The sequence below is a fragment of the Physella acuta genome, unplaced genomic scaffold (assembly GCF_028476545.2).
Source record: "Physella acuta isolate Inbredline_101_S28 unplaced genomic scaffold, ASM2847654v3 ptg001095l, whole genome shotgun sequence".
In the NCBI taxonomy this organism is placed as follows: domain Eukaryota; kingdom Metazoa; phylum Mollusca; class Gastropoda; family Physidae; genus Physella; species Physella acuta.
In genome coordinates, this window is record NW_026732612.1 from 215105 (window position 1) to 359283 (window position 144179).

The window sequence follows — 144179 nt, forward strand, 5'->3', positions numbered from 1 at the left end:
TCGAAGGAATGAAACAACAATATTTATATTGTGAATGAAATGGACACTGATCTCCACATTTGCGAGCTCACTACTCATTTTTTTAGACATATCTATTAGGGCAAGAGTCTAGACAGGGTTTGATCCTGAATGCTGAAGTCTTGAAGGATCTATGTTCCCTGAGTCCATGCCATAAGTGCAAGTTTCGCTTAGACCCACATGAGTACCGTTACAGCTAGGTTGATGAAATTTCAAATATAAGTATTATATCAAAATCGTAGATCCGAATCAACTTTTGAGCGATTTCCGATAACCGGAAGTGGAACTTTTTCTACTTTGAATTTTTCAAAAGCCTATAACTTGAGTACTGTTTCAGATATATAAATAAAATTTCATATATAAGTAAAAGATCTAATTCTATGCCTTCTATGAATTTTTTAGTAATTTCTGTTGACCAGAAGTAATAATTTTTGCTATTTCCGATTTCTCAAAAAAAAAAAAACGCATGTGAATTTATAAAGTCCTAATAATATTCCGCACTATTATGCACATATTATTTGGCGTTCACTTGGTGTGCAATTTTTTTTTCTATTTTCTATTATATTCAATTTTTAAAAGTTTAAGTATTTAAAATGGATCAAAAATCATGTCTATATCCCGAGTTGCCATCCCCATGTTGTTTCATATAAAAATATTCGAGAAAGTTTAGGGGAGATCACTCCCGGTTTATTTTAGATGTAAGCAATAAAGTTGTTGCAGATAGAATATAGTTTAATAAAAAAACTTCAAACACCACGCAGCTTAGCCACCACCCTCATCCACACCTGTCTGGTGAGCTGTGGTTCACCCCGAATGTTTACAATCGTAGAGCTGGGTTAGTGACGGCTATTAGTGGCAGATAATTTAGTTTAAACGAAAGGGAGGTAACAATTTCTGATTGATCTTTTCTTTGTCTGTAAACGGCTGCTTTCACTGGGCGGGAGGAGAGGGCGGGAGGGGGTGAGTGTTGAATTCACAAAATTATGAATTGCTGATAAGCAGAAAATAAAACAACTAGATGGCGGTGTATACAACGTCGCGGGTCAGCGCGTAGTAATTATTTGTCCCTTAGGGTTTAGTTTTTTTTTTTTTTTTTGTGGTAAACAATTATTTGATTTATTTAACTACTTACAACATGTAATACAATTAATTGTACAATTTTTGAAAGAATTAGATCAGTTTTACGCAAGGAATAGACTCAATGTTTGAGCTTATTGTGGTCATCAATTTTTGGGAGGTGACGCAAAAGTTTTGAGACTCCAGGCAGTCCATGCAGTAGCAACCAGTACAAGGGCTGCAGCAGTAAAATATAAGGGCTTGTCGACTGGCAGTTTTTGCCACACAAGTTTACCATCGCTGATTAAAAACTTTGTCTGCCTTTCCATAAACGTCTTGTAATTTTTCGTACTGGGAACTGGGTATTCTCCAGGTCTAAGGTTTGACACAGATGACTGGGCTCTCGTTGGTTGTAAATCTGTCTTGAAGTCATAAAAAACCTTGGACAACTGTGTTGGAGCCTGTTTTTCAGAAAAAAACTGGGGTGTGATCGGTTGTCCTGTTGAGACATCCTGGGAAGCAGCGTTTAAATTTTGCGATATGCTATTAAACTTGTAGAAAATAGTCATTGTTGGAAAGTCTAATGATAGTCACTAACAATTTTAAAAGTAATTAAATCTATGTATGGCATAATCGTATCTTTAAGAACAATGCTTTAATGAAAGTTAAAGTTTTTCTATATAATTTATGTGCTATTTTAAAAATGTTTAAACTGTTCAGAAAATTTTAAACCATGATTTCGGTAAAATTTATTATTTTTATAAACTAAAGTCAGTATTTGATAAGTTATAGATATAATTAAATGTTTTAATTAATGTAAGTATTCTTTTATTCCGCATTTCGACTTTAATAGAAGTTGTCTCTCTTAGATGTTAATGTTTATATGCAAATGTCTTCTTGCTTTAGGTTTTTCTATAAGAATGTGTTTCTATATTGACAGTATAAGTTGCATCCATATAATTTAAAAGATCGTGTAATGGAAAATGAATTTTTCTTCCTGAAGTAATCTACATGAATTTCAGTTACTTAAACTTATGCCCATTTTTATTGCTATCGCTATTCCTATCAATTATAATTTATTAAACAGTTTTCTGAAACGTGAAATAACGGTTAAAATTAGGTTTCTAACATTACTTTTTTTTTATAATGCAGAAGTGTGACGTCACACCACCTAACCGCCACTTCCCCCTCATCATACACCGTTACAAAATTACTGAACCCCCTCTCCACCTAAGAGTGTTAGGTCATTTATGGACGACCCCTAAACCCTCCCCCATATTACAGCTCGCGGCTAGATTTACTAATCCGAAGATTAAAAAGTTTAACATGAAAGTGATACAAGGGGTTAGCTCCACATCAAGAAGTTTCCAGAAATCTCCCGCAAACGGTTGAGAAGAAACCAGGCCATGTTCCAGGTTCGGGTACCGCTGATGCCAGGGTGCCGATGGGCGTTACATAGCAAGCGACAAAGATGGGGGCGTGACCAGACAATGATGGGCGGGTCTAGCTATATCTATTAAGGGCATGGGCGTGTCTAGCTGTATGTATTAAGTCTGTTACATCTAAAAATTCAACAAAATTATGAATTTTTAAAAATATAACTAGGCCTACTCCATTCTTACATTACATATTCTTTCCAGTTTTACAATCATCAAAAAAACACATCAATAACATTTTATATAATAGATGTCAGAAGCGTTTTATTTTCAAATCGCTGGTCTGTGTTACTTCGTTAACTGTGATTTTCAATAACACATACACATCATTTAATATTGATTCTAAGCCTACATCCAAACAAGCATAAGTCTTAAACGAAGTAGTTCTTTTAGCCTAAAACAAAACAACATTTAATCTAGATCAAAACCTAAGTCATATGCTAAATATCTTGGTAATTTTTAGTCTACTTCAGAGTATAAATATTAACTGAAACTGAAATTTTTACACGAATAAAACTACAATAAAACGATTCGTACATTAGTTATAGTTAAACCTAAGACATCATTAAATAAACCGGGAGTGATCTCCCCTAAACTTTCTCGAAAATTCTTATATAACTCGGAACATAGACATGATTTTTAATTACTTAAACTTTTTAAAATAGAATAGAATCTCGTAGAAAAAAGAATTGCGCACCAAGTTAACAACAAAACAAAATGTGCACAATAGTGCGGAATATTATTAGTACTTTATAAATTTACATGCTTTTTTTTTAGAAATCGGATATGGCGTAAATTACCACTTCTGGTCAACGGAAATTACTCAAAATTTTAAAAAGGTAAAGAATTAGATATTTTACTTACATGTGAAATTTCATTCATCTATCTGAAATAATACTCAAGTTATAGGCTTTTGAAAAATTCCAAGTCGAAAAAATACCACTTCCGGTTTTCGGAAATCGCTCAAAAGTTGATACGGATCTACGATTTTGATAAAATACTTATATATGAAATTTCATCAACCTAGCTGTAACGGTACTCAAGTAATCGTGTTTACACACACACACACACACACACAGACACACAGACACACAGTCATACGGACAAGATTGCAAAATTACGTTTTTCCGTATCAGTGAGGTGTAAAACGTCGAGATTTTTAAAAATCTCGATTTTTTTTTGCACGATTACAAGACTTTCTCTATACTTCGTATATAAGAAAAAGTAAGGAATGTGATTTAAGTCAAAAACTTAAAATTACTCCAATCAATTAAATATTTTCTTGAGAAGATTGATATATATATATATATATATATATATATATGTATATATATATATATATATATATATATATATATATTGAAGTCGATTAAATCTCAAATGCCCTGTACATCTCTAGGCCAGTATCACTCATCTTGCTGTAATCAAGAAACTCAAGTACACAAATTCAAACACACAAAATTGATTTAAATTTTTTATTAGTATGCAGTGCTGGTAAAAGCATCATCACTGTATCTGTATAAACTGTTATTGATCTATACGTTCAAAATCAAAGCACTATGTTTATCAAAACCTTTACTTATCTAAAACAGGTAACGAGAATCGATTAAAAAATGTAAAATATTCAGTAAAAAAAATTAGAATCTGGAGCGCAAACAACGCTAACGCTAACCTAAATCCTAAAACTTAAACAAACAACAACCCATAAACTATAAATCCTAAACTCAAAACATTAGCTCTAAATCTAACCCTAATCCGAAACCAACCAAAACTCTAACCCTCGCATATTTGTAATCGACAAGGAGTAATTGATTGGGGTGGGGGTAGTCGGGGGATAATCGTCCTGATCTAATATTTTCTTAGCTATAAAACGTCTTTTCGTGTACGGAACAAATCTAATTATTTGTGCCCAGGATCAATACAATGTCGCTGTTGGCCTTCACCTTGATTGGTTGATCGACATCTGTTTGTGTTTTGTGGGTGGATATCAGTCTGTTGATGAAAACATCTCAAATTATTGAGGAGAACAGAAATAAGAAACAATCAATTCGGAAAAAAACATAACAGCCCAATAGTATACAAAATACAATACAGAACAATTAAGAAATTAAAAAAATTATACAAAACAAAAAAAAAATATATATGAAAATAACAGACAAGTACAAAATATAAATATTATAGTAGTCCATATTAAAACTGATTAATTATATAAGAGTATTAAGAAATTTTATTATGTATATAGCTAGTGTTCTATAAAAATATAATTTCCTTATCAGCATTTGCATCTTGAACGTCACAACATTTATACTTCTGTAACAAAATCTAATTTATTTAATCGTTTTTAAAAGTATATGCTTAATTAATAACTTATTAATTTTTATGTTCTTGTACATCTTTGCTAAAGGGCTTTTCTCAACATTTTTAAGGCTTTTCAAATAACAATTAAACATAACGGATTCCTGACGCATATTGACAAACCATGCTCACAAATTACTAGATATTTTCTCACCAAGCTTTACCAAAAGAAAAAGAAAACTCAAGTGTCAAAACATATGTTAAAGGTAAGCCTTACTTTTGTTTCATTTCGTCAAGAATATCACTGTCTTGGTTGTCCAAGATATACATATTGACGCAGTGGAAACTGGAAACATAACCCATAAACTCGTCAACCGTCATCTCTTTTGTGTACTTGATACCCTCGTATCTGATATATATATATATATATATATATATATATATATATATATATATATATATATATATATATAAGAGATACTTTTAAAGATTCTAAGATTTAAAAACAATAATTATCTAGGTATTTCTTGGTATATAATTAATATAAAATTAACCATTCGCTGCACAGGTTAACATTCATGGACGTTTAAACCCGTAGTTATTATTCATATACCAAATTATGCTAGATACTCGTTAGAGCTGAGTTGATAAATTTAAGAATTGCTCATTGATTGTGTTTAAGCACTATGCCCAGCTGCCTGTGTTTCCCTACCTTGAGTCAGGTACCCATTAGAGCTGGGTGGACTCAGGGAAGTCCTATAACCTCGAGCCTGTTACTATATAGGCTGTGTATATAAAGGGCTCATTGGAACAAATACTTAAGTGTAATTTTATAGATAAGTATTTTTTCCACTGAGCTAATAAGTGTAATTTTATAGATTAGAGAAAAACGACCTCAAAGCTTTTAAAATGGGGTTGAAATATCAATTTAAAAAAAAAAAAAAAAAAAAAAATTTATTAAATGAAACCAATCGGGTACTTTTACCATGTCCCAAGTTTAAAGGGTTGATTCAGGGGATATAATCAAAGTTATGCAGGTCTCAACAAAATATAATTGTACCTTTTTATTTGTTGAAAAGGGAAGTCCATGGATTCATATTTGTCGAACGCCTCGCATATTTTTGAGGTGACGTAGTTTATAAACTTCGTCTTCATGAGCTGTATATTGATTTGGGAAACGTTTAATTAGCGGCAATTTATGGCATATATCATTATGTTTCATGTTATATTTTGAGTTTTGGTCGCTTTTTTTGTGTTATTTTTGTAAACGTGGTCAGCGTGGTTGAATGGTAGAGCGTTTGGCTTCTAGTCCGAAGGTCTCGAGTTCTGATAGATTGGCGAAAGTAAATTCTGAACATTATTTATAGCTATATTTATTCTATATTTTTAAAATAATTTTTTAAAAATTGTTTTAAATTAAGATATGAACCCGCAATAATGTGTTTGATTGTTCAATTTCTATCGTTGAAGCAATACATCTATGTTGAATAAACATCTTCGTTAGACCCAGCTATCCATTTGGCAGATAAAGTAGAGTTAATATGTTTCTTTACCTCGGCATATGAAGGGAAGGTGTGGTCAGCACTATCCCCATCCGCTTTTACGTTCCCCAACATAAGTCAGGTACCCATCATGGCACACGCTTTCCCCATTGTGACGAATGTGTTCTCTGTTCTAGCACAAACTGAAGGCGTGTGTTATTTCTCTTGTGTTGGACACAGCTACACAGGTCAAAACTTTTGAACACACTTCTACAGCTATGCTTGAAATAGCTCGGTTTATAACTTTATCAATCTTATATTAATCCTATATTACCCTTTCGATAAATCGAATATGATATGATTTTTATATTGCTTGATTAATCACATACTGAATGTTAGAAAGGAAAATAAGAAGGAATCACCTCAAAGAAATACGCCTTCCATTCCACGTTGTCAATTATATCACCACTAAACGTGTACGTGGCAAAAGTCCCTCCTGGCTTTAACACACGTCGTACCTCCTTGAAAAATCTGGTCAAATAATATTTCAACATAATTAATTATCTTCACAATAATTGTGTAGATATATTCCATTGTGGTTTAATATTTTAAGTTAATTTTAGCCCGCTGGGGGAAGACTTAGGTGAGGGAGGTGGGAGGGGGTGGGAGTCTCTGTAATTATCCGTCTTCACCTAATTTTTGCATTTACGTCGCGTTTTTAAAAGACTGTTTTAACAAAGTGTAAAAGACTATTGTTAATGTTGGTTAAACTAAGTGAATAGATTGAAAAGAAGACACTAAAATACTAAAACTGCAATTTTGAAGAGAGGGGGTGGGGGAAGGGGGGTGTGGGAGGGTGGTTGTAGGCTGCGTTGTGACGTCATTTTTTGGGATTTGAATTTTTGTGACCGTTGTTGAAGACAGGGGGACGTGAATCGTCGAAAAAAAGCGTGACGTTGTTTATTTAAAGTATTTTAAGAGGCCGAATATGTCATGATAGTGGACATACTTGGGTTGGTCGACCCAGTGTAGGGCTGATGCTATAGTCACGAGGTCCACCGACCCATCTTTCAGAAATTTGAGATCCTCTGCAAACGACACGTGAGACTCCAGGTTTGGAACATTTTTCGGCATGTTGTTGATTTGGTCTTCACTCACGTCCATCCCTATCACCTGGAATAGAAACGGTTCACACAATTCGGAAATATTATAAATTTATATAAAAAAATTCTTTTAAAAAATAGCAGTCTAGAAAAAAATTTAACATACATTTTGTCCATTTATTCTAACGTTTGAAAGCTTTATATAACAACATGCATATAAGTCATAGAGTAGATGAGGTAATATAGCTTCATAGACTAATAGACCATTGGGTGATTGCACATTGGAAATCCAAGCCCAAAGCATATTGAAATTATCTGTATTTGTTTAAATCAGATAGGTAAATAAGCTTTTATTTCACGCAGCTAAAAATAGTTTTTTTTTACTTTACTATAAATTATATTTTCCTGTTGATGCTCAGATGAAGTAGAGTTTTAAAGACGTCGGCAAATGGGGGGACAGTGAGTTCAGCGGATGGATCCAAGGGACAGGGCTTGCCTGTACAGCTTGAAATCAGCAGTGTCGCAGGAACTGCCGAAAGGAAACCAGAGTTGGTAATTGTAAGGGGCGCCACTCCAGTTTGTGTTCGTTTTCTCACCTAGATGGATTGCTGTCCCTAGCTGACAAGCTGCCGAGTTTGAGTTTACTGTTCATCAGACGTTAATTAGCGTTTTACTGCCCAGCTACACAACAAAACTTTGTTGTCAAGATTACAAATTTTTTTTTATAAAAATTAATTTAACAAACCCCCACCAACAAAGAAACATGAACTAAATAAAATCCCTTAATTATTAATTGTAATTTTGATATAATAATAACTGAAGTTTAAATACCTTTTTGAAGTATTTCGTCAAGGGCAGAGTACCTTGTCCAGTCCCACAAGCAACATCAACAGCGAGTTGTCTCTCGTTGTTCGGGTTTTCCGAGTGGTAGGCCATGATCTTGTCGTATATCTCTTGTGGGTATTGGGGCCTGTAGGCCGCGTACATCTTAGAGAAGTGCTCTCCCTTGTGGAGTTCATGAATCAGATTATCATACTTGGTCGGCGTGTTCTATACAATACAAACAAAACCACTCATTTATTTATTAAAATAAATTATTTTTACTTCACTTATTAGGCGTGTGTATTTTATTTTAACTAGAAACAACGTTTTAATACATTGGTGCTTTAAATACAGAAAAAAAGGATTGCTGATACGCTTTCTGTGAAGCATACTCTTATTTTGAAAAAAATATTTTACAATTTTTAATGTAAAAATAATTTAAAAATAATGGTATATCTAGTTTTTATTCACTTATACCACGCTCATTTGATATTTTCATTATTGGAAGACGGGCTTCAAGATTTGCAGTGCTTTTGTAAATTGATATGTGTAATTTTAAAAATTCCGCTTTTTGTTAATATAGTTATACTTTGATTTACTATGCACATTCGTCTCTAAAAATATAGATTTAGACATACATATGCTCCTTATAGATGGGGATATTAGATAGTTAATGTTTCCTTCTTCAATAAAACAACGATATCTTATAGTCTAGAGTACTATACTTATGTAGCAGCCTTGTTCTAATGAGATCAAATTAGCAAACTGTGTACATAAAGACTTAAATGTAAGGTAGACTTATCAAGCCAGGATAATATAAACAAAACAATTATAAAAAAAATAATTACTAAACAGTACATTATACATTTTCAATAGAGCTCATCTTTAAAAATAATATGAATTGGGATTCTTTTTAATTTTTTAACGTCATATGTTTTTGTTCAGACATTTTTTTCCTAAGATTATTTATTTGCCTCACTCCAGATGAATTTAGTACAAAATTAGGCCTGGAATTAGTTTGTATTAACTATTGATAAAGTACTTAATTAAAATGCTATTACGTCTAATTATCGTAACCTTAATAACTTGTAAAAACTCTTCCATTTGCGACATTTTTGAAAGTCAATTTTTCCTTTATTTCTACTGTTTCCGGGTGAACTATCTAATTCAAAATACTTTTTACTTTTTTAAAAAAAATTGACGCCATACACACCAAGGTGTCACGTAGATTAAGAGCGAGCTTTTTATTTGCCACTCATCACATGTGACGTGTAAATTAATATCCTCCTTAATATCACGTGACATTTTAAATTTCTAATATAGTGTTGAATTGCGTTCATTCGAGTGATCTTATATATGTTGTTGTACTGCGTTAGATTGGTAGTGGTGGCACAGCTTAGGTCGAGGGGAATGAGATACCTCCAACAAACTCTGACTGAAATTAACGTCACAAAACAGTTTAAAAGCAGCAACATAATGACGTAAACAGGATTTTGTCGTGGACGGTGTATTAAGAAAATTGTCAATGTACAATACACACAAACAGACATATACGCAAACATATACACGCACATCCTCCCACATACACACATACATACAGAAAACTAACTAGGTGCGCCACTCGGAAACAGTACATTACCCCCCTCTCCCCCGATTACTCACATGTCACCCACCACCAACCCGGGATATTAAAAAAAAAGGATATAACTAATTTGACTTAGCAATTTTTTTTAATTAAAGAAAACAAATTAGTTTTTATTTTATTTTTTTTCCAGCGCATTTAAAAGCTTATTTCTATAACGGTTTTATATATTTGTCTTATTACAAGTTTAATTACTATAATTAAAACCACCGACAAAGTAGTTTTTGGCGATACTTTCTGTAATTCTACCTGGTCTAATTAAAGGTCGAAAACCTAATTTTTTTTATTAGTGCTTACACACAAAGGTAATTCAATACTAAAAACTGAAACAGTAGGCCACTATATTTATTTTTAAACTCACCTGATTCGGTTGAGTGCACGCCAGTTAGGTTAAAAAAGCTACCGTTCCATAAATTATGGGCGTCATCTCTACCTATGTGATTCTATCCGTGCCCATTTAACTGATCTTCAAATAACCATTAGGCAACATCTGTTGTCACGGAGTACTTGTAAAACAAGAATATACTCAACGTTTCCCGGTTCATTTTTTTCATTTTGATAAAAAAATTTCAATTTTTTTTTTTTAAATTGATTTTTGTGAACAAAATGAAAAATTAATAATCGTGAATAATTCAGTGAGTTTTACTTTTTTTTAGTGTTGTCGGTAAAAAGAATTTCTTCCCCACAGTTTTTGAAGCGATAAAGATGGGAATTTTCTTTCCTGATGCACGTACAAAGGGCGGCTACTTCTATTTTACCCAAAGCCTAGTACAAAAGATGCATAAGGCTGGACTGAAAGTGGGATAGGATTTTGAAACTACGCGTGATGGGCGAGTATTCGATGTTGTGCTGCGCTATCTCACGCACCAATCCAAGATGTAAGTTCGAACTTTTATCAGACTTTATGTAAGCAGTGACAAACTCGAAGAGATGGGGGACATACTTCGAACAGTCCAGAGGGCAAGTAAACTAGAGCGCCTGTTGTTTCTGCGAGATATATATATATATATATATATATATATATATATATATATATATATATATATATATATATATATATATATATATATATATATATATATATATATATATATGTCACCACTATGCCCGGCCGCATTTACTTTCCCTAACGTGACTCAGGTACCCATCATAGCTGGGTGGACTCATTACCGTTCTGCGGACTTGAACTCGTATACGAACAGAGACTTTCGGGTTAGAAGTCGTATGTTTTGCTACTCGACCACGCTTAAGTCTCTCCTACTACAATGTCACACAACAACGTGGCGTTTCCTTGATCACAGCTTTCTAACAGCATCTGCAGGTTCAAGACCTCGAGCTAAAAACTGATTCAATATCCTGGACATGCTGACCAGGTGGAACAGGTGTACTGACATTTGCATGCAATTTTATGTCATTTAGTTCACTTGATTGATATATTGACTATTTCCTGACATATCCACAACGCTGTACTGTTGCATCAGTGTTAGACTGGAAGTAAGCCTGTGAACATCGACAGAAAACTAGAGAAAAATGCAATGCTCAGAGTTTGATAAGATAATTTAATAAAAAACTACAGCCAAAAATAGAAAAAATCTGTATCTTACAGTTGTAAAATGTCTAACCTGTCTTCTACCTCTTTAGTTTTTTAATTCAATATTGCAATATTTTGAAGTGGATTTATTAGCTTTAAACATTCAAGTGCTATGTTTATTACATTATCGCAATTTTAATGATACGAAATTAAATGATTATTACGATTTTTTATTTAAATTAAATCTTTTGACAAAGAGAGGTAAACCTAGAATTAATTTAACTTTTTAGTCAAGCCTTAGTTACCTCGCTTAAATATATTTTTCTACTGATATTAAAGTATTAACAATGCATCCATACTTTTAAAATTCGGATTAAATATCACTTATTTCAAATCTATTACCATTAAAAAAATTATTCCTATCACCAATTTTAATCATAACTGCTGCTGCAAAGCGAAGAATTTTACTTTTTGATCGTCATGGAAACAAAACGTCAAATTATTTCTTATATACTTTTCTCCTTTTCTCTTGGTATTTTGTTAAGTCGAGAAAAAAGAGATTATAAACATTTTATTATGTGATATTAATAAATTAAAGTCTGTATTTAATTTCTCAAATAAAACAGATTTTTCCCAATTAGAAAAAATTAAGCCAGGTAACTAAAAAGTGAAAACTATTTCATGTTTATAGCCCTTTAACCATATAATTTTTTATCTAATGTTAGTGTTACTTTTAAAAATTCAAAATGGAATAACCATTAGTTAGAAATTGAAAAGTAAATTCTTGATTAATTAATTTAAAAAAAAAAAAACTTGAAATTTTAATTTTTTTTAAAATGTAAAATAATAAATAAAAAAAATTCGGGTAAATAAAAACGGGAAGTAGCTTCAGCATAACTAAAAAGTGTAAAATATTAAATGTTTATGTTCCTTGACCATCAAATTATTGTAATATTTGTTAGTGTTACCTTTAAAATTTAAAAATGGAATAGCCATTTGTTAGAAATTGAAAAGTAACTTCTTCATTAACTCTCTTCGATTGCTGATTTTCTAAAAAAAGGCGAAATTTTGATTTTGTTTTTTCAATTAAAAAAAACAACAAAACATTTCATGTAATTAAAAACGCGAGATAACTTCTGCATAACTACAAAGTGAAAAATATTTCATGTTTATTCCCCTTTGACCATAAAATTATTATTATCTAATGTTAGTGTTACTTTTTAAAAATCGAAATGGAATAGCCATTATTTAGCAATTGAAAAGTAAACTCTCCGTTAATTCTCTTTGATTGCTGATTTTGTCAATTAAAAAAATAAAAAAACGTGAAAATTTGATTTATTTTTTATTAAAAAAAAAGAAAAAAATAATTAAATACACATAAATAAAAACGCGAGATAACATCTGCATTGCTAAAGAGTGAAAAATATTTCATGTTTATTTCCCTTTGACCATAAAATTTATTGTCTATTCTAATGTAAGTTTTACTTTTAGAGATTCTAAATGGAGTAGCCATTAGTTAGAAATTTAAAAGTAAATTCCTCATTATTCTCTTTGATAAAAAAAAAGGAACGCGAAATTTTTATTTTTAAAAATTTTCAATAAAAAAATAAAAGAAAAAATAATTCACGTAAATAAAAACGCGAGATAACTTCTGCATAGCTAAATAGTGAAAAATATTTCATGTTTATTCCCCTTCGACCATATAATTATTATCTTATGTTAGTGTTACCTTAGAAATTCGAAGTTAGAAATTAAAAAGTAAATTCTTCATTAATTATCTTTGCTGATTATTTTCAATAAAAAAAGAAAATTTGATTTTTACTTTCTCGTATATACGAAGTATAGAGAAAGTCTTGTAATCGTTTTACACCTCACTGATACGGAAAAACATAATTTTGCAATCTTGTCCGTATGGCTGTGTGTGTGTGTGTGTGTGTCTGTCTGTCTGTGTGTGTGTAAACACGGTAAGTTGAGTACCGTTACAGCTAGGTTGATGACATTTCATATATAAGTATTTTATCGAAATCGTAGATCCGTATCAATTTTTGAGCGATTTCCAATAACCGGAAGTGGTACTTTTTCTACTTTGAATTTTTCAAAAGCCTATAACTTGAGTACTATTTCAGATAGATAAATGAAATTTCGCATGTAAGTAAAAGATCTAATTATTTACCTTCTGTCAAATTTTTAATAATTTCCGTTGACCGGAAGTACTAATTTACGCTATTTCCGATTTCTCAAAAAACGCATGAAAATTTATAGAGTACTAATAATATTGCGCACTATTATGCACATTTTGTTTTGGCGTTTGCTTAGTGCGCAATTCTTTTTTATACGAGATTCTATTCTATTTTTAAAAGTTTAAGTAATTAAAAATTATGTCTATATTCCGAGTTATATAAGAATATTCGAGAAAGCTTAGGAGAGATCACTCCCGGTTTATTTTGTCAATGCAAAAAAAAAAAAAAAAATTCAGATACATTTTAGTAAAAAAAAAAATTGCGAGATAACTTTTGCATACCTAAGATTGAAAAATATTTCATGTTTATTTACCTTTGACTATAAAATTATTGTTAATTCTGTTGCCTTAAACCACAACATAACGTCTCGGTCTACATCATCAAATAAAAAAATAAAAAGTAATCAGTTATAAAGTCCAACAGATTCCCGTATTTGATAGCTCTACACTACCCTCTACTTGTGTCAGCTTGACCCAGTGAATTGAGCCCAACCCCTATAATTATATATCGATACGAGTGAACGCTCGTATTTTAAAAGGGGTTTATTTTAAAAAAAAATGTTTTACACACGGCAACAATCTTTGTTTGAACCGCAAAAGACAAGCGTTTTATGTATAATAGCCTTCAACGATCGTTGATATTTTTAATAAGAGGAAACACTGTTGAAGTATACATTTTTATACCTTAACATTGTTCCCTCTAATATTTAAAATGCGATTGTTTTAAAGCGGATGTCCATTGGTAAGTTTAAAAAACAAAAAAAACATCATAATTGTGTTGACGGACTTGTGTGTAGAATCACAGACGCTCACAATGCGCGCACAACCTGTGGTCACAATTATTGCATTTCACTAGGTCTTTGTTTTTCCCATCGCCATCACCATCACCATCACCATCACCATCACCATCACCATCAACATCAACATCAACATCAACATCATCATCACCCAGAGCCGTAGCGACCCTTCCCGGCGCCCGGGGACAAACTTTCGATTTGCACCCCCCCTCGAACTTTTCATTTGCACCCCCCATCAAACTTTTGATTTCCACCCCCTAGAACTTTTCATTTGCACCCCCCCCTCAAACTTTCGATTTGCCCCCCCTCCAACTTTTCATTTGCACCCCCCTCAAACTTTCAATTTGGCGCCCCCCCCTAAGGTCGGCGCCCGGGGACATATGTCCCCCCGCCCCCTCGCTACGCCTCTGCCATCACCATCACCATCACCATCACCATCACCATCGGCATCACCATCACTATCACCATCACCATCACCAACACCACCACCAACACCATCACCACCACAATTATTTTCTTGAGAACCTTCATAGATATATTGTTATGGTAATGGTTTTACACTCAGACATCAACTTTTCAGCATCATTTATATTTTCAATTAACAATTTCTTATTCAAGTTATTTTTTCTAGATGTTTATTTATTACCATTCAACGTAATTTGAAAAAAAAAAAATAAATAAAAAAATAAAAAAAAAATTCTTTGCGAAGAATAGGTGAGCTCAGTGGCGTCGCTAGGTCGGGTGTCACGCGGTGCGACACCACTGCACCACATAGTGACACCCCAATCAAAGGAAATGATGTAGGCTATATATATATATATATATATATATATATATATATATATATATATATATATATATATATATATATAGTTGTTGTTGGTGTCACTCCCCCTCCAATTTTTCACACACATTATTTTAACCCATCTATTAATTCAAGTGGAAAAACACCCTTTATATAGTAAATTATTATATATAAATTTACCCCACAGCGGTCATCGATTGAAAATACTGTAATTAATTTAACAAAAAGCACACTTCGTCTATATATTTTGCAATTTTTCTTGGTGTCACCCCCTAAATGGTGTCACCCTGTGCAGTCCGCATTCCCCGCCCCCGCCTCGCGACGCCTCTGGGTGAGCTGATAAAGTGAAAAGTAGATGAGCTTTAAAATAGTATGTCCTGCTTTTCTAAGCAATAAACGTTTGTCTCTCGTGTGTGGAACACATCTAGTTCCTGCCGAGGATGAGAAAAATCTCGCTGTTGACCTTCACCTTGATTGGTTCATCGACAGCTGATTGTTTTTTGTAGGTGGATATCAGTCTGTTGGATGAATGAGAATTTCTATGATAAATTATATACATTAGATTTTTTAAAATATTGATTAGAACAGAAATAAAAGTGATAAAAATTCAGAAAAGAAAAAAAAATTGAATTTTTCAATTAATACAAAACAGAAAAAAATCCATAAATTTAAAAATAAATTAATTAAAAAAATAGATGCGTAGTTTAATTTAATTCATTGCTTAATTTTAAGATAATATACTAAAATATAATTTTCTTTTTCTACAAGGATCAGCTTTTAATTTAAACATCAGAATTATTGAAAATGTAATAAATTTCACTGGCTTTTAAAAAACAAAAATCCTTGCATATTCTTGATATTATCACATCGATTATGTTTTGTACATCTTTATTGAAGAGCTTTTTCTCTCCTTTATTACGACACACCAAATTGCAACCAAACCAAAATAGTAACCACAACGTAACATATTCCAGATAGGCTACACGTTAAGTAATGTCTTTTTAGGGACTACCATCATTACAATTGCTAGAACTTTTGGTACTAAGCTTTACCCAGAAGCGAACAATATTCAATTATTAACACATGTTTAAAAAGTGAGTCTTACTTTTGTTTCATTTCGTCAAGAATATCGCTGTCAGGATTGTCCAGGATATACATATTAACGCAGTGGAAACTGGAGATATATCCAATATACTCATCAACCGTCATCTCTTTTGTAAACTTGATTCCCTCGTATCTGTGGATTGTTAGATAAGATATAGTTAAAGTGCTATGATTTAAAGACATTATGGTAGATACTTCGTAGTAATTGAATTAACACTAAGATTTAAAAATTCAATGCATAATCCAGCATTGATTGGCATTTGTTTCCGTAATTATGATTCACTATACCAAATAAATCTAAGTAACCTTTTAAGCTGAGTTGGTTTTATAAATACTTAAAGCCATATTTAATAAAACGAAGCATAGATATGTAATGAATTATAAATCAAACAGATTTAAAAAAAAACAAAGCAATTTAAATTATCGGTAGTTGTTAAAAATCTAATCCGTTATTTGTTATTTGTAATTTAGACAAAATATTTTAAGTATATTCACGTAATACCTTTTCATTTCTTTAAAAGGGAAGTCCAGTGATTTATATTTGTCGTAAACGACACAAACTTTTGATGTGACGTAGTTTATAAACAGCGTCTTCGTCAGCTATAGTTTGAGAAAAGTTTTATTTGTATCAATATGTGGCATACATTCGAATGTTTGTATGTTATTACGTAATATGTCGTGTTGTTATTTTGTGTCATTTCCCTAAATGTATTAATTTATTCCTAGGGATCTTAATAAAAGAAACTTATCTCCAGATATGAAAAAAAACAACGCTGAATAAACATATTGAAAATTAATATAGGCGTGATGCCCTGCTAATAATATGAGAAATCAAAATTAGAAGTTACATTATTTATTGCTTTTTTCGTATCTAGCAAATATCGATCCCGTGTTTCTTTTTAAAAATTTAACATGTTCTGTACTCAATATGAGAATACCTTTATGCTGAATTAATGACAAAACTAAATGTTAAAAAGCAAATAAAATTAATTACCTCATAAAAGTATGTCTGCCACTCAACATTGTCAATAATGTCACCATTAAAAGTGTACGTGGCAAAAGTCCCACCTGGCTTTAACACACGGGTTACTTCCTTAAGAAATCTGGCCAATAATAGTTTAGCATTGTAATAGAAATACACTAATACACAATAGTGATATACAATAGATATGTATATTTTTACTTTCTCGTGCATACGAAGTATAGAGAAAGTCTTGTAATCGTGCAAAAAAGAAATCGAGATTTTTACAAATCTCGACGTTTTACATCTCACTGATACGGAAAAACATAATTTTGCAATCTTGTCCGTATGTCTGTGTGTGTGTGTGTGTGTCTGTCTGTCTGTGTGTAAACACGATGACTTGAGTACCGTTACAGCTAGGTTGATGAAATTTCATATATAATTATTTTATCAAAATCGTAGATCCGTATCAACTTTTGAGCGATTTCCGAAAAACGGAAGTGGTATTTTTTCTACTTTGAATTTTTCAAAAGCCTATAACTTGAGTATTATTTCAGATAGATAAATGAAATTTCGCAAGTAAGTAAAAGATCTACTTTTCTACCTTCTGTAAAATTTTGAGTTATTTCCGTTGACCGGAATTGCTAATTTACGCTATTTCCGATATCTAAAAAAAAACGCTTGTAAATTTATAAAGTACTAATAATATTGCACACTATTATGCACATTTTGTTTTGGCGTTCGCTTGGTGCGCAATTCTTTTTTATGAGATTCTATTCTATTTTTAAAAGTTTAAGTAATTAAAAATCATGTCTATATTCCAAATTATGTAAGAATATTCGAGAAAGTTTAGGGGAGATCACTCTCGGTTTATTTTAAACATAAATTATTTTAAAAATAAATTTAAATATTTGCACAGCTGTATGCATTTGTGGTCAAATATTATAGGATAATTTAAAGTCATTTTAAAAGAAACAGTTTCTTGCAACCCCAGAATTAACACTGATAGCGAATAAAATTACAAACATATGTAAGCATAACTTATTAAAAAATTACCAATATTTCACAGTTGTTGCAGGTAAAAACGTGGTTAACGTGATATTTAAATAAAAAATGTCAAGTTTTTTTATAAAGCCAATATGTAATGAAAGTAGAGTTTGGACATACTTGGGTTGATCGACCCAGTCTAGAGCGGATGCTATGGTTAAGAGGTCCACCGATCCGTCTTTCAGAAATTTGAGATCCTCTGCAAACGACACGTGAGACTCCAGGTTTGGAACATTTTTCGGCATGTTGTTGATTTGGTCTTCACTCACGTCCGTCCCTATCACCTGAAATAAAAACAGTGGAAACAATGTTAAAATATTCTATTTTGGAAGCATATTAAATATTGGAAAAATTAAAATTAACTATGAGACATTATATAAGTAGCAATAAATCAGTTAAAATAAACAAGTAGAGCAAGTAAAAGATTTCACATATTTAGAAAGAATCGTCAATTATGAAAGTGACTGCACCACTGAAACTAAATCACTGAAGCCAAGCTAGCATTTGCCACAATACAAAAAACATGCGATCGAAAAGAATCTCATGCAAGACCAAATTCAGACTTTAAAAAAATAAAGTTTTAACTTCGTTCTGTTCGTTAGTGAAGCTGGAAAGCAAAAATTGCTAGCATATTGTCACTGGACTATCTCCCAAGTGCCTGCGAAAAATACAATGCATCTTTGGGCACAACGCCATCTCGAATGATAAAAATTGAAATGTAAATCGATTCAGAAGTAATTAGGAAAAGATAACGCTGAATGTTTGGTCTATCAAACATAAGAGCGGATGAGTGGTCTATCAAATATTAGATCGGATGAAAGTGACACAGCAAGAAGAATAAAGACAGGAAAATCTTCAGAAGATGCATAACAGAAAAACTACTGACAAATGCTCAATAGTCTTGGGGTTTGAAAAGAATGGGAGCCGGACGTTTTCTTGTAAGACACTTGCCTGAATGCCGTTTGCCCGAAGACCGATTTCCCAAATGGACACTTGCCCGAATGCGACAAATGCCCGAATGATGAATATATTCTGCATGTCTATAACTAAGCGCAATGAAAAATATCAGCCTCAATAAAAAAAAGTATGTGCAAGTTATAAAATACAAGTATAAAGGTAATAATTATTCGTTACAGTCCATGATTGTTCATAGAAAGTTTTTTATTTGACCCCAGCAAATGAAAGTAATATGTGGTAAGCACTACAATTTAGTCAAATGCTTCCCACAGACTCGAGAGAAGACCTCGTAAGTGAGTAGTCCACTACACATTTACATGCCAGCGCCGGTCTACAAGAACATACAAAACATAATTGAATAACAATAATTATCATTAAAATTAAAAAAAAAACCCACGTTTTCTGATTGAACTAAAAAGTAGAAAATAAATGCTATACATCACAATAATGCAAGCGATCACTCTACTATAAGCGATCGCAAACTGCGTGCGCATTATGACAAAAAATGAAAAACGTGGGGCGCCGAAGTAAATTTTTTTTATCGGTCATTGTTAATATCAGATGTAAAAGTTATATTACTATTGATTAGATAATACTATTGAGTTTTATTAGGGAGCTTGTATAGAGTCAACAGTATTAGAAACTGTAAGAGAACCACGGCGCCCCACGTTTTCATTTTTTGTCATAATGCGCACGCAGTTTACGATCGCTTATAGTAGAGTGATCGCGTGCATTATTGTGATGTATAGCATTTATTTTCTACTTTTTAGTTCAATCAGAAAACGTGGTTTTTTTTTTAATTTTTAATGATAATTATTTTCTACTTTTTAGTCTTTGTCTGTTTGTTTGCATTCAAATCTTGCTATCGATTTTATCTTCTCGCATTCACTTTTTTTTTAATAAACGAAGACAACTTGTAAAAAACACGTGCCTTTTCCAATCGAAGTTTCTTCTGTGTTGCCGTCGCTTTCACCATTTTGCCCTCGCGTGCAAACCATTCGACCATCAACATTCTACTTCCTGATCAGTCAGATTTGCAAAGGTTTGTACACAAACACCGCGTGACCACTACTCAGCCAATCGCGTGCTTGCTCCTTCAGTAAGCCAGAAGAGGGAAAGTACCGAACCTTGTTTTATCAAATTACAATTACTAGGTTATCTCCTTTTTTTTGTACAAATCGATAGGGGTCTAAAATGATCAATATAATATTTCCATGGATCAATTTAGTAAAATTAATAATTGAATATTATATTGTCATCGGAAACTAAGCTTCCCTGAAAATTTCAGCGCGCTAGCTAACTGGGAAGTGCCCGAAATTTCGATCGCAAGATTTGATTGGAAAAACAAACAAACAAAGAGACGCGAAAGCAAGTTAAAGAAAACGTGGGAAAATAACTGAAGTTTAGGAACCTTTTTGAAGTATTTCGTCAAGGGCAGAGTACCCTGTCCAGTCCCACAACCAACATCAACAGCGAGTTGTCTCTCATTCTTCGGGTTCTCCGAGTGGTAGGCCATGATCTTGTCGTAGATCTCTTGTGGATATTGGGGCCTGTAGGCCGCGTACATCTTAGAGAAGTGCTCTCCCTTGTGGAGTTCATGGATCAGATTATCGTACTTGGTCGGCGTGTTCTGTACAATACAGAAAAAAATTATTTTAAACAAGTGTTTTGCTGTTTACTACCTATAATTTTTTTTACATCATAGTCAGTAGAAGAATCATGTTTTGGACTGCTTAGCGTTATTTATTATATAGTCTATAACCTAAGTAGGTAGGCGAAAATAATTTAAACATACTATTTCATCTACTAATCCTTACCTTAACAGCTTTTAAAAACTCTTCAATTTGTGGCATTTTATCCATTTTGTTGTTTATACGTTTTCCGTATGATCAGCTAAATTCAAGTTTTCTTTTGAAATTGACGCTAACCCAACAGCGACGAGTCCCACAAAACCAACAACACAACTCCCAAAAACCCAAACACAACACAACCGTGTGTCACGTGGATTTATATCGAACTTTTTATTGGCCCCTTCATCACATGGCACGTGTAATTTAATAACCTCCAAACGACATGTGACATATTAAATTTACATAAATACTATTAAGTTGTATCTATTTAATAAGCTGTAGAAGTGCATTAGATTGCATTAGATGCCGCAATGTATATCGAGGGGAATAGGGTACCTTTACCCATTTACGTGGAGAATTACCAATATTTAAAACAGGTTACAGCAACTTAATAGGTTGTGGCGTAAGGTGAGAGGGCCTGCAGCCACTCAATATGGTAGTATGTGACCACTGAATGAATTAAATACAGTTTACAAGCTTTACAAAAGTAGTGCGCTACTACATAATTTTATATTCGCCCCTTTAAAAACTTCCCATAGTTATGAGTTCCAAATAAGGAAAAATATTTTTCTGCATAAGAGAAAACGTTAGAAAGAAAAATGTTAGAGAGAAGGAGAAAAAGAGACAGGAAGGACATAGAGAAAGAACGAGTGAGAAAAAATGTGATAGCAACATAAAGAGGTTGTCATGGTGTATGCGATTATTGTTGCTGTGATCACTTAGTCGTAAGCGGTCTTTGGTGTTATAGTCAATTTTATTGTGTGTGCTTTGTTGATGTGGTCACTTTGTTGTGTGCGGTCTTTGTTGGTGTGGACACTTTGTTGTGTGCGGTCTTTGTTGGCGTGGTCACTTTGTTGTGAGTTGTCTGTGTTGGTGTGGTCACTTTGTTGTGAGTTTTCTTTGTTGGTGTGGTCACTTTGTTGTGAGTTTTCTTTGTTGATGTAGTCACTTTATTGTAAGTGATCTTTGATTTTGTCGTCAATTTTGTTGTATGCGCTCATGTTGTCACAACAACATGGTCTTCACGGTAAGTTTGTTGTAGCCAGTCTTTGTTGATGTGGCTTTTTTTTTTGTTATATACGGTGTTTCTTGGATTGTCAAATCTGTTGTATGTGACAAAATCCTTTGTTGTATACAAACTTTTTGTTCTATTTTTATTGTCGTGGTTATTTTGTTGTATTAGAAATTCTAAAGCACCCTTTTATAATGTTTCGAATATTTACTTTGAAATGCAATAGTTTAATCCACACACAATAAATGACATGTATTTATGTCATTTTTTAAATTTCTTGAAAGGTGACGGGGACATGTTCGGATTTTAATTTAGATTATTATTATTGGCATTTTGGAACCCTCTTAGATGCATTACGAAGCAAAAAGTATTTTATGCCACTGTGTAAAATACAGTTAACGGTACGTCTTCAACATCGTCTAGTAATGGGTTTATTCTATAGTTTTATCACTAATGCGAAGGCAAGATCAAGACTACATTTTGATGTAGTTTTCGGTGATGGAATCGATAACGATAATTAAGCCTGGTAAATTGATGTTAGTCCTAATATTTAATTACACTCAACAGCAGCTAACGTATTTTCAAATTATTCGGTTTAGGCTGATTACACGTCAGCCCGATTAAAGTAAGTGCCCCATATCAATCAATTAATGCCATAACTTCTAGTTTTGTAATTTTATCCGCGGCGTGTGAATTGATCTTCAAACAACCATTAGCCAGCATATGTTGTCATGGAGTATTTTAAGAACAGGAGTACAGTCAACATTTTAGGGATCTTTTTCATTTTCATATCAGGCGGCGTGGTTGGATAGTAAACTGCTAACCCGCAAGTCTCGAGTTCCCAGGCCCGAGTCAGTAGGGCGTTTCTGAGCCCCACAGTGCTGACCACACTATAACTTTATATGCCAATGTCATAGACAAAGGGGAAATCTATTTCTTCTGCCCCATCAGCGAATATGTAACTTTAATTTTTATTTTGATAAATGTTTAGAATCTATCATTTATAAAAACCAGCAGCTAAACAACATAACAACAACAATTATTGTATTTACACATCACTTTTAGACATCAGACTGAAAGATGACACGTTTATAATATTTTCATATCTAGGAAGATGTTGACAGAATTAATAATTATTTTCACAGACATTGAAATGGCAGCTATGGGAGAATTTCTAAAACAATTTCCTGAAGTTTGAACTGCATTCAACTACTTCCATCTCGCCATAAACCTCCATTCAAAAGATAAAGAACGATATATTTGTCGCTACTCTATCCAGGCCAAATTGTTACAGAAGTGTTCCAACAATTAACTTTCAAATTCAGATTTTATTCCAACAGTGAACAACATCAGCACGGTACTGACATACTTGGAGCACAATAACACCGTGATCGTTACAACCGTGATCTTGTAGACAAATACAGGCCTACTTTATTTCTAATTAGAATCAAATTCGGACTTTAGTGATTATGTAGCATCACTGTTTACGTTCTCCCCTACAAAGTAGTCACACAACAATGTGACATTTTCTTGACGGTCTGTAGTTGGGCTACACAAGTGGAAGACAAACTTTCAATCATTATATGGCAGAGTCGTCAAACAATAAAACTAAAAATGAAGAATTGATTTTCAAAATGCAATATATCCAAAATTTGGGTTTTGAGAAAATCGCACATTTCTCCTACACAAAGCCATTGTACATTATGCTAAAACTGTTTATCAATTTAGGTACATAACCCTCATATAAATAGGACTAGAATAGGTTTTGAAATGGATCTGTATAAAAAGATGCTTATTTTTGGTCCAAAATTTGCGTGTCGTTGCAAAATGATGTATATCCAGCTTTGCTAAGCTACAAAACGCTGTAGGGCTATATCCATTTTGTTTCTGATAACACATCTGACGTCCAATATTTGAGTTTTATTTATTATTATTTTTATTAAGACCCACTTATATTCCCAGTGTTACCATCTTACTACAATTGTACCATGTTTTTCTGTTACTTTAAAGTGTTTTAGTAAGTAATTTCAGTTATTTGAAACATTTTCAAAATGATGCAAGTTTTAACGAGAGACTTTAATTTGAAGAGTACAGCTTGTATTTTCTACTATTGAACTGTGTTAACAAAGTCTAAAGAAATAAAAAAAAGTCAACATAAAATTGTTTAAATAGAAGAAAAAAAGTTTATTAGTTTATACAACAATTATAAAATGTAAAAGAAAAAGTATGAAATGAAAAAAAAAAGTTTGAAAACAAAAATGAGTGTAAAATAAAATGAGTGATGCAAGAAAAAAAAAATAATTCAGACAAACTATGCACTATCTACATCAGAAACTTTCATATTTGAAGCATGTAATTAAGTCTAAGGTATTAAAAAAAGATGAAATACATTACTTTTAAAATGAAAAAAACATCGTAATGGTGGCGTGAAAAGTAGTTTTCAACTTTGAAATTGACAATAAAATTAAAAAATAGGTCCAAATATTCTAAAACAGTTTGTTTATTGAATAACAGTCTAATTCCTCCCGAGGATTAGGATGATCTCACTGTTGCTCTTCACCTTTATTGGTCCATTGACAGCTGATTGTGTTTCATAAGTCAATATTAGTCTGTGAGGAGTAATCAAAACAACAAAATATTACACACAATTAAAACAAAAAAAAAAGAATAAAGATAAAATTAAAAAAAAAAAGAAATAAAAAAACAACAACAACCAAACAAAAAAAAAAACAATAAAACAACACAAATTACAAATACAACATTGCAGAAACTGTTAACAAGTAGAACATGACATAGATTTAAAAAATATAAAAACATACTGAAATAAATAAAATATCGAAATAGAGATATGCAAAAAAATATATGCAAAAATAGAACTTTAGTCTTTTGGATAGTACAATTATGAGAAACTAAAACCTTATTATAACTATAGATTATACTGCTTAATTATACAGCTAGCGGTGGTGTTAGGAATTATAGTTTCGTATCCAACTGTACTAAAAATATTTTACAGTTTATAACAATGCATGAATGGACTGAACACACGATTAGAAAAGACACTGTCGATATAGACAAAGGCCTTGGAATTGAACTCCTAATACAAACGACGCAGATGCCGACTCAGGAAGACATGGCGGCGTATCGTGCTGGAAGAAACTGTACGGATAAGAAGGAATTGGAAACAGCTGAAAAGAGTGTTAGGACACCGTGGGCAGGGAAAAAAATGACAGAAACTCTAAGCTCCACAAGGAAAGAAAAAAAAGAAAAATGACTATAATGAACAATGCATACAATACCTAGATATTTTTTTTTATAGCTTTTTGAGTTATATAAATTTACTGTATTCCATAGCTTAACTTTTTTAACGACACGAGAATTATCAATTCGACATAGACGTTTTAACAGAGGCAGGTCATGGCACCATTATTGTTATAATTATTAAAACATTTGGTTCCACCATAAATAGCGAAAAGCTTATTCGTATTTAACCCAAATTTAAGAGTTCTTACTTTTGTTTCATTTCATTGAGAATGTCCGTATCCGGGTTGTCCATGATGTACATGTTGACGTAGTGGATGCTGGTCAGAAATCCCATATATTCGTCAACTGTCATCTCTCTTGTGTCCTTGATACCTTCGCATCTGATTGTTAAATGAAAGAATTAAAAAAAAAGTTGTAAAAAAATTTCCCAATATTTAAAAACATTTTTTAAATCGAACTGTTTTATGGTTTTGGGTTACAACTGAAGATTTAACCATTCATTATGCAGGTTACAACTGATTTCTACTAGTTATTATTAGAGTGCGAGGCAAGTTCATTAATGTAAACATGCTCATTGATAGAAAAGCAGAAATGAGGAAAGTAGTTTTGATTTCTTGCTATTTGAAGCAAATTTTGGTCGAAGAACAATGAGCTAAATTGTAGAACATAAATTATCTTTTTGTATTCAATATATATATATGCGATCTTTAGTAGAGGCTAATTAAAATCACTGATTTTATTTCTAAATCAGAAGTTCTAATTATTTTTTTTTTAATAATCTGAAAGACATAAGGCTTTCATCCTATATTCACGTGAATTAAAATACAATCAAACTATAAGCTTTGTTGTTAATTTAATTTAAATAAAGTGATAACTGTATATTACCTTTTCAAGTGCTTAAAAGGGAATTCCAGGGATTCATATTTGTCGAAAATGTGATGAACCTTTGATGTGACGTAGTTTACAAACAATGTCTTCGTCAGCTGTTAATTCATTTAAACAATATTTAATTAGTGATGCTTCGCATTAAGTAGGAAACACTTTGAAAATAAAATAAATAAAGCAGACTATTTATTCATGACTAACATGTTTACTATTAGTGAAAGTACTGATCCTTCTTTTTGTTAAATTTTGTGAAACATTAAGCCTAAATTTTGTTTCGGACCAGTTGTAATTAACTTGTATATAGTATAAATAAAAACGTGAGGGAGGTAATTCGATTGCACTAATGGTGTTACGGTCAACTTTCAATTTAATGTTGGAACCAAGTATAACACAAATGAAAACAGTTCAAATGTAATAGTAAAATATAATTTCCAACTTCTACAGAGGAACACAGGTAACATTCAAACCAAAAACACTCCTACTTGCTATGCTCGGGTTACACTCTACACACACCGCTTACACACTACCGTTCACACACTTCTAAGGGGAGGCCGCTCTCACACCGAATCTCTCCGTGCCTACACTCTTTCGTTATGAACATCTCGGCCACGTTACAGATGGTAATTTGTCTTTTTTTTTAAATTAGAGAAAATAACATAAATCAGCTTAAAGTATGTGTTTACTGAACATAATACACTAATGAGGCTTGTTATCAAGTTTCCTGAAATAAGTTTACACAATGAGTCTTGATGTTCACTTTGGCAGAGTTGGTATTTAAGTCCCTATTTTGGAACTAATACTAGACTCATTAAAAAAAATTCTTTCCATTACCTATTAGATTCTGTGTAATTCTTTTCTAATAAGGTTGATACCAGATTCATCTATCTAGTTCTTAAAATTAAATCTTTGATTTACTTTACCCTTTCTTTCAATATTATAGGGTTCCTATATTTTTTCATACTTGTCCGATAAAAGCTAACCAGAAAGTTCGAATCCGGGTTCAGGTAAGTAAAACGTCACTCAGTCCACCGTTCTCTAATAGGTAACTAACTCACGTTAGGCAAAAAGTAAATTCTTCTTGGCATATTATTGACCACAATTTCCCTTCATATGCTGAAGTCACAGACACAGGTAAACTCTATTTCACTTATCCCACAGACCGTCAGGTTCAAAAGGGGAGATTTTTTTCTGAATCTAATGAAAGTAAATATTATCAATCTGAAGCATATCATGTTAAATAAAAAGAACAGAGGTAAAACGGATCACCTCTAAGAAGTGCGCTTGCCACTCAGTGTTGTCTATAGCATCACTGCAGAAGGTGTAGGCGGCAAAAGTCCCACCTGGCTTTAACACTCGTGCTACTTCCTTAAAAAACCTGCCAAAATATTTTTTTAGTATTCAATCATGGATAGGATTACATACATAAACGAATGTAAAATATTGGATAAATTTTTTTTTAAAATAATTAAATAAAATAATTTTACAAAAAAAAAAAAGCCAGCCAGCAAACAAAACAACAATAGCAACAAAAGAAAAACAAAACAACAACGCTTGGTCTAGTGGTCGAGTTCGAATCCGGTTTCAAATCAGTACAACGTTACTGAGTCCCCCCTCCCCTTCGCTCTGATGGGGAAGTAAAGACATAGCGCGGACAACATTATCCCTTCATATGCCGATGTCATAGAAACAGATGAACTGTACTTCACTTGGCCGACCGCCCGACGGACTTTTACAAAAAAAAAAAATATTTAAAAAAATTAAGAAAATAAGACTGACATTATATATAGTAGTCTAAACATTTTAGTAGTCTAAACAGATGTTGATGGTTTTCGTACTGTGCCATTTTAAATGTTCATTTCAAAGCGCTGCTTGGTGGTCGTAATAAAAAAAATGTTTTGGGTTTTTGGGTTTGTAACCGATTGTAACTATGTTTTATATTTTGTTTACTGTACCAATGACATTAATAGTATGAAGTTTTATCGCATTAAATTTTAATTAGGATGACCGTTTTTATAATGTAGGTTACAGTTATTCAAGCTATTTAATACGCAGCTTGTGATGCTAGTGGCGTTCGATCGTACTTGGGATGATCCACCCAGTGGAGAGCTGTTGCTATGGTTACTAGGTCCACAGTTCCGTCTTTCAGAAATTTGAGATCCTCTGCAAACGACACGTGAGACTCCAGGTTTGGAACATTTTTCGGCATGTTGTTGATTTGGTCTTCACTCACGTCCGTCCCTATCACCTGGAATAAAAACAGTGAAAACAATGTTAAAATATTCCATTGCTAAATGGAATGGAAGCATTTTAAATATTAAGAAAATTAAAACTAACTATGAAACATTATATAATTAGCAATTAGTTAATTGAAATAAACAAACAATTAGAGGAGGTTAAAGATTTCACATATAGAGACAGAATCGTCAATTTTAAATGTGACTGCACATGAGTATCTCATGTCAGACAAAATTCAGCAACAATCGCTAGCATATTGTCACTGGACTATCTCTCAAGTGCCTGCGAAAGATACAAGAATCTTTAGGCCGAACACCATCTCCAATGATAAAAATGTACTTAAAGACGTTGATTAGCAATTTACTGCCTAGCTACAAAGCAAAACAAAGCTTCCCCGACAAAAACAAAAAAATGAATAAAACATTACAATAGTCTGGGAACCTTTTTGAAGTATTTAGTCAAGGGCAGAGTACCCTGTCCAGTCCCACAACCAACATCAACAGCGAGTTGTCTCTCGTTGTTCGGGTTCTCCGAGTGGTATGCCATGATCTTGTCGTAGATCTCTTGTGGGTATTGGGGCCTGTAGGCCGCGTACATCTTAGAGAAGTGCTCTCCCTTGTGGAGTTCATGGATCCGATTATCGTACTTGGTCGGCGTATTCTATACAACACAAAGAAACATATTTTTAAACAGTAATTTTGCTGTTTACTACTAATAATGTTTTGAACACCTTAGTTAGTAGTAGAACATTGGTTTTGAGCTTCTGAGTGTTATTTAATTATATAGTCTATAACCTAAGTAGGTAGGCTATTTCATCTACTAATCCTTACCTTAACAACTTTTAAAACATCTTCTATTTGTGGGATTTTATCCATTTTTTCGTTACAGTTTCCGTATGATCAGCTTACTTCAACCGTTTTTTTTAAATTGACTCTAAACCAACAATTACTAGAGTCCCACAAAACCAACCACAAAATTCCCAACATCCAAACACAACATAACCGTGGGCCATGTGGATTTATATCGAGCTTTTTATTGGCCCCTTCATCACAAGGCTCGTGTAATTTAATAACCTCCAAATGGCATGTGACAAATTTAATTTACATAAATACTATTAAGTTATATCTATTTAATACGCTGTTGAAGTGCATTAGATTGCATGAGATACCGCAATGTATATCGAGGGGAATAAGGTACGTATTCCTATTTGCGTGGAGATTAACCAATATTTAAAACAGGTTACAGCAACTTAATAAGCTGTAGCGTAATGTGAGAGGGCCAGCAGCCACTCAACATGGTAGTATGTGACCATAGAATTTATTAAATACAGTATATAAACTTTACAAAAGTAGTACGCTACTATACAATGTTATACAGTAGTGTAGCGAGGGGGGGGGGGGGGGGGCGGGGGTGCGGACTGCACCGGTGACACCATTTAGGGGGGTGACACCAAGGCGAAAAATAGTTAAAAAAATGATAATTCCTCTTAATTAAGTGATTAATTCGAGTGATTAATTCGAGTGTGGGGGGGGGGGGGTGCAAATCGAAAACTGAAAGTTTGACACCCGACCTCGCTACGCCACTGATGTTATATTCGCCGCTTTGTTATGAGTTCCAATAAAGTAATTATTTATCTAAGGGACATTACTGTGCAAGTTTTCTGTATAAGAAAAAATGAGAAAATTAGAGAGAAGGAGAAAGAGAGGCACAAATGACAGAGAGAGAGAGAGAGAGAGAGAGAGAGAGAGAGAGAGAGAGAGAGAGAGAGAGAGAGGTAGAGAGGGAGAGAGAGAGAACGAATGAGAAAAAATGAGATAGTAACATAAACAGGTTGATATGGTGCTGAATGCGGTTGTTGTTGGTATAGTCACTTTGTTGTAAGCGGTCTTCGGTGTTGTCAATTTTGTTGTATGCGCTCATGTTGTCACGGCAAATTGGTCGTCACGGTAAGTTTGTTGTAGCCAGTCTTTGTTGGTGTGGCTTTTTTGTTATATACGGTGTTTCTTGGATTGTCAAATTTGGTGTCTGTGACGTGATCCTATGATGTATACAAACTTTGTTACTGTGACAATTATGGCGTGTATTGTTTTTATTTTCGTGGTTACTTTGGTGTATACTGTATACGTAATTCTGTGCACCCCTTAATAATGTTTCGAATATTTATTTTGAAATTCAATAGTTTAATCCACACTCGAGGGCATACAAACGTATTAAGATAACAATCAATAACATGCAGTTATGTCATTTTGTTATTTCTTGAAAGGGGAGGGGGGGGGCGTGTTCGAAGTGTTATTTAGGTTATTATTGCCATTTTGAAACCCATCCAGATGTTTTACGAGGTAAAATTCGAAGTAAAATACCTGTTAACGGTACGTCTTCGTCATAGTCTAGTAATTAGTTTATTCTATAGTTTTATCACTATCGCGAAGGTAAGATCAAGACTAATTTTAATGTAGTTTACGGTGATGGAATCGATACGAATAATTAGGTCTATTTAATTGATGTTAGTCCTATTATTTAATTACACGCAACCGCAGTTAACTTATTTTCTAACTTTTCGGTTTAGTTCGATTGCACGTCAGCCGGATTAAAACTGGTGCCCCATATCAATCGATTAATGTCATAACCTCTAGTTTTGTAATTTTATCCGCGGCGTTTGAATTGATCTTCAAACAACCATTAGCCAGCATCTGTCGTCATAGAGTATTAAATTAAGAACGGACGTACAGTCAACATTTTAGGGCTCTTATATCATTTTGGTATGGGACGGCGTGGTCGGATAGTAAACTGCTAACCCGCAAGTCTCGGATCCCAGTCACGAAGAACTCCTCTAATTCCACCCAATGTTGATCACACTATTTCTTCATATGCCCCATCAGCTTTAGGTTCGAAAGTATAACTTAATTTTCATTTTGCTAAATATTAAGAATCCATATTTTATTAAAAAAGCAAAAAAAAAAAAAAAAAAAAAAAAAAAAAAAAAAAAAAAAAAAAAAAAAAAACAAAAATAAAAAAAAACAAAAATAAAAACAACAACAAAAAAAAAACAACTAAAAAAAACAAATCAACAAATAAACGACAACCAAAAACACAAACCAACAAACAATTATTGTATTTACAGTTCACATTTTCAATATCAGAATGAATGATGACACGTTTATCATCTTTTCATTTCTAGGATATTATACATTTAATTTTGTTGGCAGAATTAATAAGTCTTCGCATCGATATGGAAAACATCGTAATGTTAGTACTGCATGCTTTTACTGACATCTCACTAAATTGACCAAAAGCGTCATTCATAAGGTAGGCGATTTTCCACTGTAAGGAGAATATAAAACCAGTTACGAGATACTTATAGAGTTTTGCTTTCTTGCTACTCTATCCAGACCAAGTTGTTACAGGAGTGTTCAAACAAATAACTTTCAAATTCAGATTTTATTCCAACAGTGAACATCAGCACGGTGCTGACATACTTGGAGCACAATAACACCGTGATCGTTACAACCGTGATTGTGTACACAAATAAAGGTCTGCTTTATTTCTAATTAGAATTTGGAATCAAACACATAATGTGTGGATTATGTAGCATCACTGTTTACGTTCTCCCCTACAAAGTAGTCACTCAAGAATGCCCCCCACGATCAAGCTGGGTACCAGGCGGTAGGACGACTTCCCGCGTCTGGTGGGTGGGGAAGGAAAGCCCGGCGAGAGCCGACGGAAAAGCGACCGAGGTGTGGAAAACTCTCTCGGGGTTTGCCACACTAAGGCCTGCCTGGCTAATGGAAGTGAACCTTCTGAGCCGGTTTCCGTATAAGGAAGGAAGGAAGTAGTCACTCAACAATGTGGCTTTTTCTTAACGGTCTGTATTTGGGCTACACAAGGAGAACACAAGCGACAACTTTCCATTAAGGTGTGGCAGGATCAAACCATTAAACTAAAAATACCGTTTGTTATTTGGACATCCTTTCTCCCTTTATTTAAGTTAATGCGTTAGAATTTTATGGTTTTCTTTGTTTCGAAGTTTATTTATTTTATATTTAAATTAAACTGAAATCCAGGTTTACACACAAGATATTAATTTTAGATAAACCACTAAAGAGGGCGTTCAGTTAGAATATCAAACAATACAGTTGTTTTAAAGTACAGGTACTGACCAACTCATTCAATTCAAAATGCAACAAAAATAGACGTACAATAATTAAAATCAGTGTGGAACTCACCAGCAGAAGTGGACAAAGAAAATGCATAGAAAAGATGTAAAATAATTTTTTCAAATACGCCTCAGAATCATGGAAAGGAAGCAATTCGTCTACATAAAAGATAGAGATTTTAATAAGCAAAAATGTAAAGCGCCATTTGAAAAATACTCTGGCTTAGTACTTGCACTCGCCTGTGTATACAAACACTAGCTATTAAGGTACGTTTTTTATTCACAAATTTATTACATGCATTAGTAAACAGCCAAACCAAGACTAACACAAATACAGGTACAGCTTTTCTTGGCAATAACAAATGATGTTAAGTTTCCTAAAATAATATTAACATTTTCCCTAATAAAATAAATAAATCATTTCCAATTAACAACTGTACTATTGCCTATAATAGAAACATCCTCTCAATAGCTGGGGTGTCTCCTCTTAAGCCACAAATTTTAAAGAATTTTTTAAAAATGTTAAATGAATGCTGAAAGCTGAAGATACATTAATATATAAATATAGAATCCGCATAGGTTTCAATCATTCATTAAATGTGTATTTAATATTAATTAGCTTTTAGTAAAATAGAAAAACATTGTTTCGAAAATATATATTCACCAACATTTCGCTTTGTTTCTTTTTCGCTTTGTGTGTATACAGACATTTAAAAAAAAAATTCAATGAGCACTTCTCAACGAGACGAATGCTTACGAAAAATATAATTAAAACTATCCTATTTGAAGCATGTAATTAAAACCAAATTCTAAAAACAAGTTAGAATGCATTGTTTTTAAAATAAAAATAAACGTAATGCTGGCATAAAAGCGGGTTTCAACTTTTATATAAAGAATATACTTTAAAAATATGTCCAAATATGCTAGAAAACTTGTTTATTGAATAACAGTCTAATTTCTGCCGAGGATTAGGATTATCTCACTGTTGCTCTTCACCTTGATTGGTCCATTGACAGCTGATTGTTTTTCGTAAGTCGATATTAGTCTGTGAGGAGTTATCAAAACAACAAAATATTACACACTTTTAAAACAAAAAATGATTAAAATATAAAATTAATAAACAACAATAAAAAAAATACAAATACATCATTACAGAAATTCAATAAAAATAGGAAAACCAGAATTAAATAAAATAGCATCTCAATTGAGATAGGCAAAAGAAATGCAAAAATAGAACGTTAGTCTCTTTAGTAGTGCAATTATGAGAAACTAAAACCTTATTTTAACTATAGATTATAATGCTGAATTAAATAGCGAGCAGTGTTTTAATGAATTATGATTTCGTCTCCTAATGTACTGAAACAATTATTTTACATTTTATAACAATGCATGAATGGATTGAACACATGATTAGAAAAGACACGGACTATAGAGACAAAGGTCTTGGAATTGAAATCCCAATACAAACGCCGCAGATGCCGACTCAGGAAGACATGACACAAGGTAGTATGCTGGAAGAAATTGTACAGATGAGAAGGAATTGGAAACAGCTGAAAAGAGTGTTAGGACACCGTGGACAGGGAAAATATTTGACAGAAGCTCTAATCTCCACAAGGAATGAAAAAAAAAAGAAAAATGACAAAGATAATGAACAATGCATGCAATACCTAGATATTTTAAAACCCTTTTGAGTTATATAAATTAACCGAATTCCATATCTTAGCTTTTTTAACGACGCGAGAATTATCAATTGGACATAAACGTTTTTACAGAGGCCGTTCATGGCTCCATTATTGTTATAATCAAGGGCGTAGCGAGGGGGGCAGGGGGTGCGGACTGCACCGGGTGACACCATTTAGGGGGGTGACACCAAGGAAAAAAATAGCAAAATATAGAGAGAAAAACTTGAGGGGGGGGGTGCAAATCGAAAGTTTGAGGGGGGGGGGTGCAAATCGAAAACTTGAAAGTTTGTCCCCGGGAAGGGTCGCGACGCCTCTGTGGGGGGGGGGGGGGGGGGGTGACACCATTAAGTGCCGCACCGGGTGACACCCGACCTCGCTACGCCACTGGTTATAATTATTCCACCATAAATAGCAACGAAGCTTATTCGTATTGAACCCAACGTTAAGAGGACTTACTTTTGTTTCATTTCATTGAGAATGTCCGTGTCAGGGTTGTCCATGAGATACATGTTGACGTAGTGGATGCTGGTTAGAAATCCCATATATTCGTCAACTGTCATCTCTCTTGTGTCCTTGATACCCTCGTATCTGATTGTTAAGTGTAAGAATTTAAAAAAAAATGAAAGAAAATTCACAGTATTTAAAACATTTTTAAAAATCAAACTGTGATATGGTTTTGGATTTCCAATGAAGATTTAACAATTTATTATGCAGGTTACAACTGATTTCTACTAGGTATTATTACATATATTATTCCAAAGTTTATTAATGTAAAAAAAATCTCATTGATTAAAAACTTGAAATGCGGAAAATAGTTTACTTTTTTCTTTTTATTTGAAGGAAATTTGTGTTTAAGAACACTGAGTTATATTATAGAACAAAGTTGTTTTTTAAATTCAAAACATAGCTTCCCATCTTTAGTAATTAGAATAACTGATTTTATTTCTAAAAAAGATTTTTTAATTACTTTTTTTTAATTTGATAGACGTGAGCTTATCATTCTATATTCACGTGAATTAAAATACACTGAGCTATATTGTAGAACAAAAATTATCTTTTAAAAAATTCAAAACAAAGCATGCGATCCTTAAAAACAAATCATATATTCTAATTATTGTTTTTTTTTAAATTTGTTAGACATAAGGCTGCTTTCATTCTATATTCACGTTAATTAAAATACAATTAAACTATAAGCTCTGTTGTTAATTTACTTTAAATAAAGTGATAACTGTATATTACCTTTTCAAGTTCTTAAAAGGGAAATCCAGGGATTCATATTTGTCGAAAACGTGACGAACCTTCGATGTGACGTAGTTTATAAACAATGTCTTCGTCAGCTGTTAATTCATTTAAACAATATTTAATTAGTGATGCTTCGTATTATGTAGGAAACACTTTGAAAATAAGATACATTAAGCTGACTATTTTTTTCATGATTTACATGTTTACTATAAATGAAAGTACTGATCTGTACTCCTAATTAATTATTTAAACATTTAGCCTAAATTTGGCTGCAGACTAGTTGTAATTAAGTTTATATTGTATAAATAGATACGTAAGGGAGGCAATTCGATTGCATTGATGGTAATTGGTATTTTTTTTTTAAAGAGAGTGCAGAAATAAGATTCAACTATTTGTTTACTGTACATAGTTCATCTATTAATCGTACTATCAGGCTAGTTATACATTTCTGGAAATAAGATTACGCCGTCAGCCTTGATGTTCAATCTAGCAGAGTTGGTATTTTAGACATCGGCATACAAAGTGTTAATTTGGTCAGTTCCTTGCCCGGGGTTCAAACTCGACTCCGTTATTGAACTAATACTGGACTCAGTTGAAAAAAAAAATCTTTTAAGTATTAGATTCCGTGTAATTTTTTCTAATTAAATTTGATATAACATCCATCTTTCTACTTCTTCAAACTGAATCTTCGATTTATTTTACACTTCCCTTCAATCTTATAATGGTACTGTTTTTTTCTTTAATACTTGTCTGATAAATGCTAACCCGAAAGTTTGAATCCGGGTTCAGATCAGTAGAACGTCCCTGAGTCCACCCAGCTCTAATGGGTACCTAACTCACGTTAGGAAAAGTAAATTGATCTTGGTATGCTGTTGACCACAATTTCCCTTCATATGCTGAGGTCACAGAAACAGGTGAACTTATTTCACTTATCCCACAGACCGTTAGGTTCGAAGAGGGAACTTTAATTTTACTGAATCTAATATAAGTAAATATAATCATATAAAATAGAACAGAGTTAAAACGGATCACCTCAAGGAGGTGCGCTTGCCACTCAGTGCTGTCTATAGCATAACTGCAGAAGGTGTAGGCGGCAAAAGTCCCACCTGGCTTTAACACTCTTGCTACTTCCTTAAAATACCTGGCGGAATATTTTTTAGTAATCATTCATGGATAGGATTACATACTTAAACGAATGTAAAATATTGGATGAAAAATTTTAAAACATATTTAAATAAAATAATTTTACAAAAAAAAAAGCCAAAAGCCATCCAGCTAACAAAACAACAATAGCAACAAAACTTGGTCTAGCGGTCGAGTTCGAATCCGGTTTCAAATCAGTACAATGCTAATGAGTCCACCCAGTGCTAATGGGAAAGTAAAGGCATAGCGCCGACAACACTATCCCTTCATATAGGCCTACCGATATCATAGAAACAGATGAACTCTACTTCACTTGCCCCAGGGACTTTTACAAAAAAGACTTAGAAAATCACTCAGACACTATAAATATTAGTCTAAACATTTTTGGGCACGTTTTTTTACCATCTCACAAGAGAAAATAAAAATCATTTGTATTTCATCTCAACAGTTATAGTTTCTATTTATACGCAACCTTATTTATAGAATTTACGAACAGATGTCGATTGTATTTCGTATTGTGATATTTTTTTTAATTAAGGTTAGTTTCAAAGCGCTGCTAAGGGGCGAGTATCAAGAATGTTTTGGCTTAGTAACCGATTGGAACTATGTTTTTTGCTGGCGTTTATGGTGTCAATGACATTAATAGTGCGGTGATTCAAAACATTAAATATTAGCCAGGATAAGCGATTAGAGTTAATTGTTATTTTCAATATAATCGGCAACAATATACGCTACCATTCTTCGCTAGAATAATTTTTCTCTTTTACAATTAAAGCTAAGAAAAATATTAAATATTTTTGAGTTTTATTAAATCTTAAGGACTATTTAAAAACGTTATTTATAATTGCATTTTTAAAAATTATGGTAAAGTTATTAAAGCTGTTTAATCCGAAGCTTATGATGCTAGTGGCTTTGAATCGTACTTGGGATGATCGACCCAGTGTAGGGCTGTTGCTATGGTCACGAGGTCCACCGACCCGTCTTTCAGAAATTTGAGATCCTCTGCAAACGACACGTGAGACTCCAGGTTTGGAACATTTTTCGGCATGTTGTTGATTTGGTCTTCACTCACGTCTGTCCCTATCACCTAAAAAACGTTTTACAAAATGGTAAAATATATATCAGCTCTACATGGCTATCATTAAATACAATGAAGAAAACAAGTTTATTTTTTTTTAATTTTTCATGTATTCGTAGAATGCAAAAACTTATCCTTTTTTTTAAAATAAAGGTTTTTATACTTGTTTTTTTAAATCACTGAATTTGGTAATCTTTTGATAAAATTTTATTTACTAATCTAAAGTTTATTTAGATTAAAAATCTAGATATTCTTGCGTTGAGATCGTAAAAAAGAAACGTATAAGGAGAGCGAACACAATTACTGAATTACAAGTGGGTCGAAATTGAGTTACAAGATGTATCACAAACAAACCAACCAACAAAGAAATATTATGAACTAAATAAAATCTCATAATTATTAATTGAAGATTGTAATACGAAAATAATGGGATTCTAGAAACCTTTTTGAAATATTTAGTCAGGGGCAGAGTACCCTGTCCAGTCCCACAACCAACATCAACAGCGAGTTGTCTCTCGTTGTTCGGGTTCTCCGAGTGGTAGGCCATGATCTTGTCGTAGATTTCTTGTGGGTATTGGGGCCTGTAGGCCGCGTACATCTTAGAGAAGTGTTCTCCCTTGTGGAATTCATGAGACACATTTTCGTACTCGGTCGACGCTTTCTGGTCAAAACAATACAATAAATGGGTAAAGAATGTTTGATGCAACTAAAGCATTTGTTTTTATTTTACAATCAGAGTATTCGAGCCATGGAGAGGCGTGTGTTCCGCCATGTGATACCTAGCCTTTGACACACCACACTTTGGTGTCTACAAAGACCCAATAAAGGTGAAGGGATTAGTCGTTATTATTCTGTCCCAAAATCCACTGATGTGCGCAATAAAATATCCTAATATATAAAAGACCATTTGCGCACTTCTCTCTCATACTGTCTCTCTCTCTCTCTCTGTCTGCAATATGTTTTAGTAACGTCATCAGTATGTTCAGCTATATACGGATGTCTTAAAGATACGGACTTCTGTTGAAAATAATATGGTGGACGTTATAAATGTATAAACTAAATTTTCTCTAAAGAAGGAAAATAAAAATAAAGGCATATTCGAATGTTGAAACACATTTCTAACTTAAATGTTTATTGTCGTGACATGAACGTAAAAAATGAAGACGTCACATTTCACAAGGTTAAACTGCGGAAAGAACACAAAACTGATGGCGTCATCTTCCAATTTTAGAATATAAAGAAATAAACTATTTCATACACATTTGATTTAGATCTACATATCAAGACGTACGCTATGAAATGTATACAATTTTCTCTGCCTAAACTTATAACATTTACTTTATCTATTTAGATACTTGATCTAGATCAAGAACTACGGAAAAACTAGACTTAACGTAGACTCTATCTCTATCTAGATCTAGATTCTATGCCAATATTCAGTTTCTGTACTAAATTATTTCAGGCATTAATTGTTTTATACAGAAATCTAAATCTTTTTTTGTTAATCTATGGAATTGGCTAATTTGGGATAAAATTTATTTGAAATAATAGGGCTTATTCACGTAAAGTTTCTTACACTGACTCACTCTAAATCGAGATTTACGTAACGCACACTATTTATTCCGCTTCTACCCTAAAGTGTCTTAATAGCTGAGATGATAGATGACAGTTACCATGCAGGTGGTACGGGTTCGAGACAATTTTTTTTTATGTGAATGATAAAGTTGCCTATCGGGACTGGGCGGCACACGGACACATGTTTCTGTCTTTTCAGCGTATGAAGGGATAGTGTGGTCAGACCCATGCTCTGCCGAAATAGGTGTTTTTAAAAGACATAAACAACATAACTGCCATTAAACAGCCGGGTTTTTAACAAAATATTTTAAGTCTCTTAATTTTAAGTCTCTTAATCAGGATGTGCATTTAATATGGTGTTGTGTTGACTAATAATGTATATAATTTGGATTTCATTTTTCTAATAGGTATTGGTAGTCTATGTTGTTCTAAATGAATCGGATTTTTTAAAGCTATTTAGTTATTTCTTTGCTAATATCGTTCAACGTGTAGTAGAGCACATAGCGTTTTGACTAATAACTTTTTTATAAAATATTTTTCTCAAACAAGTATAACATTAAAATATATAGGTATGCCTATATTTATTTCACGTGTAACAGTTACCGACGACAAATAGGATTATAATAGAAGAACAATATCAAGTGAACAGTGTATAAGTTCATTAAGTAGCCTACTTTAATTTAAACCTTCAGCTGCTAATAATTACCTTGACAGCTTTTGAGAAGTCCTCAATTTGATGAATGCTAACCATTTTAGTTTTTTTAGTTAGATATTTAAAAGTGATAAAACGAAATGTATCGTAAACACAATAATACCTATCACAACACAATCTAGACACACCACAGTGTCAACTGTAGTGGAAGCTGACTTTATATCAGCCCCTTTATCCCATGGTAAGTGTAATTTAATAGCTATTTAATGGCATTTAACATATTACCTTTTGAAATACTCATACGTTGTAATAATTGAAGTGATGCAATATGCTGTAGAACTGTTAGATGGTTAGTAATTACGCAGTATTGATAATTGACCATATAAATATATAAATATGTGGAAAATTACTAGTACTGACAAACTAGGTGGGGTTGGAAAATAATTCAGGCGTGACAAGACCTCATTAGTCCACTCATGGAGTTAAAGGTATACGGTTATTAGAAGATTCTACTTCAATGACAAGTGACAGAACTCGGTGAAGCTATTAAGTAAAACATGTTACACTGATATGTAATCGTAAAAAAAGTTCCATATGAAACCTGACCGTCTATTGGCCAAGTGAAATAGGGTTCACCTGTTTCTGTGGCCTGGGAGTATGAAGGGATAGTTTGGTAGCACTGTGTCCAGCCGCCTTTACTTACCCAACAAGAATTAGGTACCCATCAGAGCTGGGTGGACTGGAGAGCTAAGGGGAGGGGCAGGGTTCTTCCAAGCATCTCTCCGGAGATGTCACCCCCCCCCCTCGACAAACGTCTACAGCTACCCCGACCCCGAATTAAACAGAATTTACATATAAAATATCTGCTTTTGCCAGTGTCCGCCCTCCAACTTCCCTAGAAAATTTAGTGCTCCCCCGCCCAAAAAATTTCAAGCCCCCCCCCCACCCATCCCATGGAGAAAAAATTCTGGAAGAAACACCAGAAGTGTGATACGGCTTTGTTGGGATCATAAAACTTTCGTTAACTTAAAACTTGAGAATAGATCGTATGTTAAACCTCTTTAAGTATAATTATTCGCGTCTTTAAAGATTAATTTAAACAAAGAGAGTGACACAATAGTGTTACAAATTCAACTCAACAACACATAACCTTTTTCTGCTTTAGATATATTTTAAAACAAGCTTTTTAACCATACTCAATTTACTCTTCAAAGATAATTAACTATAAAATTACTAATTAGATTCGTAAAAAAAAAAATGCTAAGCTGATGTACAAAACAACCTACAGTAATAAAACAATATGAAAAGGTCTAACCCAGGGGTCGGCAACCTGCGGCTCTTTTGATGTCAAGACGCGGCTCCCAGCTCCTTGCACAAATAGTAATAGTTATATTCTTTTATTTTCAAAACTCATAACAAAATTATACTGTAAAGAAACACAAGTTTTATCAGACGAAAAATATCATCAGAGATCAGTGTGAATATGTGCACTAGAAAGTTTACAGACAGCTGACAGCAGCTCGGGCACCAGACCCAGCCCCACAGCCGTGCTCTAGCCATCCCCGTGGCGACTATTCCATGCTTGCCACTGCCCAAGTGCCGACTTTTTCGAATGTCGTTAAACGGGCAGTGGCGTAGCGAGGTCGGGTGTCACCCGGTGCGGCACTTAATGGTGTCACCCCCCCAGAGGCATAGAGACCCTTCCCACGGACAAACTTTCAAATTTTCGATTTGCACCCCCCCCCCCTCAAACTTTCGATTTGCACCCCCCTCGAGTTTTCGATTTGCACCCCCCCCTCAAACTTTCGATTTGCACCCCCCCCCTCGAGTTTTTTTCTATATATTTTTCTATTTTTTGCCTTGGTGTCACCCCCCTAATTGGTGTCACCCGGTGCGGTCCGCACCCCCCGCCCCCCCCCCCCCCTCGCTACGCCCCTGTAAACGGGGAATGCTATTTCCTACGGTTAAGCCGGGTATTGGACGGTGGGGTACGAGTTTACCCTGCGTTCAGTGGGGTGGAAGATAAGCCTGACGAGAACCAAAGAACAGAAGTGACCGCTACACGGTAATCAAACCGATATATAAGCCAGTTGGTCGGAGTTTGCCGTGTTGAGGCCTGCCTGGCTAAGGGAGACACCTCCTGAGCCGATGATACCCGTGAACAAAGAAAATAAAAAGTTAACTGCTTCTAAAGTGGATTGGGATAGTCCTATATTTTTATTTTTTGATTACTAATTTCATTATTCTGGCGAAACAAGTGTATGATTTTAAATGAATAAATATTATTTGTTATTTAAAGCTATGTTTTACAAATAACAAATCAAATGTATTAACATAATTTTAATTAAATAATAAAATATTGAAATTAAATTTTTTTAGTGGCTCTTTAAAAACTGGAATATTTAATAAAATTTTAACTTTTGGCTCTTCCGTCTCAAAAGGTTGCCGACCCCTGGTCTAACCTATTTTTTCAAGGTAGATTGACTCCATTAATTGGACGTCGACCAGGTCAAGTGTAAAACAATGCGACCCATATATGGGTAAAGCTCACCATTTTGTAGTTCTATCTGTTCCCGTGAAATTGATCCTTAAATAACCATTAGACAACAGCTGATCACGGAGTAAAGTCAACATTTTCGTTTTGGTTTTCATTTAATAAATATTTATATATAATTCATATACAAATAAAAATAATATAAAAAAAACCTTCATAGAAACAAGCTTTAAAATGCACTAAAATGAATTACCTTACGCTCATGAGATCTTTTACATATTGAGCTTGTTGCGAGTATTTTACATGAGATGTACATGATTTTTATCTGACGTTTACCACGTGATTGCAAACTAATGCCGTCTTGTTACGTGATCGGTTTCAGATAGTGTTTTAAATTTGTAATCGGTGAGAAACAAACCTGATAGGCATGAGAACATTCCCCTCACTGCTTGAGACCAATTCGCTCACCGTGTAAGACCATTCCCCTCTCAGGGTGAGACCATTCCACTAACAGTATGAGACAATTTCCCTCACAGTATGAGACCATTCCCCTCACAGTATGAGACCATTCCCCTCACAGTATGAGACCATTCCCCTCACAGTATGAGACCATTCCCCTCATCGTGTGAGACCATTCCCCTCTCAATGTGAGACCTTTCCCCAAATAGTGTGAGACCGTTCCCCTCACATTATGACACCATTCCCCTCACACTGTGAGACCAATCCCCTCTCAATGTGAGACAAACCCCTAATAATGTGAGACTATTCCCCTCTCTATGTGAGACCATTCCGCTAATAATGTGAGACCATTCCCCTAATAATGTGAGACCATTCCCCTAACATTATGAGACAATTCCCCTAACATTACGAGACACTTCCCCTCACACAATGATACAGTTCCCCTCTCAATGTGAGACCATTCCCCTCACATTATGAAACCATTCCCCTCTCAGTGTGAGACCATTCCTCTCTCAGTGTGAGACCACCCCCTCTCAATATGAGGCCATTCCCCTCTCAATGTGAGACCATTCCCCTAATAGTGTGAGACCATTCCCCTAATAGTGTGAGACCATTCCCGTAATAGTGTGAGACCATTCCCCTAATAGTGTGAGACCATTCCCCTCACATTATGAGACCATTCCCCTCACATTATGAGACCATTCCCCTCTCAATGTGAGACCATTCCCGTAATAGTGTGAGACCATTCCCCTAATAGTGTGAGACCATTCCCCTCACATTATGAGACCATTCCCCTCACACTGAGACCATTCCCCTCACACCGTTAGACCATTCCCCTCTCAGTTAACACGGGCTTGGGACCGTCACAAAGCTTCCACTCTGTGGCCTGATTAAAATGGTTTGTCGCCGCGACATTTAACCAGAGGGTTAGGGTTAGTGTGTTAGTCGGTTATTGATTTGATTAGTGCGTTGATTAGTTAGATTAGTTTAGCAAGTTGGTTAATCATATAGTATTAGTATTAAACAGTTGATTAATATAGCTGTTTGATAAACCAATTTTTTCTTAATTAATTAAATGCTTGATTAACACTAGTAAAAAGGTACAGATTAAGATCTAGTAATTATGTTAACATTAAGCCAAAATGTTTCTAGATATTAAATGCTATTAAATATAAAATGAAATGTAATTTGAAAAGTGGAATTAACGTTACAGCTTTATAACTAAACTATAATTCGCCTGTAGAACGATGTGTATTTCTATTCTTTCTAAACCGTATTATTCTAGTCAAGTTAGGTTATAGAATAAAAATCATTTTTCTTTAACCCAAACTGTATTTTACTCATAAAATTAATTTTCATGCAAAGGTATTTTATTGTTTTGGTTGATATTTTAAAAAATGCAAAAAATATTAATTATAACTCTTAAATTGTTAGCAATACCAAAATAGAACACCAATTAGATTATGTAATATGAACAAACAAGAGATTAATTTGTTAAATGAATAAAAAGTTACAATATGCATCATGTTGATTAAGGAAATAAGCAGAATAAAAATCAAATACCGTCCCTTGTGAAACGTGTTATGCATTTGTTATTATATGAACAAAACGGTTAGAACATGCAGTGTTATTAAGATAAAAAAATACCGTCCTTTGGTTTACAAGGCCTTAGCTCTATCCTCCAGCCATGAACGACAAAGACCTTGAATCAGTTGACTGATGTCCCATCGTAGTTCTGGGTCAGGGTGAAGGACGTTCTCCAAGATCCACTTGTAGAAGATGCACGGGTACCGCCCAGTGTATGACCTAGCTATACCCAGGTAGTCCTCAATGTCCTGGCTGTCTTTTTCAAACAATATGCACCACAGGGCCACGCCCAGAGCATAAATATCAAGCTGTGGAACAAAACAATACAGACTTTATTATGTAATAAAAGTAAAGCAACACTTGTACAACATAAGATGTATGACCTTTAAGAATATAGATAGTATATACTAAAATAAAGCTTAATAAAACTGAAATAAAAATGAAGTTCTAGTGAACTAAATGATATTATTTCTAATAATTGTGTACTTATAGACATAGATGATCTAGTAACTAGAAATAATAACATTTTAAAAGAAAATCTCCTTACCTTAAACCCATTGTAGGATCCTTCAGGCTCTGCCAGCATCTCCGGCGCCATGTACTGCAGGGTCCCCATCTGTAGGTGGACGGTGGGGCAGCCTGGCTTGACCCTACACGCCATTTCAAAGTCCGTCAGGTGGAGCTGGTGCTGGGCGTCCAGCAGGAAGTTGTCCAGCTTGATGTCCCTGTGGACGATGTTCAGGCCGTGGAGGTACTTGATGGCGCCACACATCTGCAGGAAATACCTGTCTGTCTCACGCTGGCTGATCCGGCCTACCCTCTTGTAAAGGCCTCCCCTCTCACAGTATGGCATGACTAGGATGTTGTATTTAGGCATCGCTACAGCCCTGTCGTACATCATGATGTTGGGGTGCTTCAGCTTTTTCACCATCTCGATCTCATTGATGAAACTGTTGAAAGAACTTTCCGTGTTCCTGAAGACTTTGACAACTTTTTTCTTGTGCGGCTTTTCTCTTTCTATCGCCAGGTAGACTATAGACCGGGTGTCAGACAAAAGCTGAACCTTAGCAAGGTCAAGGCACTTGAAAACATGATCATCGTTAAACACCTCAATATGCAGCATGTTTGTAAGATTTTAATTCTCTCCGACTGTAGCAGAAAAGAAATGAACTGGGTGTAAAATAAGTGAGTTTATATAAGCCTGTAAAAACTCTCATCTGTAGGTTTTAGTCTCCCAAGCATGCGATGTGATTGGTTGTTTGGATAACAAAACAAGTCACGCAGAAGAGCAACCATTTAACGTGTCATCATTAAAGACGTATTGTCTTGTAAATATGTTTGCTTAGTGTCAGGTGAAGCCCACCTGTGTTCATTCAACTTACGCCACCTGGCACGCGGAAGACGCGTGGCCTCAGGTGTAGCGTAACGTAAACATGGATACGCCTGAGTGAACACAGGTGGTGGAGGAATGTGATGTAACCACTATGCCGTGTCAGACAAGCACATTGGTAGCTTACCACTGGTGCATGACGTCACGGGTCCGACGACCAACGTTTTTCTTAAGTATACTGATTTTAAAATAAGGATGTAACAATTGCTATTTTACAATCATGCCATCAAAACTATCAAAAAACACAAAAAATTCTTTATTGGCTTTTGACACTTCTCTAACCTAAACACGGACACGCTTGAGAGAACACAGCGGGAGGGGACAACTTGCATGGTGGTAAAGAGATAATAAAACATTAATCTCAAGTGGCATAACCACACTGCTCCGCTGCTCCAGAACAGTGGGACTAAACTACTGGTTCATAAAATTGGCCATACAGGTCTGTGTCCTTTAGGAGTGAACATGGAAAAATCTTAAAAATACTCCAAAAGCTTTATTTTTTTATATTTATGGTTATCATAGTAGAAATTCGATTTATGGTGAAGTCTACCTTGATAATCAATCATTTCTTAGTACTGGGCCACGAGTTTTATAAAATTGAAATGGTCTATAAATTTACTTAATTTAAGCTTAAATACATATTCTTTCAATTTGAAATTTATCGAAGGATATCCTGTAAAAAACATAGCCAAGGAATTATTAAAAACATTGTTATTTTATATAAAAAGCTTTCAAATATTATCATAAATTATGAACAAAGCAAAATGTGTTAAACCAAGAATATAAATGATGAAAGCTTTATTTAATTAGTTTAAAATGAATTTGTTGGCCTTATCTCATTAAAGCCGAAAATAGCTAAGATCTAGAAATAAAATGCTCAAATCCTTAAAACAGATGTAAAATATGATTATCTGTCTCCGAATAGCCTTTACCAGATCGTAAACAATCTCGCAAATCACAGCTCACCCGACTGTTAGTGTGATCGCGTCCAACTAGTCATCTCCCCTTAAGTTATTGAATGTAGTAATCTTTCGAGTAAATTAATTTTGTAAATTTCCCCTTAGTTTCGAACCGTTTAATTAATCTTTATGACTAATTAAACATTTGCTTAAATTTAAAAAAACAGACTTAGCAACGGGTCAAAATTGAGTTTCAAGATTTAACCACCATTTAAGCAGTAACCTTGAGGGTGCCTAAAAATCGGGAGCACCTGGTAAATGCCTTGTCAGCTCCCCCCCCCTTAACACGCTACTGGTGGAGGCCTCACACGGTCTTTGAACACAACTTGTAAAACTCTTGTAAATAAAGCCTCGTCATAAAGCCTCGTCATAAAGCCTCGTCATAAGTTCTAAATTGCATAGTTGAAAGAGATTTACTCCAACACAATTACGTATAACGTGTCAAAATGTTAAACGCCATATGGGTCATTTTCTCCGATTTTAGCCTGCTTATTTTGGCTTTGCTACATGGCAGCAGTTTTTGTTGGGTTACTGACAAGGCTATCGTGCCTCATCGCTCCGAGAGTTCATACTCAGAACTTTTTAGTTTAGCAACTATAAGATTTACAGACCAGACTACGCCGACCCCCATCCCTAAGGCATTATTGTGTGCAACTACACCACTATTTCAACATTAATAAAAACCTAACCCTAACCTCATTCTTGTCAAGCTCGACGTTTCCCTTTACTATAACCAAAACATAACACGCCCTATACTCATCCCAGTAATTTTATTGATCAATTAAAGTACAACTACCCTTCAGACTCTAAACATTAGTTTATTGTGTTAGCGCGCAGCTGTTGGTGTCATTGCTTTTATCCCGTCGACCCTTGGTACGGCGTGTACTAATTTTACCTTGACAGAATACTAATCCAGATAATCTCAGATAACGGGTCAGCATCACTATATAGACTGATTTCATTGATTCCTTTTAATTTAAGTGTAGTTTGTCCCGAAAATACTAAAGGCTAGGGAAGGGAAGAGAGTAGAGATCGGTGAATGTATGGGTCACTTGTGTGTTGGAATTGTTCTCAATATAATGGAAAAAGTTCAACCTTTTATACATGATTATCGATTAATTTTCCCTTCCGGACCATATGGACACATATGTCTCATGCTGTATCTTAATAAGTTAAATAACTGTGAAAGGTTTCGACACAACTTTAACAGTTTTCAGTCTCACGTGTCATTTTACTACTAAATGTATGCTGATATATTCAAAATTATGCGTGCAATCCTTACAGTCCTAAATGGGTTAAGCAGAATGACAAAATGCTTCCTACTTCATTAAATTGTTGAATAGCGTTTTTTAATACTAGTTACTCTCGAAATCGTTTGTAGTACCTATTTTCCTCACAATTGTACTGCGCTTTCACATGCAAATATATACAAATCCACACCATAGAGTCCTCTAATTAAAGCATCGTATAGTAATTGATATAAAGCTAAAATGTCACATGTCATTAGAAAGTTATTAATTTCAAGAGCCAGATGACTAGTAGCCGATATAAAGTAAGCTTCTTTCAATTTTTCGGGATTCGTTTTTATGATTTTTTTTTGTTTAATCCTATTCGAGTCGATAACATTTTAGCGATTGTTTTTTGAAAACCCTTTTGAATCAGGCTGCCAAACTGAAATGGATACTATGCACCAATTAGAAAAGTTTTTTGAGAGTGTTAAGGTAAATATAGTAGATATATGTTATAATAATTGTACCGACTAAAATTATAAGCTAAATCATCATTATCATCTTTTCCTATCGGTGCCCAAGACGTATGAGGCAGTTGTAGTAGAGTTTTTCTGTTTCAGAAGTCCTCGGCATATGAATGGATAGCGTGGTCAGCACTATGCCCAGCCGCCTTTATTTCCCCTAACGTGAGTTAGATACCATCAGAGTTGCATACACTCAGGGGCGTTCCACTGACTTAAAATTCGGATACAAACTTGAGACTTTCGGGTTAGCAGTCTAGTGCTTGCCCGCTAGGCCACGCCGTCCCATATATAAGCTTTACAACTATCAGGAACTGGCAAGATATAATGGTAGAATACAGCGAAATGTTTGGTACTAAAATGTTACCAACAAAATCTCTGAAAAACATATTCAAAAAGCCTCTTGATTCCTTTCGGATGCATTTTTGTAATTACTTTAAATATGTTTTAAATTGTAACAAAGCTAGTTAATAAGCAGCGGATATATTATGCATGCATCATACAAACACTGGTGTTAAAAAACTGGTCAGTCTTGCACCTCTAATAATATTTTTTTTTGCATGTCGACATTTCACTATCTACCAGATCAGTCATTATTTCTGTTTCTGCCTTACACAACTGTACCTTATGATATTTTGCGTAATAAAGCGTAAGTTAAGCTAACGTCCATTCGATGAAATGTATTTCGGATAAAAGCCGTTTATGCATTTGTCTTTCTTGCATTATCATAGATTCATTAACAACAGAATTCTAATAGGAAACATCAATTCAAATAGCTGTAAGAAAATATCAGAAAAATTACGATTATATCTTTATATTATTTAAATTCAATAATTTAATGAAAAAATTACTGTAATTTGGATTTTAACTCAAATAAATCGACATAACTTGCTTGATATCTTAAATATTGTTTTTTTTAACAAACGTCATGAAAGAGATATAATTTCTCCAAATCTTTGCTACGTAAATACTCAAATGTTTTCATTTGTAATGTACAGAACACGCCGACCAAGTACGATAATCGGATCCATGAACTCCACAAGGGAGAGCACTTCTCTAAGATGTACGCGGCCTACAGGCCCCAATACCCACAAGAGATCTACGACAAGATCATGGCCTACCACTCGGAGAACCCGAACAACGAGAGACAACTCGCTGTTGATGTTGGTTGTGGGACAGGACAGGGTACTCTGCCCTTGACTAAATATTTTAAAAAGGTGTCTAACTTTTATTAATTTCACAATGTCTATCTGATTATATCTCATTATATATTACAAATTCTACAACTAATTTTTGATTCACTCTCCGATACATTAGTTTCAAAGAGCATATAAATTTAAACTGAATTAGATATAATGCATTCATTTAAACTAAATTTTAAAATTACAACAAACTTTTGTTAACTGCTTACACGGTAGTAACCGATCATGGAGATTAAGAAAATAACTGCAGATAATTGTAGTTTAGAGTTGTAATCGCCACAATCCTCCAATATATTTAGTCCAAAAGTACCAAATGTTGTTTTTTACACATAGATTACGACTTTATCGCATGACTAAATGATAGCCATGTGTTATATTTTATTATTGTTTTCACTGTTTCTATTCCAGGTGATAGGGACGGACGTGAGTGAAGACCAAATCAACAACATGCCGAAAAATGTTCCAAACCTGGAGTCTCACGTGTCGTTTGCAGAGGATCTCAAATTTCTGAAAGATGGGTCGGTGGACCTCTTAACCATAGCATCCGCTCTAGACTGGGTCGATCACCCCAGGTAGGTCAAAACATTATTTTAGTTCAAAAATGGAAAGACATGCCTGTAAGAAATATTTTTTAATAGCAACGTCTGTGCGTTTATCTGCCTTTTAAAATTAATCTTTACATTTGTATTTGCGTATTATTGTATTATGTTTAAATGTTGTTTGGCCAGATTTTTTAAAGAAGTAAAACGTGTGTTAAAGCCAGGTGGGACATTCGCAGCGTACACGTTCAATGTGGATACGATTGACAACGTTGAGTGGATGGCGTATTTTGTTGATGTGAGGATTTTTGTATTTTAGTTTTTAAAAAAAAACGATTAATAATTTAATATGTTGTCTCGATTTTGATTAATTCATACGATTTTCAAAAAAATTAGGAGCCTGAGATTTTGTGTCGCGATAGACCGTTTAACACATTTGTGTCATCTGCTAGTAATCTCTCATTCAAATACACGGCGACCATAGTTAGCGGGATTAGTTGGCTGTTGTCTAGATCAAATTATTATTTTCAGGAGAATTTCTTAATAATTTATTACGGCAAAGTATATAATTTTCCATCAATTACCCTAGTCCTGAGTTTTTAGCAACAAAAAGAAATTACGTCTATTCAACAAGACGTCATTTCTTACATTATATTCTTCTTCATTGTACTTGCTGTATTGAACGAATATAGCCCAGAAGGCAAGTACATTGTAAACATAAAAGACTCATTATAACCTAATTAGTTTAGAATTAGCTTGATACAACTAGTTTCAATATATAATTTTGAAAAGACCTCTCATCTTAGTGAAACGCGAAAAGATTGGTCTTTTACAGCAGCCCTCATTATCTAGGAAACATCTTTATAAAGTAGGTTAAGCGACAATATAAAGTACCATACTTTCCCTTTATCTGCCGAAGTCAAAGAAAGAGCTAAAATCTAGTTTATCTGCTCAATCAACCGCTAGGTCCAAATTGGTAACTTCATCAAATTTAAAAACAAGCTTTAATAGTAAAATATATTCTCACGTTACGGTAAAGAATTATTATTTTTAATGGAAAAGAAAAATTAACTTTATAAACCCAGTAACAACAACTCGGCAAAACATTCACGCAAACTGCGCATGAAATTTATAACTAAAAAAAATTCATAAAAAACGTTTTAATAACAAGATTTTATGTAATAATGCACTAAAAAGTAGAAAATAAATTATAGACTAATATTTAAATAACTATAAAGAAAAGCGTGGGTCACTTTAGTATCTATTGGATACCTTTACTAATGTTAAGGGAGACACACACGCTTTTCTTTATAGTTATTTAAATAGTAGTCTATAATTTATTTTCTACTTTTTAGTGCATTATTACATATAAGCTTGTTATTAAAACGTTTTTTATGAATTTTTTTTCAGTACTTTACATGTTTTATTTACAATAGAGTTACATGACTAAAAACCATTGCGCGCCTACTGAACGTGATGGCACAGCTATTGAACGTACCGTGATGGCGCAGCTATTGAACGTGATGACGCGTGTGGTGTGGTTGGCTAGACATTCCTACTAATTCGGTCCAAATTTTAATTAATTCATAAAAAAATAATTAGGCATCCAATTAAGTCAAATTTAATTTCAGATTGCATTGTCTTCATGTCTTGACCCACATGCCAACTGTGAATCGTATCGGTCAAATAGAAGTTTCCGAATTTTCACTCCGGCGTTTCGGTCTAGACAGACTGACGACAGACAGAGGAAGTGCGTTAAATAAAAGCTTGTAAAAATACGAAATGCGATCTGTACAATCATTCATGACAATTGTCTAGTCAGGGGAGACAAAGAGTATAGTTTTTTATGTACATAATTTAAAAGATGTGTCCCGTGTTCTGCAAAATTTAACTCGTTAATAATGGTGTTACTTTAATCAAATAATAGCTTTTGAAGACTCAATTTTTAAACTACGTCACATCAAGAGTTTTTCATACGGTTGTCAAATATGAATCCCTGGACTTCCCATTTCAACACTTGCAAAGGTAAAGTTACGTGATTTTTAAAGTTAAAATAATATTTGTTTTTAATTCATGTTAATATAAATGTAAACTTTCTTTTCATCACACTTTGATATCGCTCCTTGGAAACTCTGACTTTTATTTATTTTCTTTACGACTAGTGCTTTTATAATATGGCTACATTTAAAGTTTTTACTTTCTCGTATACGCGAAAAACTTTGTTTTGCAATTTTGTCCTTATGTGAATATGTGTGTGTGTCCGTATATGAACACGATAACTTGAGTATGCTACCATTACAGCTAGGTTGACAAAATTTCATACATAAGCATTACAACAAATTAGTAGCTGTTTTAAACTTTTCAGCGATTTCCGGTAAACAGAAGTGGATTTAATATACGTAAAAGATCTTATTCTGTCCAGCTTTGCGTAATTTCCGTTGACCGGAAGTAGTAGTGTTATAACTATTATACACACATTGTTGGCTGTTTAATTGCTGAGCAATTCTTTTTTTCCATGAGATTCTATTCTATTTTTAAAAGTTTAAGTATTTAAAAGTTGATTAAAATCATGTTGCCATACCCATAGTGTTATATAAGAATATTCGAGGAATATTAGGGGAGATTACTCCCGCTTTATTTAAATAGCCAAGACTTCACTATCAAATGCGATCAAGACTTTGCAGTCTTTTTACGTATTTATCAACTTAGTCCATTTTGTAACCGATCTATAATAATAATAATTACAAGTATTACTTGCTTAACATTAAGTTTTTAAAAGTTCGATTACAAAATTAGTTTTTAATGAATGGAAAATTCTTTTATTTTTATTTATCGACCAGATACGAGGGTGTGAAGTACACAAAAGAGCTGACGGTTGATGAGTACATGGGGTATCTCTCCAGTGTTCACTTCATGAACATGTACACCTTGGACAACCCTGACAGTAACATTATTGATGTAATGAAAGAAAAGTAAGACATTTTTAACTTGCTTCCCTTTAGTGAACGACTTTAATGCGCTATCATGTCCATAGTCTATCGTGCTGTTTAAAACTGACGTGTGCGCCATAGTGCTAAATGGAAAGCACGTGGCGCCAAATGCATGCTGCTGGGGCATCGCCTCTGCAAAAGTACGTTTTTTTTCGAAGATAGCTCCCTTGTAGTATTCGACCAACTCCCTAAAGTGTCGTACCGATCGGATGAAAGGTGTAGAAATGCACAAAGGATAAATAAATATACAAACAAACAAACAAAACAAAAATTTCGGGCACGGGTTTGCCCTCACTACCGGCGAGCACACTCCAGGGCGTATTATCATCAACTCCCCAAAGTTTCATAGTATTCGGATAAATGGTGTCAAACCGCATCCGCTTTTTCATTTTTTGTGAAGCGTATATAGAGAATATTTGAACCATTCCGGGGCGCAGCCATTGTGAAAATAAGCACATTTTCCCAGAAACCTCCCCAAAACTTCCAACAATTTTATGGTGAACGGATCAAAGGTGTAGTAATATATATATATAGTATTCTATTTTTCAATTTAGAATCGATATTATTATTTTCATTTCTTTTTCTATCTTTGTTTTATTTTTATTTATGTATAACTTTATTGGTGTCATTCCGCCCAACAGACTGATATCTGTTCACAAGACAAAAGCAGCAAGCGATGAAGAAATCAAAGTGAAATTCAACAGCGATGTATTCCTGATCCTCGGCAGAAACTAGATTTTTTGCTCGATACACATTTTGTAGCACACAAATCATACTTTGTAATTCTATTATTGTTTTAAAAACGCAAACCTAACCTTAATGTCAACGTTATTTCATTTATTTCATTTTCAAAAGTTGAATGTTGAAATAAACATTATATAATCATTATATTACATTATGAAAGTCGTGTCCAAAAGCAGGCTTAATTTAATTTCTAATATCTTTTATCTGTGTAGATACCTTCTGATTTATTTTAAAACATATTTTGGAGCTATTGTTTTTATTTTAATCATTGCTTGCTGTTATAAGAAAAAACCAACAGATGATGTACTGCATTCTTACATGATAACTTTGTAAAAATCGTTAAAAAAATGATAATTTATATTTTAAACTATGTGTGAAGTAGAGATCAGACATGTTTAGGTTTTTGAGAGCCTTTTTAAAATTTTGGCACTAATTACGTGAGACTATAAGATTACAAAATGAAATCAGAATATCTTTTAAGTTAACTTAGATTATAAGATTGCAACTGAAATCACAATATCTTTTTAGATTACTATGATTATAAGGTTACATCAGAAAGCAGAATATTCTTTAATTTACTAAGATCATAAATTTACAACAGATATCACAGTATTTTTTTGTTTTCTATAATTTTGAGATTGAAAAATTGGGGGTGACACACGAGGTTGCAGGTAAACGTCAGAAAAGATCACCCTGAAGTAAGAAACTAAAACAAGAACAAAGAAGAGTGGAAGTTGAGAACAAAGCAATATTGCTTGATGAGCCACACACAAAAAACCAACGAAAAAAGCAATATTTACAGAAACAGGGCAGAATAGCCCATGTCATTGTAGAACGTAAAAACAGAAGTAGACTTGAATTTCTACGTGGCATAGCATACAATTTATCATACTCGGACCTATTTTTTCTATGTAATACTATAACTTTCATTATGTAACTGGTTTTTAATAAATATCAAAACAAGTTTGCAATTGTAGTTTATTGTTTTTTGCCCGGATCCCCTTACAAGCAGCTTGTTCCTCTACAGAACCTTAAACAAAATCAACAATAATTTTAACATGATGATTTAAATATGTCATTGTGTGAAAAACTCTTTCAAAATGCAATAGCATTATGTGGTGTTATTGGCCAATACAAGTATAATATTAATAATATTAATAGTAGTAGTAAAAAAAAACACAACATCAACTGAGTAAAACCAAAATTAAACATGCCAATCAACTAATTTGGCAAATGAGTTATCTTTATCACATCATTTTATTACTCAGTTTCAAATATATTTATCTCATAAATTTAAAAAAATAGTTCAAATAACTTTAGAGTTTAATTAAATGAATACGGTAAACACAAATAGCGAATTACTTAATACAAAATAAAACTAGTTCATACAGGAAATAAAAAGGTACATTTGCTCTTTTTCTAACTAAATAATAATAATAATAATGAAACACAGATATATAAAAAATAGCAGAGACAGATACGCACCTCAGCCACTCACAATAATTAAATTTTATAATATAACTCTCCCTCTCTCTCAGAGGCGTAGCGATGGGGGGGCACATATGTCCCAGGGCGCCGACCTTAGGGGGCGCCAAAATGGGTTGTAAAAACAAATAAATAATGTAATTTTAGCTGCAATTTTGCATTATAAATAGTTTGAAGTTGGAGGGGGGGGGGGGGTTGCAAATCAAAAGTTTGAGAAGGGGGGGTGCAAATTCAAAATTTTCAAATTTTCTCCAGAGGGGAGGGGGGGGGGGGGGCAAAATTGAAAGTTTGTCACCGGGCGCCGGGAAGGGTCGCTACGCCTCTACTCTCTCTTTCTCTCTGTTTTTGCCTTTAGTTCCAATTTCCTATCCTCAATAGGCCTACCAGCCAGAAGTTGTTTGTGTATCTCTAAATGTCTTGCTGCAAAGATTTTTCTATCTAGTGGTTTTATTCCGCACTTTTTACAAAAAAAATGACAATTTTTAACTGCACAAAACTGAAAAACAAGTGCTATTATAAAGTGTTACTTATTAAAAACCTGGTGCTTTTGTGTGATTCTTCACAGTTCAAATTGCTGAGCCTTCTTTAAAGCATTTGAAACTATGGAGAGGTAGTAAGATTTAGAACTATCCTTTACTACAGGGGTCTCCAAACTTTTCAGTCCGAGGGCCGCATTAACTAACAAATTTCGTTCGGGGGCCAGTTTCTTCCAGGCATGTCTTTGATTTTTTCTGGACAAAGCTCATCAGCCAGCACCAACAAACGTTTTTTCCGTGGATAAAAAGATCTCCGCGGGCCGGATGAGAGGACCTCGCGGGCCGCATGCGGCCCGCGGGCCGTAGTTTGGAGACCCCTGCTTTACTATATAAGTTTATTGATGTCTGTAAAATGTGGTCACAGACAATGGCATTCACGGGACAGATGATTGTCTTTCAGCTTTATAAGCAAATTTTTTAAGGCGTGTCGACCTTATCAATTAGGACTCACTAACAAGTATAAAATAAAAGCTTTATAGCAACAAGCTAAAATATGTAAAAAATCTCATTAACGACCAAAGCTTATATGAAAGTATATTATTATAAATTTTTTTTTTATATTTGTATTATTAGTATATTAATTCTAAATGATATTTAAATGAAAACCAACACGAAAATGTTAAGTGTATTCAGCTACCAGATGTTGCCTAATGGATCAATTTATCAATAATAAAGGAACAAATAGATTTTTAAATTGTGAGCTTTGCCCATATATGGGTGGAATACTATTACACTTGACCTGGTTGACGTGCAATTAATGGAGTCAATCTAACTTGAAAAAAATTGGTAAAACGTTTGTTTTATTTTGTTTTTAATTACTGGAGATAGTTTTGTTCATCAGTTTAGCATTTTTTCTGTGCCTAATTAATATTTTTATCGTTCCCATTGTGAGACCATTCCCCTCTCAGCGTGAGACTATTCCCCTCTCAGTTGACTTGGGGAGGTGGCTACAACCCTCTGAACGTGTCATCATTAAAGACGTATTGTCTCGTAAATATGTTAGTTTAGTGTCAGGTGACGATGGCTGCAATACTAACCTCACCTCCCTAGCTGAGATGGCTGCAATACTAACCTCACCTCCCTAGCTGAGGTGGCTGCATTACTAACCTAGTCTCCATAGCTGAGGTGGCTGCAATACTAACCTCACCTCCATAGCTGAGGTGGCTGCAATATTAACCTCCCCTCCCTAGCTGAGATGGCTGCAATACTAACCAAACCTCCATAGCTGAGGTGGCTGCATTACCAACCTAACCTCCATAGCTGAGGTGGCTACAATACTAACCTCCCCTTCCCGAGGTGGCTACAATATTTACCTCCCCTCCCTAGCTGGACTGACTACCAGACTAAGGTTGTGCCATTAACCTCTAAATTTTAAAACAATCTTTTTTTAGTGCCAAGCTAGGGTTAAAGCTCAAGCAACAGTATTTAAGTTATAATAATATTAATCCAAAATATTTGCAAGATTTTAGATTAACTCCATTGGTCAACAACACCATACGCATACAAGTAAAGAAAAAAAACGTATAACTAGATCTGTGTATAATGCGATTTGATGGCAAATGCAAAACAGTTAACTAAAATGAAACTAAAAAGATTTTCTGATTTTATTTGTAATCTTATAACCTTATTGAGCCAAAATGTTATTGTCTGATTTATGTTGTAATCTTATAATCTTGTTTAACTAAAAATATATTTAGGTTTCTGTTGTAATATTTTATTCTTCGAGCCTTACTACATGTGATTAGTGCGTCTAAGTTGAAAGACTAACCTAACAAATGTCACATATTTGTAATTTAAAACAAAAAAATGTTATTTTTAATCTAATTTTAGAAAATTACCATCGCAAGACTACATTAACCATTTTCCCTTCTTTGATTTATCACCCGTTAGAAACGATTGGGGGAAAAATAGCTCCAAAAGTCATCTAAAAATAAATCAGTAGGTAAGCTTATTTGATTAAATGAAAGGTTTAAAAAATGCTTTTGAGCCCGACTTTCTTACTGGAATATAAAGAGATAATGTGATTATTTCTATATTTAACTCTCTAAAATGACATGAACATACAGTTGACATTAAGGTAAGGTTTGGGTTCATAAATCAACAATACAATTTCAAAATATGACGTGTATGCTATAAATCTAATTTCTGCCGAGTACTAGAATGATGTCACTGCTGGCCTTCACTTTGATTTCTTCATCGCTGGATGTTTTGGCCTTGTATATGGATATCAGTCTGTTGGACGTAATGATAACAACAAAAATATACAGGAACATAATGAAACAAAGATATAAATAGAAATGAAAATATATCGATTTTAAGTGAACAATAGAACACTCCAAAAATTAAAAATAGAAAAAAAATAAATAGGGAAATTTAAAAATTAAGAAAATCTAACACTTAAGATATTAGCCTCATCAGGAGCATAAATATGAAATTAAAAAATCGAAACGTTTTGTTTTCCAACTTTAACCACAGAAGTTAATTACATAATTAGCAGTGCTGTAATTAATTATATATTCGTCCTTTACAGCACATGGATCGCAAGTAAAAAAAAATGTCTCACTTTTCTTTCATTACATCAAGAATGTTACTGTCAGGATTGTCCAAGTTGTACATGTTGATGCAGTGAATACTAGAAAGATACCCCATGTACTCATCAACCGTCAGCTCTTTTGTGTACTTGATACCCTCGTATCTGATTGTTAAATAAAGAGAAAAAAAAGAAAATTATCATTCATTAAAAACTAATGTTGTGATCAAGCTTTTAAAAACTTTTTGGATTAAAACAAGGAATGCTTTTAGCTTTTATTAGAGAAGGGCTACATAATGAGCTAAGTTAATTACTAAGTAAAAAGCTAAACAGTATAGATTTTACTTGATGCTGAAGCGAGAGCTATAGTGAACAAATTAAAGGTAGCCATATTGTACTTAAAACAAATCATGAGCTATTTAGAAAATAAATTGTTATAATTCATTTACTAGGTCAGAGTTTCAGATTAGAGATATCATTTTAAAATGTGTTTTTAAACTAATTATTTTATACGAAAATGTGCATTTTAAAAAACAATGCATCTTGTCTTCACTTAATATAACACGTCCCTGTACCTTTGCAAGTGTTGAAATGGAAATTCCAGGGTTTCATATTTGTCAACAACATGAATCATCCTTGATGTGACATAATTTAAAAACAGTGTCCTCGCCAGCTATTGTTTGATTTAGGTAAAAAGATGTCATGAGTTACATTTCGTAAAACACGGGACACAACTTAAAATAATGTGTACTTCAAAAATTAGACTATTTGTCTCCCTTGGCTAGAAGTTTACCATGAATGATGGTACAGATCCCTATAGACTTGCTAACACGTGCCCGAAATCAAGTGATACGGATAAGCGCCGCCATGTTGTCAAATAAGTCTAGCGCCGGTCTTCGTTGTGTGCTCTAAGTGCTAGAGAAAATTAATTTATTTTTAAAATCTACCACAGCAGAACAGCAACGATATTTGAGAAAATTCGTATTACTCAGGGGCCTTATTTTATTTTTGGTGACTAGCCCATAGACGATACGAATACTAATACCTTTTCCTTTAAATTTCTGGCGCGTTTCGCGTACGATTTTCCCGACTTCCTCTCATAAAGTTTACATTCTCGAATAGAAAAATAAAGTAATGTATCAATTTGACGATTAATGATAGTTATTAAAGTTCATTGTTATCCTTCAGGTCAAGTGGATGAAGAAGAAGATGAAGTCGAGTTCAGTTCATGCTCTGACCTCAACATATGAAAGATGAGTATGGCTGTTAATAAAGTTGGTCGCATGACCTACTTTTTAAAGCTGTTGCCTAGGTAATGATGGCCGCTGTAAAAGCCCAATCTACCTTTTCGTGTTTCAATAAGTTGAGCGGTCATTTCAAAAATATAAATTGTAATTATTTTAATCAATATTAATAATCAATACTGATTAAATAGTAAAAATAAGTCTTTTGCGTCTACAGCGTACTTTCCATTTGCAGTCTATTCGTTCAACTATGCATGCTGCCTAGCTTCGCTTAGGCTTTCAAAACCATTGAAAATTTGAATGTTTAATTAATTAGTGATTGGCTTTTATGTGTAGTGCTTAAACAGCAACGCTAATTTTAGTGAAATTGTTTTTGCTTTTTGTTGATTATAGCCCGTTTTAGTAGAGTGATTGATGTGATGTTTGCAATATGTGGCTCAAAAGGTAATAAGAGCTACAGAGGTTCCGTGAAAAGTGTAACTCGTAACTGATATTACATTGGAATTTAAAAATAATTTCTTCAATAAATTAGAATACAATTCTTAATTTACTATTTCATTTTTTACTAAAATGAGTGCTAGACTTCGTCATTTTCTGTTTATGTTTAAAATAGTATAAAACTGTTTGAAAATAATTATTTTAAAACATTATCTCCCTTGTAAATTGAACGAATGACGTAGTCTTTGTTTGCTTTTTTTTTCACAGATAGTTGCTCTGCTTATATAAGAAAATTCGGATTTTGGACAATTTTAACGACCATATTGGTTTTTTCCGACGAGAAATAAGTTTTTCCGTTACCCGCCAGGATCGGTCTACGACCTCACAGAGTTTCTTCCAGGCATCCCAAACGAGATGGAATTTATATAGTAAACATACACTTTTACTTTTCTATATTAGAATACTACGAGTACACCGTAGCGGAAGATAATGTAAGAATTAACGTCTCGTTGCATACAAAACTTTTTTTTTTAAATACTCAAAACTTTGGTAATTGATGAATAACTAAACTTCCTACTGTAATAAAACAAATTTTTATTGTAATGAAATTCTGAACCCTAAAGGAATTTTCCTGAAAATTATAATTTGAATGGGAAGAACTCTCGAAGACGACTTATTTGTGCTGAAAAGTCTGTCGCGTCACAAGAACGCTATTTCTTAAAAACTCGGGCTCCCCTTTTTTTAATCGTCTCAATTAATCTAAAATTAAACAATTTAAAAAAAAAATATCAATCAAATTTTTATAACTTTAAACCAAGATCAAATTTACTCACACCAAAATAGTACGTCTGCCACTCAGTGTCGTCAGTATTATCCCCATTGAAAGTGTACGCGGCAAAAGTCCCACCAGGCTTTAACACACGCTTTGCTTCCTTAAGAAACCTGGCCAAAAAACATTGCAACATTACTGAACTAAACGCATATTCCGTAAAAAGTAATTTTAAAATTTTATTAAGACTGACAGACGGACAGATACACTGACAGTAGATCGACATTACTATTGTAAAGTAAAGCTTTCAGGAGTCGCTCCCCATTTCTAATCTATCCCGTACGAAATTAAAAAAAAACCGAGAGTTATCTCCCCTAAACTTTCTCGAATATTCTTATATAAAACAATAGGGGATGAGAACTCCATTTTAAATACTTAATGTTTTTAAAATAGAATAAAATCTCGTTGAAAAAAGATTTGCACACCAAGTGAACGCCAAATGAAATGTGCATAATGGTGCGCAATATTATTAGTACTTTATAAATTTACATGCGTTTTTTTTTGAGTAATCGGAAATAGCGTAAATTTGTACTTCCGGTCAACAGAAATTACTAAAAATTTGACAGAAGGTAGAGAAGTAGATCTTTTACTTACATGTGAAATTTTATTTATCTATCTGAAATAGTACTCAAGTAATAGGCTTTTGAAAACTTCAAAGTAGAAAAAGTACCACTTCCGGTTATCGGAAATCGCTCAAAAGTTGACACGGATCTACGATTTCGATAAAATACTTAGATATGAAATTTCATTAACCTAGCTGTAATGGTACTCAAGTTATCGTATTTACACAAAGACACACACAGACATACGGACAAGATTGCAAAATTATGTTTTTCCGTATCAGTGAGCTGTAAAACGTTGAGATTTGTAAAAATCTCGATTTTTTGCACGATTACAATACTTTCTCTATACTTCGTATATACGAGAAAATAAAAAACTACAAACAATCTTACGTCTTGCTGATAATTTGCCACTTCTTGCCCCTTGCGGGGATTTAAACCCCTCCCCACCTGGAGCAAAATGTCTGAAAGAAACCATGCTATTGTAGCTTAGGGTGGTGTGTAAGCCTATGTTTGGTATGTGATGTTTGGTGCCTCATAACCGATTGTAACTTTAACCACTTTTAATATTCACTTTTAATGCTACGTTACAATTGATTAGTTTAGAACAACGGTAGTGATACAAATAGTGTTGAATCGTACTTGGGTTGATCCACCCAGTGTAGGGCTGTTGCTATGGTTACGAGGTCCACCGATCCGTCTTTCAGAAATTTGAGATCCTCTGCAAACGACACGTGAGACTCCAGGTTTGGAACATTTTTCGGCATGTTGTTGATTTGGTCTTCACTCACGTCCGTCCCTATCACCTGGAATAGAAACAGTTGACACAATGTTAAAATATAATACATGACTATCATTGAGTCAAACAAAGAAATCGTTATCTATGTTTAAAAAAAACAATGGCTTTTTATGACTAAAAATATTTGCAGAGGGTGGCGAGTTTAACTCTAAACGATAGTTATCTGCCCCTTGTTAATCTCCATTATCGGTTCAGAGTGCGTAAACAGTTCACATTAGTTTGCCGTTGTGCCAACTTAATCCAGTTATCTCCCTGTAGGTTGCTGACTTTGGTAATTTTAAAATTTAGTTATAATGAATGTCGGGAACGCTCTAGAGAAAGTGGTCTGAATGAAGAGTTTCTTTCAGGCCTCCCTTTCAGTAGGTATGTAGAGCTTACCGCCCCCCCCCCCCCGGCCTGAATAACGTCTCCTCCCCCCTACCCCCGAACAAAATCCAATTTATAAAGAAAATATATACTTATTACTATATAACGAAAGTTACTTGCCCCTTCTTAATCTTCATGGTCGGTTCCTAAGCTTGTAAACAGTTGACAACGGTTTTAATTGAAATTCTAATGAATAATTTAAAATCTAATTAAATTTTACGCTATATTTTCTAAAATGTGTCTTCGAGGCAAATGTATTTAAGAGTTTGAATAAAATTGTTACATTAAAAGTGGCTCAAAATTGAGTTATAAGATTTGCAGTAAGAGAAGGACAGATATAATGAGATAGACATTATGAATGTCATAAAAGCTGATTGTAAACAAGTTTAGAAACCTTTTTGAAATATTTAGTCAAGGGCAGAGTACCCTGCCCGGTCCCACAACCAACATCAACAGCGAGTTCTCTCTCGTTGTTCGGGTTCTCCGAGTGGTAGGCCATGATCTTGTCGTAGATCTCTTGTGGGTATTGGGGCCTGTAGGCAGCGTACATCTTGGAGAAGTGCTCTCCCGTGTGGAGTTCATGGATCACATTATCATATTTGGTCGGCGTGTTCTAAACAAAATTAGAAAAAAAAAACAATTTTTAGACATATATATTTCTGAAAGAATGTTTGTAAAAATATTTTTTTTACTAAGTTGATTGATAGAAGTTGAAAACCAATCAGGAATTATTCACAATCTGTGCTTTTTAAAATAAATATCAACTTTTTACCGCAGTTATGAAATGCTGACTTTTATTTTGTTACTTAACTTTTTTGTATTAAATATATTTATTTATTATTGTGGGAATTCAATTCCAAATCAATTTAAAGTATAATTGTAGTTCTAGCGTTTTTCTTCACAACAAAATAAATTGATATTTAAAATTTTGACTTTGATGTTAATGGGTTTGTGACAAGAGTGAGAAAGATCTCTGTAATGTAAACTTTATTATTGGTGTACATACGTTTTATGTATGGCATGAAGAGGTAAAGAGATAATGGCTATATAAAGACATGCGTATATCCTATCATGGTGGGAAATAAATCAGCAATACCTTCCAGAACAGCAACAATAATGCCCTTTGTCCTTAATAAGAATCCGAGATGTAATGATATAAGAACTAATTGCTGTATAAGATACTGAAGTAAGGGCACACAATGATACAGAAGTTATACATAATAATGATTCGTCATGCGAAATATTTTATAATAAGAGATGGAACGGTTCTTTTTTTTTTCAACATTATCAGTGTTTGTGAAATACATTGTTTAAATATTTGCTGTACAAAAAAAAATATTTAAACATTCATTACAACACTTTTGTCAGTACAATTAGTGTAACAAATCTGCTAGTATTTACCTTAACAGTCTCGAAAAACTCTTGTAATTCAGGCCATTTTTCCATGTCAGTTGCGAGTTGAGCAGCTTGATTCAAATCAGTTCTTTTAAAAAAATAACAGGAGCTAAAATAAAATTTAGTTACATTGCAATAGACTATCAAAAATAATTTCCAATTCCAACAAAAACCACTTCTACCACAATTCAAAGAAAATACAATTTTGTATAACTTAGGACAGAAGCTGACTTTATATTAGCCACTAACCATCTGGCTCGTGAAATTTAATAACTTCCTAATGGTATGTGACATTTCAAGTTTAAAAAAAAAACTCTACACCAAATTATTTCATTGCTCTTTATGCCATAAACTATAGATCTGCTTTGGATTGCATGTGACAGCACAGTAAGGGTGTGGGGAAATTAGGTGCTCCAAACAAATTGACAGTCACCAATATTGAAACAATTTTTACTGCAACATGGTTGACGTAGGAAGAATTTTACTGTGGTTACTGATAAAAAAATATGTCCAAATATTATATATTGTTTCACTAATTTTTAACAATATTTATAGCAGTAAGTATACTAAAGTATATAATTCTTATAACCAAGACTTAATTTTTAAAATATTTCATCTTATGGTATAAAAAGTTACACTTTAGTTAAGAGAAATAACAACACATATTTGACAAAGATGTACTCTAAAGGAATCCAAAAGAATTACAGATAAGAATGCTAATTGGAAAGTATGAATTAGATGTTCTAAATTGTTTTTAAATATCAAATACCTAAAAAGCAATTGTAATAAACTTTAAGAGTTAAAGAGTAATCAAAGTGAATATTTAAACTTATTTATTAGCACTTTTATCACAAATTTAACACAGAGAAAACACTTGTTCCGATACCAACTTTGAATTTTCCCGAAAAATTTAGTTTGACGTATTTTACTAGTGGCACTATATAGCTAGCTTCACCGAACGTTTCAGTTACCGAACAATATAATTAATCCACTTACTGATATGTGAAACACGGTACAATCTTACCACCGTTCTGCTGACGACGGCTAGATTCAAGTGATTTGTATGACTTTTATCTCCCCCACCCCCTCCTCACGAAACCAAATAAACTACACATCAACTTCTTCGTCCGGCACTCGTTAACACGTAGGTGTACTGACCCGTATCTCTTTAACAATCGTTACAGTGTTTCTGTCAGGCTTCTCTACGAGGGGGTGAGGCAATACCCACCCCTCCACGCCCCCATACTACCGCTCCCCCCAACCACGAACCATATAAAATAAATACATCATTTATTTGTAAAATGTATCCAATGCACCCACACCGTGGAAAAGTAATCATCCCCTACCCCAAAGTTTCAGGTACCCCCCCCCCCCCACCCGCAGACAAAAAGAGTCTGAAAAAAAACCACTGATTGGTTGTGAATGCCTTAAATTTCAACATAGTACATTTCGACATTGGCTACTCCATAAATGGCCATGTCTAATTTTATGATGTAAATGAGAACTGGGTAAACAACGTGATTGATAAAATTAAGCGATCGAAATTATGGTGTAACTACTTTGGCAGTAATATCGTAAAAAAAGTAGAAGTAAGCCTAGCAATCCGTCGGGTAGATAAAGTAGAGTCCATCTATTTCTGTGAACTAGGCATATAAAGGGATAATGTGGCCAGGACTATGTCAGCCGCCTTTACTTTCTGTCACGCCATCCCACAGTCCTACGGTAGTTGATTTATTTTATTTTCGTCCCAGCGTTTTGTATATTATAGAACAGCTATTTGGTAGACTGTATGTGTTAAATATATCATTTTTGTTTGTCGACTTGTCACTATTGGACTACTGGTCTAATTTTTCTAATCTTTCATTAGGTCTAACGTGTAGATATGGGTGTTGGTGGGGGTTTTATGGGCTATCCTGAAGCGTTGGATTAATGGGGAGGGATGGTATCCATCAGGCTTGAGACAGTAGGTGTAAACCTGATGGTGCCGTGCACTAGGGGAGGAAACCCAACCAGTCTAGTGGGTGTAGCACGGGGCAGAGGAATAATCAATTTTTTAAAAACTGTTTCGATTTGCTTGGCTAATGTGAGCTGGTAATGGCCGTGTACAAAGGAGGGAGAGGAAGAGGGATAGAGAGATAGATCGAGATCGATAGAGATAGCTAGAACAAGATATACAGAGAGGTAGATATAGATAGAAAGAGAAAGTTATAGAACAGATGTAGATATATAGATATAGATAGAGAAGGAGGCATATACATATAGATATAGAAGGAGGCATATACATATGTAAATGTACATAGGCATAGACAGACATAGTACGTCAAAAAAGGTAAATAATAATGTGTTTTACATTAGATATTTTAAAAATTTAAATATCGACAATTTATGCAAAGTTGGGAATGATATATCGTCTAGTTATTAATAATATCTATACGCATATGTAATTAACGGTAATTCCTGGACTCGGTTCAATGTTCTTCAACCAGGTAAATTAGCTACTGTACCTTATCACTAATTATGTGCATCGTTCACAATTTTGTAATTCTATCTGTTTGCATTAAGCTTTAGATAGTCCTTAGGAAACATCTGTTTCAGTATTTTCAAAATGTTAAAATGCTCCACATTTTCTGTGATACTAAATATTTAGTATCGATTAAAAAACCAATCCATTACTGTATTTCTATATATAATTTATAATGGCAATATAGACATTAGTTATGATTAAAATGCCAAATGTAGACACAGGTACAAAGTTTAGTCATAGTCAGACAGGATTCAAACCCACTACTTTATTCAGCACCCATTAGCCTCACCTGTAGTGCTTCAGGTAAGAGGCTTAGCTCTACTAAAGCTGTGTAATGGTGGGTTTATAATCATGAAAAATAAACTCCTATAAACTAATGTGTATTGACATAGCATTACACGATACACACAACATTGACAGAGATGTAGCAAAAGGAGAGTGGATGGGTGACTTTTGAAATATTTTTTACATTAAATAAATTGCAAACTAACTGTTAAAAGGCTCAGACCCATTCCAAATCAAGATTTAGGGGGTCAGATTTTCAACAACAGGAATATCAATAACTAAATGGGATGGGGGGGGGGCGCAAAAATCAATACTTCGCCCCAAGCGCAGAAATGGATCGCTACGCCTCTGGTCATTGATAGAATACAGGCCAAGAGTATAAAAAAGTGACGTGTACTACAGGAACCTGACCTGCCGTATTTGAGATTCCCATCAATAAGAGACAACTCACTGTTGATATTGGTTGTGGGACTGAACATAGTACTATGCCCTTAACGATGTACTTCATAGATGTTTTGAATGTGTTTTCTCATGCGCATTGATATACTTAGTACACCTATGTACTTTGATGTATTCAGTATACAAATGTAAAATGATGTGTTATTAGGTGATTGAGTAAAACAGGTTTGAATAACAGTAGACAACTTGGTATTCAGGGAACGGTTTATTCAGTTATCGAGCCCCGATTACATAAACATGACTAAAACATAAGGTTGACCATGATAATCACGTAATGTATATGATCTGAACTTACTACATATGATTAGGCCATTAGCTGCATAGATTAATTGTACAGTGTTTTTAAGAGATTAAAACTCCTTCGTGTCAAATTACTTCTAAAATTCTTACACGTTGTTCTTAGCCTTAAAGTAAAGACTAAATATAAACAAACACGTAATTGATTGTTTCCAATTTATATCCATTCAGCCAAAGCAGATGCGCTGATTATATACATTAATAACGATCGTATTTTATACATCTTTATCCAATTTAAATAGCTAAAATAAATAATTTACACATTTTAATGTGTTGTTGATTGTATTATTAATTAATAGACTGCAAAACCAAATAAAAAACACTTTAATTAAATTTATTAACTACACATCATGGCTGACCCATTGATAACTCAAGGGACGCATCTTTAATAATCATAACAAAGGGACATAACAATTACTAACAAGACAAAACCTAACATTTGCTTAGACATGCTTGTATGTGGAGACACAAACTAGTTCTAGAAGAAGTAGATGATTGAAATAATTTCTCCAGAAGGAGAAAACAAAAGAATTTGACCTGAATATATTTAAAAATGGACATGCGTATAGCAGATACCGGTAGTTTCGTATAAAACATCCAAATAATTATTATACGAAGCAATAAACAGACGATGACCGCTCGAGGCTTGACAGCGCAGAGGAAATCTACTTTATCCTTTACTTTATGTCTGTTTGATACTAGAGCTAGAATTCTAGATCAAGATAGACTAGATCTAGATCTATTACTAATTACTGAATCTAGATTTCTAGATCTAGATTCTATATTTATCTACTCTAGATTCTAGAATCAGTAGAATTACTTTATGACTTTAGTAAACTTTAGACTTTTCCTTTAGTTCTTTTGTATTAATAAAATTTAATAGTTAATTAATAATAGTATATATGGTAATCTATCATTTTAGGTACGCAAAATCACCCGCGACTAGTAATGTGAAAACCAGGTGACTCCTTAAATTTTAATAATTATTTCACATTTTGAGGAGGTTTTATGTTTTGAAAAATACAAAACTGTTTCCTTGTTTCATTTTTGTATCTGTTTTTAAACAATTGAATTAAAAATTTTCAGTAATAAATGAAGACTAGCCATGTTTCCAACAGATGTAACCATGCTCATTTACTATAGCAGTTTTATTGTAAACTTATAGCGCAAGATTCAGGGGAAGCCACTTTAACTTTAATATAGCAAATCCTGCTCGCAAACACTGCTGTTTAAAGTTAACTTCTTGCCTATATAATATATTGATATATTTATTATTTAGCCATTGATTTAGATTTGTATAGGCTTTTTGATGAGAATTACAGAATGATTTTTTAAATTAAAAATGTATCAATAATAGCTTGCACACTAGTAAACTAAGCCAATTTAGCATATTTTAATTTTCTGTGCAAAGTCATTATTACTGAAAAAAATTCCAAAGTCAGGTCAGCCTGTGGCACACTCCGCTGAACTTGACAGAAGGAAAAAAAAAACTTGACCCGTGACCTTTATTAAAACAGAATTTTCTTTTGTTTTTTATTTTTATTTTTTATTTTTAGTAAACATGTGCTTAATCTTACCCAATAAGTGATAAAAATTTGAAAATTAATTTTAATTACTGTTGTAAAATGAGATAAACAGCTTAATAAACATGCGTTTTCTTGAGGGGGTGTGACCCGGGTGTGGCACATCCTGACATCACATTGTAACTTTATATTTCTGTGTTTTATGACTATATTTGTTCACAATCAGCATGCTATGCTTTTAATTTTGATAAAGGGTAAGTATACCAAGTTACAAAACCTGAAATCTAACTAATAATTCATACTTTCAGTTTAAAAAATAATGAAAACGATCATCAATGAAGAAAGCGTAAACATTCTATTTTTAGGTGTGACATAAAAGACAGTCATAAATCTAGCCAAATGATTGGATTCTTGCGCGTCACACATTTTCCCGCGCTTCTTGTTCACCAAAAACTATTATAATAAAATGGCATATTTATTCTTACAGAGCTTATCTCATGCCTACAATAAATTATTACCAGTTTATTGTTATGTGTGTAAAATTAATGCTTTCAAGTGAAAAATAGCAATAGTCTAGTTAAAAATAGCAGCAGTATTTTATAGTTATTTGATTCGAAAGATAAAAATTATATAGAGCTACTTCCACTAAGGCGCCGCTTGCGAGACAAACCAAGAAATTAGGCCAAAAGTAGATCCGACAATTCTTAAATAACAGACATAAATAGAAACGGATAGTTCCGATTTCTTAAATTAACGATGGCTTCGTAATCATTAGTTTTATCCCTCTACCCATTAGTGAAAGCGAAATTGGTCGCCATTTTTGATAAGCGCATGAGCCGTGAGATGGCTTCAAAACAACAAACCCGGAAGCTGTGAATCAAACGGCCTAGATTTTAGGTTTATCATTCATTTAACTATAATATTTGACACAAATATATCACAAAATACTTCTATTAAAGCCTTGACAATGAGATAACTTGTTCGTACATTACTAGCCGCGGGCGATTTTACATGCCTAAAAGCCTAAAACGATAGTATATACTAGTATATACTATATAGGTATAGTCATATAGCGGTATAGGCCCTAGATTAGAATATAGATCTAATTCCTAGATTATTCTAGGATTTCTAGGGCCTAGATCTTGATCTAGGTGTGTAGATCTAACTTATTATGAGTGTAGTAATGTAATTTATTGTAATAAAATGAACTTTCCATCGGCTTAGTAATTACTAATTAGTTGTAACATTCATGATACAAATTATTAGATTATTCTATAAGGCAAACATATTTTAGAAATAATACACTGAAACGTACATAAAAAAGTAGATCTAGTCTACTTACCAGTAGAAAATGTTAGTTTTGTTTTAAAATAACGAAGTCGACAAGAAAGAGAAGTTGTTTATTCTGGAAACTGAGTGACGGAACTAAAACTTCGTAGACGGAAGAGATTCAACTAGTCGCTCTTCAGCCTCAAAGTCAACTTTTTTAAAAACACTTTAACAAGAGTGGACGTGACATAAAAAAGGACTTTTGTCTAACCGCCGTTCGGTTGTGCCACAATTTAAAAAAAAACACCTAAACACTGAAACGCGACTAATAGAATCTACTTAAATTTGGCTCATGGGCACCCGATGGCTTGAATGAACAGGTATCTTTCACCTCCAGTGGCGGAACTAGAAAAAAATTTCTGAGCCCCCATCATATATATATATATATATATATATATATATATATATATATATATATATATATATATATATATATATATATATAAAGCAATGTATGTTTGTGTGTCTGTCTGTCCTTTATGCATTACTACACCTCTCATCACATCGCCGTGAAACTTTGGGAAGTTGTTGAGAATATTCCTCGGGAGGTTTCTGCGAAAAAAAAAAAATTCAAATTCGCAGGGGTGGCGCCCCGACAGGGTGCGTTTTTTTTTCTATATACAGTATATAAAAACAAAAGTAGATTTTGGTTTGGCATCGTTCATCCGATAGCCATGTGACTTTGGGGAGTTCATTATACCACTCTAGGGAAGGGTTCTGTAAAAAATCATTTTTAATTTCGCAAGGGCGGCGCCACGGGAGGGTCCGATTTTGCTCTATATACTGTATATAAAAATAATAAAAGTGAATTGCAGTGACACCGTTCATCCGATAGGCATGAAACGTTGCGGAGTTCATTATAAAACTCTAGGGAAGGGTTCTGTAAAAAATCATTTTTGATTTCGCAAGGGTGGCGCCACGGGAGGGTGTGATTTTTCTCTATATACGGTATATAAAAATAAAAGTCGATTTTGGTGTGACACCGTTATCCGATAGCCATGAGACTTTGGGGGAGTTGATTAGAACAATTCAGGGAAGGGTTCTGTAAAAAATACTTTTTTTAATTTCGCAAGGGCGGCGCCACGGGAGGCTGTGATTTTTCTCTATATACGGTTTATAAAATTTCGGTTTCACACCGTTCATCCGTGTGCCATGAAACTTTGGGGAGATGATTAGATCACTCAATGGTAGGGCTCTGCAAAAAAAATATTGTTTAATATTACAAGGGCGGCGCCCCCGGAGGGGAGGGGGCGATTTTTTTCTCTATACACGGTATATAAATAATAAAACTCGGATGCAGTTCATCCGAGTGCCATGAAACTTAAGGGAGTAGATGAGAATACTCCCGAGAATATTTCTGCGAAAAAGAAAACTAAAGTTTCTTATGGGCGGCGCCATATAGGGTACAACTTTCGTCAATACATGGTTTGGCGCCCAGAGTTTTAGAGCGACTATGTTGGCACTTGGCATCCGTTAATCGAGCGTCATGTAAAGCGAGTAAGGGGTACTACTATATTCAGCAGGAAAACTACAACAGGCTTCTAAAAATAACTTTGTAACGCGAGGAAATCCTTCTGTACAGTTTCGTCACCTTGCGAAAGATGAAAAAAAAAACTTTTTGAATATGAGGAGCCTACTGTAGAGTTTCGTCACTTTGCGAATGACGCAATACGCATCTATTATTAGACAATCCAGTCAGAAATTGAGATAGAGCATCTAATAATAGACCATTAGTTACGCTAGCATATTGCATCAGTCACACTGATATTTAAAACACGTCAAATAATTTTTTTACGTGTTAAAGAAAAAAATCCTGTTCATTTGTGTCGCTTTAGCGAATGACGAAATCTGCATCATTATTAACAGGTTGCTATTTGGCACGATGGCGCCTGTTAGTTTTAAGGAGCCAGGAGTTGTACGCCGCGCCTATGCGGTAGTGTAATCGGGGGGTGGGGGTCCTGTGAGCGCCCCTCTACGTCTCTGACACAGGGGCGGTCACCGAAGTGTGTTCTACCATATTATTTCGGTGAGTAATTAATTCACACTCAAAGTTTTTATGCGGTAGTGTAGGTAAACCCGTGTCCTGATATTTATGATCCAAGCGTAGGCATTGTTTACATTTAAATAACTCATTTTTAGAAAAGAAGGTCACGCGTATAAGAACATATAATTGATAACGCGTTGGTGAAATCCTTCTAATATATTTCGTCAAACTTTTTCCTATCCCCGCGGCAACGCGCGGGGGTCGGGTACGCTAGTATATATATATATATATATATATATATATATATATATATATATATATATATATATATATATATATATATATATATATATATCAATATATATATATATATATATATATATATATATATATATATATATATATATATATATATATAAACATTGGATACTCATTTCTGGCCTGATCGTTTTTTTTGAAAAAAAAAAGTTGGCGACAGTCAATGGGACAGTGAAGCATTTTCTATGTAGAGAGATAAATTAAGTTGGCTAGTGAAAAGAGTTTTTATTTATATACTTGTCGCGTTGAGTTTTTAAAAGGTTGCTGTGTGAAAGAGGAGGGGAAAGAAACAAGATTTAGAACTTTAAATAAGTAAATGAATAGACATTCGAAATTGATGTTGGGGTGGGTGGTGGGGTCGTTGGAACAGTTAAAGGGGATGTGGGGTTACTATTTATAGTATGTATGTGTGTGTGTGTGGGTGGGTGGGTGGGTGGGGGCGAGGGTTTGACGAACATATTGCTGTGTGAGCGATTTACCCGGAGGGTGAAAGTTTGGTATGTTCAAGTCGGTGTTTATGTTTATTTGGATGTTTAGTACCGACAGGTTAGGGATGGGTAGGCGTGTAGCTATCACGGGGTGTGGGGATACAGTGGAGTTTTAAAGGTAAAAAAGGGGTTAACATTGTTCTCATAAAAGAGTTCAAATAAGTCCGTACATGTTATTAAAGTTAACAAAATAAATGTAAGTATTAGTTTAGGGATAATAAAATGAATACAAAAGGAGGAGGGGTCATTGGGGTCATTTTGTATGTTGTGGACCAAAGTACCGTATATATATATATGATAATAGTAAAAAAGTGTCAAATAAAGACTTTACAATGTTTGTTTGTAAGCTGTGTAAATAAAACAATACACAAACAAGCAACAATAGGAATCTGAATGACAAATGATAAATGCTGCGAAATAAGGTGGGGACATTGGGGTTGTGGGTGTGGGAGTCAAATTAATGATGTTAGAAATGTATTTGGATAATACATCTTCAGTATTTAACGTAGTATTTCAACACAGGGGTGGGGTCGTGGGGACGAAGGGGATGCAGTTATGGGGGCAAAATGATATTGGGATCATGAGGTTTAGGGACGGGGGAGGGGGGGGGCAGGGAGGATGCGATGAAAGAGGATGTGTCGGTTAGGATTAGGTGGACCAGGTGGTCGCTGCAGTGTAATATGTTCTTTACGTTGTGGTGCTGCTAATTATGGCATATGTGTTTGAGTGCTGTCATTGTCGAGTCGGCTACGATAAATCAAGTCTAGTACGTGTCCCGTGAACCGTACCTTGTCGTGTTTTGCTTTTATTCTACTGTTCCAAATAGTCTGTCTGGTCTATAGATAGCTACCCTCCTTGCTTTTTGCTCTAGGCCCAGCCTGTCTCTTTGTTTAGGGATTTTGTTCAGGGTTATAACTACATCGATGTTGAAGGTCTCGTTTTTTTGTTATTTTGACTTCTAGCGTCTTTTTCATATTTTGTATGGTGGGGTATTCAAAATAGATGTTTTTTTCGGTTTCTGGTGTGTTTTGTCTGCATAGTGGGCAGTAGGGTTTCTGTTGTTTTGCTAGGAGTGTTGAATTGTAAATGAGTCTGTATGTTATTTCCCTGGCTTTGGGTGTGATGGTTTTGAGGTGAAGGTTCCTGAAGGTGTCTGTTGTATATGTTAGAGCGTATTTCCTACACCATTGAATTCTGTTGTATATTGGGGTTGAGAGTTTTTTCACTAACTTTTTACTTTCTCGTATATACGATGTATAGAGAAAGTCTTGTAATCGTGCAAAAAAAAAAATCGAGATTTTTACAAATCTCGACGTTTTACATCTCACTGATACGGAAAAACATAATTTTGCAATCTTGTCCGTATGTCTGTGTGTCTGTGTGTGTGTGTGTGTGTGTGTGTGTCCGTGTGTAAACACGATAACTTGAGTACCGTTACAGCTAGGTTGATGAAATTTCATATATAAGTATTTTATCAAAATCGTAGATCCGTATCAACTTTTGAGCGATTTCCGATAACCGGAATCGGTACTTTTTCTACTTTGAATTTTTCAAAAGCCTATAACTTGAGTACTATTTCAGATAGATAAATGAAATTTACTTGTGAGTAAAAGATCTAACTCTCTACCTTTCATCAAATTTTGAGTAATTTCCGTTTACCGGAAGTACTAATTTACGCTATTACCGATTTCTCAAAAAAACGCATGTAAATGTATAAAGAACTAATAATATTGCACACTATTATTCACATTTTGTTTTGGCGTTCGCTTGGTGCGCAATTCTTTTTTCTATGAGATTATATTCTATTTTTCAAAGTTTAATTAAGTAATTAAAAATCATGTCTATATTCCAAGTTATATAAGAATATTCGAGAAAGTTTAGGGGAGATCACTCCCGGTTTATTAGTATGTATTTAAAAAATTAATAATAAGCAAGAGAAGTAATTGCCTTTTAATTTGTTTAGTACACATATATTAAAAGGAGCTTATGAGGACCCTTATTTAACTATTTAAAAAAGGAAAGGGAAATAAGTCATGGGAGTGTTTTGAACGTTTGCCTATCTTTCACACTACAGCTCAGGCATATATTTTATTTTATTCAACAAGATGTGTTAGCTACTTTATAACATCAGTACTGTAGTAAATATGTTTGTTATTCGTAAAAGCTTTTACCGTGAAGGGGTCATCCATAAATGACGTCACACTCGTAGGGGGGAGGGGGGGTCCGTAATTTTGTGACGATGTGTGATGAGGGGGAGGGGGGGGGATCAGATGTTGCGACGTCACATTTTTGCATTATAATAAAGCAATGTCAGAAAACGAATTTTAGACGTTATTTCGCGGTTTAGATAACTGTTTTAATAAATTGTAATAGTTTAGACAAGATTTTGGAAAAATATCGATGTTTAAAAAAAATTCAAAAGCAATTTTGAGGGGGGTTGTAGGTTGAGGTGTGACGTGATTTTAGGGGGGGGGGTCTGGCTTTTTGTGACGACGTGTGACGGAGGGGAGGGGGGGAGGTAAAAATCGTCAAAAAAGCGTGACGTCATTTATGGATGACCCCGAAGTCAAAAATGCAAGTAGAAAAATATTTTTTAACTATAAAAAATTTATTATGGTTGGCTATGGGCCCATAAATGGCGTGCCCCCCCCCCCCCCCACCGCATTGCGGGGTCTGGCGGCACTATAGTTCCGCCCCTGGTTTCAGGTTTTATTTCGTTACCGGTTAAAAATGTCAGTTTCTGGATAAATGTACGTTTCCGTTTTTACTTTCTCGTATATACGAAGTATAGAGAAAGTATTGTAATCGTGCAAAAAAAAAATCGAGATTTTTACAAATCTCGACGTTTTACATCTCACTGATACGGAAAAACATAATTTTGCAATCTTGTCCGTATGTCTGTGTGTCTGTCTGTCTGTGTGTGTGTGTAAACACGATAACTTGAGTACCGTTACAGCTAGGTTGATGAAATTTCATATATAGGTATTTTATCAAAATCGTAGATCCGTATCAACTTTTGACCGATTTCCGATAACCGGAAGTGGTACTTTTCCTACTTAGAAATTTTCAAAAGCCTATAACTTGAGTACTATTTCAGATAGATAAACGAAATTTCACATGTACGTTAAAGATCTAATTCTCTACCTTCTGTTAAATTTTGAGTCATTTCCGTTGAACGGAAGTAGTAATTTACGCTACTTCACGATTTCTCAAAAAACTAATGTAAATTTTTAAAGTACTAATAATATTGCGCACTATTATGCACATCTTTATTAAGCGTTCACCTGGTGTGCATTTCTTTTTTCTTCGTGATTATATTCTATTTTAAGAAGTTTGAGTATTTAAAATGGATTAAAAATAATGTCTAGAAGTCTATATCCCGAGTTGCCATCCCCCGTAGTGTTATATTAGAATATTTGAGAAAGTTTAGGGGAGATCACTCCCGCTTATTTAAATTTCGTTTCAGGATACTTATCGTTTTTAACACGTTTTTCTTAACTCAGCTTCGCGTTTGTTTGTTTGTTGTTAAAATTGACATCGAAAATTAGCCCACTTCTGATTGCTCTAGAGACCTGAAATTTGGCATGCATGCTACTTTCGCCTAACAATTTCAGATGCAATCATAAAAACTAGCAATTAGTGACCGTAATTAGCTTAATTTAATTACACCCCAAGGACCATAAAATTGAGGACATGATTTCTAAAGATACCGACAAGACTTGAGGCCTATTGACACAGTTACTTCGGCCCCAATCGATGTGAGCGCGCTGGCCGTGATCGTATAGTGGTTAGTACTTCGCGTTGTGGCCGCGACAACCCAGGTTCGAATCCTGGTCGCTCAAGATTTTTAGTCCGTGTATTTATAAACACTTTTTTAAAAACCACGTTTTTCATGTGTAGCAACGGACTAAAAAGGAGAAAATAAAATACTTAAAAAAAACTTTTTAAAAAACCACGTTTTTTATGTGTAGCAACGGACTAAAAAGGAGAACGGACACGGTAACACATTGTTAACGGTGACACGGTTGGTACGCTGGGCATGCTAAAATACACATAAACACGTTTTTCCTTAACTCAGCTTCGCGTTTATTTGTTTGTTTATGGGAGATTTGATCACGTGATTCGTGAGTAGATCTCCACGCCAGCAACGTAAATTACACCCTTTCTCTGTTTAAAGCGTATCGGTCGCTCAAGATTTTTTTAGTCCGTGTATTTAAAAACACTTAGTCAAGTCATACTTAATCAAGTGATTAGATAAAGTAGAAAATAAACTATATAAAAAACTTTTTTAAAAACCACGTTTTTCATGTGTAGCAACGGACTAAAAAGGAGAAAATAAAATACTTAAAAAAAACTTTAAAAAAAAACCACGTTTTTCTTGTGGACTAAAAAGTAGAAAATAACTATTTACATACATTTGATGACAAAAAACGTGGGTCGGGCAGATGGGTCGGGAAATTTGATGGTGAACGTACCCACGTTTTTTGTCATCAAATGTATGTAAATAGTTATTTTCTACTTTTTAGTCCACAAGAAAAACGTGGTTTTTTTAAAAGTTTTTTTAAGTATTTTATTCCAGCTGCATTTGTATGTCCGGTTAAATTTTCTGATTAAGTAAAATGCCGGTTTTCAATAAAGTTACGTTTCGGTTATTTTTCGTGCATTTTAAAGTCCTAAATTTCCGTATCCGACAAAATTTACGGATTCGGTAAAAGTGCCTGTTCCGGATAATATTACGATTCCAATGAAATTTCGTATACTGTAAAATTATAATATCTGCCTGAATCTCCGTATCCGTCAGATAATATTTCCTGATCTGGTTCAAATGTGCAGTTAAGCTTTACGTATCCGGCTAAATTTCCGGATCCTGTTAAACTGCCAGTTCTGGATAAATATCTATTTTCTAAGACATTTTTAGTTGCCGGTTAAAATTAAGGTTGAGGTGGGGATTTTGGTTTTGGTTTCCGTCAACCGAGCTCCGGGTGTATTTCTCACTCAACGGGTTATGTATAGAGTTTTAGACAAAACAAACATTTATTTTAATCTTTCTAGTGCTTGATGAAAAGCAGCTTTTTTTTAAAAAAAAATTCACACCACACATCTTAATGCACAGGATTGCACCATGCAATAGATTATAGAAGGAAGTAATTTTATAAAAGTTCATCATATCAAAAATAACATAAGCCACATTGTTTGAAAACTGCCCCGACCGCCTTTTTTTCTGTAAATTTACTTTAACTTTGATTAAAAAATGAACAGGATTAAAAAGACTACTATAGCGAGCACAGCCCTTTTGGCATTGGATCAAACCAAAGAGAAGTATGACTTAATTTTAAACAAACCATCAAATGTGCCTTATCTGGCGAGCCTGTTTCCTCAAGAAATCCTTATTAAAATCTTTAGCTATTTTGACCTTAAGGACTTGGTAAAACTAGCAGGTGTGTGTAAGTCTTGGCACGACTTAATCCACGGCACACCGCAATTTTGGTGGAACGCCCACCTAAAACTATCATGCAAAAAACAGTCCAAGCTAAGACAAAACTCTTACTTGTTCGCCAAACTTTACGGAAGCCGGTGCCGGAATTTGGTGATCAATTGTGAGCACCGGTCCTTCTACTATCTCGCCTGCTGTAAGAATATGACCGTCTATTTACGGAAACTATTGCTACTTTTAAAGCCAACAAAGCTGACGTCATTTAAAATATCTGACGCGCGTATGGGTTGCGAAAGAGAGTCCGTTAGGTCAAGCATCCTTCAAATTCTGACACGAATGCTGTCCAGATTTGACTGTCTGCAATGTTTTGCAATGCCTTATGCAAAATGGCGACTCCTCGAAGGCATCAAAGTCCTTGACGCAGTAATATCAGCGTCCAAAGAAACTATTCAGTCTCTAATGATTGACGGCTTTTTCCAGTTATTTATAGTGTTATTTCCCGAGGAACCTGTAAATTTTGATAACGTGACCAACAACATACTTTCTTTAAAAAAATTGAAAAAACTGGGGATCGACTACTTTGTTCTGACCGATGATTTTGTTAATGCGCTGTCTACTTCCTGTGCACAGTTAGAAACATTGAGAATATGTGCGCCTTATGTTTGCGTTGCTACAAAAACAATCACTCAAAGCTGTTGGGTTAAATTGGTAAGTAAATCATGTTATTTTCATTAAAGTATTTAAAGATAGATTGTAACAACTAAGAAGCGTGTAATGGAGGACATTGCTTTTGTTTATGATCAAGATATAAACTCAGAACCCTAACCCTCCCCCCCACGTCCACACACATCTGGTGTCGTCTATCTAGACCCCTACTATAAAATTACTTCCTGTCCATCTGGTCATTAATGCTAGATTAATTACCACCTTGTCAACTACCCACATCATGTTTCCTCATCGTTATGATAACCCCCAACACACAATCCCTATATATACATGTTCCCAACAAAATAAGAAGTGAACGATCCCATAGAACATTAAAAAACAAAACAAATGTTCTACTTTGCTCAAATTGTCTATAGTCAAGCAAATGAACAGGGAGTGATTAGGATAAGCTTACTCAAAACAGAATATGTTTTAAACCTATCCCATAACCTAACCGCAATGTTTATGAACTCATCAGTTAACAGTTCTGTTAATTTTTCTAGATACAGCAAATTTTAAATATCAGATACATCCATTAACATTTGCTTCTTCATGAAAGTGAAAAAATCAGTTTGTTTCAAATCAGAAATATTTTTTTTTAAATTAGTCGAAAAAATTGTACTTTACAAGTTGTGGTATGTACAAACAAATTTATCGCCCTCTCTCATTTATTTTTCTGTGGATATTACCTCTGTATTTTTAGTATTTTAAGGTGTTTCCTAAATCATGTCTTGTGATTTCATGACAAATCGATGTGTGACACAAATGTTTTTATGATAGCGACTGACAGTGTTTCTTCCAGACTTTTTTCTCCGGGAGGGCACTTAAAATTTTCGGGGGGGGGGGGGGGGGGGGCGGACACTGTTAAAAGTATATATTTTCTATATAGATTATCTAAATTTCATTTCGTTCGGGGGGGGGGGGGGGGGGGAGGGGGGATCTAAGCCCCCCCCCCCCGAAGAAATGCCTGGAAGAAACTCTGGCGACTGACTTATATACAGACTGTGTGTCTTTCAATTTAAATTACAAGTCTCAGGTTCGAGTAACCTATTCTACTCTAAAAGTGACTGGGAGAAAGTGAATTGAACCTGAAATTAGTACGTTTCTATAGTAACCTAAAATCACACAAAGTCGACGAAAGGTTAAGAGGATACATGTTTGACATATTTAATTGCATTTAAGTAAAAATTGTTATTTCTTCTCTTGACATCAACAGATAAAAGTTTTTCCAACGAAGAAAGTTGAGTTTTCTGTTAATAGCCTTACTGAAGACGCTTCTGTGTCCGTCCCGGCCGTATTGGATCCAGTGTTACCCATCACCAAGATCCGGTTGAACATTCTTTGTTTCAACACCAATGCTATACCGAATACTGGGGCTGTGCTGCAACATATTTCGTCCCATTTCAGGTTGGTGAATCTTTAGTGGTGTGTGATTCTTCTGTGTGATAAAGAGATAAAGACACAATAACACATTCACGGGAATCAGTGGGCAATACAAATAACGTTCACTGAAAACGTTTTTAAAAAAATCAAATAGATAAAGACATTAACAAGAATTCGCACGAATTACTAATCAAACCGTGTTGTCTACAGTCGTAGTCTGGTTAAATTCGAGATGAACATTGACAATCTCGACGGCCCTATTGACGGCGCCTTAGAGATATTTGTCAGGAATTGTCCACGTCTACTACATCTAAAGGTAAGGTGCCTGTAACATTTGAAACTGTGTATCACAAGTTTAAAACCACACAGAAAGTTTTCATCAGATAAGCGCCACTCTACAATACTAAGACCAAAAGTAAGAAAAACAACAACCAAAATCAATTTTTTACTTTATTATTTAAAATGTACTTGCAAGTTTAATACTTCACTGCATGTTTATATGTTAAATACACCTGCATAAATTAAAACCAAATTTTGTTAGTATTTGTTAGGTTATGAATGAAATTTTTCATTTTTCTTTAGTTTTGTGCGTTTTCTCAAAACGTTAAAATTAACTCTTCAAATCCTTATTCCTCTGTTAGTTCTGAAACTTAGCCTGATTATTCGTCTAACATATATAAACAACTTCTATAAAGCATTTTTTAAAGATTTTTCTTACTTTAGATTTTATGGACTGAAATATGTTGAATTTGAGCAAATTTCAGCTTTTTTAACAGTCTAGGATTTAAAAATTAAAAAGAATTTTATTAAACCCTTTTCTTGAAAAGTACTCTATAGAAAGTTTTAGGCTAACACCACTCTACAAAATGCTTGCTTTTCTGTGTGTTTACCTCCAGTGATTGCTGAGCCTTAGCATTTTGAAAATGATAAACAAAAATCCAATATGGCGGACGTAACCATGGCAACCAAAAATATTTTTCTTTTTGGAAACCATTTTCAAAAATCCCATTGAGCATACATTATATGGGGGAAGTTTCAGTGGATTTGCTTGAATAATAACAAAAAAGTGTTTGTCCTGTAGCTCCTAGCCTAAATACAAAGATTTAAAATAGATGTAAGCGACAAAAACATAGACAATAACCTAAAAATAGATTAAAACACAAAAGTTACCACCATAAATTATAGTGACCCCCTAAATTGATAAATCGATAGAACCATCCATAAAGACAACGACCACAACAAAATTGGGTCTAAATATGTATATATATATATATATATATATATATATATATATATATATATATATATATATATATATATATGCATGTATGTATATATATATATATATATATATATATATATATATATATGGTGACATGACAAATGATCTCAGGTGAAATATTCCAGACAAAATAACACACGGACAAATGTTCCCAGGACAAATGATCTCAGGACACATGATCTCAAAGACAAAATGATCTTAAGGACAAAATATATCAAGACTGAATATATCAGGACAAAATATGTCACAGTAAAATAGTTATAGTATTTAGGATTATTTTCGTCAATTTTAAACATTTTTAAATTAAATGTCATATTATGGATTTTTTTTTTACTTTCTCGTATATACGTAGTATAGAGAAAGTATTGTAATCGTGCAAAAAAAAAATCGAGATTTTTACAAATCTCGACGTTTTACACCTCACTGATACGGAAAAACATAATTTTGCAATCTTGTCCGTATGTCTGTGTGTGTGTGTGTGTGTGTGTCTGTGTGTCTGTGTGTCCGTGTGTAAACACGATAACTTGAGTACCGTTACAGCTAGGTTGATGAAATTTCATATATAAGTATTATATCAAAATCGTAGATCCGTATCAATTTTTGAGCGATTTCCGACAACCGGAAGTGGTACTTTTTCTACTTTGAATTTTTCAAAAGCCTATAACTTGAGTACTATTTCAGATAGATAAATGAAATTTCACATGTAAGTAAAAGATCTAATTCTCTACCTTCTGTTAAATTTTGAGTAATTTCTGTTGACTGGAAGTAGTAATTTACGCTACTTACGATTTCTCAAAAAACTAATGTAAATTTTAAAAGTACTAATAATATTGCGCACTATTATGCGCTTTTTTATTTCGCGTTCACTTGGTGTGCAATTAATTTGTCTACGAGATTTTATTCTATTTTTAAAACTTTAAGTATTTAAAATGGATTAAAAATCATGTCTATAGCCCGAGTTCCCATCCCCTGTTATTTTATATAAGAATATTCGAGAAAGTTTAGGGGAGATCACTCCCGGTTTATTACTTTTTTTGATTATTGTGAGATATATTATTTGAAAGACTTAAACTTAATAAACGGTCAAAAGACAGAGTAAACTTAGTTTTTTGAAAAAGAATTAGAAATAGTACTTAAGTTATAGGCTTTTGAAAAACTAAAAGTAGAATACGTTCCATTTCCGGTTATCGGAAATCGCTGAAAAGTTAATACAGAACTACAAATTTGATAAAATACTTATATATGAAATTTTATCAACCTAGCTGTAACGGTACTCACACACACACAAACACACATATACACACATACACAGACAGACATACGAACACAATTTCAAAACTATAATTATCCTACTGCGGGAGGTGTAAAACGTCGAGATTTGTAAAAATCTCGAAAGTTCTCGATTTCGATTTTTTTTGCACGATTACAATACGTCCTATATACTTCGTATACGAGAAAAAAAGAATGTATTAAAACGAGTTGCCACCCCCCCCCCCAAGTGATCAATAATAATAGTTTCGCTGTTTGTGTATCTATCTGTCTGTTTATCTAACTATGTATCTGACAAGAACGTTATAAAGAAAATACAAGCAAAATAAAAACTTTCATAGTAAAACGAAAACGAAACATGACGTCACTTTGAGCATATAGTAGGAAATAATCAAAAGCCGGGAGGGTGCACACAATAATATATAAGACCGACACCCGCGTAAGAACGTCTAAGCCGCCCCCCCATCCAAACTCAAAAGAAATGACGTCATCGATACACTATAATAAAAACACTGACATTACGGCCTGATTGAGTGGTCTAATCCTAAAAGTGTTTTGCGTGAAAAGAGTCGCTTACATGCATCTCTTCGGGTAGGGGCGAAGCCCCCCCCCCGCCGGTCGAACGTCTAAGCCCCCCCCCCCCCACCCCCTCAAAAAATGAAGTCATCGATACTTCATAATAAAAATACTGACATTAAGGCCTAAATTATTTGTCTAATGTTATAAGTGAATTGCGTGAAGAGTTTCTTTCATGCATCTCTTCGGGTAGGGGCTTAGCCCCTTCCCCCCCCCCCCAAAAAAAAAATAATATAATTTATATAGAAAATATATACTTTTACCAGTGTCGCAACTGCGAACATTCAAGTGCACCACCCCCCGATAAAAAAACCTAGCGCCTGTTGTATCTCTCACTCAACGGGTTATTTTTCTAGTATATAAGAATAGTCGAGATATTTTGTCTGAGATCAATTGTCCACGATATCATTTGTCCTAATATATTTTGTCCTGAGATCTGTTGTCCGTGAGATCCTTTATCCTTAAGATTATTTGCCTTGAGATCATTTGTGCATGAGATATTTTGTCTGGGACATTTTGTCTGAGATATTTTGTCATGAGATCATATATATATATATATATATATATATATATATATATATATATATATATATATATATATATATATATATATATATATATATATATATATACTAGCTGCATCCCGTGCTCCGCCACGGTAAATCTTTTTTAAACGTACCAACTTGGGAACAGAACAAAACTAAACACAACACAAACGAACGCAAAAAAACACAAACGAAAAAACAAACACAACACTCATACCAACATAAACACATCTTGAATGCAATCATAAAGGCATATTGCTCACAGTCTAGCCCGTAGCGCCAAATCACGCCCTTTCCGAGCGCCGGCGGACGCGTCTGACACAGTGAATGACTACAAAACAGAGGCGTTGCGACCATTTCCGGCGCCCGGGGACAAACTTTCGATTTGACCCTCCCTCAAACTTACGATTTGCACCCCCTCCCCTCAAAATTTCAATTTCCACCCATCCCCTTAAACTTTTGATTTGCATTCCCCTCAGACTTTCGATTTGCACCACTTTTGATTTGAAATTCCCGCCGCTCAAACTTTTGATTTGCACACCCCCTCAAACTTTCGATTTGCACCCTACCCCCCTCCCCCTCCCTAAAACTTTCGATTTCCAACCCCCCCCCCCCCCCCCCCCACCTAGCTACGCCTCTTTTATAAAACCCCAGCTTGTCCGCAAACCGAAAGATAGAATAATAATAAATAATATACAATAAAAAATAGGCAATATTTAAAATATCCGTGTTTACCTACCATATATCACTTTATCAATTCACGCATTTTTTTCCTAGTATTTTAATTTAAAAAAAATTACAATTGAGTTTCATAACTAAAACCATTGCGCACCCAATGTCTATAATGATGCGGAATAGTTGATTAAAAATTATAATTAGTAAACAGTACATTCAGTGAATAAAATAAATAAAAGATAGCCTTAAAATGCTAATAATAATATTCCAACAATAGTGTACTATTACACGTCAGCATAATTTGCATTCACATTTTGCTAATTATATTATTCCAACAATTATTCCGTGTTGCAGATTTTGTATTCACATTTTTAGCGTGTGTTCAATTTATCTTTGAATTACCTGCATTGGCAAAATTACTAAGCAGTTTAATTAGATTTTTCTACCCTACTGTTATTATGTTATTAAAATGTAATTACTTTTTCTGGGAATATTAACGAAAACAATATTTGACATTGATCCTTTTAATATGTTTTAGCAGTGTGCGTGTATTTAATATTTTCTTTACGTTATGCAAAATTGTACAAACAGTGGAAATTATAAAATAGCTCTATGCCACTATATAAACAAACCCTACTCTAGTACTTATAATAAGACACTGCGGTGCACTGAAAAGCACAGCATGGTGCGTAGTTTACTTTTATAGTCCCAAAATCTATAGCGATGACGGACTGACACACTACCTAGCCGCTTATATTATATATATATATATATATATATATATATATATATATATATATATATATATATATATATATATATATATATATATATATATATATATATATATATATATATATATATATATATATATATAACAACGTAAGGCAATCAAAAATATTGAGTCTGCCACGTAAAAGCTAGTTAACCAGGTTCGAGTACCGCCACTACAGAGAGTTAGGAACCTAAGTGCGAGATAAAATAATTTTTACCACAAACTATAAAACCCGCCATAAAATATAAGGATCACCATAAAACAAAGAGACAACAAATAACATAACGCCACTCGATATATTTCAGGTCTCGGCTCACTTTGCTAGTCCACATACACAACAGCGAGTTCTGGACCTGATACAAGCCAGAAGGCAAAGGCTCATAGAATGTAAACATCTAGAGATTTCTAACAAGCGACGGAAACTAAACCCGCCCGACGGCCCAGGTTCGACTACCGCCAATACAGAGAGTTAGGGATCTAAGTGCGAGATAAGGTCATAGTGAGCTAACACTGTCCATGGGTCAGTCTAGCTCCACGGAAACAATGCCATCTATTATAGGAAGCTTTTGTAATGTTCACCATCTGTAATCAGCTACCATCATGAAATATTTAATTGAGATCATTATTTCCATCTATTTAAATGGTTGAATAAAAAGATCAATAGTTTAGTTAAGGCGATTAACATAAAAAGTATGAAAACAAATAAAAATTACTAATTGCAAAAAATGATTTGTTTGTGGAAATTACTTCTTCTCAAACCTTATTGATAATTTTTTAATTGTGAAATGGAAGACAGAAAACGAGACTAATTATTTTTATTTTATACGAATGGGATGGAATCAGAGGCGTAGCGACCCTTTCCGGCGTCCGGGGACAACTTTGCGTTTTGCACCCCCCTCAAGATTTCGATTTGCCACCCCCCACCTCAAACGTTTGATTTGCACCCTCCTCAAGCTTTCATTTTTATTTTTCCAACCATTTTGGCGCCCCTAAGGTGGCGCCCGGGGACATATGTCCCCCCCCGCCCCCCCCCCCTCGCTACGCTATTGCTATTTTCATGCTTTGAGCGACTTTTGAAAACCGTGTATAATGTATTTGACTTATGGAATTATACTCAAACAGTACAACTAATACATGTTTCTTTTCTGTGTTGCAGTTCTTTAAAAATACAACTGAAAGAGAATAAATGAAACATTTTAAAAATAATTTAATTACGTTTAATTTGCCTCAACTACTATCCTGCCGTATAACAATGTAGGTAAAATTGAACAATATTTTTAAGCTATAGTTTTACGCAGTGACGAACTAGAAAAAAAGGACTGCCTCGCAAAAAATATTTTGCCCCCCCCCCCCCCCCCCCGTCATATGTATAAATATATAAATAAAAAATAAACCGGGAGTGATCTCCCCTAAACTTTCTCGAATATTCTTATATAAAATAACAGGGGATGGGAACTCGGGCTATAGACATGATTTTTAATCCATTTTAAATACTTAAAGTTTTAAAAATAGAATAAAATCTCGTAGACAAATTAATTGCACACCAAGTGAACGCGAAATAAAAAAGCGCATAATAGTGCGCAATATTATTAGTACTTTTAAAATTTACATTAGTTTTTTGAGAAATCGGAAGTAGCGTAAATTACTACTTCCGGTCAACGGAAATTACTCAAAATTTAACAGAAGGTAGAGAATTAGATCTTTTACTTACATGTGAAATTTCATTTATCTATCTGAAATAGTACACAAGTTATAGGCTTTTGAAAAATTCAAAGTAGAAAAAGTACCACTTCCGGTTATCGGAAATCGCTCAAAAGTTGATACGGATCTACGATTTTGATAAAATACTTATATATGACATTTCATCAACCTAGCAGTAACGGTACTCAAGTTATCGTGTTTACACACGGACAGACAGACACACAGACACACACACACACAGACATACGGACAAGATTGCAAAATTATGTTTTTCCGTATCAGTGAGGTGTAAAACGTCGAGATCTGTAAAAATCTCGATTTTTTTTTTTGCACGATTACAATACTTTCTCTATACTTCGTATATACGAGAAAGTAAAAATATGAACATAGGATACTCATTTCTGGCCTGATCAGGTTTTGAAAAAAAAACATTGTTTGTTTTTATGTCAATTAAAACAAATTATAACAGCATCTCATACGTGTGAGTGCATTTGTTTTGTTTTATAGTTTTTTTTAAATACTTTTATTTGTAATTAAAACAAGTGCATCATCATCAAATTCTTTACATAATTTCGAACATCAAATGAAAGCGAAAGGTTTTGCAAATGTACATAATAAATATTTACATGTCATGTATGTAATTATAAATAATTTTCATTAAAAAAGTTTAAAAAAACCCCACGTTTTCTGATTGAACTAAAAAGTAGAAAATAAATGGTATACATCACAATAATGCAAGCGATCACTCTACTATAAGCGATAAAAAACGTGGGGCGCCGAAGTAAAAGTTTTTTATCGGTCATTGTTAATATAAGATGTAAAAGTTATATTACTATTGATTAGATAATACTATTGAGTTTTATTAGGGAGCTTGTAGAGAGTCAACAGTATTAGAAACTGTAAGAAAATCACGGTGCCCCACGTTCTTCATCGCTTATAGTAGAGTGATCGCTTGCATTATTGTGATGTATAGCATTTATTTTCTACTTTTTAGTTCAATCAGAAAACGTGGGTTTTTACAAGCTTTTATTTAACTCGCTTCCTCTGTCGACAGTCTGTCTGTCTAGATAGAAACGTAGGAGTGAAAATTCGGAAACTTCTACTTGACCGATACGATTCACAGTTGGCACGTGGGTCAAGACATGAAGACAATGCAATCTGAAACTAAATTTGACTTAATTGGATGCCTAATTAATTTTTTATGAATTAATAAAAATTTGGACCGAATTAGTAGGCATGTCTAGCCAACCACACCACACGCGTCATCACCTTCAATAGGTGCGCCATCACGTAATGGCTGCGTTCAAAAACCATTGCGCGCCTACTGAACGTGATGTTCAGTAGGCGCGCAAATAACTATAAAGAAAAGCGTGGGTGTCTTCCTTAACATTAGTAAAGGTATCCAATAGATACTAAAGTGACCCACGCTTTACTTTATAGTTATTTAAATAGTAGTCTATAATTTATTTTCTACTTTTTAGTGCATCATTACATAAAAGCTTGTTATTAAAACGTTTTTTATGAATTTTTTTTAAAAACTTTTTAAATGATAATTATTTTTTACTTTTTAGTCTTTGTCTGTTTGTTTGCATTCGAATCTTGCTATCGATTTTATCTTTTCGCATTCACTTTTTTTTGGGTAAACGAAGACAACTCGTAAAAAATACGTGCCTTTTCCAATCGACGTTTCTTCTGTGTTGCCGTTTCTTTCACCATTTTGCCCTCGCGTGCAAACCATTTGACCATCAACATTCTAATTCCTGATCAGTCAGATTTGCATAGGTTTGTACACAAACACTGCGTGACCACTACTCAGTAAGCCAAAAGAGAGAGAGTACCGAACCTTGTTTTCATCAAATTACAATTACTAGGTTATGTCCCGTTTTTGTACTAATATATAGGGGTCTAAAATGATCAATAAAAATTTTCCATGGATCAATTTTAGTATAAATAACAATTGAATATTGTATTGTCATCGGAAACAAAGCTTCCCTGAAAATTTCAGTGCGCTAGCTAACTGGGAAGTGCCCGAAATTTTGATCGCAAGATTTGCTTGGAAAAACAGACGCGAAAGCAAGTTAAGGAAAACGTGGGAAAATTGAATGGGATAACAGTAAAAGGAGCAAAGGTCAAATGAAAATGTCAAGACTCCGGATGGGGAGTGGAAAGGAAATTGTTCAAAGAGAAGGGGGGGTTTTCAAAAGCCTATAACTTGAGTACTATTTCAGATAGATAAACGAAATTTCACTTGTGAGTAAAAGATCTAATTCTCTACCTTCTGTTAAATTTTGAGTAATTTCCGTTTACCGGAAGTACTAATTTGCTATTTCCGATTTCTCAAAAAAACGCATGTAAATGTATAAAGAACTAATAATATTGCGTACTATTACGCACATTTTGTTTTGGCGTTCGCTTGGTGCGCAATTCTTTTTTCTACTAGATTTTATTCTATTTTTACAAGCTTTTATTTAACTAACTTCCTCGTCAGTCTGTCGTCAGTCTAGACCGAAACGCCGGAGTGAAAATTCGGAAACTTCTACTTGACCGATACGATTCACAGTTGACACGTGGGTCAAGACATGAAGACAATGCAATCTGAAATTAAATTTGGACTTAATTGGATGCCTAATTAATTTTTTATGATATAATTAAAATTTGGACCGAATTAGTAGGCATGTCTGTCCAACCACACCACACGCTTCATCACGTTCAATAGCTGCGCAATCACGGTTCGTTCAATAGCTGCTCCATCACGTTCAGTAGGCGCGCAATGATTTTTAGTCATGTAACTCTATTGTAAATAAAACATGTAATGTACTGAAAAAAAAATCATAAAAAAAACGTTTTAATAACAAGCTTTTATGTAATAATGCACTAAAAAGTAGAAAATAAATTATACACTACTATTTAAATAACTAGAAAGAAAAGCGTCAGTGTCTTCCTAAACATTAGTAAAGGTATCCAGTAAATACTAAAGTGACCCACGCTTTTCTTTCTAGTTATTTAAATAGTAGTGTATAATTTATTTTCTACTTTTTAGTGCATTATTACATAAAAGCTTGTTATTAAAACGGTTTTTTTTATGCTTTTTTTATTACAAGCTTTTATTTAACTCACTTCCTCTGTCGTCAGTCTGTCGTCAGTCTAGATCGAAATGCAGGAGTGAAAATTCGGACAGTTCTACTAGACTGATACTATTCACATTTGACACGTGGGTCAAGACATGAAGACAATGCAATCTGAAATTAAATTTGACTTAATTGGATGCCTAATTAATTTTTTATGAATTAATTAAAATTTGAACCGAATTAGTAGGCATGTCTCTCCAACCACACCACACGCGTCGTCACTTTCAATAGCTGCGCCATTACGTTTAGTAGGCGCGCCATTGCGCTCAGTAGACGCGCAATGTTTTTTAGTCGTGTAACTCTATTGTAAATAAAACACGAAAGTACTGAAAAATAAACCGGGAGTGATCTCCCCTAAACTTTCTCGAATATTCTTATATAAAATAACAGGGGATGGGAACTCGGGCTATAGACATGATTTTTAATCCATTTTAAATACTTAAAGTTTTAAAAATAGAATAAAATCTCGTAGACAAATTAATTGCACACCAATTGAACGCGAAATAAAAAAGCGCATAATAGTGCGCAATATTATTATTACTTTTAAAATTTACATTAGTTTTTTGAGAAATCGGAAGTAGCGTAAAGTACTACTTCCAGTCAACGGAAATGACTCAAAATTTAATAGAAGGTAGAGAATTAGATCTTTTACTTACGTATGAAATTTCATTTATCTATCTGAAATAGTACTCAAGTTATAGGCTTTTGAAAAATTCAAAGTAGGAAAAGTACCACTTCCGGTTATCGGAAATCGCTCAAAAGTTGATACGGATCTACGATTTTGATAAAATACTTATATATGAAATTTCATCAACCTAGCTGTAACGGTACTCAAGTTATCGTGTTTACACACGGACACACACACACACAGACACACACACAGACACACAGACATACGGACAAGATTGCAAAATTATGTTTTTCCGTATCAGTGAGATGCAAAACGTCGAGATTTGCAAAAATCTCGATTTTTTTTTTTTGCACGATTACAAGACTTTCTCTATACTTCGTATATACGAGAAAGTAAAAATCATTCAAAAAACAAAACGTTTTAATAATAAGCTTTTATGTACTAACGCACTAAAAAGTAGAAAATAAATTATAGACTACTATTTACATAACTATAAAGAAAAGTGTGGGTCTCTTCCTAAACATTAGTGAAGGTATCCAATAGATACTAAAATGACCCACGCTTTTCTTTATAGTTATTTAAATAGTAGTCTATAATTTATTTTCTACTTTTTAGTGCATTAGTACATAAAAGCTTATTAAAACGTTTTTTATGAATTTTTTTTTTTAAACTTTAAGTATTTAAAATGGATTAAAAATCATGTCTATAGCCCGAGTTCCCATCCCCTGTTAATTTATATAAGAATATTCGAGAAAGTTTAGGGGAGATCGCTCCCGGTTTATTATTATTTGTTTTAAATATATTTCCTTTTTACTTTCTCGTATATACGAAGTATAGAGAAAGTCTTGTAATCGTGCAAAAAAAAAAAAAAATCGAGATTTTTACAAATCTCGACGTTTTACACCTCACTGATACGACAAAACATATTTTCCAATCTTGTCCGTATGTCTGTGTGTCTGTCTGTCTGTGTGTGTGTTTCCGTGTGTAAACACGATTTCTTGAGTGCCGTTACAGCTAAGTTGATGAAATTTCATATATAAGTATTTTATCAAAATCGTAGATCCTTATCAACTTTAGCGATTTCCGATAACCGGAAGTGGTACTTTTCCTACTTTGAATTTTTCAAAAAACCTATAACTAAGTACTATTTCAGATAGATAAATGAAATTTCACATGTGAGTAAACGATCTAATTCTCTACCTTCTGTTAAATTTTGAGTAATTTCCGTTGACCGGATGTAGTAATTTACGCTACTTCCGATTTCTCAAAAAGCAAATTTAAATTTTTAAAGTACTAATAATATTGCGCACTATTATGCACTTTTTTATTTGGCGGTCACTTGGTGTGAAATTAATTTGTCTACGAGATTTTATTCTATTTTTAAAACTTTAAGTATTTAAAATGGATTAAAAATCATGTCTATAGCCCGAGTTCCCATCCCCTGTTATTTTATATAAGAATATTCTAGAAAGTTTAGGGCAGATCACTCCCGGTTTATTATGCTCTGTCATTGTTACTTTCTCGTATTTACGAAGTATAGAGAAAGTCTTGTAATCGTGCAAAAAAAAAAAAATCGAGATTTTTACAAATCTCGACATTTTGCACCTCACTGATACGGAAAAAGCATAATTCTGCAATCTTGTCCGTATGTCTGTGTGTCTGTTTGAGCAATTTTCGTTGACCGAAAGTACTAATTTATGCTTTTTCCGATTACTCAAAAAACGCAAGAAAATTTATAAAGTACTAATAATATTGCGCACTATTATGCATATTTGGTTTTGGCGTTTGCTTGGTGCGCAATTCTTTTTTCTATGAGATTCTATTCTATTTTTCAAAGTTTAATTAAGTAATTAAAAATCATGTCTATATTCCAAGTTATATAAGAATGTTCGAGAAAGTTTAGGGGAGATCACTCCCGGTTTATTAGTATGTATTTTTAAAAAAATAATAAGCAAGAGAAGTAATTGCCTTTTAATTTGTTTAGTACACATATATTAAAAGGAGCTTATGAGCACCCTTATTTAACTATTTGAAAAAGGAAAGGAAAATAAGTCATGGAAGTGTTTTGAACGTTTGCCTATCTTTCACACTACAGCTCAGGCATATATTTTATTTTACTCAACAAGATGTGTTAGCTACTTTATAACATCAGTACGGTAGTAAATATGTTTGTTATTCATAAAAGCTTTTACCGTGAAGTCAAAAATGCAAGTAGAAAAATATTTTTAACTATAAAAAAATTATTATGGTTGGCTATGGGCCCATAAATGGCGTGCCCCCCCCCCCCCACCGCATTGCGGGGTCTGGCGGCACTATAGTTTCGCCCCTGGTTTCAGGTTTTATTTCGCTACCGGTTAAAAATGTCAGTTTCTGGATAAATTTACGTTTCCGTTTTTTTAATTTCGTTTCAGGATACATATCGTTTTTCCAGCTGCATTTGTATGTCCGGTTAAATTTTCTGATTAAGTAAAATACCGGTTTTCAATAAAGTTACGTTTCGGTTAAATTTCGTGCATTTTTAAGTCCTAAATTTCCGTATCCGACAAAATTTAAGGATTCGGTAAAATTGCCTGTTCCGGATAATACTACGTTTCAAATGAAATTTCGTATACTGTAAAATTTTAATATCTGCCTGAATCTCCGTATCCGCCAGGTAATATTTCCTGATCTGGTTCAAATGCGCAGTTAAGCTTTACGTATCCGGCTTAATTTTCGGAGCCTGTTAAACTGCCAATTCTGGATAAATATCCATTTTCAAAGACATTTTTCGTTGCCGGTTAAATTTCAGGTTGAGATGGGGATTTTGGTTTTGGTTTCCGTCAACCGAGCTCCGGGTGTATTTCTCACTTAACGGGTTATTTATAGCGTTTTAGAAAAAACAAACATTTATTTTAATCTTTCTAGTGCTTGATGAAAAGCAGCTTTTAAAAAAAAAAAAATTCACACCACACATCTTAATGCACAGAATTGCACCATGCAATAGATTATAGAAGGAAGTAATTTTATAAAAGTTCATCACATAAAAAATAACATAAGCCACATTGTTTGAAAACTGCCCCGACCGCCTTTTTTTCTGTGAATTTACTTTAACTTTGATTAAAAAATGAACAGGATTAAAAAGACTACTATAGCGAGCACATCCCTTTTGGCATTGGATCAGACCAAAGAGAAGTATGACTTTATTTTAAACAAACCATCAAATGTTCCTTATCTGGCGAGCCTTTTTCCTCAAGAAATCCTTATTAAAATCTTTAGCTATTTTGACCTTAAGGACTTGGTAAAACTAGCAGGTGTGTGTAAGTCTTGGCACGACTTAATCCACGGCACACCGCAATTTTGGTGGAACGCCCACCTCAAACTATCATGCAAAAAACAATCCAAGCTAAGACAAAACTCTTACTTGTTCGCCAAACTTTACGGAAGCCGGTGCCGGAATTTGGTGATCAATTGTGAGCACCGGTTCTACTATCTCGCCTGCTGTAAGAATATGACCGTCTATTTACGGAAACTATTGCTACTTTTAAAGCCAACAAAGCTGACGTCATTTAAAATATCTGACGCGCGTATGGGTTGCGAAAGAGAGTCCGTTAGGTCAAGCATCCTTCAAATTCTGACACGAATGCTGTCCAGATTTGACCGTCTGCAATGTTTCGCGATGCCGTTTGCGAAATGGCGACTCATCGATGGCATCAAAGTCCTTGACGCAGTAATATCAGCGTCCAAAGAAACTATTCAGTCTCTAATGATTGACGGCTTTTTCCATACATTTATAGTGTTATTTCCCCAGGAACCTGTAAATTTTGATAACGTGACCAACAACATACTTTCTTTAAAAAAATTGAAAAAACTGGGGATCGACTACTTTGTTCTTACCGATGATTTTGTTAATGCGCTGTCTACTTCCTGTGCACAGTTAGAAACATTGAGAATATGTGCGCCTTATGTTTGCGTTGCTACAAAAACAATCACTCAAAGCTGTTGGGTTAAATTGGTAAGTAAATCATGTTATTTTCATTAAAGTATTTAAAGATAGATTGTAACAACTAAGAAGCGTGTAATGGAGGACATTGCTTTTGTTTATGATCAAGATATAAACTCAGAACCCTAACCCTCCCCCCCCCCCCACGTCCACACACATCTAGTGTCGTCTATCTAGACCCCTACTATAAAATTACTTCCTGTCCATCTGGTCATTACTGCTAGATTAATTACCACCTTGTCAACTACCCACATCATGTTTCCTCATCGTTATGATAACCCCCAACACACAATCCCCATATATACATGGTCCCAACAAAATAAGAAGTGAACGATCCCATAGAACATTAAAAAACAAAACAAATGTTCTACTTTGCTCAAATTGTCTATAGTCAAGCAAATGAACAGGGAGTGATTAGGATAAGCTTACTCAAAACAGAATATGTTTTAAACCTATCCCATAACCTAACCGCAATGTTTATGAACTCATCAGTTAACAGTTCTGTTAATTTTTCTAGATAAAGCAAATTTTAAATATCAGATATATCCATTAACATTTGCTTCTTCATGAAAGTGAAAAAATATGTTTCAAATCAGAAAATGTTTTTTAAAATTAGTCGAAAAAATTGTACTTTACAAGTTGACAAGTTGTCGTATGTACAAACGAATTTATCCCCCTCTCTCATTTTTTTTTCTGTGGATATTACCTCTGTATTTTCAGTAGTTTAAGGTGTTTCCTAAATCATGTGATTTAATGACAAATCGATGTGTGACACAAGTGTTTTCATGATGGCGACTGACAGTGTTTCTTCCAGACTTTTTTCTCCGGGGGGGGGGGAGCACTTGAAATTTTCGGGGGGGGGGGGGGGGGGGGGGGCAGTAGACTTTCTTCGGGGGGGGGGGGGGCGGACACAGTTAAAAGTATATATTTTCTATATAAATTATATAAATTTCATTTCGTTCGGGGGGGGGGGGGGGCGCTACATATTTTTCGGGAGATGCCTGGAAGAAACTCTGGCGACTGAGTTATATAAAGACTGCGTGCCTTTCAATTCAAATTACAAGTCTCAGGTTCGAGTAACCTATTCTACTTTAATAGTTACTGGAAGAAAGTAAATTGAACCTGAAATTAGTACGTTTCTATGGTAACCTAAAATCACACAAAGTCTACGAAAGGTTAAGAGGATACATTTTTGAAATACTTTATTGCATTTAAGTAAAACTTGTTATTTCTTCTCTTGACATCAACAGATGCGAGTTTTTCCAACGAAGAAAGTTGAGTTTTCTTCTATTAATAGCCTTACTGAAGACGCTTCTGTGTCCGTCCCGGCCGTATTGGATCCAGTGTTACCCATCAACAAGATCCGGCTGAACATTCTTTGTTTAGACACCAATGCTATACCGAATACTGGGGCTGTGCTGCAACATATTTCTACACATTTCAGGTTGGTGAATCTTTAGTGGTGTGTGATTCTTCTGTGTGGTGAAGAGATAAAGTCACAATAACACATTCACAGGAATCTGTGGGCAATACAAATAACGTTCACTGAAAACGTTTTTTAAAAAATCAAATAGATAAAGACATTAAAAAGAATTCGCACGAATTACTAATCAAACCGTGTTGTCTACAGTCGTAGTCTGGTTAAATTCGAGATGAACATTGACAATCTCGACGGCCCAATTGACGGCGCGTTAGAGATATTTGTCAGGAATTGTCCACGTCTACTACATCTAAAGGTAAGGTGCCTGTAACATTTGAAACTGTGTATCAGAAGTTTAAACCACACAGAAAGTTTTCATCAGATAAGCGCCACTCTACAATACTAAAACCAAAAGTAAGAAAAACAACAACCAAAATCAATTTAATACAAAGATTTAAAATAGATGTAAGCCACAAAAACTGACAATAACCTAAAGATAAATTAAAACAAAAAAGTTACCACCATAAAGACAACGACCACAACAAAATTGGGTCTAACCCAATATATATATATATATATATATATATATATATATATATATATATATATATATATATATATATAAATATATATATATATATATATATATATATATATATATATATATATATATATGGTGACAGGACAACTGACCTCAGGTAAAATATTCCAGACAAAATAAATCACGGACAAATGTTCCCAGGACAAATTATCTCAGGACACATGATCTCAAAGACAAAATGATCTCAAGGTCAAAAGATATCAAGACAAAATATACCAGGACAAAATATCTCACAGTAAAATAATTATAGTATTTAGGATTATTTTCGTCAATTTTAAACATTTTTAAATTATTAATGTCATATTATGGATTTTGTTTACTTTTTTTTCACACATAATTATTGTGAGATATATTATTTGAAAGATTTAAACTTAATAAACGGTCAAAAGACAGAGTAAACTTAGTTTTTTGAAAAAGAATTAGAAATAGTACTCAAGTTATAGGCTTTTGAAAAACTAAAAGTAGAATACGTTCCATTTCCGGTTATCGGAAATCGCTGAAAAGTTAATACAGAACTACAAATTTGATAAAATACTTATATATGAAATGTTATTAACCTAGCTGTAACGGTACTCACACACACACAAACACACATATACACACATACACAGACAAACATACGAACAAAATTTCAAAACTATGATTATCCGACTGCGGGAGGTGTAAAACGTCGAGATTTGTCAAAATCGCGAAAGTCTCGATTTCGATTTTTTTGCACGATTACAATACGTCCTATATACTTCGTATACGAGAAAAAAAGAATGTATTAAAACGAGTTGCCATACTCCCCCCCCCCCAAGTGATCAATAATAATAGTTTCGCTGTTTGTGTATCTATCTGTCTATTTATCTAACTATGTATCTGACAAGAACGTTATAGAAAAAACACAAGCAAAATAAAAACGTTCATAGTAAAACGAAAACAAAATGATCTCAAGGTCAAAAGATATATGACGTCACATTGAGCATATAGTAGGAAATAGTCGAAAGCCGGGAGGGTGCACAAAATAATATAAAAGCCCCACACCCGCGTAAGAACGTCTAAGCCGCCCCTCCCCCCATCCCAACTCAAAAGAAATGACGTCATCGATACTCTACAATAAAAACACTGACATTACAGCCTGAGTGAGTTGTCTAATCCTAAAAGTGTTTTGTGTGAAAAGAGTCGCTTACATGCATCTCTTCGGGTAGGGGCGAAGCTCCACCCCCAGGTAGAACGTCTAAGTCCCCCCCCCCACCCCCTAAAAAAATAAAGTCATCGATACTCCATAATAAAAATACTGACATTAAGGCCTAAATTATTTGTCTAATGTTATAAGTGAATTGGGTGAAGAGTTTCTTTCATGCATCTCTTCGGGTAGGGGCTTAGCCCCTTCCCCCCCAGGTAGAACTTCTAATCCCCCTTTCCCCCCCCCCCCCCCAAAAAAAAAAAGTAAAATAATTTATATAGAAAGTATATACTTTTACCAGTGTCGCCCCTGCGAAAATTCAAGTGCCCCACCCCCGGAAAATAAGCCTGTCTGCGTGAGTAAAATTTATCAATCGAAAGTAGGTAACACGTCTAAAATTTTTTAGCGCAATTTCCATTCTAGAGAATTGCGTTTATTAACCCGTCATTTCTGGATGGATGTATGTATGTGTGTCCGCAGCTTTAAGTCGTATCTCCTCCTCAACGAAGCAATATCGAGGACTAGTTCCAAAAGCAATTATGTTAAGCAAGTTACGAGGATGAACATAGGCCATAAAAATTCCGGGTTTCTTTCATGGATTTCCCGGAAAAGCCAAAAAAACCTCGAAAAAAATGCAGTTTTTGACCCATATCTCGGCAACCAGACCACTTAGCGACTTGAAACATTTACCAATCGATTCCTTCTATAATTTAGAACAATATTGCCAAAGAAAGTTTTCAAAAATATCCTTTCGTTTGGGCACAACATTTTTTTTTGAATTAATTAAAATTTGGACCGAATTAGTAGGCATGTTTATCCAACCACACCACACGCGTCAACACGTTCAATAGCTGCGCCATCACGTTCAGTAGCTAGGCGCGCAATGGTTTTTAGTCATGTAACTCTATTGTAAATAAAACATAAGGAAATTGCGCTTAAATGTCACTAGACTTTTTAATTAACTTGTTTGAAAGGGGGCGGACACTGGTGAAAATATGTTTTCTATTAAAGATTATATTTCGTTGAATGGGACTTTAGACATGCTTTAGAGTGTGTGTGTGTTAAGGGGGTGGGGCGGGGTGATCGACGAGGAAATTTATTCACCCTTGCAAAAATTCAAGTGCCCCCCCCCCCCGGAAAGAGCAGCCTGAAAAATACACTGTCTTCATGAGTAAAATTTATCGGTCGAAAGTAGGAAACAGGTCAATATTATAGAAGTAGGCTCTACCTTTTGTTTGTGTCAGCTAAAATGCGACCATGTGTTTCTGTCAGAGTTATTCCTCCACAGAGGGGGGGGGGGGGGGTTCTTAAAATTTTCGGGGATGGGGGGACTAAATTTTTTAGAAGGGAGCGGACACAGGTAAAAATATGTTTTCTATAAAAGTATGAGTGGTGGGGGGGGGGGGAGGGGGTGCGCGGGGCGGAGCCCCCCCCCATAAATGCGACTTATGTCGTGTTTGAGATTAGGTGCAAAGATAAGGGGTATGACTTCGACTATGTTTAGTATCAATATGAAGTAACTACGCCTAGATCAAGCTTAATTCCCGTAAAAAACGCAAATTTTGGTCGAAATCCGTTTTCAATAAAAAAAATTTCCGATTAAATATGAAGTTGAGATGGTGATTTTGTTTTTGGTTTCGAGTTGGAGAAAAAGACAACACTATCAACCTAGCGCCCGTTGTATCGCTCACTCAACGGGTTATTTTTCTAGTATATAAGAATAGTCGAGATATTTTGTCTGAGATCAGTAGTCCATGATATCATTTGTCCTAATATATTTTGTCCTGAGATCTGTTGTCCGTGAGCTCCTTTATCCTTAAGATTATTTGCCTTGAGATCATTTGTGCATGAGATATTTTGTCTGGGACATTTTGTCTGAGATAATTTGTCCTGAGATCATATATATATATATATATATATATATATATATATATATATATATATATATATATATATATATATATATATATATATATATATATATATATATATATATAACAACGTAAAGCAGTCAAAAATAAAAAATATTGAGTCTGCCACGTAAAAGCTAGTTAACCAGGTTCGAGTACCGCCACTACAGAGAGTTAGGAACCTAAGTGCGAGATAAAATAATTCTTACCACAAACTATAAAACCCACCATAAAATATAAGGATCACCATAAAACAAAGAGACAACAAATAACATAACGCCAATCAATATATTTCAGGTCTCGGCTCACTTTGCTAGTCCACATACACAACAGCGAGTTCTGGACCTGATACAAGCCAGAAGGCAAAGGCTCATAGAATGTAAACATCTAGAGATTTCTAACAAGCGACGGAAACTAAACCCGCCCGACGGCCCAGGTTCGATTACCGCTAATACAGAGAGTTAGGGATCTAAGTGCGAGATAATGTCATAGTGAGCTAACACTGTCCATGGGTCAGTCTAGCTCCACGGAAACAATGCCATCTATTATAGGGAGCTTTTGTAATGTTCACCATCTGTAATCAGCTACCATCATGAAATATTTAATTGAGATCATTATTTCCATCTAGTTAAATGGTTGAATAAAAGATCAACAGTTTAGTGAAGTCGATAAACATAAAAAGTATGAAAACAAATAAAAATTACTAATTGCAAAAAAGCATTTGTTTGTGGAAATTACTTCTCAAACCTTATTGATAATTTTTAAATTGTGAAATGGAAGACAGAAAACGAAACTAATTATTCATATTTTATACGAATGGGATGGAATCAGAGGCGTAGCAAACCTTCCCGGCGCCCGGGGACAAACTTTTCGTTTTGCACCCCCCTCAAGATTTCGATTTGCCACCCCCCACCTCAAACTTTTGATTTTCACCCCCCTCAAGCTTTCATTTATATTTTTCCAACCCATTTTTTTCGCCCCCTAAGGTGGCGCCCGGGGACATATGTCCCCCCCCCCCCCCCCCTCGCTACTGCTATTTTCATCCTCTGAGCGACTTTTCAAAAACGTGTATAATGTATTTGACTTATGGAATTATACTCACACATTACAACTAATACGTGTTTCTTTTCTGTGCTGCAGTTCTTTAAAAATACAACTGAAAGAGAATAAATGAAACATTTTAAAAACAATTTAATTAAGTTTAATTTGCTTCAACTACTATACTGCCGTATAACAATGTAGGTATAATTGAACAATATTTTTAAGCTATAGTTTTACGCAGTGACGGAACTAGAAAAAAAGGGCCGCCTCGCAAAAAATATTTTGCCCCCCCCCCCCATATGTATATATATATATATATATATATATATATATATATATATATATATATATATATATATATATATATATATATAAATAAAAAATAATTATCAATAAAAAAGTTTTAAAAAACCCACGTTTTCTGATTGAACTAAAAAGTAGAAAATAAATGCTAAACGTCACAATAATGCAAGCGATCACTCTACTAAAAGCGATCGCAAACTGCGTGCGCATTATGACAAAAAAAGGAAAAACGTTTTTCATTTTTTGTCATAATGTGCCAACCATCCGCGCGGGGCCTTATATTTTTCCATTGGTGTCTAAAAAATGAACATTGAGGCGTTTTATTTTGTTCTTCTCATTGCGAATTAATATTTATAACGATATATAGGGTATTTTTAAGCTGCTCATCAATGTCGTATATTAGTTTAAACATAAAGACACTGATTAAAAAATAATTTGTTTATTTAGAAGTTCTTTTGAAACGTTGTTTGTTTCTGTTAAAGCTTTTTGTTTGAAAAATAAAAAAATAAAACAGATATAAGTTCGAGACACGCATTAAAGAGACGTTTTTACAAATCTCGACGTTTTACATCTCACTGATACGGAAAAACATAATTTTGCAATCTTGTCCGTATGTCTGTGTGTCTGTCTGTCTGTCTGTCTGTCTCTCTGTCTGTCTGTCCGTGTGTAAACACGATAACTTGAGTACCGTTACAGCTAGGTTGATGAAATTTCATATATAAGTATTTTATCAAAATCGTAGATCCGTATCAACTTTTGAGCGATTTCCGGAAACCGGAAGTGGTACTTTTCCTACTTTGAAATTTTCAAAAGCCTATAACTTGAGTACTATTTCAGATAGATAAATGAAATTTCACATGTAAGTAAAAGATCTAATTCTCTACCATCTGTTAAATTTTGAGTAATTTCAGTTGAGCGGAAGTAGTAATTTACGCTACTTCCGATTTCTCAAAAAACAAATGTAAATTTTTAAAGTACTAATAATATTTCGCACTATTATGCACTTTTTTTTATTTAACGTTCACTTGGTGTGCAATTAATTTGTCTACGAGATTTTATTCTATTTTTAAAACTTTAAGTATTTAAAATGGATTAAAATCATGTCTATAGCCCGAGTTCCCATCCCCTGTTATTTTATATAAGAATATTCGAGAAAGTTTATGGGAGATTACTCCCGGTTTATTTATTTGGCGTTCACTTGGTGTGCAATTCTTTTGTCTACGAGATTTTATTCTATTTTTTAAACTTTAAATATTTAAATTGGTTTAAAAATCATGTCTATAGCCCGAGTTCCCATCCCCTGTTATTTTATATAAAAATATTGGAGAAAGTTTAGGGGAGATCACTCCCGGTTTATTTACATTAATGTTTAATTATGAAAATCTTACCAGTGCGTTCACAAACGAAGAACTACTTTTTTTGCCTTTGGTGAGAAAAAATCTTTGATTATATCATCATAGTCCAAATTGGAGACAATGTCTTTTCCATTGACAGAATCGACAGGCCGCAGAGCCTGTCTTGGGACATCGTTGATACATGTTCCCAATTTTCCGGATCGTATAAATCTTTTACGATAATTGGGAATGAATTATTTTCGTCAGAATAATTTTCAGAATGGCCGCTTTATTTGTCCCTATTGTCGAAGTTTGTGGGGTTAGCAGCTGATAATTAATGACTCGAGGATTCATTGTTACCTTCATCACAACAAATGGTAGTACTCTCATAGTAGTCCTTTTTGTTACGTTCTACATTTGCGACATTGGAATCCTCAACCAATTCAAAAAGTTTTTGTTGTTTAACGACTTTCTTTGGATAGTGTATGTACTTGTCCAACGCGGCTGCTTGTGTTTTATCAAATTCTTCTCTTAAATTGCGTTTCCTCGCTTTTGATGCACCTGATTCATACTTGCGAAATCTATCTCTGTCTCTTGTAGCCATGGTGTTGAAGAAAAAGTGGCGAAATCACGTTGAAGCAACGTTAAATCCGTCCACAGTGGAGGGTGATAGTATCGATATTTTCTCAATTTATCGAGTGTTAACAGTGGCATTCAAAGTGTGTGGATGCCGGTGAAAATAGCAAAACATTGATAGATTTCGGAATAAGCTTTTAAAACCTTTCTGGATATAAGCAAGTAATGCTTAGCCTATAGCTATTATTAGAGAAGGAATACATAATGAGCTAAGTTGATTACTAAGTAAAAAGGCTGAACAATCTTGATTTTATTTGATTACTAGACTACCCGGTCATCCCTTGGATAACTGTGGGTTTCGGGGGCCATCCATAAATGACATCACGTCTGTCACTTATCATCACAAAATAACCAGACCCCCACATTAAAAAAAATGTTTTTTATCTTTTAAAAATACAGATTTCGGCTGAGCATAGGTCTGACCACACTATCCCTTTATATATGACGTCACAGGTGACCTACTCAACTCCACTTCACTGCCCAGTGTCCCGCCAAGTCTCAGACAACATGTTTTTATCGTTTAAAAAAACGATTCCGGCCGAGCAATTTCTCTGACCACACTATCCCTGCATATGCTTAGGACAAAGAACTCTACTTCATCTGCTCTGTATCCCGCCAAGTTCAGATAGTGAAATTTATCATTCACATCTAAAAAAAATTGAATGTTTTTTTTAACATTGACGTGTTATGTCTAGAACCCGTGCCACCCGCATGAAAGCCTATTACACTAACAACTTAGCTGTCTAGACTCATGATATCACTGGTGTTTTTTGTGCTATAACTCAATACTATAAGTCTCCTTGTGCAACTTGATTTACGCGCATAGGCCCTATCTAGACCTAGATCTAAGTCTAGTAACTTTCAAATTAAATTTTATCTTAAATTAGCCAATTGCATAGCTAAACAAAGATTTATATAAAATAGTTAAGGTCTGAAATAGATTCTAGATTTAGAATTTACATTAAGTCTAGATCTGACCTAGAACTAGATTCATAACTTTTTCTTCCTTCGACAGCTGATCTGTAGATCTAGAGAAATTTATTGTAAAACTAAATGAAAAAAGACAGTTGAAAATTGATACAAGTGTTGGAACGTAATAAACACAGCAAACGGACGTATTGTTAAAATTATAGCCGACAGAAAATTAGCTTTAGAACGCGTTTATCATTAGAAGGGGAACAAAATCTTCTTCGATAGAAGCCGCCATTTTATTGTACTAAAAAGTAAACAAATCATGTGACATCACTATTCAGTCAAAATAAGGCCATTGTTTGAAAATTTTAAAATTAATGTGGTTAATCTACCAATGAATAAATCAATTAATTAATTAATGTCTTTAAATAAATTTTTAATTACAGTCTGTCTGAAAACAAACATTGTTCTCTACCTACATACTATTTTACAGCTCCACACATATTGTAGATTCTCTCCAGTAGCAAATCAGACAAACAAATAAATATGCATACATGTAAACAAACTTGAGTTTTAGTAGTATTTAGATAAAACGAAAGATATATCAAACAACTTTAAAAGGAGACATATTGTCCTTTAAACAAATCATGAGCCATTTACAACACAAATTGACATACAATTGTTTTAATTAAGTCAGTGCTGCTAATTAGCAATATCATTTAAAAGTTGGATGACCAAGAATGTTTACAGTTGATATCCACGTGAATTTAAACAAAATACGTCTTATTTTAATTAAGTAATACTTTACTGTCCTTTTGCAAGTGCTGAAATGAAAATCACAGAGATTCGTATTTGTTAACCACATGGATCATCCTTGATGTGTTGTAGTTTATAAACAATGTTTTCGTCAGCTATTATTTGATATCAGTCACATAGTTTTAATCACTTACAAAACACGGGACACAACTTTAAAAATTATGTACATTAAAATTATACTATTTGTCTCCCCTGACAAGAGGTTTATCTCATTCTTGGTAATGTTTGTTTGAAGTTTCTGCCGCATCTTGCGTGAAACGTTTTGCCGCCAGCTTGACATAAATTTTATTTTAAAATTTGACTATTGAGGCTAGTTATTAAATGTTATAAAGCTCCCGCTTCAGACCAGGTGGTCGATATAGATGTTGAAGTACAGTTCACCTCTTCCTGTGACCTGGGCAGATGAAGGGAAAGTATGATACTTTATATACCTAGTCGCCTTTAATTTCTCCAACGCTAGCCAGGTACCCATCAGAGCTGGGTAGACTCAGTGAGTCAGGTACCCATCAGAGCTGGGTAGACTCAGGAACGCACCACAGACTCGAGCCCGGATCCGAGTTCGAGACATACATCTGTCTGGCGCTCTTCCGTTCGACCATAACATTCACACACGTTACATGTTATTTTACATGTATTAGCTACACGTGTTATCGTTACATGTCATTTTACATGTGCTAGCTGCAACTGTAATAGATAAATGTTATTTTGTATGCATAACTTGCAAGAGTCGCCAGTATACCTGTTTCAATGAAAATGTTACATTTTTCCCAACGACTTCGTCGCCTGTGTTGGTGTTTAAGTTTCTGTGTGAACTGTGACAGTCACCTCCAACACACCTGGTGCTGTTATACTTGGCTCAGTGTATCAGTACTAGTTTACCTGTACCAGTTTACCTGTACCAGTTTAGCTGTACCAGTTTACCCGTACCAGTTTACCCGTACCAGTTTAGCTGTACCAGTTTACCCGTACCAGTTTACCCGTACCAGTTTAGCTGTACCAGTTTACCCGTACCAGTTTACCCGTACCAGTTTACCCGTACCAGGCTACCTGCACCAGTTTACCTGTACCAGTTTACCCGTACCAGTTTACCCGTACCAGTTTACCCGTACCAATTTACCGGTACCAGTTTACCCGTACCAGTTTACCCGTACCAGTTTACCCGTACCAGTTTACCCGTACCAGTTTACCCGTACCAGTTTACCCGTACCAGTTTACCCGTACCAATTTACCGGTACCAGTTTACCTGAACCAGCCGTTGCGTTTAATGTCACCGTTCAACTGTCATTGTGCCTTTACCACATTAATCCTGCCCCTCCTATAGATTATTGGTTTTACACCCAACAGCTTGATAATCTCACTGCTCTAAAGTTAGCTTTATGTCATCCATTAGTGTTCTTATATGTTACATGCATGTTGGCTGTATTGTGGTTTTATAATAAAAAATAATAACCATAAAGTATGTTTTTATTGCTTTATAATTAAACACTAGACTACCCGTTATCTAGTTAGATAACTGTGGGTTTCGGGGGGTCATCCATAAATGACGTCACGTCTGCCAGCACATTTCATCCCAAAATAACCAGACCCCTCATTCAAAAAGACGATTTTATATTTTAAAAACTCTACTAAACTCTACTTCACCTGCCCAGTGCACCTCCAAGTCTCAGACGTGTTTGTATTTAAAAAAAAAAAAACTATTCCGGCCGAGCATGGCTCTTACCACACTATCCCTTCATATTAACTCTACTTCACCTGCCATGTGCCCCGCGAGGTCCTGATAGTCAACCTTATCATTCACATATAGGCCTTAGGAAAAAATAATTGAAAACGTTGTTGTAAAAATAAATTAAATCTATTAACTTTTACTAAAGTCATTGTTCTAAGCTTTTATAATAAATGTGGTTATCTACCAATGAATATATCAAATGTTAATTAACAGCTTTAAATTAGTTTGTAATTAACAGTGTGTTTAAGAAAGAACAATATTTACCACCCAAAATCCTATTTTACAGCTCTACACATAATGCTGAGTCTCCCCAATAACAAATATTAAAAAAAAACAAAAAAACAAAACAAAAATGAGTTATCAAACTTCTAAAACTTTAAAATTAATGTGGTTAATCTACCTACGAATAAATCAATAAATTAATTAACGTCTTTAAATAAATGTGTGATTAACAGTCTGTCTGAAAACAAAACTTTTTCTCAACTTCATACTATTTACAGCTCTCCACCTAGCGCCGATTTTCTCCAGTATTCAATCGGACAAAAAAAAAACAAACAAATAAATATGAAAAAATATAAACAAACTTGAGTTTTAGTAGTATATAGATAGATTGTATTTACACACTGGTGGATCCTGCTATTGAGTCAAAACCTTATAATACAATAAGTCGTTGCAGTGGCAATCACAGTAAGAAACAAAACATCAGCATCGTCATAATATCCCTTACTCCCTTTCGATATATTGAACACGTGAGCAATAACCAGAGACGGTGTGGTCGGATGTTAGAGTCTTACACTTCTAACATGAAAATCCGGTATTCGAATCCCGGGTCAGAGTCTACACCTACACGATGTAAGTCTACCTGAACACTTTGTAAGAATTTCGTAGTACATTGGGGGTCGGCGTGGTCGAGTCGGTAAAGCCCATGGTTGCTAAACCGAAAAGTCTCGAGTTCGAACCCTCGGGCAGATGAGGCTCGTTAGCTGGGGACAGCCACTCTTCTAGGAGAGACAACTCCAAAAATAAACAACTGCTGCCTTGTAGTTTGTTCTTGGTTGGACAAAGGCTATGGAAGCAAATCCAAAAAGAAAAGCAGGCTGAAATCGGAGTCAATGGCCTCAATGGCGCATAACCAGTTGACACGTAACGCTTAATTGTGTTGGAGGCGTGGTCGAGACATGGTTGATAAATTCGAACAAAGTCTCGAGTTCAAACCAACTGGCAGATAAATCTCGATCCCTTTCAACACTAATAATTAAGAACGAAGAAGAAGAAGTAGTACATTGACACAAAGGCGTTTTAATCTCTTAAAACATTGTACAAAATTAATAAATCTATTTGGAACTCTTGCCCTAATCACATGTAGTAAGTTCAGGTCATATACATTATGTGATTATCATGACAAACCTCATGTTTTAGTCAAATTAAAATAATCGTCGCTCGATATTTTAATATTTTAATACTACTGCTGGTATTCAAAAACTCGATCACGTAACAACACATCATAGTACATTGTATACTGAATACGTCAAAGTACATCGGAGTACTGAATATATCAGTGCACAGGAGAAAACGTCTATTTAGTACCTCGCCAAGGGCAGAGTATGCTGTTCGGGCCCACAAACGATATCAACTGCGAGTTGTCTCTCATTGCTGGGATGTCAAATACGTTAGGTGAGGTTTCTGTTGTAGACCACACATGGACTGTATTATGTCAATGTCCAGAGGCGTAGCTACCAATTTCTGCTCTTGAAGTGAATTATCAATTTTGCACCCTCCCCCCAATTTAGTTTTTGACATTCCTGTTGTTGAAAAAGTGCTTCTGTCAATGTTGTGTCTATCGTGTAATTAATGCTTTGCTACGTCAATACATATTATTTTATAGGAATTTATTTTTCATTATTATAAACTTAATTAAACATGACAAATAAAAAGGGGTTGGAGTCAGGCATCTATATATATAATTCTCTTCTGGGAGCCGTTAGAAAACAAGCTGTAAGCGCCTCCTTGCAGCCCCCTCTCTTTCTCTCTATCACTATCACTACCAACCCCACCCCACCCCCACATTGTCTGGTGAGCTGTGGTCACGCTAAATGTTTATAAAGCTAAATGTTTACAAATCGTAGAGCCGTAGAGCCGGGTTTCTATTAGGGGCAGACAATTTAGTTCGATTTTAAACTTACAGGAGGTAACTAAGAAATAACTAAGAGAAGGCTGCTTTCACGGGGGGGGGGGGGGGGGGAGGGGTAGTGTTTTAAAGCAAATATTTTCAGTGGCAGCATTGGTACTGTCGAATTCACAAATTATGAATTACTGAAAAGTAGAAAATAAAACAACTAAATAGCGGCGTATGATACGCTGCGGGTCGGCTCGTTGTTAATAAAATAGCTTTAAAGACAAGTTATTATTACTATACCAAATGTAGACACATGTACAAAATATAATCCTAGACGGGATCCGAACCCACCATTACACAGTTTTAGTAGAGCTATGCTTCTGACCTGAAGCACTACAGGCGAAGCAAACCGGTGCTGTATAAAGTAGTGGGTTCGAATCCCGTTTTTCTAGGTATAAATGTTGTACCTGTGTCTATATTTTTGCTGCAATTATAATTAATGTCTATATTGCTTTTATAATGAATATATGTGAATACAGTAATGGATTGTTTTTTATTGGATACTAAATATTTATCAAAATAAAACAAGCACCGAAATTGTTGAGTTTATTAGCGTTTTAAATATAATAAAACAGATGTTGCTTAATGATTATCTGAAACTCAATACACATAGACAGATACAATAACAAAATTAAGAGCTGTGCCCATAATTAGATAAGGTATCAGTAGCTAATTTACTTGGTTCAAGAGCATTGAACCGAGTCTAACTTGATAAAAATTAGCTTAAAGTTTCAGTTTTGTATCCGGTAATTACCGTCCGCGTCCGTGTCCGTGTCCGTGTCTGTGTCTATGTCTCTGTCTCTCTTCTCTATTCATATATATATATATATATATATATATATATATATATATATATATATATATACATCTGTTCTATAACTATCTATCTATATCTACCTCATTTCTTTCTCTATCTCTATCTATCTCTACCTCTCTCTATCTATCTTCATCTCAATCCCTCTTCCTCTCCCTCTTATGTAGAAGGCCATTACCAGCTCACAGTGTCACTCATTAGCGAAGCCAACCGAAACAGTGTTAAAAGATCGATGATTCTCTTCCCCCTTGTTACACCCACTAGACGGGTTGGGTTTCCTCCCCTAATGCTAGGCACTACCAGGTTCAAACTTACTGTCTCAACCTCATGGCTACTATACCTCCCCATAAATCCAACGCTTCAGCCTAGAAGACCCCCGCCACCACCCATATCTACACATGTTAGACCTTTTAAAAGAGAATCCCATCTCAAAGAGATTCTCATTTCAATGTAGGTCTGTGCACTCAACGGTGAATGGCATATCCGTGACAGAGATGATCGCTAAACCCTGACGTATTTTACTTGAGTTAGAAGTAGAACTTGTATAGAGTGACTTATCAGATGTTTAGTGTATAGTCCTGTGGACAACATGTTCAGACTTCGTGAAAAGGCTGAACAAGATATAATGTGGCTTGGTGCACCAGAAGGTTAAAGTGGTCTTCGAATGAATTGGTTAAGAGGTAAACTTGACCTGTAGTCCAATAGTGGCCAGTTGTCAAATAAAAAATCATTTATATTTAACACAAGCAGTCTACCAAATAGCTATTCTATTATGTACAAAACGCTGGGGTGAAAATAAAATATATCAACTACCATAGGACTGTGGGATGGCATGACCGAAAGTAAAGGCGGCTAACACAGTCCTGACCACATTATCCCTTTATATGCCAAGGTCACAGAAATAGATGGACTCTACTTCATCTACTTAACGGATTGCTAGGTTTACTTCTACTTATTTTACGATATTACTGCCAAAGTAGTTAACTCAATCAATCACGTTGTTTACTCAATCTCATTTACATCATAAGAATAGACATGGCCATCTATTGTGCAGCAAAAGTAAATGTGTGCTGTGTTGCATTCACAACCGATCACTGTTTTTTTTGTTCAGACTCCTTTTGTCTGCGGGTGGGTGGAGGGGGGTACCTGAATCTGTGTGGTAAGGGGGGTCTGAAGAGGTCTGAACGATATATATATATATATATATATATATATATATATATATATATATATATATATATATATAAATGATTCAAGAGAAACGGGTCACTACACCTACGTGTTAACGAATGCCTCGTGAGGAGCGGGTGGGGTGGGGGAGATAAAAGTCATACAAATCACTTGAATCTAGCCGACGTCAGCAGAAAGGGGGGGGGGATTGTACCGTATTTCACATCACAGTAAGTGGATTAATTATATCGTTCGGTATGTGAAACGCTCGGCGGAGCTACCTAAACAGTGCCGCTAGTGAAATACGTCACACTACATTTTTCGGGAAATTACAAAATTGGTATCGGAACAAGTGTTTCCTCTGTGTTGAATTATTTATGATGAACGTGTTGATCAAAAAGTTTAAATATTAACTTTAATTGCTCTTCAAATCTTACTGTTTATTACAATTGCTTTTTGGGTGTTTGATATTTCAAAACAATTGAGAACGTCATATATTTCATACTATCCAATTTGCATTCTTATTTGGTTTTCTTTTCGATTCTTATAGTGTACATCTTCATTAATTCTGTATTGTTATATCTATTTTCGAAAGTATAATGCTTTATAACATAAAAAAACAACTTAAGTCTTGGTTAGAAGTATTATATCCTTATTAAACTTATTGCAACATGTTTTGTGAAAAATAAGTGAAACAAAATATAATATTCGGACAGATTTTTTAACGGTAACCATAACAAAATCCTTCTTACCTCAACCAAGTTGCAGGACAACATGTTTTAAAATTGGTAACTGTCGATTCAGTTTGGAGCAGCTAATAATTTTTCCCCACACCCCTACTACCCTGTCACATAGACTATAGCATAGAGAGCACTCACGTAAACGTGGCGTATCGTTATTTTTAAAGTTACAATGTCACATACCATTAGCAAGATATTAAATTTCACGAGCCAGGTGGTTAGTGGCTAATATAAAGTCAGTTTCTACCCCCAAGTGATACAAAATTGTGTAGTGTTTGGATTGTGCTGGAATTGGGTTTTTGTTTGAATTGGAAATTTTTTGTTGTTGGTCTATTGCAATTAAAGTAAATTTCATTTTTAACGTTTGTTTGTTTCAAAACACTCTTTCAAATCAAGCTGCTCAACTTGCAACAGACATGGATAAATGGCCACAATTAGAAGAATTTTTTCAGACCATTAAGGTAAATACTAGCAGATATATTATACTAATTGTGCCAACCAAAGTTTTGTAATTAATTTTCTTTATCTTCTGCTGTAAAGTAAACATTTATATGTATAACTATGTATAACTAGGTATAACTATGTATATGTTATGCAATGTATTTAAAAAACACTGAGGATGATAAAACAAAAGAACAGTTGCAGCTCTAATTATAAAATATTTCGCATGACGAATATTTATTAGAGATTACTTCTGTATCATTGTGTGCCCTTTCTTCAGTATGTTATGCAGCAATTAGTTCATGTATCATATCATCTCGGATTCTTTAGGTCAAATGGCATAATTGTTCCTGTTCTGGAAGGTATAGCTGATATATTTCCGCATTGATAGGAAATATGGCCATTATTTCTCTACCTCTTCATGCAATACATAAAATTTATTCAATAATAAATAAATAAATTAGGGCAAAGGGAATTCGAGCAGAGATTATTTTGATTCTTGTCATAAAAACAATAATATCAAAGTCAAAATTTTAAATATCAATTTATTTTGATGTGAATAAAAACGCTAGAACTACAATTATGCTTTAAATTGATTTTGAATTGAATTCACGCCATCATAATTAAACATATTTAATAAAAGCAAGTTAAGTTATACAAAAAAGTCAGCATTTCAAAACTGCGGAAAAAAAATTAATTTGTATTTGTTTTGATAGGGCACCGACTGTGAATCATTCCTGATTGGATTTCAATTTCTATAAATAAACTAAGTAAAAAAAAAAACATTTTAACAAACATTCTTTCTGAAATATATGTTTCTAAAAATTGTTTTTTTTTATAATTTTGTTTAGAACACGCCGACCAAGTATGATAATGTGGTACATGAACTCCACAAGGGAGAGCACTTCTCTAAGATGTACGCGGCCTACAGGCCCCAATACCCACAAGAGATCTACGACAAGATCATGGCCTACCACTCGGAGAACCCAAGCAACGAGAGACAACTCGCTGTTGATGTTGCTTGTGGGACTGGACAGGGTACTCTGCCCTTGACTAAATATTTCAAAAAGGTTTCTTAACTTGTTTACAATCAACTTTTATTACATTCATACTGTCTCATTATATCTGTCCTTCTCTTTATGGCAAATCTTATAACTGAATTTCGAGCCACAACAACAATTTCATTCAAACTCTCATATACATTAAGCTCAAAGATACATTCGAGAAAATCTAACTTTAAATTGAATTAGATTTTAAAATATTTATTAGAATTTCAATTAAAAATTACTAAATTCAACAACTTAAGCGGAGATTAAGTAGGATTAGGTAGGATTAAGTAGGATTAAGTAGGCCCAATGACGAACTGCCGTCAGCTTTTTAAACGATTAGGAACCGAACATTAATATTAATAAGGGACCAATAACTTTCGTTTAGAGTTGTAATCGCCAACATCTGCAAATATTTTTACTCATGAAGCACCAATTGTTTTTTTAAAAACATAGATTATGCCGTTTTCGTTTGACTGAATGGTAACCATGTATCATATTTTAACATTGTGTCAACCGTTTCTATTCCAGGTGATAGGGACGGACGTGAGTGAAGACCAAATCAACAACATGCCGAAAAATGTTCCAAACCTGGAGTCTCACGTGTCGTTTGCAGAAGATCTCAAATTTCTGACAGACGGGTCGGTGGACCTCGTAACCATAGCAACAGCCCTACACTGGGTGGATCAGCCCGAGTATGATTCAACACTAATTTCATCAATACCGTGATTCTTAACTAAACAAATACATCGTAGCATTAAACGTGAACATTAAAAGTGAACATTAAAATTTGTTAAAGTAACAACTGTTTTCGAGGCACCAAACATCACAAGCCAAACATAAGCTTACACAACATAAGCTACAATAGCATGGTTTCTTTCAGACATTTTACTCCGGGTGGGGTGGGGGGGGGGTGGGGGTTGAAATTGCTGTTAAGGGCGAGAGCTGGTAAATTATCATCCACGATTTACGTTTTTTTTCAATTTAATATTATTTTTTTCTCTACCGTAGATTAGATCTTGGGAGAGAATCTTGAAAGAAATACTTTACAATAGTAATGTCGATCTACTGTCTGTGTGTCTGTCCGTCTGCACGTCTGTTTTTTCTGTCAGTTTTAAATACAATTTTAAAATTACTCTTTACGTGTGTATATGCTTGTAATTCAGTAATGCTGCAATGTTTTTTTGGCCAGGTTTTTTAAGGAAGTAAAACGTGTGTTAAAGCCTGGTGGGACTTTTGCCGCGTACACTTTCCATGGGGATAATATTGACGACACTGAGTGGCAGACGTACTATTTTGGTGTGAGTAAATTTGATTTTGGTTTAAAGTTGTAAAAATTTGATTGATATTTAAAAAAAACATTGTCTCATTTTAGATTAATCGAACCTATTAAAAAAGAGGTGTCCGAGGTTTTAAGTTTTTGTGTTGTTGTAACGCGATAGACTGTTCAGCACAAATATGTCGTCTGCTAGAGTTTCCATTCAAATTATTATTTCAATGAACAATTCTTCAGGGTTGGGAACTTTTTTTATAATTTAGTTTATTACAGTAAGGCGTTTAATTATCCATCAATTACCAAAGTTTTGAGTACTTCAAAAAATAGATCGTTTTTTACTTTCTCGTATATACGAAGTATAGAGAAGTATTGTAATCGTGCAAAAAAAATCGAGATTTTTACAAATCTCAACATTTTACACCTCACTGATACGGAAAAACATAATTTTGCAATCTTGTCTGTATGTGTGTGTTTGTGTGTGTGTGTGTGTCAGCTAGGTTGAGAAAATTTCATATATAATTAATTTATCAAAATCGTAGTTCCATATCAACTTTTGAGTGATTTCCGATAACATGAATGGGTACTTTTTCTACTTTGAATTTTTTTAAAGCCTATAACTTAAGTACTGATTCAGATAGATAAATGAAATTTCACATGTAATTTAAAGATCTAATTCTCTACCTTCTGTCAAATTTTGAGTAATTTCAGTAGACCAGAAGTACTAATTTACGTTTTTTCCGATTTCTCAAAAAAACGCATGTAAATTTATAAAGTACTAATAATATTCTTTTTTTCTACGAGACTCTACTCTAGTTTTAAAAGTTTAAGTAATTAAAAATCATGTCTATATTCCAAGTTATATAAGAATATTCGAGAAAGTTTAGGGGAGATCACTCCCGGTTTATTTATGGAACGAGACGTTAATTTTCCCACGTTTTCTTTAACTTGCTTTCGCGTCTGTTTGTTTATTTGTTTGTTTGTGTTTCCAATCAAATCTTGCGATCGAAATTTCGGGCACTTCCCAGTTAGCTAGCGCACTGAAATGTTCAGGGAAGCTTTGTTTCCGATGACAATACAATATTCAATTATTATTATTACTAAATGTTTCCATGGAAAAATTTTATTGATCATTTTAGACCCCTATTGATTTGTACAAAAAAGGGACATAACCTAGTAATTGTAATTTGATAAAACAAGGTTCGGTACTTTCCCTCTTGTGGCTTACTGAAGGAGAGCACGCGATTAGCTGAGTAGTGGTCACGCGGTGTTTGTGTACAAACAACCGGAACGTAACAACTGGTGGCCAGTATGGGGGAGACGATGTGGTCGAGTGGTTGGGCACACCATTGCTAACCCACTCGACGCGGGTTCAAATCTATGTGTTCTAGTCAGTAACGTATTCACACAACAAAGCCATAACCCGCCCATTGTAAAAACAACGCTTCGTGTCTAACTTCCAACTTTTATTCCGTCTCATATCTTTACACACAACAGACCAGCCCTCGTCCTAACCTAGTAATTGTAATTTGATAAAACAAGGTTCGGTACTTTCCCTCTTCTCGCTTACTGAAGGAGCGAGCACGCAATTGGCTGAGTAGTGGTCACGCAGTGTTTGTGTACAAACCTATGCAAATCTGACTGATCAGGAAGTAAAATGTTGATGGTCGAATGGTTTGCACGCGAGGGCAAAATGGTGAAAGAAACGGCAACACATAAGAAACGTCGATTGGAAAAGGCACGTGTTTTTTACGAGTTGTCTTCGTTTACCCAAGAAAAAAAAGTGAATGCGAGAAGATAAAATCAATAGCAAGATTTGAATGCAAACAAACAGACAAAGACTAAAAAGTAGAAAATAATTATCATTAAAAAAGTTTTTAAAAACCCACGTTTTTTCTGATTGAACTAAAAAGTAGAAAATAAATGCTATACATCACAATAATGCAAGCGATCACTCTACTATAAGCGATCGCTAACTGCGTGCGCATTATGACAAACAATGAAAAACGTGGGGCGCCGTGATTTTCTTACAGTTTTCAATACTGTTGACTCTCTACAAGCTCCCTAATAAGACTAAATAGTATTATCAAAGTAATAGTAATATAACTTTTACATCTTATATTAACAATGACCGATGAAAAACGTTTACTTCGGCGCCCCACGTTTTTCATTTTTTGTAACACGTCGTCACTAAAAGCCAGACCTATCCTAAAATGACGTCACACCTCAGCCTCAACCCCCCCCCCCCCCACCTCAAAATTGCTGTTGAACTTCTCTTAAAACATCGATATTTTTATTACAAGCTTTTATTACACTCACTTCCTCGCAGAGGCGTATCCAGGTTTTCGTTGCAGGGGGAGCGAAAAGAGCAAAAAAAGGCGCCGAATTTTTAACACGTTCTATATACTCGTATTATATATATATATATATATATATATATATATATATATATATATATATATATATATATATATATATATATATATATATATATATATATAATTACTAGTTGTATGTCATTACTTCGCTATGATGTAAAATAAATTGAAAGTAGCACTCTGAAGAGAAAAAGAAAAAACACACAATGTAAGCCGACAAAACAAAAATTGTATCAATCTAAACAAAAAAACAAACAAAATATACACACACTACAACCAAAACCAATGAACGTAACACAATCTGTTTTGTAATTCTTGTAAAAAAATATTCTTACATAATAATTCCTGGGAAATTATTTAAGACAAGTGAAATAGGGGAAATAAATACTCTCTTAATATAAATATGTATATATCTACACATTTAATTATACATGTCGAAACAAATAAATACTTAGTTTAGAATATAATGAAATTGTTTAACACTATTCGTGTTTACAAAATGTTTTTGTCTATAATCAGCATTAAATATATCGTCATCATAAATGCTAAAATATTACAGCATAATGAAAGTTTTTGAAATCAAAGTTGGTATAAAACCACGCTTTTCGATATAATAGAAAAACATTCAGAATAACAGCCTACATTTAACTAAATATTGATCTTTTAGTTCAGATCATACATTTTTTAATTTACTACTGCTTCTTTGTGTTCTTTAAAGATCATTTTTTAACATAGTGATATGTATGGGTTAGATCACTGTATTGCTGACACACCTTTTTACTGTTCGGTCATTTTAGGTCAATTATCCAACCCAGTGTATACCTAGGTGTGACATTAATGCCGCTGTACACGATTGTGGTGGTGAGGGTGTGTGTGGGGGGGGGGGGGGGAGATAACCAACTCAGAGTGAACATAGCGTCAGTTTTTCGATGACTGTTCTAAACATACATGTATATTACACATGTATACTGATTCAGAAATAGATTTAAATAAATAGCAGTGGTATTATGACAATATTTTTTTACAGAGGGGTCCATGGGGGAGGGGGTTTAACTGCTTCATATAATTTGTAATCGTAATCAATATCGCCCAAACTGTAAAGTACTACTACTTCATTGTGATGACGTTGTTGACCTTGCCAAAATTTCCCCACCGCTACGCAGTTTGCCCATAAATAAATTTAAATAGAGCTTCCACATCAGTTGTATTTGTTTCTGTATTGTAATTTTTAAAAAAAATTAATCACACGATTCAAACTGTATATATAAAGTAATTATGTGTGAAGTTTTATGTATAACATTTTCTAATGCAATTATTCGTATGCAAATACATTATACAGTTGCCTTAAACTTAACACCCCTCTTGCCAAGTGGTACTACCGGTAGAGGATTTTAAAAAATTCCAATGCATCGTTATGTTTATTTTTAGAATGGCAAACTGATGCAGCTGTTAATACGTGTTGTAAACGTAGACACTGCTAGACTAGTACAAAAATGCTTAATTGCTGCATAAAAAGAAATCTTGTGATTTACATAGATGTGCCGACCAAAAATATTTTTTTAACAAATATCATTGTTTAAAACTTTGAGTTTAAAAAGTTTCCAAAAAAGGCGCCACTTTGCTGAAAATTGCCTGCTCCCCCCTGCTTACGCTACTGCTTCCTCGTCAGTCTGTCGTCAGTCTGTCTGTCTAGATCGAAACGCCAGAGCGAAAATTCGGACACTTTTAACTGACAGATACGGTTCGTAATTAATACGTGGGTTAAGACATGAAGACAATGCATTGTTACATTATGACATTTGACTTAATTGGATGCCTAATTAATTTTTTATGAATTAATTAAAATTTGGACCGAATTAGTAGGCAGATCTATCCACACGCGTCATCACGGCCTTGTTGAGTGTGGAGCGAGGGGGGGGGGGGGGGGGCTCTACGTCAAAAGCGCGACATCAGGTTTAATAGACGCGATGGTTTTTAGTCGTTTTAGCAGTCTAGTTCTTTACCACTAGACTACGCCATCCCATAATATTTTACTGAATTAATCTATAAACTTGAAAATGGGTTTTAGTCATGTAACTATTGTAAATAAAACATGTAAAGTACTGAAAAAAAAATTCATTAAAAAATCGTTTTAATAACAAGCTTTTATGTATTAATGCAATAAAAAATTGTATTGTCATCGGAAACAAAGCTTCCCTGAAAATTTCAACGCGCTAGCTAACTGGGAAGTGCCCGAAATTTCGATCGCAAGATTTGATTCGAAAAACAAACAAACAAACGAACAAACAAACAAACAAACAAACAAACAAACAAACAAACAAACAAACAAACAAACAAACAAACAAACAAACAAACAAACAAACAAACAAACAAGCAAACAAACAAACAAACAAACAAACAAACAAACAGACGCGAAAGCAAGATACCCACGCTTTTCTTTATAGTTATTTAAATAGTAGTGTACAATATATTTTATACTTTTTAGTGCATTATTACATAAAAGCTTGTTATTAAAACGTTGTTTTATGAATTCTTTTTTCCAAAATCTTCTCAGAACTCTGTCAACATAGAGTACTTTGATCAATTCCTATCACTATTTATTAAAACTGTTTCCTTAAACGCGAAATAACGGCTAAAACTCATTTTATAGCATTGCTTTTTATTATGAAAAAAGTGACGTCACACTATCTGAACACCCCCCCCCCCATTACTCCGTCACAAAATTACGGACCCCCCTACTAGTGTGACTTCATTTATGGATGACCCCTAAGGTATCAACATGGCGGCGCTTAGCAGTATTTGATTTTGGTCACGTGAGTCCTTAGGCATCTCGACCATCAATCATGGTGAACTTTTAGTCAGGGGAGACAAATAGTCTTATTTAAAGTACAAAAGTATTTAAAGTTGTGTCCCAAGTCGAATTTTAAAGTATTCATTATTTAAAGTTGTGTCCCATGTCGAATTTTCAAGTACACAAGTATTTAAAGTTGTGTCTCATGTCGAATTCTAAAGTATACATTATTTAAAGTTGTGTCCCATGTCGAATTTTCAAGCACACAAGTATTTAAAGTTGTGTCCCATGTCGAATTTTAAAGTAGACAAGTATTTAAAGTTGTGTCCCATGTATAATTTTAAAATACATATTATTTAAAGTTGTGTCCCATATTATGTGAAATTTAAAACATTACATGTTTTTACTTAAATCAAATAATAGCTAATGAAGAAACTGTTTAAAGATTATATCACATCAAGGACTATTCATCTTATTGACAAATATGAAAACACGGAATTTCCATTTCAACAATTGCAAAGGTACAGTAACGTTTTATTTTAAGTGAAGACAAGATGCATTGTTTTTTAAATGCACGTTTTCATATACAATGAATAATTAAAAATTCACACTTTACAATAATATCGCTAATTTAAAACTCTGACTTGATAAAAATCTCTACATCAATTTATTTTCTTAATTGTTTATGATTTGTTTAAAATAAAATATGGCTACTTTTAAAGTTGTTTAATATAGCTCTCGCTTCATCATCAAGTAAAATCCAGACTGTTAAGATCTTTTACTTAGTAATCAACTTAGCTCATTTGTAGCCCTTGTCTAATAATAGCTACAAGCATTCCTTGCTTAAATCCAAAAAAGATTTTAAAAGCTTGATCGCAACATTAATTTGTAACGAATGTTAATTTTCTTTTTTTCTCTTTATTTAACAATCAGATACGAGGGTATCAAGTACACAAAAGAGCTGACGGTTGATGAGTACATCGGGTATCTCTCCAGTATTCACTGCATCAACATGTACATCTTGGACAACCCTGACAGTAACATTCTTGATGTAATGAAAGAAAAGTAAGACATTTTTTTAGCGCAATTTCCATTTTGGAGAATTGCGTTTATTAACCCGTCATTTCTGGATGTATAAATTGATGTGTGTCCGCAGATTTAAGTCGTATCTCTTCCTCAACGAAGCAATCTCGAGGACTAGTTTCAAAAGCAATTATGTTAAGCAAGTTACGAGGATGATAGTGGGCCAAAAACATTCCGGGTTTCTTTCATGGATTTCCCGGAAAAGCCAAAAAAACCTTAAAAAATGCAGTTTTTGGCCCATATCTCGGCAACCAGACCACTTAGCGACTTGAAACATTTACTAATCGATTCCTGCCATAATTTAGAACAATATTGCCGAAGAAAGTTTCCAAAAATATTCTTTCGTTCGGTCACAAAATGTTTTTAGAATTAATTAAAATTTGGACCGAATTAGTAGGCATGTTTATCCAACCCCACCACACGCGTCATCACCTTCAATAGCTGCGTCATCACGTTCAATGGCTGCGCCATCACGTTCAGTAGCTAGGCGCGCAATGGTTTTTAGTCATGTAACTCAATTGTAAATAGAACATGTAAAATACTGAAAAAAAATTAATAAAAAACGTTTTAATAACTTACCAATGGTTTTACTAACCCTGCTCTTGATTTACGCTACGACAGAGCTATTTTTGGATAACATAAGGAAATTGCGCTAAAATTGTCACTAGACTTTTTAATTACCTTGTTTTACTTGCGATCTATGTGCTGTGAAAGACGAATTTGTAATTAATCAAAACACTGCTTATTATATAATTAACCAGTGTGGTTAAAGTTGAAAAAAATGTTTCAATTTTTAATTACATAATTAGACTACTGTTGAGGCTAATATCTGAATTGTTAGATTTTTTTTAAATCTAAAAAAATTCTCTATTCTTTAAGATTTTTGTTTCTATTTTTAATTTGCGGAGTTTTCTATTGTTCAGATAAAATCGATATATTTTCGTTTCTATTTAAATCTTTGTTTCTTTTTGTTCCTGTATAATTTTGTTGTTACCTTTACGTCCAACAGACTGATATCCATATACAAGACCAAAACAGCAAGCGATGAAGAAATCAAGGTGAAGGTCAACAGCGAGATCATCCTATTACTCGGCAGGAACTAGCATACACGTCATATTTTGAAAACTACATTTTTGATTTATGAAATCAAACCTTACCTTAATGTTAACGTTAAGTTCATGTCATTTTCAACAGTAACATGTAGAAACAATCACATTATCTCTTTTTATGTCAGTAAGGGAGTCGGGTTCGAAAGAATTTTTTTAAACCTTTCATTTAAAAAATACATACTGATTTGTTTTTAGAAGACCTTTGTTCCCGGTTTTTCCCCAAACGTTGCTAACGAGTGTTAAATCAAAGACCGACAAATTGCGATTGTAATTTTCTAAAATTATATTAAAAATAACATACTTTTGTTTTAATTAAAATATGTGAATTGAAGATCAGACATGTATTAGGTTAGTCTTTCCATTTAGAGGCACTAATCACACACAGTAAGGATCAAAGATTATAAGATTACAACAGAAACCAAACTATCTTTATAGTTGAGCAAGATTATAAGATTACATCAGAAATCAGACAATCTTTTTTGGTTCAATAAGATTACAAGGTTACAAAAGAAAACAGAAAATATGTTTAGTTTGATAAGATTATGAGATTATAACAGAAATCAGAAAATATGTTTAGTTCAATAAGACAACAGAAAATCAGAATATACTTTTAGTTTCATTTATAGTTTGCCTTTTGCATCTACTTTTTCATACATTGATCTAGTTATAAATCTTTTTTTCTCACTTGTATTCGATGCATACGGCGTTGTTCATAAAGGGAATCAATCTAAAATCTCGCTAATTTATATGGGGTATAATATTATAACATAAATACTGTAGCTTGAACTATTACACCAGGTTGGTACTCAACAAAACAAAAGATTGTTTGAAAATTTAGCGGCTAATGGCGGAACCTTAGACTGGTAATCAGTCCAGCTACGGAGGGGAGGTTAGGGGAACCTTAGTCTGGTAGTCCAGCTAGGGAGGGGAGGTTAGTATTGTAGCCACCTCAGGGGGGGGAGGTTAGTATTGTAGCCACCTCAGGGGGGAGGTTAGTATTGTAGCCATCTCAGGGAGGGGAGGTTAGTATTCCAGCAAACTCAGCTAGGGGTAGGGGAGGTTAGGGGAAACCTTAGTCTGGTAGTCAGTCCAGCTAGGGAGGTGAGGTTAGTATTGTAGCCACCTCAGGGAGGGGAGGTTAGTATTGTAGCCACCTCAGGGAGGGGAGGTTAGTATTGTAGCCATCTCAGGGAGGTGAGGTTAGTATTGTAGCCACCTCAGGGAGGGGAGGTTAGTGTTGTAGCCACCTCAGGGAGGTGAGGTTAGTATTCCAGAAAACTCAGCTAGGGGTAGGGGAGGTTAGGGGAACCTTAGTCTGGTAGTCAGTCCAGCTAGGGAGGGGAGGTTAGTATTGTAGCCACCTCAGGGAGTGGAGGTTAGTATTGTAGCCACCTCAGGGAGGGGAGGTTAGTATTGTAGCCACCTCAGGGAGGTGAGGTTAGTATTCCAGAAAACTCAGCTAGGGGTAGGGGAGGTTAGGGGAACCTTAGTCTGGTAGTCAGTCCAGCTAGGGAGGGGAGGTTAGTATTGTAGCCACCTCAGGGAGTGGAGGTTAGTATTGTAGCCACCTCAGGGAGGGGAGGTTAGTATTGTAGCCACCTCAGGGAGGGGAGGTTAGTATTGTAGCCACCTCAGGGAGGGGAGGTTAGTATTGTAGCCATCTCAGGGAGGTGAGGTTAGTATTGTAGCCATCTCAGGGAGGGGAGGTTAGTATTGTAGCCACCTCAGGGAGGGGAGGTTAGTATTGTAGCCACCTCAGGGAGGGGAGGTTAGTATTGTAGCCACCTCAGAGAAAGGGGGAGGGGCAGTTAGGGGAACCTTAGTCTGGTAGTCAGTCCAGCTAGGGAGGTGAAGTTAGTATTGTAGCCACCTCAGGGAGGGGAGGTTAGCGCTTGTGATCAAACACCAGTTGATAGACCACATGTGATCAAAGACACTCTGCTGAGAAAACACCTGCGGTCAAACCCCCTATGCTCAAACCCCTTATGATCAAACCCCCTATGGTCAAAGCACCGCTGTGGTCAAACCCCCTATGGTCAAAGCCCCTATGGTCAAAGCTCCGCTGTGGTCAAACCCCCTATGGTCAAACCCCCTATGGTCAAATCACCTGTGGTCAAAGGTCCTAGGACCGTTTTATAGACACCTAATGTGAGGGGTGGTATTATTGTATATACCCCAGGTATAACGGAGTTTACTGTCAAATGATGTAGGGGCCTTGTTAATAAGAAAATGTATTAAGAACTTTTTATGCAATTTAACATCGTTTTTAGATCATTAAGCATTAACGTGTGTTTTATACGAGATTTGATTGGTCATTAAATAACAAATAAAATAAAAATGAAAAATTTTCGCTCTTATTAGTTGGGGTTTTTCTAGTCCCATTTGGATGTCAGGATTTGACAAATCAATTGAAAAAATAGTTCATCGGTAAAAGCTGGGTTTTTTTGTGTCAATAAATGCTTCGCTTTCCAATTTTCTGAACCACCTTTAAAAATTTATCTTTACATCCGGTTTAAGGATTTTGAATGATTATTTCTAGACCTTGTGACAGAACGCTTGTTTTAACTTGCATTATGTATGTCGATCTTAGCGACGTGTGGCTAGAGCGAGTTGGCCGGCAACTACACTTGGGTGCGATATTTATACCATGTGGAGTTTGTGTGTAAAAACTGTTTTAACAAACGAAAAAGAAAAAACAATGCTGAAATTCATTTACTTCACAGTTAAGCCGCGGTTATCTCGTTTAAAAAGAAAGTTAAGTCGCATTTATCGCAAAAGACATTTGATCAAAAATTAAAAACACGCTTCATAAGATCAATATTATGCTTTATTTTTACACGAATTGAATAACGATTTCGCCACTAACATTCTTTTTTTCCCACGTTTTCTTAAACCTGCTTTCTCTGTTTTTCCAATCAAATCTTGCGATCGAAATTTCTGGCACTTCCCAGTTAGCTAGCGCGCTGAAATTTTCAGGGAAGCTTTCTTTTGGATGACCATAGAATATTCAATTGTTATTATTACTAAATTGATCAATGGAAACATTTTATTGAGCATTTTATACCGCTATATAATCCATATATATAATTCTCCTCTGCGAGCCATTAGAAAAAAAACGAGCGACGCGTAGCTCGCCTCTCTCTTGCCGCGCGCAGTGAAGCGAACGATCCCACGTCGCGACAGGCTTAGGGGCAGATAATTTAGTTTGAACCGACTTTAAACTTACAGGAGGTAACTATTACCACTGGTGGCCAGTTTGGGGGAGACGATATGGTCGAGTGGTTGGGCACACGATTGCTATCCCACTCGACACGGGTTCAAATCTATGTGTTCTAGTCAGTAACGTATTCACACAACGTGTTTTTTACGAGTTGTCTTTTTACGAGTTGTCTTTTTACGAGTTGTCTTCGTTTACCCAAAAAAAGTGAAAAGATAAAATCGATAGCAAGATTTTAATGCAAACAAACAGTCAAAGACTAAAAAGTAGAAAATAAGAATCATTAAAAAAGTTTTAAAAAACCCACGTTTTCTGATTGAACTAAAAAGTAGAAAATAAATGCTATACATCACAATAATGCAAGCGATCACTCTACTAAAGCGATCAAAAACGTGGGGCGCCGTGATTTTCTTACAGTTTCTAATACTGTTGACTCTCTACAAGCTCTCTAATAAAAGTCAATAGTATTATCTAATCAATAGTAATATAACTTTTACTTCGGCGCCCCACGTTTTTGATCGCTTATAGTAGAGTGATCACTTGCATTATTGTGAAGTATAGCATTTATTTTCTACTTTTTTAGTTCAATCAGAAAACGTGGGTTTTTAAAAACTTTTAAAATGATTATTATTTTACAACGTTTGTAAAGTAAGTAAAGTTTCCCTTCCAAACCCGACGGTCTCTGGTAAAGTTTCTTGTTTCTGGGACCTCTGTATATGAAAGGATAGTGTGGTCAGCACTACACCGAACTGCCGTTACTTTCCCTAACGTTAGTTAGGTACCCATGTGAGCTGAATTGACTCAGGGACGGTCTACTGATTTAAACCCGAATTCAAAATCGTTACAATGTTTGCTTAGTTGATAATATTTTATCATAATAATTGAAATACAATACAATTAGTGGTAATTAGTCTATTAAAAAAGACGAGCCGACCCGCGGTGTATCATACGCCGCTATTTAGTTGTTGTTTTTTCTACTTTTCAGTAATTCATAATATGTGAATTCGTCAGTACCAATGCTGCCACTGAAAATATTTGCTTTAAAACACTAACCCCCCCCCCCGTGAAAGCAGCCTCCTCTTAGTTACCTCCTCTAAGTTTAAAATAGTTTCAAACTAAATTATCTGCCCCTAATAGCCGTCACCAAACCCGGCTCTACGACTGTAAACATTTAGAACATTTAGCGTGAACCACAGCTCACCAGACCATGTGAGGGGTGAGGGGTGGGGGAGAGGGGTGGGGGTGGTAGCCATAGAGAGGAAGAGAGGGGACTGCAAGGCGCGCGCTTACAGCTTGTTTTCTAACGTTTCCCAGAAGATAATTATATATATAGATAGATTGTATTTCTTGCTTCCTTGTCTATTTTTTTTATTAGTTATGCTAAGTAAAAGTGAGAGAATATGTAGCGTAGCTTAAATAATGTATAGATTTAGTCGATTTCATAAAACTCGTGGTCCAGTACTAAGTAATGATTGATTATCCCGGTGGACCCCACCTTTAATCTAATCGTAATTTAAATTATGATAAACCCGAATACAGTGGTACTATAAGATTTTCCATCTGAACGACTTGTATGACTCGCGTGATCACTTTCATGGACCAGTAGTTTTGCCCCACACTGCATTGTTCTGGATCTGTGGTTACAACACATTGGGTTTAATTTTCTCTTTTTTCTCTGATCACCCCACCACCTGTGTTCAGTCAGGCGTATCATTGTTTACGTTACGCTACACCTGAGACCACGCGTCTTCCGCGCGGCCAGGTGACGTACGTTGAATGACCACAGGTGGTCGCCACCTGACACTAAACAAACATATTTACAAGACAATACGTCTTTAATGATGACACGTTAAGAGGGTTGGTCTTCTGCGTGACTTATTTAGTTATCCAAACAACCAATCGCATTGCATGCTTGGGAGACTAAAACCTACAGCTGAGAGTTTTGACAGGCCTATATAAACTCACAACATATACACCCAGTTCATTTCTTTTCTGCTACAGTCGGAGAGAGATAGTTAAAATCTTACAACCATGCTGCATATTGAGGTCTTTAACGATGATCATGTTTTCAAGTGCCTTGACCTTGCTAAGGTTAAGCTGTTGTCTGACACCCGGTCTAAAGTCTACCTGGCGATAGAAAGAGAAAAGCCGCACGAAAAAAAAGTTGTCAAAGTCTTCAGGAACACGGAAAGTTCTTTCAACAGTTTCATCAATGAGATCGAGATGGTGAAAAAGCTGAAGCACCCCAACATCATGATGTACGACAGGGCTGTAGCGATGCCTAAATACAACATCCTAGTCATGCCTTACTGTGAGAGGGGAGGCCTTTACAAGAGGGTAGGCCGGATCAGCCAGCGTGAGACAGACAGGTATTTCCTGCAAATGTGTGGCGCCATCAAGTACCTCCACGGCCTGAACATCGTCCACAGGGACATCAAGCTGGACAACTTCCTGCTGGACGCCCAGCACCAGCTCCACCTGACGGACTTTGAAATGGCGTGTAGGGTCAAGCCAGGCTGCCCCACCGTCCACCTACAGATGGGGACCCTGCAGTACATGGCGCCGGAGATGCTGGCAGAGCCTGAAGGATCCTACAATGGATTTAAGGTAAGGACATTTTCTTTACATATTTTAATATTTCTAGTTACTTGAGTATACATTTATTAGAAATAATATATTTTAGTTCACTAAAACTTTATTTTAATTTGTTTTATTAAGCTTTTTTTAGTATATTATAAGTATTTACTCTTTATATTCTTTGTTGTCATACACCTTATGTTATGCAAATCTAGCATTACTTTTCTTGCATAATAAAGTCTGTATTGTTGTGTTCCACAGCTGGATATTTATGCTCTGGGCGTGGCCCTGTGGTGCATATTGTTTGAAAAAGACAGCCAGGACATTGAGGACTACCTGGGTATAGCTAGGTCATACACTGGGCGCTACCCGTGCATCTTCTACAAGTGGATCTTGGAGAACGTCCTTCACCCTGACCCAGAACTACGATGGGACATCAGTCAACTGATTCAAGGTCTTTGTCGTTCATGGCTGGAGGATAGAGCTAAAGCCTTGTAAACCAAAGGACAGTATTTTTTTTAAATTTTATTTTTTGATCTTAATAACACTGCATGTTCTAACCGTTTTGCTCATATTATAACAAATGCATCGCATGTCTCACTAATTATTCTGTACTTCATTAACTTAATGCCTTGTTCGTTCATGTTACTTAATATAATTAATATTCTGTTTGTGTATTGCTGTTTTTTCCTCATTAACACAGTGTAGATTTATTGTTTTGAAGCATGCTTTTAAATATCACTAAAAACATAACAAATATTATTTCTTGCATGAACATTGGTTTCATAGCATAACTTTAGAAATAGATATAATAATTAATAATACTTTTTAAAAAAGTATATTGATGAATTCAAATATACATCTTTCTACAAATAAATTATAATTTTGTTACGTAGGAGTAAAGATGAATCCTCATTTCAAATTATTTCTTTAAATTTAATGATATGTAATATCTACTAACATTTTGGTTTAATTAATGCCAATATTACTAGATCTTGATCTTTTTCTTAGGTTTAACCAATCATTTTATTTAGAATCAGTGACCTTTACTAGAAGACTAAACAATAAACTGCAGAAAAAAAGTATTAACATGTGTATAAAAACTAACAGTTTAAATAAGCACTAACTTCTATATTAATCAGCTGTTTAATACTATATGATTAACCAACTTGCTAAACTATTTTAACTAAGCAATGGACTAATCAAATCACTAACCGTCTAACACACTAACCGACTAACACACTAACCCTAACCCTCTGGTTAAATGTCGCGGCGACAAACCATTTTAATCAGGCCACAGAGTGGAAACTTTGTGACGGTCCCAAGCCCGTGTCAACTGAGAGGGGAATGGTCTCACACTGAGAGGGAATGGTCTCACACTGAGAGGGAATGGTCTCACACTGAGAGGGAATGGTCTCACACTGTGATGGGGAATGGTCTCACACTGAGAGGGGAATGGTCTCACACTGTGAGGGGAATGGTCTCACACTAAGAGGGGAATGGTCTCACATTGAGAGGGGAATGGTCTTACGATGATTAGGGAATAGTCTCTCTCGGAGAGGAGAATGAACTCACACTGAGAGGGGAATGTTACTATCACCGAGAAGGGAATCACCCCCCACCCCCCACAGTGACCTATACTGTTGGTAGCTCGGACAATTAATAACCCAACAAAGCACATGAGATCATATCAGTTTGACGGGGTTACATCAGAGTACTTCCAATTAAGCGAATTGGATATTAGAAACACGCAAATTATTTATGCTTTGTCATTGGCAGAGCTGTTGTAACAACAAATTAGGCCTAAATACATGTGTGTGGACTGCTTTCAATTTATTTGTAATGTATACAGAGCAGATAGTGTATTCTTTATCATGTATTGTTTAGCATCTAATGACCCCATATCTTCCTGCGATTATCTGGTTCATGGCATCATAAAAAGAGTTTATCATCCTATATTGTGTTAAAATGATTATAGATAATTTTATTGTTATCGACTGTATGGTTATGACTGCCGCTGAATTCTTAACTCACCTGTCACTGTTATAACTGAAATACAGTTTACCTGTGCATGTGTTAGCGGTTAATGTCATCGATAAAATGTCCCTGAACGTATCACTGTTTTATTTATATTATGTGAAGTATAGGCTACAATTATTTAATAAAAAAAAAGAATATAAAAAATCCTTATAAAAACAGTATTTTTAATGCATTAAAAATGTAAAAAAAGCTTTGTTCGATTAGAAGATCTACTACACATTTTAGCGACAAAAGCTTTTATTAAAGGAAGCCAGTTTGTATATTTTCTTATTTTCAGTGCATGTAAACGGTTGTTTATATAAAAGTTTATTTTTATACGAGCCGACCCGCGGCGTATCATATGCCGCTATTTAGTTGTTTTATTTTCTACTTCTCATTAATTCATAATTTGTGAATTCGACAGTACCAATGCTGCCACTGAAAATATTTGCTTTAAAACACTATCAGTAGGTCGTTAAGGACGACCCCCCCCCCCCCGCATCCACACTCCTTTCCCCCAACCCCTACCCTACCCCCACCCCACCGTGAAAGCAGCCTCCTCTTAGTTACCTCCCCTAAGTTTAAAATTGTTTCAAACTAAATTATCTGCCCCTAATAGCTGTCACTAAACCCGGCTTTACGATTGTAAAAATGTAGCGTGAACCACAGCTCACCAGACCATGTGGGGGTGGGGGTGGTAGGGATATGCTTAGAGAGGAAGAGAGGGGGCTGCTAGGTGCGCTTACAGCTTGGTGTTTGTAGGATATCCAAGAAGAGAATTATATATATAGAAATTTTTTTGTTTTATTTTCGACTTATTTAACCCGAAAGAGGCTAAAACAAAAATATTTGCTAAACGATCAGTAACTCGGGATCCCTAAAAGGCGATTACCTGCCCCTTCTTATCGCCAGTTCTAGTTATCTGGCGTGAAAGCTACAGTCCGTGAACAGTTCGTCGTCAACAGCAAGGTGAACATTAGTTCATAATTTTGTTCTCTCCCCTTAGTTTCTATATCTTTTAACTACTTTTAATAACTTGTTATTAAAAATTAAAATAAATGAAATATATCTTGCACTGCCATCGTAGAGGAAGGAGTCTGGAAAATTTGAACGAAATCACATTTTCACAAGCGGGTCACAATTGAGTAACAATATTCGTCTCACACCCACAAACTAATGTTGTGAACTAACTAAACGCTTGTTCTCTCTCCTCTCTAGGTCAACGGCGTCACTAGATCGGGTGTTACCGGGTGTCGTAGCAAATAGTGATAACCCCCCCCCCCCCCACCCTCCTCAATTTATTTGCATTTTAGGTATGGTGTCGCTTCGCTTCTGAATAAACCATTGGTTTGACAGTAAAGTTTACTGTGTGTGTGGGGGGGGGCGGGGGGGGGGGCGGGGGGGGGGGGGGGCTTTAAAATTTTCGAGGGGGAAGGGGCGGACTAAAATTTACGGGAGGGTGGACACTGTTAAACTTTATAATTTCTATATATATTCCATTTTGATTGGGTAATGGAAAAAGGAAGACGGACTATAGATATGCCTGGAAAAACTCTGACTATAGCATGTAACCAATGTCGCCCGGTCAGTACCTCCTCCCATCCACCCCCACCCCACTACTGCCACCTTGTTACGCTACTCCTCTATTTGTGTGATGTCCTTTACCAACAAATCAACTCCTCCTATTTCAACCGACCTGCTTTGGACAAAACAACCAAACAATTAGCATGAAATGTCAACCACAATGGCGACTGCTAATTTATCAGTCCAGTCATTAAATAATGCATGGACGCATCAACCATAATATCAGCGAGTATAAGATCAACAATAGCCACACCCACATTATGAACATTTCCTTTATTGAAAACTAATATCTGGGATAGGTCACGTGATTAGAGATTTGGAGATAAAGCACTGTTTTTAAACAATTGATGAGATGCAACATTTTCCCTGTATGTCATCAGATGGGCGGCGGGTGGTAGTCCTAGCGGTCAGATCACAATAATTTGTATTAGACAAAATTGGTGTGGACACAAAACCCAAGTCGAGTCTCACTAGTGTCGTTACAGCTGTATGCCTATGGTGACGGCAATAAGCATTTCACCATAGGAATCTGATGATTGTGTTTGGCGATGGGCATAAACTTTTCAACATTAGAATCTGATGATAGTGTTTGATGACTGTCATAAACTTTTCAACATTGGAATCTAATGATTGTGTTTGGTTGAAGACATACACTTTTCAATATTTATAATCTGATGATTGTGTTTGGTGACGGTCATAAACTTACTTTTCAACATTATAATCTGATGATTGTGTTTGGTGACGGTAAAGAACTTTTCAACATTGGAATCTGATGATTGTGCTTGGTTGAAGACATAAAGTTTTCAACATTGGAATCTGATGATTGTGTTTGGTGACGGACATAAAGTTTTCAACATTGGAATCTGATCATTGTGTTTGGTGACGGACATAAAGTTTTCAACATTGGAGTCTGATGATTGTGTTTGGTTGAAGACATAAACTTTTCAACATTATAATCTGATGATTGTGTTTGGTGACGGTAATAAACTTTTCAACATTGGAATCTTATGATTGTGTTTCGTGACGGTCATAAACTTTTCAATATTTAGAATCTGATGATTGTTTCTGGTGACGATCAAATTAGAAATATGATCATTGCAATTAGGTACGAGCAAAGCGTCTGAGCATTTGCTATCTGATGATTTTGTTTGGTGACTGACATATTTTTTCAACAATGTCTTTAAAGTTTGTATTCCTGTGTTTCTTTCTGGTAGTCAAGACAAGCAGAGGTACGTATATATTTGGATAAATGGTTTTTGTGTCTGATTTTGAAGAATTTGTTGTAAATATATATAAGAATACGTAAATACCTAAGTTGCATGAAAGTAGGGAAAAGACGACATAAAAGCATGTCGCTTTAAGGATACAAGATACACATGTTTTCGATAAAAACATTTAAATTCCTTATTCAGTACTAACGCCTATTAACTATCTAACTTGAATATTTCGGTTATCTTTTTATTGCGATGTGAAACATGGTATTATCCCCCCGGTGTTCCATTTTCTAACAATGTTTTATTGTCATTTCAGAACACATACGTGTAATCGTTATTTATATTTATTTTTATTCAGCGAGCATGATCTAGTGGACGACTCTTAGTAGGCCTAAGCCCTGATGTAAATACTAGATGGGATAGCTGATAAGCATTCACTTAGGACTTAGACCCTATACGGAAATGTGGCACTTAACCCTAATTACACGGATGTGTTATTCATGGTTTTATGAACATTGTTAATCTATGGCTCATCATAATAACGACAAGCTTGAGAAAAGCACTAAAAAACGCAAATATTTATACTGCTAATATTATTAATGGAAAATTAAGTTATTAATAAATACATATATCATTAGAACTATCGCTTAAAGAAAATAAAGCATTAAGACGCAGTTACGTAGGCCTATCAAACTAGCTTGTTATAGAAGCCCACATTTACCTTGAAAGTGAGCTTTATTCTTCGTATGCTAAAAATTGACGGGAGAAAACGACTAGGAATACACGTAGAACTATTGCTTAAAATATTGTTCTATTTTACCTACGATGTTTTGAAATTGATTCTATAGAAAGTTTAAACCAGGCAACGGCAGGATAGTAGTTGAAACAAATTTAACTTAAATAAATCGTTTTAAAATGTTTCAATTATTCTGTTTCAGGTGTATTTTTAAAGAACTGCAGCACAGAAAAGCAACATGTATTAGTTGCAATGTGTGGCTATCGTTCCCGAACTGAAGGATTTGCTGCACGTTATTTAAAAGTCGCTCAGAGTTTGAAAATAGTGCCAGAGAATGTTACTGACTCTGAAACAACTAACGTTACTTGTCTGTATATTTTGCGTAAAAACTACTACCCTATTCTATGTAAGGATTTGTTTAACGATTCAAAACTACAACTCCTCTTACCTAAACCTAAACCAAGTACTCAGTTGAGGAGGCTACAAGTAACACAATCTATCTTAATCATAATAAGACCAACGTTATTAAAGAAAAGGGATTTCACTCGCTTGGTTTTGCAATCGAAGCATACAATCTTAATAAATGACAAGCCTCCGTATAAATTATCTAACATGGTTGAAGGCATCACTTGGGTAGACACGACATCACCCAGACTGCCGCCATACACTCTGAAATGTACAGACTGCAGGCAAGGCTGGACGCCTTTTGTAGATTCGCGGACAAATACCGTGTCATCCTGCTATTTTGTCGTACAGAGGGATAACACAGCGCTTAGCATGAGAGACTCTAGCATATTATGTGAAAGTATGGGAGCAATCTTGGTTTCCATAGAAACAGAAGAAGAGTACCACTTTGTACAAGATTTTCTAAAGAGAATCTTGGTTGTCTCCGGTCCAGAGACTTGGTGTAGGCAACAAAACAACAGCGTTTGTCTGGCCTTAAGTCTAAGACGACATGGGGAACTTTTCAGGTGGGGTCAAGGTCAACCCCTTGTCATTTCTCCGCCATGGTCATTAAGTCTTGAAGAAAGTGGAGATTGTGTCACGTGGGTTTTATCCCACGATGAAACTGGACACAATGGAATATGGCGTCAAGTTGATTGGGATGCTGGAGACCGATATGTTGTGATTTGTGAGGAGGAAAAGTTGAGAGAAGTGAACCCAGACTATATAAATATGAGAACAGAGTTTGTAGAGTATAAAAATGATTTAGTCTCTGTAGCTGCAAACTTAGTTGATGACGAATTCTACAGATGGTTTCTAGCGGAGAAAGGTCTAAAGGGTATTGAACGGTTTAGCTGTGCGGACGGGACGTCCAAATCTCTAGCTTATTCTTATGTCTGTGATAACAAACGTGACTGTTCAAATGGCAGAGACGAAGATATTTGTTCGATGAAAGTTGACGTAGAACACCATCAACAGATTACTATCACTACTTCTCGCAGCGTTGAGACATCAGCTAACTACAACACAAGTCATGATACCCGATTTTTGAAGCAATTCTATTTTAACTTCAATGACCGCTGTACTCAACTAGCAAATCAGCAGTGGAACAAAAGCACAATGGATGCATCGGGTGCTCTTCAAGGTGACTGTACATTTTCTGTAACGTGGTCTGACATTATGGTATGCAATAAAAGTCCTATGCAATACGATAAGGCTCCAAAATGCTTGTATATAAAATCAAGTGTAGGTAATATCATAGGTTGCCGTAATATGACCCACCTACAGAACTGTAGAACATACAGCTGTCCATCTGGTTACCGCAAGTGTCCACTGTCTTATTGTATCCCAGAGACATACATCAATGACTGGACTCAAGATTGTCCATATGGAGACGATGAAAATATGTTTAAGTGTTTCAATACGTCACACCGTGTTTTCTTAAAAAAAGTTTGTGATGGTTTGAGAGACTGCCCTGAAGGTGACGATGAAATAAACTGTAATGTAAAATGTCCTAAAGGGGTTATTTGTGTAGCAGGGACGGCGACTGTGTCTAATTTATATTCTGGTAATACTTTGGCAACCAAGTATACTGGCCTTATCAGTGATCATATTCGTACTTTTGATTCTACCGGTATAAACATGGGTTTACTTCAAATTGGCTTTGATGTTTCAAAATTAATTAAAATAAACTGTCCATCTTCGAATATAAGATCGGATAGCCTAAATCTTTTTACTATTTTCGAAAACAATACAGTACCATTCGCAAACTTTAAATACAATAAGTTTACACAAATCACACCGACAGGAGGTTTTTCTAAGTTGAAAAGACTTAAACAACTAGATCTGTCACAAAACACTAGACTGAAGAACTTTAATTTGCTTTTAACCTCTCTAGAGATTTTAGATTTATCCTACACAGATATTGCAAGTTTTGACAGTCGAGTTTTCGATCAAATGTTAAAGCTCAGAATTTTGCGCATGACCGGAACTAAAATAACTAAACTCACTTTTCTACCTAACGGTTACACGCTGAACAGTTTCGATATTAGAGGCACATATATGAAGGATATAGGCTCTAATTACTTTAAAAGCATTAAAGTTAATGGCATGATTAAAACATCCAATTATCGACTGTGCTGTCAACAGGCGCTAGGAGAGAATACCCCAGCTGAAAGATGTTTTTCTGAAGATACTTCTATTTCTTCTTGTTTAGACCTAGTCGGTGATGTAAGCCAGAGAACGCTTCTGTGGGTGATAGGGATTATTGCCCTTGCGGGGAATTTGTTTGCACTAGGATATAGGATAATATGGGATAGAAAAGTTTTACAGACAGTGTACGGGCAGTTTGTGTCCAACCTATGTATCTCAGACATGATCATGGGTTTTTATCTCATCACTATTGGCGGGGCTGATGAGGTGTATCGGGACGATTATTTTGTCAGAGAAGACGAATGGCAATATGGGGTTGTCTGCCAAGTGGCCGGGTTTCTGTCAACCCTCTCCAGCGAGGTCTCGACGTTCTTTATCTGTCTGATAACACTGGACAGATTTCTGACACTCAGATTCCAAACTGGCAAGTACCGGTTCACCACGAGGACAAAAATTGCATCCATCATCCTCTCCTGGCTTGTTGGGTTCTCATTAGCTTTGGTACCAGTACTGTGCCCTGAGTGGGGAGTATTTACAACCAACTCCATGTGTTTGGCATTTCCTTTAGACTCTAATGTAGGTGGCGGGCGTTATTACTCAGTTGCACTTTTCCTAGGGTTGAATTTTATCCTGTTTTTGTCCATCCTTGTCGGGCAGATTTTTATCTTTCGTTCTCTCTCAGCTAGAAGATCTACTTCTACTTTCACAAATGTCAATACCACGAGACGTATGCAAGACGCCGTCGTTGCTAGGCAACTGTCTCTTGTAGCCGTGACCAACTTCCTGGCCTGGGTTCCTGTGCAGGTGATGGGGGCTCTGGCACTGGCTGGCATTCAACTGGACAAAGACGTCTACACTTGGTCAGCTGTGCTAATTTTACCCATTAACTCGGCCTTGAACCCCGCTATCTATTCATTGCCAAAACTGTACAACAAGTTTCAGGCTCTAAAGAACTTGTGCTGGAAATAAACCCACAGCTTACATTTGAAAAAAAAAAAAAAATAAAAAAAAAAAAACAATAAATAAAAAAAAAAAAACAAAAAAAACCCACCCAAACAAAAAAAAACAACTGAGTGCCATGTCTTGCTTTTTTTGTAGATGTTGGTGGTCTTGACCTTATACAATAATATTGTGACTCACATTTTTTTCATTTCTCGCTTTGCTTTGCATCATTTGATGAAGTATGTACTAACTAATAAGATTCAAGTTCTAGTTTTGATTTCTAGACAAATAAATAAAATAAAGTTTAAAAAAGCTTTACGAAGGATATTTATGATTTGAGTGATTAGGTATGGTATTTTTGTAAACAGATCTGCCAATCGTTTATATATTTACAAGCTTGTATTTAGCTTGATTTCTCGTCATGTCTGTCTGTATGGATAGAAATTGCGTGTAAAATTTCGGCCTCTTTTAACAGGCTAATGTCTTGGCACGTGGGACCAGACCCGATGACAATACAATCTGCTATCAAATTTGACTGTATTGAATGCTTATGAATTTTTAAAGGATCAATTATAATTTCCCACCTAAAGCACTATTTACCGCGCTATTATAAGCACATTTTTCCTGTTCATTTGGTGCGCAACTGTTTTTAGTCATACAACTATTGTATTAAAAATTTTAAAATAGTGACAAATATGCACACACAAAAACAAAAACATTTTGATAACACGCTTTTAAGTAGCACAATATTGATAAGTAAAAAATAAATAGTTTTTCTTAATAAATAAAATACAAAAAAACTAATATTTAATGAACTTAAAATCAAAGCGTGAGGTTTTTCTTTTTAGTTCTTGAAATAGTATTTTTTCTACATCTTTAAAAAAGCGAGAGATGTCTGTCACGATGTTCCTCTCACCAGTCCGATCGATTATTTTCCTGAAAGTTTTAGAGTTGATGTTCTTGCCATAAATGCGTTATTCAACCTCAAACTAACAGGAAAACTATAGAGATCTCAATAATCGAGTTTGAAGTGACTGAAATCTGATCTAGAAGGACCTCATTTTGGTATCAATACAATTTTTAGAAGTAAATTTTTAAATGTAAATTTTAAACATTTATAACCGTTCATTTGATTATCGGTATAATGTAACTTTTCTACTTGGATTATCGGTTTAATGTAATTTTTCTATTTGCTTATCGGTATAATGTAAATTTTCTATTTGAGTTATCGGTAAAGTGTAACTTTGCTATTTGGTTATCGATATACACATATTTTTTATTTGTTAGATGGTAAAAAATATCAATATTTTTTATATTTTCAATGCGAATTAATATATATTACATTGCAATGCATGTTCTTTTTTATTTATGTCATAAATATGTGGTCTAAAATGATTTTAACTTAATCCTTTATGTGTAACATGGACATTTTTCGAAAATTATTTTTAAGCTAGTCTATTGTATGAGAAATTAAATATTTTTTAAACATTGTTTTTTTGGTTTTTCATAATTTTTAAAAATCTTTTTGTATGCAATAACATTTTCGAGCAGTAAATTTTTACATGCAAATTTTAAACATGTATACCTTTTCTATTTGATTATTAGTATAATGTAACTTTTCTGTTTGATTATTTGATTAAATAAAATCTAAATGTTTTGATTTAATCAAACGGTATGTATCTATTACTTAGTGCAGCATGATTAGTGTTTTTTCAGATAGTTTAATGTATACAAATATTTTCTATTTGTTAAATGGTAAAAAATATCAATATTTTAAATATTTTGAAATTCAATGCAAATTAATGTATATTACATTGCAATGCATGTTCTTTTTTATTTCTGTCATAACTATGTGGTGTAAAATGATTTTAACTTATTCCTTTATGTGTAACATGGACATTTTTCGAAAATTATTTTTAAGCTAGTCTATTGTATGAGAAATTAAATATTTTTTAAACATTGTTTATTGGTTTTTCATAATTTTTAAAAATCTTTTTGTATGCAATAACATTTTCGAGCAGTAAATTTTTACATGCAAATTTTAAACATGTATACCTTTTCTATTTGATTATTAGTATAATGTAACTTTTCTGTTTGATTATTTGATTAAATAAAATCTAAATGTTTTGATTCAATCAAACGTTATGTATGTATTACTTTGTGCAGCATGATTAGTGTTTTTTCAGATAGTTTAATGTATATAAATAGTTTCTATTTGTTAAATGGTAAAAAAATATCAATATTTTAAATATTTTGAAATTCAATGCAAATTAATATATATTACATTGCAATGCATGTTCTTTTTTATTTCTGTCATAACTATGTGGTATAAAATGATTTTAACTTATTCCTTTATGTGTAACATGGACATTTTTCGAAAATTATTTTTAAGCTAGTCTATTGTATGAGAAATTAAATATTTTTTAAACATTGTTTATTGGTTTTTCATAATTTTTAAAAATCTTTTTGTATGCAATAACATTTTCGAGCAGTAAATTTTTACATGCAAATTTTAAACATGTATACCTTTTCTATTTGATTATTAGTATAATGTAACTTTTCTGTCTGATTATTTGATTAAATAAAATCTAAATGTTTTGATTCAGTCAAACGTTATGTATCTATTACTTAGTGCAGCATGATTAGTGTTTTTTTCAGATAGTTCAATGTATACACATATTTTCTATTTGTTAAATGGTAAAAAAATATCAATATTTTAAATATTTTGTAATTCAATGCAAATTAATATTTATTACATTGCAATGCATGTGCGTTTTTTTATTGCTGTCATAAATATGTGGTATGTAATGATTTTAACTTATTCCTTTATGTGTAACATGAAAATTTTTTGACAATTATTTTTTAAGCTAGACTTTTGTATAAGTAATTTTAATTTTTTTAAACATCGTTTTTTTTGTTTTCATTGTTTTTTAAAATATTTTTGTATGCAATAACATATTCTAGCAGTAAATGTTTTACAAGTAAATTTTAACTTTTATAACTTTTATCTATTTGATTATCGGTATAATAGAACTTTTCTATTTGGCTGTTGATACAATCCTCCTTTTTTATTGTATCTATATATATAATTCTCTTCGTGGACACCACAACGCAAGCCGACTACGTAACCCTCCTCCCGCCCCCTCCCTTGCTCTCCAGTCTAGTGAGCTGTGGTTCACGCCGAATGTTTACAATCCTAGACCCGGTTCAAATTAGTTACGACTGTAGGGCTGGTAAATAGGTCACCAACCAGTTCTACGGCTCAATAAAACCTCCATGAGCCATAGAACTATTTAATGACCTACGTACCAGCCCTATAAGGGCAGATAATTTAGTTTTTAAATGACTTTAAACTAAGGGGAGGTAACTAAGGGGAGGCTGTATTCAGGGGTGGGGGGATAATCGTCCTTCACGAGCTACTTATAGTGTTTTTAAGCAAATATTTTCAGTCTTAGCATTGGTAGTGTCGAGTTCACAAATTATGAATTACTTAAAAGTAGAAAATAAAACAACTAAATAGCGGAGTTTGCTACGCCGCGGGTCGGCTCGTGTAGAATACAAATGTAACATTGCATATATTTTGGGTTGTTCAATGATATTTACTTACATTGAAAGTTATAAAGAAATTGCTCCTGTAAAACTTTGTCAACCTAAGAAAGAGGTTATAGATGTGCACAATAGCTTAAGGCAGTGGGACAGAAGACACAGTTTCACATGTCATCAGTACAAAAGTAATAAATACATGTCATTTCCCATCTAGTAGATACAAGTGTAATAGTTACATGTCAATTTAGATGTACTAGTTACAAGTGTAATAGTTACATGTTATTTCACATGTAGTAGTTACAAGTGTAATAGTTACATGTCATTTCACATGTAGTAATTACAAGTGTAATAGTTACATGTTATTTCAACTGTAGTAGTTACACGTTTAATAGTTACATGTCATTTCACATGTAGTAGTTACACGTGTAGTAGTTACATTTCATTTCACATTTACTAGTTACAAGTGTAATAGTTAGATATCACTTCACATGTAGTAGTAAGAAGTGTAATAGTTACATGTCATATTCACATTTAAAAGTTACCAGTGATTTACATTTTAGTTCACGTGTAGTAGTTATATGTGTAATATCAGTCGCTGTGGTTTTATAATAAACACGTAAACAACCTTGAAATGTGTTTTTAAATAAACATTATTTTTATAAGCTTTTATTTAGTTAACATTGTATGTTTTTTTTTGTTGTTGTTGTTTGTTGGTGGAGTGTGACAAATCAAGTGTCCTTCCCCGAATAACGCAAATACATTTAACTTATGCTTAAATTAAATATTACAGTAGTCATCAAACCTTAATTTACACATTACTATCAATAACAAAAGCTTTCAAGATACGCTCTTCTTCAATGACAATTAAAAAATACTAATATTTAATCTAATTAGAAAAACAATTAGTCATTAAAATATAATTTGAAATTTTCGTAATTTTTAAAAAGGGGATGTAACAACGTGATCAATATCAAGCGATTGCTCTCTCAGCTTGGTCACAAGGGCGTTAAGAAGTGGCAGTAAACTGTCTATTAAAAGCGATATTGATCAACTTTAAAAGCAAATATTTTTAATCGTACGTGGTGTCGAATTAATTAAGAACGAATGATTAAAAGTGAAAAAATAAATGTAAAAAACTTTGAAATAATAAGCGTTTACTTATACTTTAAATAAATAAATTAATACATGAAAAAAGCAAAACAAAAAAGAAACTTGTGTTAAAACTTTGGCTGGTGCCTTAAATGACTAAAAACAGGGAGCACAAAGTTTAGTTTTGTGAGCAAATATTCTGTCTTTTAGGGTAAGAACCATTCCCAAGCATTCAGTAGTACGTTGAAACATAAAATATTTCAATCTCTTAAAAAAGTTATGCAGTCACTATATACAGCTATTGGCTTCATCATATCCTATAAGTACAGGTAATATACACGTCATGTACTGCTTACGTTTTTGTAGTGCTTAAAGTTACGAATCTGAACCCGACACCTTAAGTCGTCCCCTGAACAAGCTGTTACTCTTACCCGAATAAGGTGGGGCACTGAGCAGGGTTTCTTTCAGGCATCTCTTCGGGGCGGTAGACGTTTTTAGCCCCCCCCCCCCCCCTGAACAAAGAATTTATATAGATAATATATACTTTTACCATTCCCCCCCCCCCTAAAGAAAATTTCAAGCGCCCCCCGCCTCTGAAAACAAAGTGGAAGAAACACTGTCACTGAGGGAGGAAGCAAAAAACGATCGTATTTCATGTGTCTACAGGCTGGGAACCTGTCGGGGTAGTTTTAAGTGACGGTTATCTTCAGCTTTCTAGTTCTGTGTAGTAGCTGCAAATATCAGGTGCCGTCTTCTACAGATCTCTTATATGTCGGTATATAGGCTATAATATATAATATAATAGTGCGTACACATTTTTTATACTTACAAAATCAACGTTATATCTTTGTCATATAAAAATGTTAACGAATGTTAACAAAACATACAATATAGTTAAGCTTCTCATCGCTGCTTGCATCCCTCGCCTCAAAGTTGAATGGAAATTCTTGTGTAAAAATCTAGTAAATAATTGCTTGCGATAATAAAACTCTAACACACACATATTTACAGATTATTAGCGACCGTTGTTTGTTTTATTTCTTTGTAATCAACATTAGAGAACACAAACTCTTCTGACTAATCCGTGATCGTTATTATTTTTGTCTCCCTTTTATTGTTGCTTATGGTAAGCCTTAAATTGAGTTTGGAATTAAAAGACACAATAGATAATCATATTGAAATAACGTGCATTAATCTGAAAACATTGCAAATAATCGCTCCATTCTTCTTCGTTCTTAATTTTAGTGTTGGAAGTGATCCCAAAAAAATTAAGTATACGTGTCAACTTGTTATCCGCCATTAAGGCCATTGAGGACATTGACTCCGATTTCAGCCTGCTTTTCTCTTTTGATTTGCTTCCATAGCCTTTGTCCAACCAAGAACAAACTACAAGGCAGCAGTTGTTTGATTTTGGAGTTGTCTCTCCTAGAAGAGGCTGTCTCATGCTAACGAGCCTCATCTGCCCGAGAGTTCGAACTCGATACTTTTCGGTTTTAGCAACTATGAGCTTTAACGACTCGACCACGCCGACCCATGTGTCATTATTAAATTTTAGAATCAGTCCGCGCACTCACAACGTAACACACAACATAGGGATCTATTGAAGTTTTATCGAATTACCACCCTATGTCATTCTAATCCAATTTGAAATTTTTTTTTTGTTAAAAAACTTAACATTTCTTTTTGTTTCGTCTTCCAAGTTTATAATTTAAAAAAAAAAACAACAACAAATTCACGAATTTTAAAAATAATTTATTTTGTCGATGTTTATACTTTCTGTATGTTTATTCTTTGTCAATTAATTATGTACATGGCATTAGCTGACACAAAAGATAACTACGTAGATGGAAATAATCTTTTCGCTTAAGTATTTCATGATGGAAAGTTATTACTGCTGGTTAAAATATTTTTAACATAAATCATATTTTTTTTCCGGGTGTCTAGGCCAACATATTGACGGTGTTAGTTAACTAGACTTGGCCTCTAATCTGGACTCCCAATTCGCGGCGGTTCTCGAATCTAGGACCGGGGCTTGCGAGGGCATTGACGCTGTTCGAGTCTTCTGGCTTGTATCAGGTCCAAAATATGTTGCTGCGTATGTGGACTTGCAAAGTGAGCCGAGAC

General features: G+C 34.5%; 9 protein-coding genes and 1 long non-coding RNA gene across 15 annotated transcripts in view; 5 read left to right on the top strand and 5 right to left on the bottom strand.

Moving 5' to 3' along the window:
- Nucleotides 1-1114: 1114 nt before the first annotated feature.
- On the bottom strand, nucleotides 1115-1697 carry LOC131955705 (uncharacterized). The gene has a single exon (XM_059319928.1). The coding sequence runs from the start codon at nucleotides 1641-1643 to the stop codon at nucleotides 1242-1244; it is 402 nt and encodes a 133-aa protein (XP_059175911.1). The 5' UTR covers nucleotides 1644-1697; the 3' UTR covers nucleotides 1115-1241.
- A 2667-nt stretch (nucleotides 1698-4364) lies between these two features.
- LOC131955701 (putative methyltransferase DDB_G0268948) lies at nucleotides 4365-70876 on the bottom strand. 6 transcript variants are annotated; one of them, XM_059319924.1, is made up of 8 exons: nucleotides 70789-70876; nucleotides 64365-64446; nucleotides 20706-20924; nucleotides 18458-18621; nucleotides 17324-17432; nucleotides 16832-16929; nucleotides 5083-5214; nucleotides 4365-4502 (listed from the first exon to the last, which is right to left on the bottom strand). In XM_059319924.1, exons 2-8 carry the CDS (start codon nucleotides 64407-64409, stop codon nucleotides 4406-4408), a joined length of 864 nt encoding a protein of 287 aa, XP_059175907.1. In that variant the 5' UTR covers nucleotides 64410-64446; nucleotides 70789-70876; the 3' UTR covers nucleotides 4365-4405. The 6 variants fall into 6 exon arrangements, with proteins under 6 accessions (XP_059175907.1, XP_059175904.1, XP_059175906.1 ...); XM_059319921.1 differs by lacking the exons at nucleotides 18458-18621; nucleotides 20706-20924 and adding exons at nucleotides 62441-62604; nucleotides 63358-63576; XM_059319923.1 differs by having other exon boundaries at nucleotides 64365-64467.
- On the bottom strand, nucleotides 26271-29528 carry LOC131955702 (putative methyltransferase DDB_G0268948). Its single transcript, XM_059319926.1, has 5 exons — nucleotides 29368-29528; nucleotides 28979-29197; nucleotides 28384-28547; nucleotides 27569-27677; nucleotides 26271-26400 (listed from the first exon to the last, which is right to left on the bottom strand). The coding sequence occupies exons 1-5, from the start codon at nucleotides 29410-29412 to the stop codon at nucleotides 26299-26301; spliced, it is 639 nt and encodes a 212-aa protein (XP_059175909.1). The 5' UTR covers nucleotides 29413-29528; the 3' UTR covers nucleotides 26271-26298.
- Nucleotides 33557-35711, bottom strand: LOC131955703 (uncharacterized). The gene is made up of 3 exons (XR_009388880.1): nucleotides 35612-35711; nucleotides 34829-34960; nucleotides 33557-33735 (listed from the first exon to the last, which is right to left on the bottom strand). It is a non-coding gene; the product is annotated as an uncharacterized LOC131955703 (long non-coding RNA).
- A 7858-nt stretch (nucleotides 70877-78734) lies between the features above and the next one.
- LOC131955689 (uncharacterized) lies at nucleotides 78735-86906 on the top strand. The gene is made up of 4 exons (XM_059319906.1): nucleotides 78735-79707; nucleotides 80921-81111; nucleotides 81298-81403; nucleotides 86515-86906. Exons 1-4 carry the CDS (start codon nucleotides 78817-78819, stop codon nucleotides 86680-86682), a joined length of 1356 nt encoding a protein of 451 aa, XP_059175889.1. The 5' UTR covers nucleotides 78735-78816; the 3' UTR covers nucleotides 86683-86906.
- Nucleotides 86907-94689: 7783 nt separating this feature from the next.
- On the top strand, nucleotides 94690-101416 carry LOC131955708 (uncharacterized). The gene is made up of 4 exons (XM_059319931.1): nucleotides 94690-95660; nucleotides 96899-97092; nucleotides 97279-97384; nucleotides 101045-101416. The coding sequence occupies exons 1-4, from the start codon at nucleotides 94773-94775 to the stop codon at nucleotides 101210-101212; spliced, it is 1356 nt and encodes a 451-aa protein (XP_059175914.1). The 5' UTR covers nucleotides 94690-94772; the 3' UTR covers nucleotides 101213-101416.
- Nucleotides 101417-106151: 4735 nt separating this feature from the next.
- On the top strand, nucleotides 106152-107036 carry LOC131955695 (uncharacterized). Its single transcript, XM_059319913.1, has 2 exons — nucleotides 106152-106202; nucleotides 106611-107036. The coding sequence occupies exons 1-2, from the start codon at nucleotides 106152-106154 to the stop codon at nucleotides 107034-107036; spliced, it is 477 nt and encodes a 158-aa protein (XP_059175896.1).
- A 5774-nt stretch (nucleotides 107037-112810) lies between these two features.
- Nucleotides 112811-123057, top strand: LOC131955696 (putative methyltransferase DDB_G0268948). The gene is made up of 7 exons (XM_059319914.1): nucleotides 112811-112876; nucleotides 113708-113926; nucleotides 114434-114597; nucleotides 115095-115203; nucleotides 120768-120865; nucleotides 121278-121409; nucleotides 122437-123057. Exons 1-7 carry the CDS (start codon nucleotides 112832-112834, stop codon nucleotides 122528-122530), a joined length of 861 nt encoding a protein of 286 aa, XP_059175897.1. The 5' UTR covers nucleotides 112811-112831; the 3' UTR covers nucleotides 122531-123057.
- A 4727-nt stretch (nucleotides 123058-127784) lies between these two features.
- On the top strand, nucleotides 127785-128828 carry LOC131955697 (sperm motility kinase Y-like). Its single transcript, XM_059319916.1, has 2 exons — nucleotides 127785-128360; nucleotides 128592-128828. Exons 1-2 carry the CDS (start codon nucleotides 127785-127787, stop codon nucleotides 128826-128828), a joined length of 813 nt encoding a protein of 270 aa, XP_059175899.1.
- Nucleotides 128829-143820: 14992 nt separating this feature from the next.
- Nucleotides 143821-144179, bottom strand: part of LOC131955699 (uncharacterized) — a 4195-nt gene continuing 3836 nt past the window's right edge. Inside the window, exon 4 of the mRNA XM_059319918.1 lies at nucleotides 143821-144179. Within this exon, the coding sequence (XP_059175901.1) occupies nucleotides 144075-144179 (105 nt within the window). The 3' untranslated portion in view covers nucleotides 143821-144074.

Bases quoted from the DNA above. Each gene is read 5' to 3' on its own strand.
- LOC131955689 (XM_059319906.1), top strand. From the start codon at position 78,817: ATGAACAGGATTAAAAAGACTACTATAGCGAGCACAGCCCTTTTGGCA. The intron at 79,708-80,920 runs GTAAGTAAATCA...TGACATCAACAG, and splicing joins AAAGCTGTTGGGTTAAATTG to ATAAAAGTTTTTCCAACGAA. The intron at 81,404-86,514 runs GTAAGGTGCCTG...GATATATTTCAG, and splicing joins CACGTCTACTACATCTAAAG to GTCTCGGCTCACTTTGCTAG.
- LOC131955702 (XM_059319926.1), bottom strand. From the start codon at position 29,412: ATGGATAAAATCCCACAAATAGAAGATGTTTTAAAAGTTGTTAAG. The intron at 29,198-29,367 runs GTAAGGATTAGT...TGTGTTGTATAG, and splicing joins ATGTTTTAAAAGTTGTTAAG to AATACGCCGACCAAGTACGA. The intron at 28,548-28,978 runs GTTCCCAGACTA...TTTTTATTCCAG, and splicing joins TGACTAAATACTTCAAAAAG to GTGATAGGGACGGACGTGAG.
- LOC131955708 (XM_059319931.1), top strand. From the start codon at position 94,773: ATGAACAGGATTAAAAAGACTACTATAGCGAGCACATCCCTTTTGGCA. The intron at 97,093-97,278 runs GTTGGTGAATCT...TGTTGTCTACAG, and splicing joins CATATTTCTACACATTTCAG to TCGTAGTCTGGTTAAATTCG. The intron at 97,385-101,044 runs GTAAGGTGCCTG...AATATATTTCAG, and splicing joins CACGTCTACTACATCTAAAG to GTCTCGGCTCACTTTGCTAG.
- LOC131955696 (XM_059319914.1), top strand. From the start codon at position 112,832: ATGGATAAATGGCCACAATTAGAAGAATTTTTTCAGACCATTAAG. The intron at 112,877-113,707 runs GTAAATACTAGC...AATTTTGTTTAG, and splicing joins AATTTTTTCAGACCATTAAG to AACACGCCGACCAAGTATGA. The intron at 114,598-115,094 runs GTATGATTCAAC...TTTTTTGGCCAG, and splicing joins CACTGGGTGGATCAGCCCGA to GTTTTTTAAGGAAGTAAAAC.
- LOC131955705 (XM_059319928.1), bottom strand. From the start codon at position 1,643: ATGACTATTTTCTACAAGTTTAATAGCATATCGCAAAATTTAAACGCT.
- LOC131955695 (XM_059319913.1), top strand. From the start codon at position 106,152: ATGTTGAAGTACAGTTCACCTCTTCCTGTGACCTGGGCAGATGAAGGG. The intron at 106,203-106,610 runs GTATGATACTTT...GAACTGTGACAG, and splicing joins CCTGGGCAGATGAAGGGAAA to TCACCTCCAACACACCTGGT.
- LOC131955697 (XM_059319916.1), top strand. From the start codon at position 127,785: ATGCTGCATATTGAGGTCTTTAACGATGATCATGTTTTCAAGTGCCTT. The intron at 128,361-128,591 runs GTAAGGACATTT...TGTGTTCCACAG, and splicing joins GATCCTACAATGGATTTAAG to CTGGATATTTATGCTCTGGG.
- LOC131955701 (XM_059319924.1), bottom strand. From the start codon at position 64,409: ATGGAAAAATGGCCTGAATTACAAGAGTTTTTCGAGACTGTTAAG. The intron at 18,622-20,705 runs GTTCCTAAACTT...TTTTTATTTCAG, and splicing joins TGACGAAATACTTCAAAAAG to GTGATAGGGACGGACGTGAG. The intron at 16,930-17,323 runs GTAATTAATTTT...CTCAAACTATAG, and splicing joins GGCAGACATACTTTTATGAG to CTGACGAAGACGCTGTTTAT.